The sequence below is a fragment of the Pocillopora damicornis genome, chromosome 10 (assembly GCF_964200805.1).
Source record: "Pocillopora damicornis chromosome 10, jaPocDami1.2, whole genome shotgun sequence".
In the NCBI taxonomy this organism is placed as follows: domain Eukaryota; kingdom Metazoa; phylum Cnidaria; class Anthozoa; order Scleractinia; family Pocilloporidae; genus Pocillopora; species Pocillopora damicornis.
The window spans coordinates 2,325,288-2,429,355 of NC_142679.1; the positions used below are offsets into that span (position 1 = coordinate 2,325,288).

General features: G+C 39.6%; 9 protein-coding genes, 2 long non-coding RNA genes and 2 pseudogenes across 31 annotated transcripts in view; 7 read left to right on the forward strand and 6 right to left on the reverse strand.

Moving 5' to 3' along the window:
* The window catches only part of LOC149038431 (uncharacterized), a 20,389-nt gene extending 19,738 nt beyond the window's left edge, over window positions 1-651 (forward strand). Inside the window, exon 9 of the mRNA XM_089184738.1 lies at window positions 1-651. This exon is cut by the window's left edge and continues 83 nt beyond it. The gene's annotated coding sequence lies outside the window, so the exon portion shown is untranslated.
* A 5,525-nt stretch (window positions 652-6,176) lies between these two features.
* Window positions 6,177-8,742, forward strand: LOC149038432 (uncharacterized). Its single transcript, XM_089184755.1, has 5 exons — window positions 6,177-6,273; window positions 6,365-6,491; window positions 6,697-6,899; window positions 6,993-7,156; window positions 7,443-8,742. The coding sequence occupies exons 2-5, from the start codon at window positions 6,476-6,478 to the stop codon at window positions 8,599-8,601; spliced, it is 1,542 nt and encodes a 513-aa protein (XP_089040881.1). The 5' UTR covers window positions 6,177-6,273; window positions 6,365-6,475; the 3' UTR covers window positions 8,602-8,742.
* Window positions 8,743-14,390: 5,648 nt separating this feature from the next.
* LOC149038433 (uncharacterized) lies at window positions 14,391-24,397 on the forward strand. Of its 2 annotated transcripts, XM_089184750.1 has the most exons (6): window positions 14,391-15,638; window positions 16,337-16,456; window positions 16,790-16,909; window positions 17,830-17,889; window positions 18,430-22,936; window positions 23,710-24,397. In XM_089184750.1, the coding sequence occupies exons 1-5, from the start codon at window positions 14,612-14,614 to the stop codon at window positions 22,506-22,508; spliced, it is 5,406 nt and encodes a 1,801-aa protein (XP_089040876.1). In that variant the 5' UTR covers window positions 14,391-14,611; the 3' UTR covers window positions 22,509-22,936; window positions 23,710-24,397. The 2 variants fall into 2 exon arrangements, with proteins under 2 accessions (XP_089040876.1, XP_089040877.1); XM_089184751.1 differs by lacking the exon at window positions 16,790-16,909 and having other exon boundaries at window positions 14,408-15,638.
* Window positions 24,398-25,782: 1,385 nt separating this feature from the next.
* On the forward strand, window positions 25,783-37,403 carry LOC113680895 (putative RNA-binding protein Luc7-like 2). Of its 15 annotated transcripts, none has more exons than XM_027197945.2 (14): window positions 25,798-25,977; window positions 26,113-26,426; window positions 27,065-27,125; window positions 27,926-28,020; window positions 28,664-28,678; window positions 28,969-29,067; window positions 30,793-30,897; window positions 33,164-33,227; window positions 33,635-33,714; window positions 34,181-34,284; window positions 35,228-35,300; window positions 35,552-35,688; window positions 36,355-36,414; window positions 36,790-37,403. In XM_027197945.2, the coding sequence occupies exons 4-14, from the start codon at window positions 27,985-27,987 to the stop codon at window positions 36,974-36,976; spliced, it is 960 nt and encodes a 319-aa protein (XP_027053746.2). In that variant the 5' UTR covers window positions 25,798-25,977; window positions 26,113-26,426; window positions 27,065-27,125; window positions 27,926-27,984; the 3' UTR covers window positions 36,977-37,403. The 15 variants fall into 15 exon arrangements, with proteins under 15 accessions (XP_027053741.2, XP_027053740.2, XP_027053746.2 ...); XM_027197946.2 differs by having other exon boundaries at window positions 26,113-26,153; XM_089184765.1 differs by having other exon boundaries at window positions 25,803-25,977; window positions 26,113-26,153; window positions 28,659-28,678.
* Window positions 37,404-40,692: 3,289 nt separating this feature from the next.
* On the forward strand, window positions 40,693-43,838 carry LOC113680896 (uncharacterized). The gene is made up of 2 exons (XM_027197949.2): window positions 40,693-41,040; window positions 41,898-43,838. The coding sequence occupies exons 1-2, from the start codon at window positions 40,748-40,750 to the stop codon at window positions 42,385-42,387; spliced, it is 783 nt and encodes a 260-aa protein (XP_027053750.2). The 5' UTR covers window positions 40,693-40,747; the 3' UTR covers window positions 42,388-43,838.
* Window positions 43,839-45,158: 1,320 nt separating this feature from the next.
* On the reverse strand, window positions 45,159-49,516 carry LOC113680894 (uncharacterized). Of its 2 annotated transcripts, none has more exons than XM_089183627.1 (4): window positions 49,304-49,516; window positions 48,957-49,202; window positions 48,273-48,396; window positions 45,159-47,849 (listed from the first exon to the last, which is right to left on the reverse strand). In XM_089183627.1, exons 2-4 carry the CDS (start codon window positions 48,993-48,995, stop codon window positions 45,274-45,276), a joined length of 2,739 nt encoding a protein of 912 aa, XP_089039753.1. In that variant the 5' UTR covers window positions 48,996-49,202; window positions 49,304-49,516; the 3' UTR covers window positions 45,159-45,273. The 2 variants fall into 2 exon arrangements, with proteins under 2 accessions (XP_089039753.1, XP_027053739.2); XM_027197938.2 differs by having other exon boundaries at window positions 45,159-47,852.
* A 10,059-nt stretch (window positions 49,517-59,575) lies between these two features.
* On the reverse strand, window positions 59,576-61,481 carry LOC113680899 (sodium/potassium/calcium exchanger 3 pseudogene; annotated as a pseudogene). Its single transcript, XR_016180073.1, has one exon. The product of XR_016180073.1 is annotated as a sodium/potassium/calcium exchanger 3 pseudogene (transcript).
* A 3,329-nt stretch (window positions 61,482-64,810) lies between these two features.
* On the reverse strand, window positions 64,811-67,670 carry LOC113680892 (sodium/potassium/calcium exchanger 3 pseudogene; annotated as a pseudogene). Of its 3 annotated transcripts, none has more exons than XR_016180400.1 (2): window positions 67,563-67,670; window positions 64,811-66,983 (listed from the first exon to the last, which is right to left on the reverse strand). The product of XR_016180400.1 is annotated as a sodium/potassium/calcium exchanger 3 pseudogene, transcript variant X3 (transcript). The 3 variants fall into 3 exon arrangements; XR_016180398.1 differs by having other exon boundaries at window positions 64,811-66,992; XR_016180399.1 differs by having other exon boundaries at window positions 64,811-67,016; window positions 67,563-67,668.
* A 60-nt stretch (window positions 67,671-67,730) lies between these two features.
* LOC149038434 (uncharacterized) lies at window positions 67,731-75,823 on the forward strand. Its single transcript, XR_016180401.1, has 3 exons — window positions 67,731-67,798; window positions 69,167-69,209; window positions 69,550-75,823. It is a non-coding gene; the product is annotated as an uncharacterized LOC149038434 (long non-coding RNA).
* Window positions 73,320-76,410, reverse strand: LOC113680897 (sodium/potassium/calcium exchanger 3-like). The gene has a single exon (XM_089184770.1). The coding sequence runs from the start codon at window positions 75,800-75,802 to the stop codon at window positions 74,258-74,260; it is 1,545 nt and encodes a 514-aa protein (XP_089040896.1). The 5' UTR covers window positions 75,803-76,410; the 3' UTR covers window positions 73,320-74,257.
* Window positions 76,411-80,159: 3,749 nt separating this feature from the next.
* Window positions 80,160-80,928, forward strand: LOC149038435 (uncharacterized). Its single transcript, XR_016180085.1, has 2 exons — window positions 80,160-80,586; window positions 80,722-80,928. It is a non-coding gene; the product is annotated as an uncharacterized LOC149038435 (long non-coding RNA).
* Window positions 80,929-89,691: 8,763 nt separating this feature from the next.
* Window positions 89,692-92,079, reverse strand: LOC149038436 (uncharacterized). The gene has a single exon (XM_089186208.1). The coding sequence runs from the start codon at window positions 91,667-91,669 to the stop codon at window positions 90,047-90,049; it is 1,623 nt and encodes a 540-aa protein (XP_089042334.1). The 5' UTR covers window positions 91,670-92,079; the 3' UTR covers window positions 89,692-90,046.
* An 8,295-nt stretch (window positions 92,080-100,374) lies between these two features.
* On the reverse strand, window positions 100,375-102,587 carry LOC149038437 (uncharacterized). The gene has a single exon (XM_089186060.1). It carries the CDS (start codon window positions 102,530-102,532, stop codon window positions 101,003-101,005), a length of 1,530 nt encoding a protein of 509 aa, XP_089042186.1. The 5' UTR covers window positions 102,533-102,587; the 3' UTR covers window positions 100,375-101,002.
* Between the last annotated feature and the right edge of the window lie 1,481 nt (window positions 102,588-104,068).

Consider the following 104,068-nt stretch of genomic DNA (forward strand, 5'->3'; position numbering starts at 1 on the left):
AAGCCCAGTGAAGGATTCTTTTGTACCAACTGATTGGAAGGAACAGTGTTTTAGACTCATAAGTAAATCTTCCTCGTAATAGCATGGTGATTGTCGCATTTAAAGTTGAATCATGGATGAAGAAAATGCTCGACTACTTTGTAAAATTTTCTATTATTTAACCAGGTATTAAGTAGAGTGGAATTTCTCTGTGGAAATATCATGTCAGTCTTTCATAAGGTGACGCGCAGTCAGTCTACCTGATTGCGATTGACATTGGAAGTGATCTCATCGTGAGTCAAGCGATAGCACTTCACTACCACGATTAGTACAACAGCTTTTTTTGACGACATGTAATCAATTTTTAGCACAACAGCCTTTTTGACGATATTTAATAAATTTGCAAGGAGGATTTTAAAATTTCTCTTCAATTGATATAGTGAAAGGTGATTAAGTCGTAGAGCTAAACGGTGGAAGTTGAACATTATGTCAGAGCAAAGCGCTGGTGTCTTTCTTGCTTCACACTTTTGTCCTAAAACAGAAAGATGTTCTGAAAATTATTCAGCTTGCAACCAGGTCTGTGTAATGCTTAAATTAAGTGAGTTATGCCTCAAAATGTTGGCAGCGTCGTACAATAAAAATCGAAATGGACGGATTTAGAGTCAGAAGATACAGAACGTTTCCATTTTGTGTCCTTATTCACTTTGACTCAAACACTTCTGATCCAATGAAAACTGAATTGTCGGAGTCGCAAGCAGAAGCGGACGAACCAACCAATCACAGTGGCAGTTCTCAGGCCATCCGATGACTTATGACTTTGATGATCTAGTTTTCATGGGATCATAAGTAACCGCGTCCTTAGCGCCGTAAGCTACTTCACTTTCCTGCTGTATGATTTTCAGTAGATGGTATTTAACCCTTTAAAACCCCTAAGAGTGACTAGAATCTAATTTCTCCTTACAATATCACCCCTGAATTACAAATAAATGCCACGAGAATAAGAAAAATGATCATCAGCCAGAGAAGCTCTTGATTGTTAAACAAATTCTCCTTGTCAACACCTTAGGAAATGTATAGAGAACAGTATGGAGAATATGCAAACTGATGTTAGGGTGTAAAGGGTTAAGGCTCTGCTCTTCTCATTACGTATTCGACTGCATCGCCGGCATTAAGAAAACCTCTCGTTTGTTCTTCTTAAGTGCTTTTCGAGTAGTGCGCGTTGTATAACCAAAACCCAAGTTATTAAAATGTCCAGTCAAAGCAAAGTACAATATCACACAAGGAGTCATTAATTAAGTTGCTGAAGTAAAATCAAAACAGTCATCCCAAAGCACTAGACACGAGTGACTAAGTCGAAATTGATTCCAGTCTAGCATCTGATTGGTTGAGAGAGTGGTGCGAAGTTTCTGGAGAAATAGTGTGTTAACCCTTAAACCCTGAGAGTGATCAGCATCTAATTTCTCCTAACAATAATAGTGCTGAATCATTCGTTAAGATCCCGAGAAGAAAAAGAAAATGATCGCCAACTTAAGAGGTTTTGATTGTTAAACAAATTCTCCTTGTCAGTACCAAAGGAAATGCACGGAGAAGAGTATGGAGAATCTGGATACTGATGTTAAGGAGTAAAGAGTTAAGGTAAAACCGATGCAGTTCAGAGTAGTTTCGTATTCCGGTTGAAATTTACTTCACAGACTTCACCCTACTAGCCTATCTCTGCCAGTGACTTATTTATTAATTTTTTCTAAGTTGTGAAAACTTTAAGCTCGGGTGATAAAGTTTGTTTCATAATGGAGAAGTACATTGACCCTTTAACCCCCAAGATCTTTTAATTAATTCTCCTTACTGTCTACTATACAATTCTTCTCATGTTACTTCCGAGAGTTTGGTATTGGATCAACTAATAATCCTCTATTTGATTCTTTTCTTGGTTCTCATCACTTGTGTTCTTGATTTTGTATCGATATTGTGAGGAGAAATTCTGTCTTGATCACTCACGGGAATTAAAGGGTTAAACGATGATTGAAAGGTAACTATCCATTATCCATTCTTTTCCTTTTCTTTCATAGACCTTCCATTGAAAATGGTATGTTTTTCACTGATTTACCTTCTTGGGGACTTCATCTGCCCATGACACCATGAAAAAGAAGACTTTGGGTTCATTCCCTATCTTCGAATTGCTCCCACAACAGACTTTGTTTCAACTCGCCAAATTCTGATTCTTTGATATGCCAAGGGCTTTCGGGCATAAAAAATCCGATTCTTCCCCTCCCCCTCACGCACAGACACACACCGCTTGCACACTCAGTTAAATCAAAAGTTGTGCTTTTACATGTTAAAATTTTGGAGAGGAGAACTCGATTATGCAATCCTACCTACTTTTTAAGTCTACTAAATTGGTGGGACCCTTGCGGGTGAAAGGGAAAATTAATCGAGAACTTGTTTGGTACTTAGCGGTAGATAGAGTATTTATCTTTAAGTTTTTTTCGTAAACTTTAATCGTTTCGCTTTATTTCTATTTGAAAACAGACGGAAGATTTCGAAATAAAAAAGAATTTATAGTTGTAGGGGCTGTAGGAGTTCCACGATCCTTCTGCCCCAGTGTCCAGTCGCTAGATCTATCCTTTATGTTTCACTCCATTTTTGGAAACCGAAAGTCCCCTGGGAACTCTGGGAATGCCCATCGATGTGGGTGGGAGTAAAGCAAACTTACGCCATTCTAAAGACGCGTAATTTGTCCGGAGTTAATTTTACTTTTACATATATCTTTGATTATGGGGTGATTTAGAATCTTTACGTGAAGTGTCCGTCATTGTCTGGCAAGGCCGTCAGCATGGCAGTGAGCGAAGATTCTTGAGCTGATGCAACTTTTGTTTTTTGAGCGGCTTGTGATGTCCGTGATCTATCTGCTGATCGAAGGTAATTCTGAAAGCTTATGTTTGTTGGTTTCGTGGAAAGGTTCCATATGAGGGGAGATATCTTGCTCAGTAATCGTACATTTATTGGAGTCATTTCGAATGTCCCTCGCGGGAAAACGTGTTTGAAATCACTGCTGGTTGGATCGCATGATGTTTGTCAGTGCTGCTCTGATAACTAGCTGACTTCGCCGTGGGCTCTGGTCGTTTTACCAAGCTGTTATGTCGGAAATGTCAAAGCGAAAAGTGGGGAGGCTTTTTCTTAATCTAAGCCTCTTGTGGTATTTTGGAAGAACAAGAAGGTTTACGTAGCACAAGAGTTGCTAGGGATGTGGAATTTATAGCTTTGGCTGTTAGGTTTGTTCCACTGGCAATTTGCCAGTACACCAGTAGCTATACTCTTGTCTGCTTATTCAAAATTCATGAATCATTTTGACTCTCAAGCAAATGAGTAAGAAAACAACAGATCAATCCAGAATATTTAAAATGACTCAAATTTTCCTTTACTTTTCAATAGTCCTTTGTAATCTTATCACAATGTGGCCTGTGATTGTTTTTAAGGTTTAGAGTCAGTCATCTCACTCGGATATGTCTGGATTAACGATCCTAAACAAGCCATATAACGAAATGTGGTAAGTTTTCATGTTTTATTTATGTATTGTTAGTTCCCCGATATGAAAATATGTTGAAGTTTCAGTAAGTTCCTATGGAGTAACCACTTGTTTGCAATAATCAGAAAAGGATATGAGTGGATGTCAAACAGAATTCCAAGGGCAACCTTCTTGGTAACCCAGATCACAAATTGTTTGCCAGAGATAAAACTTTACTTGTTAGGAATGAAAGACCCTTTGTAGTGAAGTGCATGACATATTATCTACTGTTTTAGTTAGAAATTGTCATTTTGGCTTGCAATATTGTGATTAGAGGATTCATTGACATCTTTTGGGCTTGTTCGCCAAATAACCAAAAAGGAAGAGGAAAATTTATTGTCTAGAAAACAATGGAACATTGACTTAAGTATTTTATGCACATGCTATACGTCGCCTTCAAACAGTGACCTTGAACAGCATATGATGCACCTCAAATCAACTGGAACTTGAACCATAAACACCAAGCATTTAGTTAATTCCCACCTTCAGAGGCAGAAAAAATTGATTTTTCTTTTATTTGAAAAAAACTGAATTTAAACATTAAACCTAACGTTTCCATAAAAAAATATCTGAAATCTGTAAAAGCACCTGAGTTATTTAGAAAAACATATTTTCAAATAAAAGTTAATAAATCAGGAAGGTGTCATAATCTCCGACCTGGACAAGTCCCCTGGGGGAATTTTTGCTGTGACTGCTTGTGTTGGGGCTTGATTTTCATGTTATTTTCATATTTTGTTTACATTGTGCACTTTACAAAATTCACACATGGGAGCTCTTTGTTTATGGAAAAATCTTTGCTCATGGAAAAATCAAAAGCAGAAGAAAGTCCTTGGGGAAAAAAAATAAAAAAAATAAAAAACAGGCCCAAACTGAGAAAGAAAGGTTACCATTCTATCAGTTAAAGAAAAAATTCCTTTGTGAAAATGACTTGTACTAGTGGAGCTTCACGCTGGTGTCTAGATTTCACCAAAGAAGTCACTGTTAAACCAAAATGTGCTATACATGATGTTAAAAACGAGGTTTCCTTTTCTTTATGCAAGTACCAGCCTTGATACAAAAACATTAGCAATTGCCTCAAATAGTAATTTTGAAAGCTGTTTATCAATTCGTTGTCTTGCTTCTTAGCACATTTTCCAGTTTTTCCATCTTTGTCATGGGTTTTTCCTTTGTCTTTGGGAAGTTTTCTTATTATTGTGTTGTCCTCCTCAACATTCCACTGAGTGATAGAGATAAAAGAAACGTGCCTGCTATGGGTTACCGTATTTACCCGTGTATAAGTCGACCTTTTACTGCCTAAAAATCAGTCCAAAAAATCGCCCTCAACTTATACATGGGTCAAAATCTGAGATAAAAAAACTTTCAGGACAAATTAGCATAATAATTGTCTGATATGTAAACAAACAATCCTCTTTTAAACGGTACAAGTTCCGATGTCTTTTCCCTGCACAACTTGAGCAGTCTAAGGTTAAACGCTTTAAGATTCAATAAAAAACTGATAGTTGCAGCCAATAAAGTGGTAAGTCCGCTCGACGAAAGCCACATTTCTCGCTTCGAAGTTTTGCTGCTTAGTTACCTGGCTTTGTATCATGCGAGCATGAGGACTTTGTTTAGCTCGTGTTCCAATAAAATGCTGGTTGGCTGGGTTTTTGTTTTGGTTGTTACGCGCCTTTACACAACGATAAAGGTTCGTTAGAAAGTAGTATATTTGATTTTGTAAGCTAATTTCAAAAATTGTGAAGAAAATGCTGCTTATACGTGTCGCTAAAACACGCTAAAACACTTGCGTACATGCAATAAGAAACTTCACGTCCAAACTTGCTGTGGTTTTTTTCATATAACCATAGTACCTGAAAGAAAATTCTAAGAAATATAAGATTAGTTTTTCAAGGAAATTCTTGCCCAGAAATAAGAAAAACTTATTTTTGGGCTCCAAAATGGGGGGTCGACTTATACACGGGTAAATACGGTACTTCTCCTAGGAAATCTGGATCCATTGTTATTGACACCAGGAGGTCCTGTCATCCCATTTGTTTGCAGTTTCAGGAGGCCAGATAATCTCGTGGCATGGCACAAGTTATTTGCAAACCTTTATGAGCTAAAATCTTGCATTTGATTTTGGGAGGAATACATTTGCTCTGAGGGAATTTGTAGGGTATTTAGATTTGACCAATTTTCGTAAAATTTCCCCCAAACATTCCAAGAATAATAACAAAGGAAAGTGTGTTGGGAAATTTTGTCATTTGAAATATTTTTCTTAGGGCATCCACTTATGCAACATGCCTCACATAATTTTAGCTACTCCAACTTTAGATGCTGATATCTAGACAACCAATCAGAATATGGGAAAAGCCTGAAACACTTTTGTTGAGTGATGCCTTTTGAATAAGACTGTGCAGCCATTTTGGTTGTGCTGTGGTATCCAATTCTCGATAAATTCCATGGAAGAACCCTCAGTCATTTCACATCCCTACCAGCTCCTGACACTCTTTAAAAGGAAAGCTCACTCAAATTATATTTTTATCCTAAACTGTAGTTTAGGATAAAAATATAATTCTGATATATAATTTGCTAAGATTTTAGTGAAACTAGAGTGTATACAAATTTTCTCTTAATGAACACCCACAAAAGTGGGAAGTAACCTTAATAGGCCCTTTGCAGCTAGAGGTCACGTGCCTAGATACGCGTTAGCAACGCTGAATTGGAGAGCAAGCTCTTCAGCAAACACAAATTGAGTAAGTCTCTTGAGCGTCACGCGTGTGTATAGTTGAAAGGCGATTATTCTGAATTCAAGCGTTAAATATCTTTCCATCTCTCCAAATCCAGTAACTTTAGCATAGAAATATAGCTTTGAGCGCATCTTTGAGTCGGAAAGGTTGGTTTTCAGCTGGGATCGCGGAAAAAATATCAGCGTCAAGTCGACCACGAGTTACAAACATGGCTTCTCCGTCAGGTATGTACAACAGAGTTTGTCTTCTTGTTGCACTTTTAGAACGACGTTTGGACAATTAATACAAGTAAAAAGAAATAAAATACGGTAATTCACTACGCTTTGAGGTTTAGAAGCCGTTTACTATCGAAAAACATAGAATTTTGGCTGCTCATTCCCCTCAAAACTATGGTGTTTGAACCAACAAGCGTTGTTTTCATTGTTGTAGATATCGATACGGACGAATCAGTTGAACAATCCACCACGGGCAAAAAAAAGTCTGCATACCATTGCTGTGTTCCCCAATGTAATGGGGATTCAAGATACCACGAAGATCTGCATTTCCATCGCATTCCCGGTCGTGCCATGGACGAAAAGCTGAGGAAGGAATGGCTCGTGAAAATCCGAAGAGACGAAGGTCCTGAATTCAAGGTATTTTATAGAGACATTCGATTTTCAAAGCATTTCACAAGGAACTGTTCGGTAAACTTATGTGTCTAATGGCTTATACTTTTTTCTATTTAGATAACTACTAGTACGAGAGTATGCTCAAGGCACTTTACCAAGGAAGATTACCTTCCACCGACCAAGTCTGGTAGCCAGCGACTGAAAAGAGGTGCTGTTCCATCGAATTTTAACTGGACTTCCTCCTCCAAAGCACGCAGAAAGATTATTCGACATGTCGACAGGTAATTTATCCTTCAGTTATATTTTAATGTGTCGGTGAGTTTATGGGGTTATAATGATAAGTCTAGACTATAATGGCATCTTTCTAATTTTTAAATACTGTATCAGCTTGGGATAAGTATTAACTGCTAATTTTAAAAGCATTTGTAACACCCTATAGAAGGGATGTATGAGTATGAAGTATATATACAGATCTCAGGTTCTTCAATGTCTAAAATGATTTAATTGTTTTAAAATTTAGAATTATGTATGAAAGTGTGATATCTAATTTTTTGGCTTTGTTCACAGAGATACTCAAACAGATGATAGTGACACCGATGGAGTGGAAAGTGAGGCAATACAAAGCAGGGAAAGTGTGGAAACAGAGGTGCAGTCTCTGAAGGCTCAGCTGCTGGCCATGCAGGGAGAGCTTGAGGTGAGCAGAAAGGAAGCAGCTGTAGCTAAAGAAGAGCTAAGAAATGTCAAGGCTGAAGCTGCTCCACAATTAGAGGAGATAAAAAAGCAGGCAGCTTATAAAGCAATATTAAGTACATTTGGCCTGGAGAGATTTGGTGTAGACAACGAGAGTATAAAATTTTACACTGGTTTCCCCTCAAATGAACACATTAAGTTTTTTTTTAGCTTTATTAAGCCCAGTGCTGAACTAATGACCTACTGTTATGCCTCTGGAGAGAGAGAAAACAGACCAGCCTCCAGAAATATGCTTCTAATAGATGAAATGTTTATGTTTCTTGTTCGGCTTAAACTAGGATTATTTGAGCAAGATCTTGCTGATAGGTTTGAAATTCATATATCCTCAGTCTCTAGAAAATTAGTAACCTGGTCCAATTTTTTGTATTTTTTTCTTGGAAGTCAGATTATCTGGCCCTCTAGGGCAGATGTAGATAGATGCATGCCTGAGGGTTTCAGAAAACTCTATCCTAGCACTAGAGTTATTTTAGACTGCACAGAGATTTTTGTGCAAACACCCACATCACTATTGTTACAGTCACAGCTATACTCATCCTGTAAGAGCAACACAACTTTGAAAGGTCTTATTGGAATCACCCCTTGTGGAGCAATATGTTTTGTTTCCACTTTATACACTGGAGGGATTAGTGACAAGGAAATCACAAGATGTAGTGGTATTTTAGACCTCTTAGAAGCAGGAGACTCAGTCATGGCAGACAAGGGGTTTGATATAGGTAACATGCTAGAGGAGTATAATGTTGAGTTAAACATCCCTCCTTTTCTGGAAAATCAAGGGCAGTTTTCAACTCAAGATGTACAAAAAACTAAAACTATTGCAAGCCTTAGAATACATGTAGAACGTGCCATCAGGAGGGTTAAGGAGTATCACTTCTTTGATTCCGATGTTCCTCTGTCAACTTTAGGTTCAGTTAACCAGCTATTTTCTATAGCCTGTCTTCTAACAAATTTTCAAGGACCTTTAATCTTATCTAAGTGACAACAGTGAAATGTAGTGCGTTCATTTGGATTAGAAGATCATTCAGAATGATTAAGTTAACCTTTTAGAAAAAGCTTAAGTAGTCATAAAGAGTGTTTGTAAATTTGAATTGTTAATAAAAAGTTACAACTGGACATACTATTTCTGAATCAATTGTTCTTTAAATATAGTGTTAGACATTTTTGGTGTTTTTCTGTTAAGGTTGGTTAATCAGGGGATTACCATATATAATTAGTTCTTGAATTTGACTGTGATGAAGCAAGTAAATAATTAAACCTTGGCTAAAAAGAGCTAAAAAACACCAACAAGAAAGTTATAAGTCACATTTATGTTTCTGCGAAAAAAATGCTCTATGCATATCTTGGGTCAACTTCACCTCATCCTTCACCCTGACAATATCTGGTAAGCCCCTTTTTAAGAAAAGTTTTAAAATCTAAAATAACTATACACAAATTAGAGCAAATGTAGAATGTTTTTAAAGAACATTTATTGAAGTTAAACCTTTTCATAACTAATACAGTGTTACGAGTAAGCAAAGACTAGAGGCAAATCAGCTTAGATAGTAATTGAAAAAAAAATTGTCCACCTTATCTTTAGCTCCCTGAAAAAAAATTGGATCAAAAAGGATTCTTGTGCAACAAGAAGACAAGCTCTGTTCTACATACCTGACGGAGAAGCCATGTTTGTAACTCGTGGTCGACTTGACGCTGATATTTTTGCTGCGATCCCAGCTGAAAACCAACCTTTCCGACTCAAAGATGTGCTCAAAGCTATATTTCTATGCTAAACTTAGAGAGATGGAAAGATATTTAAAGCTTGAATTCAGAATAATCGCCTTTCAACTAGACACGCGTGACGCTCAAGAGACTTATACAATTTGTGTTTGCTGGAGAGCTTGCTCTCCAATTCAGCGTTGCTAACGCGTATCTAGGCACGTGACCTCTAGCTGCAAAGGGCCTATTGTTATTGGGGCGTAGAGAATAAAAGAACTATGAGGCTTTCAAGCTAGTCCCTCTTAATTATTACTTGTACTATTTCTAGGATTTTCATTATTGTTCACATGATTATTTGTTATTATTAAGTTACTGGTTTAATGTCAACTAGTCACTGTATTCTTGAATCATCTTTCTCTTGTTAACCACTTCACTCTTCACTTTTCACTTTTCACTTTTGTTTTTATTTTCTTGCATGTTTACAAGATATTCCTTTGACCCGCAGATAGCAAATGCTAAGTGAGGCATACCCATGAATATATGGGATGTGGCAGGCTTCCTTGCTTTGCATGCTTGCATGTAATACAAATCTTCTGCAAAACTACCTTCTACCTAATCTACCTTCTCCATTTTTGTCCAATTCTATATCAGTAGCCACCTGCAGTCTCCTACTGCCTGTTTTGTGAATATGTAACCTAAAAACGAAGTTAATTAAGACATTGTAATTTTTTGTTTTCAGCAGTTGCATTCAATATTAAAGGTTTCCTGTGATGTCTGGGCCATCAAAGGTAAAACTAATGACTCATAAATTTAATTATGAAGCTATGAGGATGAGATTAGTACAAGTGGAACCCTTTTTCCTGTAAGTTTAGGTACAACATTTACACCTTTGTGTGTCATTGCTTAGCAATCTTGCAGATTCTTGACCAAGGACAAACTCTTCATAACTGTCAGGATCTTACAATATTTAATTGTACAGTTATTCATTGACAAACTCACTTAAAGTAGTAGTTGTAAGTAGGACCTGAAAAAAATTTCAGGCCCGTACGGGATTTGAACCCATGACCTCTGCGATACCGGTGCAGCGCTCTACCAATTGAGCTAACAAGCCAACTGGGAGCTGGTCAATGAATTGGGTACAAATAAACATCCAAGTGAATGAAGATTTAGATATATGAAAATTCACATATTTGCACTGGGGTGGAAAGATGAAATTAGAAGATCCTCGCAGCTAAGAACACTACTGAAACTAGTAGTTGTAAGTAGGACCTGAAAAAAATTTCAGGCCCGTAGGGGATTTGAACCCATGACCTCTGCGATACCGGTGCAGCGCTCTACCAATTGAGCTAACAAGCCAACTGGGAGCTGGTCAATGAATTGGGTACAAATAAACATCCGAGTGAATGAAGATTTAGATATATGAAAATTCACATATTTGCACTGCACTGCGGTTCAAATCCCGTACGGGCCTGAAATTTTTTTCAGGTCCTACTTACAACTACTAGTTTCAGTAGTGTTCTTAGCTGCGAGGATCTTCTAATTTCATCTTTCCACCGCAGTGCAAATATGTGAATTTTCATATATCTAAATCTTCATTCACTCGGATGTTTATTTGTACCCAATTCATTGACCAGCTCCCAGTTGGCTTGTTAGCTCAATTGGTAGAGCTCTGCACCGGTATCGCAGAGGTCATGGGTTCAAATCCCGTACGGGCCTGAAATTTTTTTCAGGTCCTACTTACAACTACTAGTTTCAGTAGTGTTCTTAGCTGCGAGGATCTTCTAATTTCATCTTTCCACCGCAGTGCAAATATGTGAATTTTCATATATCTAAATCTTCATTCACTTAAAGTATCTAAAGCATTTTTCTGTCAACACTTGCTGTAGACATTTATGTCTCAAGCAGGTGTGAGTGGTTTAATTACTTCTTTACTCCTGTAACCTTCTACTTTGTCAGTAATCTCCCCATGGATGTCCTTAACAAAACTTAATCACAAAGTCACAAAGTTATCAATCACTTTGTTCTTCAATTTCAATGAATTTTTAAAATTTAAATGATCAGTTCATCATTGCAAGACAAAGTTCTTGTACCTGAATCTCTCAGAAGCCTCCTCTATCTCTGAGGTCTTTCACAGCTTGGTGTTGCTTGTGTGCCAGGCACTGTTGCTCCATCAATTGCAAGATCTGAACAGATGGGAACTGCCTTGTTTCCATTCGATACGCTTGTGTTAATGGGGTATTCCTTGAAGGAGGTTCATGCAGCAGAGTGGCAGGTGCCACAGGTATTAATTCTCTTGCAGCTTAACCTGGTTTTGTTGTGGGTGCTCTAATTTCGTCTGGCTGACAGATAGTGTTTCAAATGTAGATGCAGGATCATCTATCCCAAATTTCTCCACATGGGAAGTATTTCTCGAGTATTGGGTCCCACTTGGAGTTTTCTATAATGACACTGTTGCCCGTCTTGTTAACCACTTGGGATTACATGGTGTGGAGAATTTGTCTTTTTGTCTTTCTCTAGCACTCAATCACCAACTTGAATATCTGATTAGCCTCGTCTGCATATGCTTTGGTCTTTTCTTTTAGCCTAACAAGTCTGTATGTGGCAATCAGCATGTAGCTCTTGCAATTTTACTCTCTATGATATCTATACATTTTCTGGCAAGCGGTTAATGAGAATACTCAAACTTATCAGGAAGAAGTTTTTATCTTGATCTTACACCAAATTCTCTCAACTAATTTACAAGGAATTGTGTAGCAGCAAGAGGAGAGAATTGACAATCAGATCTTGGGAGTTTAAGGGTTAAACAATACTTCTCAGGACTTTCAGCCGATTGATACCTCACTACATACTCACCTATCTTCTTTATCCTTCATCCAGTCAACTGCTATAGTTTGGTCAATTGTCTTCATTAGGATGGCATTTTGTCTTTCAAGTTCCCTATTGGCCTAGGGTGGTTTTGATGTGGTCTTAAGATGCACAATGCCATTCTGCTTGCAGTATTCTTAGAATTGTCTTGATCAGAAGAATTACAGTCCACTATCTGACTTGGTAGTGATGGGAAGACCATGGTTGCTGAGGATCTCCTCTAGGTTATCAATTACTTCCACATACTCATGATAATGGCCATAGTAGTTGATGACAAGTAGTATTGATGGTCCAGATGGGAGTGGTTGTAGAAGGTCTATGGCTTGGTCTCAGTAAGGACCCTTTGGCAATGTCATTAATGTCAGCAGCTCAAGGGGATATGGATATGCAACCAGTTGACATTCATAACAAGATTTGCAGATTTTCTCTGCTGCCTTATCCATACAAGGCCATCATACTCTGCTTCTCAAATTTTGTTTTGTTCCAACAATTGCTACATGTAAGTGTCCTTTATGATCCAAGGCATTTGTTTTGGGCTGTAGCTTGCTGGTTAGCACAATATGGGTACCTCATAGGAGTGTTCACTGATCATGCACTGTTCACGAGCAGCTGGCGCATAAGCCTGGCATTTATCAAATCAATCAGTTTTATTTGCTTCTCTCAGAGCTTTTAACTGTTCATCCATTGCAGATTCTTCTTCAATTTCTCTTGTGGTGTGATGCTGATGGCTGCAAATTGAACATACTCTTTAGCTGTGTGTTGATGATTTGTCGCTTTGTTCTGACTCAGCAAATGTGAAATAGGGTTGGCTGGAGTTGTTGGTGGATTACCCAACAATCAGTGGAGGAACAGGATTTGGAACAGGCCCATAGATCACTATCAGTTTGTGATTAGTAACCAGATCAAATCTTTATTTCATAAATGTACATGTAGGCATGGTACCTCTTGCATGCCCAAGAAAGGGTAAGGGCTTCTCTCTCAGTCTGGAAGTATTTACATTCACACTCTGAGACTGTGGCATACACAGCAAATGGGGGCCACACACCATTCTGGTCTACATTAACACCTATCTCTGAGGTCATCAGGAATCATCTATGACAACCTTGTTTGATGCATTCTTGTCAAGGTATGGAAATATTCCTGCTACAGCCATGTTCTGCTTTAGCTGCTCTTGTCAAGTTAACCTATTGGCCCCTTCCCCCCCAAAACAATGTTGTATCCTGATTCCACAAACTTTTAGCTACATACAGGCTACATTGAATGGGAGGGAGGGGGGGTTGTGTCAATGCTTAAGAGTGTGGTAACCATAGGAGTGTCATCCTACACATAAATAGAACTCTGCAAAAACAATATGTCGACTATGTCTGCCAGGTTTTTTATGAACCCTGTTTGGATCTTCTGTACCATGCTCATTCAGACTGAGATGAGATGCTCTGTCCTCTCATACTGTTCTGGGAGTTATAACATCCAAGCGAGGGTTAGCTCTTGCCTTTCTTCAAATAATTTGTGGTTTACATAGTCTGACCAAAATTTGCACAGGACATTAGGTCTCTTATCTGGTTGTCAAAGTCTGCACCAAAATTGCAATCCTTTCCTTCTAATTTCTTAATCCAGTTACAAACTGCAAAATTGTCTCACCTCCCTTTTGTTGGAGTCGGTGAAATTTCTGATGAGCAAAAGCTGTGTTGACTTTGGGAGGAAAATATCCATTCAATGCTGTAACAGCTGCAGACATAATTGTTTGCTTTGCAAGTGTTCATGAGTTTAGAGAAGATTTCTTGGACATCTGGGCATGTTAAATGAAGTAGCATAGCTCTTCTTCATTATCCTGTGGTTTGTTTTTACCTTCATTAATGTTTAGCACTTTACGATATGCAAATAATTCCATCGTGGTCCCAACATATAGGGGGCTGTAAGTGACAATCAAACTTAGGAAATGACTCCTAAGCTCCATTTTTGTTCAAAGACATTGGTGCTGTGCTTTTGTTGTGCTAATTCCATGATTAATATCATTGCCAATGTTGTGCTCCCTTGCTACATAAATAACTGATGAACAACCATGAATTGCACACAAATAAGCTGATGATGTGCTTTTCTATGTTTTCTCTCTCCATGCTGTCTTGAATGTTGTTCATTGATACATAAAACATGACAAAAGATATATTTTATTACAACTTTTACATGTATTTATTAATATGAAATATATTTTAGTATTGCAATAAAGAGAGCTATCCTAAATTTGTGCTGTTTTGCTCTTGAAGGATTTGTCCACTCCAAATGAAACCTCTTCACTACAGCAAGGCCAGCTAAACAGGAGACTGAAAGTCACTTTGCTGAGTAGTGAGTGGAGATCATCAACTGATAGAGAAGTCTCAACTATCAGTAGAACGCTTGCAATACACTTAGCTAAGGATCCTAATGTGGACGTTAGTATGTTTCTTCCTAAGTGCAGCGAAGAGGACAAGAGAAATGCTGCAAGTCACAAAATTCAGCTTGTTGAAGCAGATGAACTTCCTGGCTTTGAACCAATTCTTTGGTTGTTGTCTTTACCCAGAAACCACGATGTAGACTGTGTCATAGGACATGGAGTGCATCTTGGAAGACAAATTTCACTCATAAAGAGGATTAAAGACTGCAGATGGATCCAAGTTGTTCACAGTGTTCATGAAGAAGTGGGAATGTACAAGAACATTTCAGAAGGAGAAGAACTACAGCAAACAGAAATAAAACTCTGTAAGATGGCTGATGAGGTTGTAGCAATAGGACCTAAAGTGGCAGAGGCCTACAAACGCTTTCTTTGTTCTGATAGAGAAGAGGAAACCATTTTAGATCTCACCCCAGGTGTTTTCTCTGAATTTCTGAATGTAGTACAAGCCACTGATGAAAGGAGAACATTCTCAGTTCTAGTGATTGGAAGTGGTGACAGCTGTGAAGATTTCAATGTCAAGGGATTCAATATGGCAGCTGAAGCAATTGCTGACTTAAAAGATGATCCCTACCAACTGAAGTTTCTTTTTTCACCAAGAGAAGATGGCAAGGAAATAGCTGACAAATTGCTTCAGCACGGCATCAGTCGTAATCAGCTAATTGTTCGCAGCTTTAATAGCAACAGAGAAGTACTAGGTAACTTGTTCTGTGAGGTGGATCTTGCCATAATGCCATCAAGGACTGAAGGTTTTGGATTGTGTGGCCTTGAAGCACTATCTGCTGGTCTGCCTGTACTTATCAGTGGTAATTCTGGACTTGGAGGAGCTCTGAAGAAAGTGCTTTTTGGCTCACACTATGTGGTAGACTCAGAAGATCCTAAAGACTGGGCCAAAAAGATCAGAGATGTTCGTCAAAAACCTAGGAAAGATCGCCTTTCAGAAGCAAAGCTTCTTCGTGAACATTATGCAAAAGCTTATGACTGGGAGAAGCCTTGTACTGTCCTGGTGGAAAAGATGCAGACACTTGCATTTGGTAAAAGTTCTCTTTCATTATATCTGCTTTCCACTGTTGCAATTAAATGATGAGTTAATATCAGGACTGCTACTTTAATATACTTTTGCCACATGAAACAGCATGTTCTTGTCATTTACTAGACAGTTGGTGTTTTCAAGTAATTATAGCACAGACTCTCTATTGGTCACCTACATGTAGGTGTGTGCAACATTGTTAGTAAGTATTATATCTGGGAGACTGGTATTCAGATTGACACTTCTGTTTTTTTCTTTGGGAACAAACATACAACTCTCAAGGTGTCTGTCTCCTCCAAGATTTTACATTTCTATAAAACTAGTAAACTGTTTGGTTAACCAGTAAAGGTTAAATGGGGAGGGGTAACTTACAATGAGGTAGCATTATTTCCAGTTGGAACAGTTAACAATACCTTTGATTGCTTGTGCTGTAGAGATTGGGATATGCTCCATATCATCATTAATTTTTGACCAATTGAAAATCTTATCAAACTCTTTAAAAAATTATTTGTAAAGTATCCTCCAAGACATACCAGATGTATATCTTCTGAAATGTCCCTAACATTTTGTTGAAGTGGTTTATTTTTATACACTGTAGCTAGCTATAATTTGAATGATTATCTTTGCATGCCAAGATTTATGAAACGATAAATAGCTGAAATAGAGTTAAAATCAATTATGAATTCTGTTAATCACATGAAGGTTCATCAGGAAGCAGGTTAGTCAAGCCAGTCGGGGATAAGAGGCTAACATCCATTGCTGATACAAGTCAGGCTTGTAAGAGACCCAGAGGAGAATTGACAGATGGCACGTACCACAAAGGTAATCAGTAATTTTCCAAACTGGGGTCACCATTTTTATGTTAGGAAGGCTTCCTTATTTGTTGGTCTATGTCAATGGAATGCAATCTCTTCCTTAATGTACCTCTACTAAGCCAAGACATCAGAAATGTTACCCTCAGCATAAATTGAAACAGTTGTTTGATATTTGAATTTGGTATAAACAGCAAGCAATAAGAAGTGTGCTAAAAGTTATATTTTACAATATTTTACTGCATTTAGTAATTAGCTATTATTAATTTATTTGGCACCTGCCGAAGGTGTGGTAGCAAGTAGATTAACAGCTTTAGCAGTCAAGGATGTTTATCCCATGTAGGTTCATTAGGAAGCAGGTTAGCCAAGCCATTCAGGGATAAGAGGCTAACATCTGTTGCTGATACAAGTCAAGCTTGTAAGAGACCCAGAGAAGAATTGACAGATAACATGTACCATGAAGGTAATCTGTAATTTCACAAAACTAGGGTCACCTCAACATTGCACTAGATTGACTATTTATAATTAGAAACAACATGTTGGTTTATGTCGATGGAATGCAATCTCTTCTTTAATCTACCTCTACTAAGCCAAGACATCAGAAATGTTACATTCAGCATAAATTGAAACAGTTATTTGATATTTGAATTTGGTATAAATAGCAAGCAATAATAAGTGTGCTAAAATTTATATTTTACAATATTTTACATTATTTAGTATTTAGCTATTATTAAGTTATTTGGCACCTGCTGTAAGTTTTCTGGCGAGCAGATTAACAGCTTTACCAGTCAAGGACTAATGGTTATCATCCATAGTTTATGGAAGTCAGCTTTCTAAGAGAGTTAGACAAGAGTTTTTCTATCATGATCACAATGAAGATACTTACCACATACAATTAGATTAATAATGCAATTGATACAATTTCACAGACTTGAAAGCTCTGTGTAGCTCAGCAGAAGCCAAAAACTTTTAATTCCTGAACTCGACCTGCTTGGTTTACCCTTTATGAGAGGATCCAAAGAATCTAAGTTTGCTGCTTTTGACCAGTTTATTTTATTTACTTGGTTGGAATGTTGTTACATGTAGTAGTAAAAACCCCTCACACCCTAACATCAGTATGCATATTTTCCTTACTGTTTTCTCCAAATTTCCTTTGGTACTGATTAGGAGAATTAGTTTAAAAGTCAAGAGCATTTTTAGTTGGTGATCATTTCCGTTATTTTTGCGACCTTCATGATTGATTCAGGGAGAAATTGTAAGGAGAAATTAGATGCCAGTCACTTTTAGAGGTTAAAGGGTCAATATTGTTTGTGAGGCTTTTCTAGCAATGAGCAGCAGCAAGTCATAAGAACTTAGCTTCTAAATTTACCTTGTTCCTTACAGGTATGGAAATCCCACCATTTCAAGAAAGTGGTCAGACTCAAGATGATTGCACAGCTAATGGTAATTGCTACATTTAGTAATCACCTTGTTACTTTTAGTTTAAATTGATATTGTTGTCAATTAACTCATTAATTTGGTGCAGGTATGCACTACTTGTAGACTAAATGACTGATACACCAGTCAGTGTGGTTTTCATAGTGGTAATTCCGTCAAGAGTTTATTATATTAGTGGAATCACAGTGAAATCTCGTGTTATTTGCACATACAGCATAGCGTTAAAGGTCTTCCCCATTGCTGGTCATCTTGAAAGTTAACAAGTGGAGATGTTTCCTATTTATGTTTCGGCCATTTCCACTGGGTCATGGCCTTTGTGTTTGTTAACTTGAATTTAGTTATGCTTTTTCAGTCTCAGTCATTCGAGGTTAACTCTGTAAATGTTTTGTTTTAAATGTATGAATCATATTCATAATTTGTCCTAGCAATCACATGGCATCTGCATATAGCCTGAAAACTCTTCTCCATTCTGAGTTTAATCCTTAAAAAAAGTTGCATGAAACATGTACAGAAATGAACCTTTATGTTTTCATAATATTTCCCTAGATCGTGACCTTTCTGTGATTACAAAACATCTCAGAGCTGAGTATAACAGAAGATCTCTTCTAAAACCGCTTCTTTGGGAGAACACCTTTAAGCTACCTCTTGGTGATATTTACACAACATTGTCAATAGTGTCGAGAAGAAAAACAGACTTTAGATTGGACGACAGAACAGTGAACATGTTTGACATCTTTAAAACTCTTAACAAAGGTGACGATTCTATGGTGCTCGTAGAGGGAAGCCCTGGAATTGGAAAGACAACTTTTTGTCTTAAAATTTCTCATGACTGGGCTAACCAAAAAATCCCAAGTGAATCTGCTTTTCCAGTTTTCAAACTTTTGTTGCTGCTGAAATGTCGAGACATTTGTGGAGATGTAATAGATGCTATTGTTGATCAGCTACTCCCTATGGAGGGAAAGGTCAAGGAAAAGCTGTTAGATTACATCAAAGATGTTCACAACCAGGAGAACATTTTGGTGATTTTAGATGGCCTTGATGAGCTTCCGGAAGCAGGTGAAAGTCACGTGGATAAGTTACTTAATAGAAGAATGCTACCACTTTGCTATGTTTTGGCGACATCTCGTCAAGAAAAAGGAATTGAAGTGCGACAGAAGGTTGACTTTGACGTTCTTCTGCAAATTGAAGGGTTCACGGAAGTAGACTCCTTTGAGTACATCAGAAAACACTTTAGTCACTTAGGTCGTGATCATGTAGCAAAGGGAGAAAGGCTTATTCAGTCCATCCGGGAAAATACCTTCCTACATGCACTCCCCAGCAATCCATTGAATCTGCTTCTTCTCTGTGTTGTTTTTGAGGATTATGAAGGGAATCTACCATCTTCTCGAACCGAACTTTATCACATTATTGTTCGTTGCCTTTTGCGAAGGTATTGTGCCAAAAACAATGTGAAAGCCGCTTCTGATGACAAAGCTCCAGAGGAACAATTTAAAGATAGTTTACTAGCATTGGGGCAGTTAGCTTGGAAGGGTCTGCAAAACGACCGGTTTTCGTTTCGAGAAGAAGAGTTGGCTGAATTTGAAAGAAGAAAGAAACCTTTGGCAGTTCGTAAACTTGGTTTGGTATTTAAAGAGGCCAGTGCGAAGAAGATTAACCCTCAGCACGAATATCACTTTTTCCACAAGACTTTTCAAGAGTACTTTGCGGCATTATATCTGGCACACAATCTACTTGAAGAGAAGGTTAATGTCTTTCGTGATTTGAAGTTGAGCTTTGATGACATCACAACAAGATACAACCAAGTGTTTATCTTTGTGTCTGGCATACCGGGTGAGGCTACTTGTAATCTGTTTAGACAGATTGGCGAGAATCTTAAGGTCAAATTCTGGAACTGGCTAAATTGTACCAAGCAAGAGGCGACTTTCTTCACGGAGTGTTTCAGTGAAAGCAGAGAAGCAGAACAAATGGCAGTGACTCTTTGTTCCTTTCTCCCGTTTCCACAGTCAGTAATCAGTCACGTCGGAAATGATTTATTTAAAGGTGTTCTAAGTGTTGCAAATGCTTGGAAGTGCTTCTCGCAATTACAATTGCCTGTTCATCTTACTGTGTATTTTGATGGCATACTGGATCTTCTCTCTGTTCACAAGTTCCTAACCTCTTACTCTGGGCTAGAAACTATTTTCTTTTCCGTTTTCAGTGTTTCAGAAGAAATAACTGGCCTAATTGTGGGTAACGCACTTCAAGTGAACTCATCTTTACATTCCTTTACTCTTCAAACAAATTGTCGCTTTTCTTCTGAGAAGGCTGTTGCTATTGGTGACAATTTAGCCGCAAACAAAACACTACAAATCGTGACTTTAAAACTACCGGGTGAGTTAGTTGAGGATTGGGCCACTGTTCTTGAAAAAGGATTGTCTGGAGATACAGCGCTGACATCTGTTGTACTGGAGATTAGAGGCTCAGTAGGGAAACGTGGTCTGGTGGCTTTGAAAAATTTGTTACTGAACAGATCACTACAATCTTTTGGCCTCACTATTTATGGAAACATGCACGATTCACTGGCGGCTTCAGTCGCTGAAGGACTTGCAGCTGATCTGTACTTAAAATTCCTCACATTGACTGTATATGGAAGAGTCAGCTGCTCTGCTTTCATTTCGTTGCAAAAGGGTGTTCTAGAAAATATTGGTTTGAGGTCACTGGTATTAAAAGTGTTCGGAGAACTCCCCGAGAACTGGATAAACATTTGTGAAGCTCTCTATACTGCTAAAAAGTCATCTTTGTCTCTTACAATTGAGCCGGATGTTGTCAGCAAAATAACAAGTTCGCAGGTGGCCTGTCTTGGTCCTCTTCTACTAGAGGAAAAACTTGGCGTGTTGAAACTTCACTCACTTACTGTAAAGATGTGGGGAGAGTTGAGTTACATTGGAGCAAGTGATTTATGCAAACTCGTGATGGCGTCAAGAGTTTCTTGTGTTAATTTGAATATCCATGGAAGAGTAACAGATGGTGTTGCTACCTGTTTGGTTAAGAACTTTGAGAAAGTTAAGTCACTGTCCAACTTGAGTATCAATATTAGGGGAGAGGTGACAAGAGACGGAGAGAGCACTCTTCAAGCCTTAACATGCAATCAAAAATTTTCCTCTACTTTAGATGTCCGTGACGCGAAGACAGTTGACGAAATATGCGAAGAAGTCGAGTTATCTGTAGTCGATTCTTCGTCATTAACATCAGCATTTACAAACGTCGAGACTATCTGCTCACGTGTAAGTAAAGTGAGTCTGAACTTTGATAGCCCCATTTCCTCAAGTGAGGAGGACTGGGGACGAAGTGTTGGTGACTTTTTGTCGAAATTCGTGTCACTTACCACGTTACACTTCTTAATCAACAACCGCGGTGGCATAAGTAAGGGCCTGGTGGGTGGTCTGTGGAGTGGTTTGGCACAGAACACGACGATAACCAAGCTAAGTATTACATTCAACAACTGCAGTGACATGAGTGGAGACTGGATGGGCGGACTGGGAAGTGGTATCACACAAAACACGTCAATAACCACTCTGAGTATTACAGTCAACAACGACCGTGGCGTGAGTGGAGACTGGATGGGCAAACTGGGGAGTGGTTTGGCACAAAATACGTCGATAACCACGCTGAGTATTACATTCAACGACATCAGTCACACGAGTGAATACTGGATGGGCGAACTGGCAAATGGTTTGGCACAGAACACGTCGATAACCACGCTAAGTATGACAGTCAACAACTACAGTTACATGACTGAAGACTGGATGTGCGAACTGGGCAGTGGTTTGGCACAAAATAGGTCGATAACCACGCTAAGTATTACAGTCAACAACTACAGTGACATTCATAAAGACGCGAAAGGCGATCTGGGAGAAGGTATGGGACAAAACACGTCGATAACCACGCTGTTTATTACATTCAACAACTACAGTTACATGACTGAAGACTGGGTGGACGAACTGGGAAGTGGTTTGACACAAAACACGTCGATAACCACGCTGAGTATTACATTCAACAACTACAGTTACATGAGTGAAGACTGGATGGGCGAACTAGATAGAGGTTTGGCACGAAACACGTCGATAACCACGTTGAGTATAACATTCAACAACTACTGTGACATGAGTGGAAACTGGATAGGCGAACTAGGAAGTGGTTTGAAACAAAACACGTCGATAACCACGCTGAGTATTACAATCAACAACTTTAGTTACATTAGTGAATACTGGATGGGTGGTCTGTGGAGGGGTTTGGCACAAAACACGTCAATAACCACGCTGAGTATTACATTCGACAACTACAGTAACATGAGTGGAGACTGGATGGGCGAACTAGGAAGTGGTTTGGCACTAAGCACGTCGATAACCATGCTGAGTATTACAGTCAACAACCACAGTGACAAGCGTGTAGACTGGATACGTGATCTGGGGAGTGTTGTAGCACAGAACACGTCACTTGCCATATTAAACCTTACACTAAACAGCTACAATAATTCATACGAAGAGTGGATAAACAAATTGTGTCAAGCTTTGTCAAGGAACACATTGTCAATCAAAACTTTTCTTGAAGTTAACGTGTTCAGTGAGAGCAATGGAAAACTTTAAATGAGTTTGGCTTAGTGAAAAGGACATCTTTTGAACATTCTCAACACTGACTGAGTACCCTAACAAGAGCTTGTGGTTGCACTTGTTGTAAATTCAGTAGTTTTAAGTACAGAAGACTGGAAACCTGACCTGGAACAACGCATCAGTGTCTACATTTAATAGCTATGTTGACGGGGGTGGAGACTGGATCTGGTTCTAAATTTCTTGTGGAGGAAAAAGCGCTGCTACCACTGTTTGAATGCAGTTTTAGAACTTTGCAAAGAAGTCAGCGGGATGGACTTGTTTCAGTTGAACTGGAGCAAAGGAGGACTTCTAAATGATGCGTGTTACATCCTGGCAAGTAAAGACTTGGACTCTACTGGGGTTAATGACCACAATGACGTAAGCGCAGTCTTTGGCAGGAATTGATGTAAGACGCTTGACAGAGGGTAAGTCATTTAGATCCTGAAGAGTAAATTTACCCTTTAACCACAGCATCAGTATGCGTATTCTCCATACTGTTCTCTATGCATTTCGTGAAGCGCTGACAAGGAGAATTTGTTTAAAAATCAAGAGCTTTATAAGTTGGCGATTATTTCCTTGATTCTCGTGACTTTTATGTTTGATTCAGGGATGATATTGTAAGGAGAAATTAGAAGCTGGTCGCTTTTAGGGGTTAAAGGGTTAAGCATGGTGGGAGAGGCTATGCTGTGCTAAAACTAGAATATCGAGAGACTGGTTCAATTTCTTATTTAAGTTTGGCTTAAAGTGAGAAGTTTTTTCTTTAATCATCAAACTGAATTAGCTTTCATTTACGACAAGTACCACTCTTTGCTCATGGAGCCAGGTTTTTAACTTGAGGTTAAGCTTAAAGGAATCAGAAGGGTTAGTATCACTGCGGTAATTTGATGTACTGTTTTCAGTGCGTAATGAAATGATTTTCGAACGGTAATTTTAAGCTTGTTTGGTATCATCTTTCTTATTCCCAATTAACAATGGGTGCTTTGATGATGCTAATCCTAGCAGTATGCAAGGTTGTTGTCACATTTGAACCCTCCATAACCTCAGCTTACCACTTAGTTATCTGCAGCCTAGTGGTAGAGCATCGGAGTTCGAAATCTGCAGGTCAGGGGTTGGACTCTTCCAATTCGTTTTGGGCTCACGACAAAACGAAAACAAAATTCGTTATTTTTCATCAAGTTTCTTTCTGTTTCTTTTACAGCTTCACATCCCAACTGCCTAGCTGTCAGCGTGATGAAGGATGAAATGGGGTTGAAGGATTGGAGAGCGTCTTAAACAGGAACAAGCTTATTGAAGGAGTATTTCGTACCAACTGATGGGAAGGAACAGTTTTTAAGACACAGTAGCAATTCTTCCTCGTGATAGCATGGTGATTGTCGCATTTAAAGTTCAATCATGGATGAAGAAAACACTAGACTACTGTGTAACGTTTTCTATTATTTAACCAGGTATTAAGAAGAATCGAAATTTTCCGTGGAAATATCATGTCAGTCTTTCACAAGGTGACGCGCAGTCAGTCCACCTGATTGCGATTCACATTGGAAGTGACCTCATCGTGAGTCTAGCGATAGCACTTCACTACCACAATTAGTACAACAGCCTTTTTGACGACATGTAGTAAATTATTAGTACAATAGCCTTTTTATGTTTTTTTTATGAAAAACATTTGTAAGGAGGATTTTAAATTTTCTCTTCAGTCGATGTAGTGAAAGGTGATTAAGTCTTGGAGCAAAGCGCTGGTGTCATTCTGACTTCACACTTCTGTCTCAAAGCAAATGGAGGTTCTGAGAATTATTCAGCTTGAAATAATGTCTGCGCAATGCTTAAATTAAGTGAGCAAGGCTTCAAAATATTGGCAGCGTCATAAAATAAAAATCGAAATCAACAGATGTAGAGTCTAAAGATTTAGAACGTTTCCATGTTCTTTCCTTTGTCACTTTGACTGAAACACTTCTGATCCAATGAAAACTGAATTATCAAAGTCGCAAGCAGAAGCGGACGAACCAGCCAATCACAGTGCCAGTTTTCAGGCCATCCGATGACTTATGACCTCGATAATCCAGTTTTAATTAGATCATAAGTAACCGAGCCCAAAGCGCCGTACGCTACTTCACTTTCCTGCTGTTTGATTTTCAGTAGATCGTGTTGAACTCTTTACTCTTCCCATTACGTGTCCGACTGCATCGCCGGCATAATGGAAAACCACTCGTTAGTTAAAACAGCCAAGCCGGCCAGACGGTTTGCTATAAAGAGAACTCCATTGCTAGCTAGACCTGCTTAGCCGGAGCAGTAAATCTTTCGATCGTCTACTGTAAAAGCATTTCTTTAGATTTTTTTAGAAGTTCAAGAAACTCCCATAAAAGCTTATCCAATTTTATGTTGTCTGGCTTGTCGGAGAGTTTTGATTAATTTTACCCGGCTTCGAAGCACTCCTCGCGTGTTGAGCTCTCTTGAAACGAAAATATAGGAAGCAGACGCCATCAAATGATGTCGCGCGGGGAAAAAGTAAACCAGCTGATTGCTAGGTGCTTGGTTGAAGCTGAAGCTGATACTTGTGTTCGAGAGTATGTAAGCATAATCAAATACCTCGTATGTAACAAGAAAACTTAAGTTATTAGCCGAGCCCTATATGTGGATTTCTCGCAAAATTGTTTTCTGATCTTATAGATACCAAAAAGGGAGGCAAGAATGCCCTTAGGAAAAAAAAAACCCTTTCAGAGAAGTTTAAGTTATTGCACTGACTTGCCATGGTGGTTCACGTTAGCATGTGGACAAATCCTCTCTGACTCCACGTGATGATCAAGGCTCTCTCGTATAAGAAGTTTCGCTCACGCATCGCTTGTTAGGTGTTAATTTGTACCAATAGATGTATATTTATAGTCAAAGGTTACAAACTGCAACCCCCGTCCGTTTCCCTCCTCCTGATTTTCTCAGTCGTTATCGTTTATTCCCGATAGTCCATTCCAGTTTTCCTATCCCTTATTTTGCCTTTCCTAGTATTATTCCCGATGTCTAGTCCTGGCTGTCGATTCCAGATTTTCTTTTTTGATTCTCTATTCCCTTTACTCCCGACCCGCCGTTCGCATTTTATGTGTTCCTTTCTTAGCTGGACTTTTTTCTTTGATCTTTCCTTTAATCGGTCAATTTTTAAATGTATCTGAAAGGGGGAAGGCAGATCTTCGAACGGGACGTGAAAAGAACCTTTCCCGCCAAAAAGACTCAGAAATTTCCACGTTCCAGAGGATCCTTCAATCCCAGAATGCATTTACTCCCAGAATTCCTTACAGTCGGCTTAAGTTACTTGTGATCGTAAATGCGCCATTGATCGATCGGCCAAGAATACGGTGCAGTAAACGAACAGGTCGGAACTGCTGCGTATTCCGCCTTTGACGGGCACATCTAGACAAAATGACTGCACAAGAACAGATGAAAAAGATGCTGGACGAACTTATGGGAACCCAGAGGGATGGTGAGTAGAAAATTAGTCGTTTGAAAGTGAAACTGTGTAACTTAATAAGTCTTCCTTTCGTTCAATTTGGAAATTCAGCACGCTTGTGTTTTTACTAGCTCTTCTTCTGATTTGGTTATTTTACTGACTAAATAGAGAACTCTGTTGTGATGTCGACGCTAGCTCAGTCAAGAGGAGTGAGTTTTTGCCTTTCATATATTTTTATCTATGCGAATTTGCTTAGTTCCACGTTCTCATATGAAAGATTTCAACCTGTCTCTGAGACAAGAAGTTTTTCAGAGTTTGACATTCTCTTTTTTTGCAATGCATCGCCGGTGCCTTTTCTTTAAATTATTTCACGAGTGGCTTAATCTGTAATATCATGCTTTAAGAAACGTGTGTTTCCAAGAAGGGTTTTCTCGTAGGTTTTTTTCAAGATCCAGAGAGTAATAAGCAGCAGCCGCCTGATTGTATGTTGTCATTTTACTATTGGTTTAAACACGACGTTATGGAAATGTCACAGTTGTTAAACACTGTGGTGTAGGAAATTTATGTACATGTACATGTTTATGTTCTTGAACAGCTGTTCAAAAGGAAAGTTCTGGAAACAGAATTACTAATATTTTGTTTTGCTACATCAGATATTAAAATTATTTGGAACTCTTTTTAAGTAAATCCAACTTTGTGTTCTAGCTTTTGAGGAAAAATTTCCAGTCTATTGTACCACTTTGAACACTTTTATAGAATGGTGCTATTTAGATGTTAGAAATGTTTGCAACATCTGTGGGCTTCCACTACAAATGTTCAGCACCTTGAGCAACTACCACTGGTAACAACCCAGCATTTGATCTCATACAAGGTCCCTTATGAATTGATCGCTAAACAACTTTGAGTTATGATGCATCAATGGGAAGGAACTTGGTGTTACAGTGTGTTTAACCACTCTGTGTTGTTATCTGAAACAGTAACAGTGAATAATGAAATTTTAGTGTGTTGTGCAGTGGCACATCTTGTTCACAGTTTAAGTGTGTTTGTGTGTCATAACTACCCATGTTGTGTGAAAGCAGTTCCCCATTAATACTAGATATTGAATGCTTTCTCAAACAAGGCTTACTGATAGCCATGTACATGTAGTGTGAGCAAGTCATTGGATGCGTAAGTAGGGCGACGTAAGTAGGGACAGAAAATTTCCATTTTATTAATTTATGGTGCTGGGAGTTATACAGTTAACATAACTATAGGATGTTACACATGAATTTTTCAAGAATCAATCTATGGAACTGGATGTGCATGGAATAAAAATTTTCAGAAATATTTGTACCCTTGATAAACCCATAATCCATTCAGTGCTGACTACAACAGTGATAAAAAAGACTCACTTTGAAATTTTTTTTTGGATTTGGGGTAAAAGAGAAGTGAAAAACTCTTCAATGTGTAGGACTTAGTGCACACCTTGTATTTTGACTTCTGAAGAAACAGCCCTTTTTCAGTATACGGGCATCTAGCCTGCATGTATGTGTACATCTTGCACTGAGTATTTGTTCCTTGTTTTAGATCAGTTTACCTTTGACCACCCAAAGTTTGTTTTGTGTCCTGGTATTCTTAATCCTCTAACTCCCAAGAGTACCCAAGAAAGCATTTCTCCCTTCAATAACAGTAGAATATCAAGCAGTCATGTGACAAGAATAAAGAAAATATTATTAAAGGGGTTATCAGGTGTTCTTGTATCAAATTCTCCAAACTAACATAATAAGAATTGTATGGCAGACAGTATGGAGATCTTGGAAGTGAGAGGGTTAAAGCAATGATTGGAATCATCTATTTGACCTTAGTCCTCTTCTTATGAGACATGTCTTTTATTTTACTTTATTTCGGGCATCACTTTGTCCATTTTAAACCAAGAATTACAATATTTATTCTACTTGCCTGGTATTTATGTTTTATTTTTTTTTGCCTTTGCATTCCTAAGGTGCCAGACCAGAAGATGAAGTCAAGTTCTCAGATGACCGTGTGTGTAAGAGCTACCTTATGGGACTCTGCCCTCATGAACTCTTTAACAACACAGTGAGTAGCTTGTTATGATGTTTGCACTCCACCTAAAGTAAACATCTTGCAAATTTTATTTTGTTATTTAACAACTGGCTGGAATGGTTAAATTCTCATAGATTCCACGTAGTGGTGTCTCTTTTTAACATTTCCTTTGTTTTGTTTGGTTTATTATGAGGTATATTGTGTTACTAGGCAAAAAAACAAAAAACAAAAAAAAAATAATAATAATAATTAATAGAATCATGGCAAACTGGGAATTTTTTGTATGAAAGGTTAAAGGTTGTCAACTTATTACAGTATGTTTTCCACAAAATTTAAATCACTGCTCAGTATGTATAGTTTTCCTGGTTAAGGAGATAATGTCACCTTGTTAAGAAAATAATTACTGCTAAGATCACCTCACATTAAAAAATCATATGACGAAGATATTGTAAAAGGCTGTCAAAAGCTTTTCACTAGTGTAAGTTACACTCTACATGTATACATGTACATGTACATGTTGTTACAGGACAGAATTTCTCCTTACAATATCAAGCTCAAGAAGATATGTTAAAACCCTATTACTCAATACTGCAGTGTACAAGTAGGATTGTTTCTTGTAGTGGCTTCCCTGATTAAGTCTTGTTGTATCCTTTTCATGCTATTCAATGAAGAGCAGTGGATCTTCAAAACTGTAAGTTAAACTGTGCAAAAAGCCATTTCTAAGTGAACCTTTTTTAAATTTTGTTTTCCATTAGACAACCTGGTACCATAATTTTTTTGGTTATCCAGTGTACTTAAATCTCCTGGTAATTGGCATTAACTATCAGAATACTGTATCTCTAAACTTACTTTTCATTCCAGAAAATGGATCTTGGTCCCTGTAACAGGATTACTAGATTGGTTATCTAGTGTACTTAAATCTCTTGGTAATTGTCATTAAGTTTCAGAATAATGTATGTTAAAACTTACTTTTCATTCCAGAAAATGGATCTTGGTCCCTGCAACAAGATTCATGAAGCTGCTCTGAAAGCAGATTTTGAGATTGCATCAAAGAAGAGGGACTATGGTTATGATGTAGATGTAAGTACTTAAATTTAACCCTTTAACTCCCAAATTGGTTACAAAAATTTGGTGTTCGATCAAGGAAATATCTTTTACCTGATGAGTTTGAGTTTTCTCATTACCTGTTTGCTGGATATTGTATGGATATTATCAGGAGTAGCTACTTGTTAATCACTTCTGGAAGGTAAAGGATTTAGGTGCCATTAGCTTCCCCAAGTAAATTTCTTTGTTTTACTGATAACAAAGTGGAAAAAAATAGATGTTGCATCTATTTTAGTTAGCCTTTTATGAATGTTCAAAGATCCCCAAAATTGGTTCCTTCCATGTTCAAAACCAAGAAACAGTGGGGATAAGGTGGGTTGACTGATGACTTCATCCCAGGAACAGATTCAACATTATTCATATTATGTAGTGAAAAAGCAGTCACTATGCAGCCTTGGAAAGAACCATAGAATAATTAAATATTTCTGTTGCACAAAGTTGGTTTTGAATAAGGTGCCATTTCTCCATCACTTTGTTCTTGAGGTTAAGTTAAGCCAAATTATATTGTGTTGCAAAAGGCAATATTTTTTTCTGTGTGACGTTTTCTTTGTTTTTGAGTGACCTTTCTCTCCCAGCAAAATTAACTTCAGAGATATATTTCTCCAAAATTTCATCTGGGTATCCTCTGTTCTTACAGCATATTTTGAAAATCTGTTCATTTGGAGCATGAGAAATGTTCTTAGGAAAGGTAGGGCCTCTCCACTCACTAATCCTTTCTTGGAGGATGACTTGAATAAAAATTGGTGTGGTGGAAGGTCTCATTCTCATTCATTTTGTGTTTGAGAAAGTAATTTCTGAGGCAGATTTATCAGCTGTGAATTTGTTCATTGGATGGGTTACTGATGTGCTGCTTGTGTGACTCAATCTTTTTTCCTTCTACCTTTGATTCTGTTTTCTTTTGCAATTTTTAATCTTTTTTTTAAATTTGAGTTATGTTTCACCCTTGTTGTTTGTTTCTGAAGAGACAGAGAATGCACATGGACAAGATTCAACCTCTCCATTGCCTTTTTGTGCTCTCAAATTTACAAGAAGCTGGTTGACCTCACTCACTTTAGCTTTCAATTCAATGATAATTTGTTTATATCACTTGCTTTTGAATGGATTATGGTGAAATTTCACCAGGGCTCCCACAAGGTCACACTCTGCTTTCTTTTTGATTGAGCTTATATATCTTATGTAAAATCCTCATTTGGAATTTTTGCCCTACATTGTATCTGAGGCTATTTGGGCATATGCCTTTTTCAATATGAGGTTGTAAGAGTCCAATAGAGTTCTTTCTCAGTTGTGTCACGGCTCTCTTGTCTCCATTTCATTGAGGCTTCGCTTTTGGCACACAATCCATTTCCTCCAACACATATTTTTGTGGCAACCAATTGTAGACAAATAATTTTGATTTAATTTCTGTTAGAGGAATGGTGGTAAACGTAGTCTCCTTTGCAACCATTAATTGGTCTCCTCATGCAATGCACTCTCTCTCTAATGGGAATAGAGGACATTAAGTGATGAGACCAAACAAAGGCTGTGAGTACAGTAAGCGTGGCACTGATGCATTTTATTTTTGCTCAGAAGTATTTAGACAATAGAGACAATAGACCACAAAATACCTCTGAGTTTAGATAAATTAGGTGTTTTTTCTTTCTCTTAAGGTGAAGTAATACAATGTTTTGTGATTATTTCATTATTTCTTTTTTTTTCCACTAGCAAATGGAACACCTTCAGTCATTCATCAAGGACTGTGATAGAAAGATCCAAATAGCAAAGAAAAGGCTTGAGGAGACACAAGATGATCATGACAATGTCCCTGAGGTAGGTGTTGAAGCCACTGTCCAGGTCTAATTCCAGGTGTTTGCTAATTGCTCAGGCACTCTATAGAATGCCTGACTTCAGATTTGTGTTCAGTTTAGTTGTAAATTGGGTTCAAGTAAATTCACTTTAGTCAGTGTGGGCATGCATAAGTACAAGTTTCAACACATAGACTCCAAGAAGTAGTTGTAAAGCCTATGAAAATATTGTTTGGAGGGCTTTTTCCCATGCCTTTCACATAGTTTTTAAATAAGTATTGAAAAATCTCACAAAGACTGTGCCTACATTGTGCCATTAGGTGCACTTGTGTACATGCACATGCACATGCACATGCACATTTGCATGTATGTTGTTGTAAAGAAGAAGACCACATTTATGAAATGTACATTATCACTACTTGTTGAATCAGAGTTGGCTTCTTGTAATTCTGCTTTTAAATAAAACCTGGCTCCAGAAACTGTAAAAATCCATTTAAAAATGACCTTTTTGATTTGTCATTAACACACACAAATAAAAATGATACTTTTTCATCAATTTCTTTTGCCTCGTGAAACTTGAAACTTGAAAGAGGTACCAATCTCATGGTCTTAAAATAACTGAGTTTGTGCTGCCTTTGCTATGACTTATCCAAATAGCTAGACATTCTAGTCTTCTTGATAATGACGATAAATGGTAGGCCGTCTCCCATGTCTTCTCTGTATTGGTGAGCAGGAGACAAAAAAAAAACCCCTTGCACTTCTTGCAAAGAATAGGGAAGGTAGCTCCCAGTGTTGTGGTCTGGCCCTGTTGTTGTTTATGCTGAAGAATTTAGGCTATGATAAGTTTGAAAACTACACATGTACATACAGTCTTGGTAGTTTGCCTCAAGAAATTCCAGTCTTAGATGACAGGTTTTTTTGTCCTTTGTGAATTTCCTGCTGTGCACTATTTTGGAATTTGGTAGCTGCTAGGATTATCAAATTATTCATTGGTATACTTATTTTTTCTCAAGATTTCTTAGAAAAGTAGAAGAAACATGAAGTGGGGTCTAGTGGCAAAAAAGAAATTCACTTGATCCAAATTTGAGGCCCTCAAAAAGTTTTGAATTAGGCTGAAATCTGTTTCTTATCTTTCAAATATTTGATGCTCAGTTCTCATATTAAAATAAAAACTTTTCTTATTTAAAATGGATTGAATTGTTCTACCACTGCTAAGGAGGTTGTACAAAGATTTTTGAGTGTATTGGTGTACCTAGCTTTGTGCTAGTCTTAAACAATCTCAGAAGGTAATTTAGTGTTAACAACTGGGTTGAAAACGTAAATTAGCCACCGTAAAGAGTAAAAAAGCTGACGTTTCGAGCGTTAGCCCTTCGTCAGAGCAATGACTAAGGGCTAACGCTCGAAACGTCAGCTTTTTTACTCTTTACGGTGGCTAATTTACGTTTTCAACCCAGTTGTTAACACTAAATTACCTTCTATACTCTCCCACCGACGCAGCACCACAGTTTCTTTAGAAACTTACCCCTTTAAACAATCTCAAACTGGTTTTGATTTGCAAGGAGAAAAAACTGAATGAAGTGAGTGAAGTCCACTTTGTGGTGGTATTAACATGAATTTTAGTGCAATTTGGTGTCAATAAGCACAAGGAAAATTTTTCAAAGACAACAAAACTGTATGAGTTAATAAGATGTGTGCAATTTGTAGTCTTTGAGAAATTCAAGAGAGATGACAAGAAAGTTAAGACAGAGGAAATGTTGACAGCACATGCTCTATTATGTATTGGTATAATAGGTTTGGAATCATGAGTGGTAAACAAAACCAGACAGCCATGAAGTGGAAGTCCCATTTGTTAGTCCCAAGTATGATTTCAGACAAGATTGGATGACACAATGTCCTGTGACCAGCTAATCAAAATTATGACAAAATTAGAGAAGCAAACCAGATATTGGTTATTCATCTTCACAACACAATATGGTCATATTTGTGAAATGTGCCATACTATCCAGTTGCTCTGTCCAATTACAAGCATGACATGTACACAGCCATACTAGTGCTCAAATTGGGGTGGTGATGACGAATAATGTTCAAGAATTTTGTTGTGGTTTTGATTAAGGCTGAAACTGTTCTTTGCAGGTGAAATTGTCTCTAAAGTTTTATGAGTCCTTTTAGCCTTTTTTGTCTGTGAGTGAACAACCAAACAGTTAGTTATTTGAACTGCTATGTAATTGTCATAAGAGAATTGTTTAAATTGCGTTGTCATGAGTATAGATATTAATGATTTGTTTTTATAGGCCCAAGCAGTTCATGACCTGGCTGAACAGATTGGAAAAAAACTTGCAGAAGCAGAGACTGTGGGTATGTTCATCTGTTATCTAATTGTATATATTGAACAAGAAATAGCAGTGCCAGTTCACTAAAGAGAATTAGCACTAAGTTTTCATCTTCCCTCTTCCTTTTGATCATAGTATTCAACATTTAACCCTGTACATTCTACTATCATCATGCATTTTCTCCAAAATGTTCTCCTTACATTTCTTACGGTTCTCACAAGGAGAGTTTGTCTAACAATCAAGAGCTTCTTGAGTTCATCACCATTTCCTTCATTCTTGCAACCTTGATGTTTGATTCAGAGGTTGTACTGTTGGGAGAAATTAGATGCTTATCACTCTTAGGGACTTAAGGGTTAAGGGAAGCTTGCTGACTTTCCTTGCATGTCATAGGGCATGATATTATTTTGAAGCTTTGGGTGTTCATTTTGGTAGGAGCTGAAGGTAAGGTTGAAGAGTCAATGGAACTCATGAAGGAGGTGGAAGACTTGAAAGTAAAGAAAAAGATGGCAGAGGTATGCTTATAAAAAGTGCTTGTCTTCGATTTCCAGGAGCTATCTACATGTAAGTTATCAGTTGGTACACATGTACAAGTTTCAGGCATAGAAACGATCCTCACAGGTGAACTGCACTTTAAGTATGTTACAAACTTTGTAACTGCAGGAAAGAAGCGTGAAATATTAAGCTTTGACAGGATTCAAAGTCTTCAAACCCATCATACCTAAATTCTTTTAGGCTTCTTTTCTGCAATCTCTTCAACTGCAGTGCACCTGAGAGAATCACTTCTTTGCTTGATTTTCATCCGCAGATCTAATGGAATTTATTTCATTGCAGAAAAAATGTATGGTGATGCACAAGGTTATATTTATGTGCCTGAGGAATAAGCAATGATAACTCTGAGGAAACTGCTTTAATACTGTTACTCATTTTTGAAATAAATGGATTCAGTTAAGTGATGGTCTCTGTTTTATTTCATTATAGGATATATATCGAGAGTCACTTCCTTCATCTTCTCTTCAGCAACAAAAGCTGAGGGTTTGTGAGGTGTGTGCCGCATACCTCAGCTTGTATGACAATGACCGGAGGTGAGTTTAGAACTTTGGATGATGTGTTACTGAAAATTTTGCGCTTGGAATTTTATCAAAAATTTCAAGAGTTTGTGTCTTGTATCTCTAATTTTGGAAACCTTGGTAAGATGTTGAAAATGTTGAAGATGTGTCTGTACAGCTGTCCACCATAACAGTAGTCTACAGACTCGACTTAGGATCGTTTGGTGTGATCATTCATTCAGATCAGTAGTCCTAGATAGGAAGAAGTTACTGATGCTTTTGACAACATGAGGAAAAGTTGCCATTTAAGTCAAAGGTTCTCTGTTCCCATGCAAGCCAAGTTGACCATCTAACCTGCTGGAAATTGTGTTTCATTTGACTCTGATGAGAAGGAGCTGTATAGGAGGCCAAGTGGCCGAGTGGTTAGGGTGTTGGACTTGTGATCTGGTGGTCCCGTGTTCAAGTCCTCTTCCCTGCCATTTACTGGATTTGTTCTTGGTCTCCCCGAGTTCAACTCGGCTGCGCTGTGTAAATAGCCAAATGGTCTGCCTCATGCCAATTGGGATTTTCTAGTGCTTTTTGTTTATTTCAGTCATTGTAAAGCGCGATTGGATAGCGATAGAAATGGCGCTATATAAGTATTATTATAGTATTATTATTATTATGATTATTATGATGATGACGGCTTAATTGCGGCTGTGGAAATGTCAACAGCAGTCCTTTTCAGGGCAAATTCCACTCTGGTGATCAGGCCACACTCTCAACTGTTGCCCCTGGAATCGAACCAGTCACACTTAGGCTGTACATACATGTATAGTGTTAAAATTGGACAATGGTGCGTGGATTGTTTTGTTTTGTGTGGTCCTTAGTCCTGAGATCTTTGATTTACTAAACTATTCTTTTGGGCTGTAGATTTTAACCGATGTCAGAGGAATTTATTTGCTGATAGATATTTGTTGGAAATTTTGTATTCAACCAGGTTAGCTGATCACTTTGGAGGGAAACTTCACATGGGTTTTATCAAAATCCGCGACAGGCTGAAGGAACTACAGGTATTAAAAAAGTCTCAATCTCATGATTCACTAACTGTAAAAGCTCTTAAAACTAAGCTGATTTACCTAAAACCTCTCCCTATGTCACCTGAACAAGCACTTACCTAAGTGTAAGCAAAGGGTGCCACATGAACCTTGATGTAACTTCAAATTCTTTCAACGAATTTACATGGAAACGGCTATGGTAAGGTGAAGGGATAATTTCAAAGCGGATCTAGTCTAATTTAGCATTGTATCGGTTTGTTTGGTAGGATGGAGTGGCAAAAAAGCGATCTGAAAGAGAAATGGAGAGGATACGTCGACGCGAAGAAAGAGAGCGCGAGCGGGAACAAGAGAAACGCGATCGTGAAAAAAGAATGAGAGGAGAAAGGGAACGGGATAGAGAGAGGTATGTTTTATTGCTTTTAGAGCTGTCTAATTGCCAAGTACCGTGTTCACTGTACTTGTTTTCTGAGATAACTCTGTTGTGTATCTGGGCGAGATTGGTGTACCTGCGCACTTTGGCAACAGTATTTATAAAAAATTGGCGTTTGTAGTGAATTTTTTTTCTTCCCAACAAAAAAGGGTGACTTTGGTAGTTGATTTAGGAGGTGAAAGGATCAGTGAACATTTTTATCGTGAATGTCGTACGTACGTCGCTTTCTGAATGTCTCTTTTTTTTTTGAGTCAAATTATGTGTGAAAAAAAAATGTATTGAGACTACTTCACCGTAAACTACACTTGAACAAAACCCCGTGTCAATTAGTCGAGCTGTAGAGTGGCATATTTCGATTTGATGTCGCACAAAAAAACTAAACACAACAACCAACTACAGTGTAGCAGTGTTACAGGAGCCGTTAAGAAAAAAAGAGCGGGAAAACGGGAGTGACCAGTTTAGTGTAACAACTGATTGGCCGAGAGTTTTGTGAGCTTTTTTTTCCCAACCAATCACAAGGCAAAGCCGTGGCCATCTCGAGTACGTTCGACACTCAATTGAAAACCATTTACCAGGTCCAAAATACCAGCATTGTTCTCTCTTTTTACTAATGCTTTGTTTTCCTTCTGTTTCCACCAGGAGCCACCGCCGCCGAAGTCGAAGTCGTAGCCGGAGTAGAGAGAGAAGGAGAAGAAGAAGGTAATTAGACAAATTTTCATGCTACCGTACTCGATGATTTTAGCACAACGTAATTATAAACTTTTCTTGACATAATACGTGTTTCGGCTCTTTTGAGTATTCGTTTCTTGGTTTAATCAGCTGAAACAAAGACAACGTTCATAATAAAAAAAATAACTAGATGTAGGTACATGTGACTTTTGTTTTAAGTTTTGCCACTGACACTGTTAGGTATCTTTGAAAAGTGTTGATCTCCCTCTAAGGAGCGTAGAAAATGGAAAAGAAAGATGTTAAGGGTACAATTATCTTTCTCTTTGAGGATGTCCCTGTGCTAAGATAGTCGTCGATGTGGGTAAATAAATTCTTTTAAAAATAATCAAACGTTCTGTTTTTTAGGAGCCGTTCACGATCACGATCTCGTTCTAGGTCACGCTCACCTTCATCGAAGTCACGCAATAAGAGAAGGCAGTCATATCGCCGCTCGAAGTCACGCTCGCGATCTGGGTCTCCAAAGAGGAAATCTCCACCCACTAGATCACCCAGACAAACACCGACAAGGTCTCGCTCAAGATCACAAAGCTAGGATATTAGCTACCGTTTAAACCCTCTGCATTACAAAGCAATCCCCCTGGCTGAAAAAAATGTGGAACTTAATTTATCCAGCCGTGTTTATGCTACTGGTTGTTCTACACGTAGTTGTGTTCTAGGGAATTTTTTTAAAGTCTCTTAAGTGTGACAAACTGCTACGAAAGTTAACTTTAATCGAATTCTTCTCTCCCCTCTCCCCCGCAAAACTATTGTGTTGTCATTTTTCTTGAAATGCCCAAACTCATTGTTAATATAGTATTCGTTACAGTTGTGTCGTCGTGGCTAGATTTTTACATCAACATGCCCAGGTATTGCATGAGTGTAACTGCCTTCAACTATGTTCAACCAAGGCATTTATTAGCGCAAAATGTAGCTGATAAGATATAATTTTAGCATTACAAGAATAAATTTATTGTCTAAAAGTTTGGGCAACTTTTAACGTTCTTCTAGAAAATATGACTAATGGTAGTGCATAAGCATGATGGACATCCCATTCGATATTCTTGCTACACAAACAGTCTTGTGTTTTCAAAAGAAGCTCCTATTGTCGTGGTATTGTCTCTGGGCTGTATTTGTAATAACTTGGTCAGTTTCGTTCCACCTCTTTAATTGTTTCATGTGCACTTTAGATAAACTCTGTCCTCATTTATTTCTGTCGTTAGTCGATCGGGGTTAATTGCCGGTACACTCATGGTGAAAAATGATGACGCAAATTGTTTTGTATTCTGGTTTATCATGTATCATAAACAGGGTAAACAAAGCGACCATGGGCGAATTTTCAGTTTGCAAAGCGAGATTAATTTAGAAGGTGCTACAGAACCCAATCCTCTAGTTGATGTTTTTTCTCATTACGTTTGTTTTAAAAGGAAATGTATCGATATTGTGAGGAGAAATTCCTCTTTGGTCACCCCTCGGCGTAAAAGGGCTAATTGATAATGATCAAAGATCTGAGAAACGAATTATCGTTGTTTGGAGATTTGATAGAAAGGTATTGTTTTGGATCGTTTTCTAGTATCTGTCGGAAAATATATGAATCTTGCAGCATCCTTTAGAAAAGTTTAACAGTACAATGTGAAATACAACTGAGTCAACAGTGTTTCTTTCCACTCACTCCTCACAAACCATCGATGTAACCATAGTGTGTACATCCAATAAATTATAATACCGCTGTAATGACCACCCAAGTGTCGTAGATTCAGCATGATCATTCACCTGCAGTCAGCTGGGAGACATCGATTAAAAAAAATTTTGGAGTGTTGAAGTTGATGATTTGCAGAGGACAGCTAAGAAATGTAGAAAGGTTTCAAACGCACGTGCTGATTTACTGTTCTGCTCATCAGATCTGCGTTGCCACGTCCTCGGTGGCGCCGCCATCGTGAGCGAAATTCCCACCCCCCCCCCCCTCCCCCGGGGAATCTGTAAATCCTCAAGATTCTGCTGTAAATGATCCAACTTTTGGCACCATCTACAAATGTACTCAGAGACTGCACGGACGTTAAAACCTAGCTCCGTAAGCGCAATGCTCACAACGAACGTCGTTTTCTTCTTATTCTTCACCAAAAATCGCTCGTAATCCTGTGTGAAATATTTAAAGCAAAGTACATACACTTGACGGCTGCATTGAATTGCAAATTTACCCGATTTAAGAGGGAAATTAATTCACTTCAATGTCATAATTTACCTCGATTTTTTTCACGTTAGCACGTGCCACTTCGCGGAAAATATTATCAAGTGACATTATTTTGCACAAACAAAGAAAAAAATCAGACTGACCCGGTTTCTATCAGGTTTTCGTAGACATTCCCTCCCTTCCGTTCACCTTCGGGGGAGGGTACGGCAACACGTAGGCTACACATTAAGAAGCTTTTATGACCAGAAGCAATGTATAACAATGTACATCATTTATGGCCCCAAACGCATTTCTGTTTAGAGACAGTATGAGATCCTCAGCGTGTATCACTCTTGATCAATATTTAGTCTTCACTAGACAGCACACAAGCAGCAAAACATGTTGACAAATAAGTTTATTTGGGGAGGGCCTAGCAAGAACCAACCCAAAACACCATAGAGAAACAAAGGCACCTCCCAAACGAGTGAAACCTGTGATTAGAAGGGTCGACGCCGATGTTCCTCAAGTCCATTCTCAGTGCATCCCGCATACAGCTATAGCTCATCGGTTTGTCTGCAAGGACCTGCAGAAGCCTTTTCACTTGAAAATGATCTTGAAAATGAGGTTTCATGAGATCGGGGCAATGTGAAATGTTCCTTAGTACTTCTTGAGCAATTTAACAGGATACGCAAGGCTAGATAGCTCGGAAATCATCATTTCGTTGGTGATCGATCGATTGATCGAAATCATCATTTCGTTGGTGGCGTCGTGCTGGTCGCTCTTACTTTTATGCACTCGAAAAACCATGAGACCTTCTCTAAAAGAAATATTGCTATTCTTACTCTAAAAAGGCCATCAAACCTAAAAGAGGCAGTAAAACACAAAACATACCTAGAAACATTCCGTAAATCAACCGGGTTATCCAAATAAGAGTGGCTAACGATTTTTTTGGATTAAGTCGCAAGAAATAGGTTCCTTACGGTTGACAGTGGCAGTGCCAGGGATTCTCATGGATGCTAACCTGACAGCCTCGACTGCAGGGTTGTCAGTCGGGGAGGGGACACCGGCCATATCATGGGCCCATTTGATGGCGCAAAAGGCGGAGTCAATCATGCTATTAGACTGGGACTGTTCCATGACATGCTGTAAACATGAAGAACTACGTGAAAAGGGTCGGCGGAAAAACTATTTTCTAACAAACTTACGGATCGCAAACTCTTTTCTTTCTTAGTGAAAATGAAAGGGGATGAAGACAGACTGAAGAGAAGCACGCAAAACTGAAAATGGCTGAGAGATCCAGTTCCAAAATCCCAGGCAAATGAGAGAAACTTGCGATGCGCGGAAAAATCTCTATATGATGGTATCCTGACTTGGGATTGAATTTGAATCGGTGAAAGCCCTTGTCAAAAATCTGAATGGAGACGCTCAAAGTCCCCACATTTAAACTTCTGCTCAAAGACGAAATTGTTAACGTGTCTTAAGTCCAAAATTTACTATTGTTTGCTGGAACTACTCGCTACAGAAAGCGGGTTGATAATTTCAGGTACGCGAAACAACTCTTTAATCAGGTTGGCACGAAGCAGTTCGTAACAGCTAGGGACACAAATCACTGTTCGATGGCGCTTAAGTCTTGTAAGGCCTAACAAAAGGTGTAGGAATTTCAAAAAAAGGAATCTTGTAACCTTCGCTGTTGACACTCAGAATAGACTGTGAAACAATAAAAGAAAAAACCCATTTTCAATACAGTTTTTAAGCCTTCCTCGTGCTGTGGGCTGACTAGGAAAATCGGAAGAACAACATGAATCTGGGCTTTCTAGAATTAACCTCTCACCTTCTTCCAATTCGTTCTTTACTTTGCGTTGTCAGTCGTTTCAGTCAATTTAGGGTTGAACTTATACTAGTCTTCGTTGACTTTCCTTTGGAACTTGAGCTTCTTTATCTCTTTCAATTGCTGTTCCACCGAATCGTTAGCACGTTTTGACTCCCCAACGGCATTCTGTAAAATTGATGTAGACCACCGGTTTCCTGCCCATGATGCACCGGTATGGTACTCAGGCCGTGCAATGTCTCGGGCAAGCTCATTCGTTAGAAATAGCATTTATTGGTGGTTCAAATTGACAGATACTTTTAAATTTGAAAGCGGATAGTTCGCGCAAAATGACGGACAATTCTTGTAAATGTTGCGACGCTCTGCTTGACTTCTCTACCAATGTGTATCAAAAAGTGAGAGACCTGGAGGCTAAAGAAAAAGAGGAGTACGATAAGCTTCTTGGTGATATAAAGAAAATGGAAAAATGGGAAGATTTGGAGAAAGAAACCCGTGAGAAAGTCAATGAAACAGAGGAGTTTTTTGAACAGTTCCAAAACAATGAACCAGATGGGAGCCTATTAGAGTTGATCAAAGAAAGCGCCTCGAAGCTGAACAAGGCCTTTTCAGATTTATTAGAGAGGTTTGTAAAAAATCATAGCGGATTAATCTGCCATTGCTCTCACGCGAAGATGACATTCCCTTAAAGTTCGCATGCCTCGGCGGGTTGATAATTATTAAGTTCATTGTTTCACTGAATAGCAGACATGGAACAATCTTTATCCTTTTAGAGAAGGGTCTTTCCGTGCAAAGGCCTGCAGGAAACGTCACCGAGGTATTTTCGGTGAACGAATTGAATAAAAAGACAACAGCTTGCTAAGAATTTTGCACTTAAGACGTTCTTTGAAAGAGCTTATAACCAGTCATAGCTTTTATTCATATTAGAGATGACAATAGCACTCGTACATATGAAACCAATGAGCAAATGAAAGTCCGTTTTCCTGGATGACAACGAAAATGTATTCCTTCAACCGCTCAACTTTAGTCATTTAACTCAGCTCCACAGGTTCACAATATATGTTTGTATATATATTCAAAGAAAATGTTCTAAATTTAATGCAAAGAATAACACATTAACTCTCTAATTCAAGTGCTGACACAATTTAACCTGACAGGTATAGCAGGTACTGGACTCTATATAGCCATCAGGTACTGATTAATTATAAAGATGCCTGAAAATATTATTTGGTGAAGATGCTACTTTAGCTACGCCGCTAAGTTGAATTACAAAACATGGCAATGCAAACTGAAAATACTGAAAAAGCAAGGAAGTCAAATAATCTGGTAAACGAAAAATTCTCTGAGGCTGTATTTCAGCCATCTGGTGTTATCTACTTTTCAGCACATAAATCTTCACATTTGAAATTGCTAGCTCTGAGTTATCTTTTCCCTCTGTTATCCTTCTTCTGGTTTCATTCATCATACATCGACGTTTTCCAGATATGAAAAGCTGAAAGGTACAATGAAATGGATTCGTGCCAGAGTGGAAGACCGTCACAATTCCAGCAGGACAAGGAGAGAAAAAATTGTCACACACGCAGGTAAAGCTCTCCTGGCCGCCATTCTCCTTGGATTAATACTCGGCGGAGTTATAGGATGGGGCAGCCCGGATAGACTACCCACTGTTGTCTGGGTTTTAGTTGGAGGAGGGTCCGTACTCGTCATTGGAGGGCTCTGTTATACAATTTTGGTGGGTGTGGCTTGCCGGAATGTTAAACGATGGGAAAACCTACGAGGGAAGGTCCAAGAACTGCCAGTTACGGATGACCTTATTGAAGAAATTGGTACAAAGTATTCGACATTGTATCCTATCCCTAAAATATTTTTAAGTGACATCGAGGGAGACGAGACAAATCCTTCTGATGTAAAGAGGGTATCTAGAGATTTAATCAACCAACTTAAATCATATAACGAAATTAAGTGCAAATGATATGTCTTTGAAGCACGCTTCAAATATGCCTCGCTCCAGGGGCCATGTAGTCATTATTTATCACTTGTGGGGGATCAGGGAAAACGGGGGGGGAGGGTGGGGAGGGAGAGGAAGTCGTCATTAAGATAGTTTACAGAAGGACCTGTAAATTTTATTGTGATTCAAACAAGATCCTCGATAAATAATGACGAGTCCCCTAGAGAGGGGTTCGTTAAATTGTTACACCAAGTGTCAAGAACACACTAAGTTTCTATTAGAGATTTTCTGGGTTCGGTGTGATTGAGGGTCCACGTTGGAGAAAAGTATCAGAGGCCTCTGAAGTCTATGTCAGTAGTTTGTTTTCAGTCATTACGATGTCAGTAGTTTGTTTTGTTAAATGATAAAATTACAATTATAGTTAATCTACAATATCGTGAGGGTTTCCTTGTATTGGTGTCGGAAAAAAAAGAATGGAAATATTATATTATTCTAAGTCATTTAATTCAAATTATAAAAAGGGCAGGTTGATTACTTTGTACTCCTTCTTGGTGGTCTTATCTTAAAGGTTGAGTTTAGTCACGTTCTTCTGGTGAGTTTGGCCACGTTCTCCTAGTGAGTTTAATCACGTTTTCCTCGTTGTGATCGCGAGGTTGACATGGAACTCGTAATAAGCCATGTTCTTAAGTAAGTTAATTTGTTAGTCCAGGAAGAGTAAATCTCCCTGGTAATAAGTCGCGTTCGACACCTTCTTGTTCCCAGAGGTAATTTAGGGTGTAAACAGGTGATACCCCTCATGTTCCGCAACCAAAAGCAATTTGGGGCGGTACTTGTGAGCGCCTTTCTTCTTTAACTTTTTAAAGGTGATTTTCTCTTAAGATACCCTTTCAGGTATAAATAATATTCTGAGCCAAGGTTATTTGTAATTTTTATATTATCGATCTCGTTTCTGTTCTGGCCGATCTCAACCGTAAAGATATGAAAATTAAGGTAGAATTGGATTTTGTAACTGCGTAAACAACCCTAAGGTGCATACTATAATACGTAGTTAAGCGTCATTCGCTAGTTGAGATGGTACGATGACGACACAAGAAGATTGACGGCTTAGAAATGTCATCCGCAATGTCACCTTTATAAGCGTGTTAGAAGAATTTCTCTCTAACACTCGGTTGAACTTTCTTTATTACCCATTTCTTTGGACATAAGTCCACACTGTTCTGCCTTGCTATATTCTCTGATTGAAAGATGCTGTGCACCAGCTTATAAAGGTGACACCAAAGATGACACTTCTAAGCTGTCAATCTTCTTATATCGCGATCGCTCCGTTTCAGCCAGCGAATCACGTTAGAGTACGTACGACAGTTCCTGTATACTAAGTATGCACCTTCGAATTGTTTACGCAATCACAAGATCGTCTTCTACCTTAAATTTCTTAATTTTACGGTTAAGATCGGCCAGAACAAAGACAAGATTGATAATATAAAAATTATAGTTAACCTATGGGCAGAATTGAAATTACGCTTGAAAAGATAGTTTACGAGAAAATAGCCTTAGAAGATTGTTATATAACAACAGAGTAAACACAAAATTCGGAGAGGAAGGGGCGTACTTAAGGTACCGCCCCTGAGAAAACTACGTGTTATTCACATAAGTTATATAATTACAAATTCAGTGCGGAGATGAAAAAGCATTAGCTATTTACAATCATAGTCACCTTTTTTTAAAAAGAGGTGTTGAAGGTGTTAACTTAAAATTCAAGAAATATTCTGGAATCGTGAATTTGACTTTAGAATTTGACCCAAAAAAACCAGTCTGATAGTAATCAATAGTATAAGAAGCAGGAGTTTCCAGGAATTCCTGTGCGAGGTTAATTTTTACCAGAGAGATTTACAACTAGAAAATTGACATAATTAAAAAACATAGCTTATCGCAAAATAGAACAACTAATCATCGATCACCGTAGAAACGGAGCAACTGTTTTCGTACCAAATTCACAACCGCAATAAGAAAAAGGTGAAAGAAATTGTACTTAGATGAGATCGACAAAAGCAATAAGAAATAATCAACCTGTCTTGTTATAATTTTTGTATCGAATGGCTCAAAGTAATATAATATTTCCATTCTTTTTCCCAACACCCATATATGGAAACCCTTACAATATTTCAGATTAAATATAGTTCTATTTTTATCGTTTAACAAGCGGAGACTCTAGTTTTCCTTGTCAGGTGAAGCTAGTCCCTGTTGTATCAATTTGTGAAGAAAGTGAAAAAAAAAGAATTAACCTACCAAACGACGAGTGTTAGAAAATTTACCTCTAACAGTTTTCAGTCATTACGATTCTTAAAAAATAGGCCGTGATTGAAGAGTTATTAAAAATTTATCGACGTTGTCGTCACAAAATATCTCTTTAATTGTGCATCGCTAACAGACTCTAGTCTCGTACCCAGACCTTTCACGGCCAAGCCTTTGTCCTCTGGCCTCTAGATTTCAGTTACAGTTGCACGGTGCGATCTGAGCACGAGTTGATCGGACTTTTTTCAGGGTTTCTTTTCTCTTCAGTAAAGGGAACCTAGGAATTAACTGATAGTGTTACTACGTTCGTATTGGAGGGTCTCAATGGGGTGATAGCTTATACGGCTAACGGTTAAAATTTTGGCCTATTATTTACGGCAAATATTTGGTATTTTTCCAATGTGATCACCAGAAAACCTTTGGGTTCGCGAGAGCAGCTCCGGTTCACGGTCTGTTAGCACCGTTTGGGCCTATCAGCTTGAGATGATGACTGTTTCTCTCAATTTATTCTGTTCACATTTATTACACCAATCTATAAATACAATGGAATTGTAAATAAAAATGTTCCTAAAGCCCGTTTCGACAATGTTTCAATAATGCATTAACGTTAAAAAGTATTCAGGAGGTTCTTGTGCTGTGACCTTTTTCCCTTTTACTGCCATGCCGAGAGTGCAAAAAAACCGGTTTAAATAAACCGTACTTCCATTCATTGAGAACTGAGAGCGAAAACTGAATCGTCCTCGGCATCAAGACTATAGAGATGGGAAGTGCACGTGAAAATCGTGTTACTCTGTGGATACCTCCCAGTTTCACTCTCATCGTTTCATTTTCACACACATTCGCAACTTCGATGCTCATGACACGAGTTTGCTTTTTGGAAACGACAAGCCGCTTTAAATGCCTTATCGTGACCAATAAACACTTGGATGCGAGAGAGCGTGTACTACTTGTCATTCCGAAGTCTACAAAATGGCGGGCGCGAATCAGATCCTCGATGTCCGATCGCCTATGTTTATTTGAGTGATGCATTGCGCATGCGCAAAGATTGAGGTCCACGTTTTTGTCGACGCAGCCTTTATACCTGCTATAGAAACTAAGCCGCGTGTATTTGATGAAGGTGATGTTGTGTTCTCGAACGCTGGAGTGTTTTAGCTGAACTTCGAATCGTTCCTTCGATTCCACACCATAAGCTGGTTCAACAACTAAAACCAAGGTGGTGATGTAGTCTTTGCCAAGAAGTTCCTGTCTCGGTCGCTCAATGGATTTACCAACAAACATGGCGCATCGGCCAAATCCGTTTTTGCGCTTTGATTTATTTTCAGCAAATCCTTGCGAGTATTGCATTTGTATCATGTTATTAATTTGTCCAAGAGCAAACTCTGCCAGCCAAATGACCTCCATGGAATTTGGACTCAAAAACTTTCTCCAGCCTTCACACCGACACATGCCTTCGGGGGATATATCCTTTATATCTGCGCATGTGCGAGTCAGTGGAATTGGCTGTAGTAAGCCGCTGACCTTGTCCTGCGTACGTCCATCGTCTATCAAGGCTGCAATAGAGTTAAGTGTATGATGCAAATCTGCAAACGTTACTAAACGTTTCTGATTTAACTTGAGCGCATTCATACGATCCTTTCCAAGGCGCTGGGCAACTTTGTGAGGAATTATCATAAACATCATAGGGCTGTACACTTCTAAACTACCAGGTAAAGTCTCAATGGCGTAGTCTGACGTCTTCCCACCATGATCTGATATAAGAAGGGTCAAAGTATTATCACTCCGTGCCATTTCTTCGAGAAACTTGGACAAAATATTGTCGTCTGCTCGTATGCGTTTGCCAGAGGGTTCGTGTCCGGTGTTAAGATGCGTATAAACTAACGCCGGTGCTACTTCTGGTTTTCGATCAACCAGTGATATGAATCGTCTCACGTAGAAAAGGAGATACTCGCTTAGAGAACGTCCATCCCAACAATAGTTCCTTGTGGATTTTCCTCCAAAAGGATTTGAAGTCCCAAATTCCTTTAATATTTCACAGGATAGCAAAGTCATGGCTTTATTATCCACATATCGATCAGTGCTTTGTTTGAATTCCTCGAAAATGCTTTTAAACCCCTCCGTGAAAGGTTTTACCTTTTTCTTGTACTCAGGTGACAAAAAGCTTCCCCATTGATCATACCAGCAAAGGTCTTCGTGCATTAACGTTTGATAACCAAAGCGTTTGAATTTTTCGGTGAGAATGCTTATACCATTCACACGCTTCGGTACTTTTCTCCTACCTTTCAGTGATTTCCCAGCCATCATGAATTGAACGTTTGGAAGAGTGAACGCTGCATAACTCTGAACGAGCTCAAAATCAAGAACCGTTGCTTGAAAACTAGCATCTCTGTAAATATCTCGCAAGGACTGGACCGAACGCGGCATGGAGCGGTAAAAATGAGATCTTGAAACCGAGTCCTCGAGAATGATGTTCACATTTATTTTCTTTTTTGAGAGCGGAGCATTCTGAATTGCGTGTTTTAAAATCGGCGGAAAGATAAGTGCTTGTTTGACCATGTGCCCGTCAATTTTGCACTGTAACAGGCAAAAATTGAAACCTTGGACGGAATTTTGTACGACAATTGCAGGTAAATCTTGTTCCAGTTCGCCTATGCTGTGGAATTTAACCCAGTCCTCCTCTTTATCGACTACTCCAAATTCTGGATCAGAACAACCCAGAAGAATCGGCGAAGATTGGGAGCAAACATCCCTCCAACATGTGACTGACACTTTATCTTTTGGGCTGAAACGAAACTCGGTGAGGAAAGTACAGATCGGCCGACTTGCTTGCTTATCACACTGAACTGGTTCAGATGTTAAGTTGTATGCCCCGAAGTATTTAAAGGCTACATTGCAATCTTCATCTGTCCTCTTGTAAGGTACACAGCTTTTATTTCGAGGCGTGAATGTCAATTGTTTTGCTGGCACTAAGCCTTCATAGGAGCACGTATGAGAGTCCGATGAAGCCGACGAGGTCTGGGGCTGGTTTAAGGTCAGATCTGAGCGAGCTGTTAAGCTTTCTTCGTCAGACAAAGTGCGGAGTCTTTCCTCTAATTCAATAGCTCTGTGTTTACTGAGTGTTACTGCTGCCTCTGTCATATCGTGGGCTCCATTTATTAAAAGATGTGCAGGATATGTTTCCAGTTGCCCCATTTTATCTGCTATGAGAGACACGAAGCTAGTGTTAACAACCTTGGTCATCTCTTAGGCAATCTAAACTGATTGCTCGATGGCTCGAAGCGACCAAAAGTAGTTACTCTACTACACAGTTAGACATCCGCATTTCCCAGACCCCTCTAACAGTTAACAGTGTAAAGGCAGAATCCATAGCACTAAACGGGGACTCCATTCTTTTCATTTAGAGTCCATCAACAAAAATTTTTTTGAAAATAATAGTAATACACTAAAAATTAGCTCGAAATGAAGGCTTTTAGTTTCAAAGACGCTTGTACGCCTCGTGTGCCTTTTTGAAAAGAGGGTAATCAGATGAGGAACTGCTTTCCCTCACAGGCATCCTTTGTTAGGCGCTATGCCACCCGTAAAGAAGCCGACAGAAACCCAAAGACTACAAAGTTACCTACCACTGGCGGACAAATCATATCTCTGACGTAGATTTATAATCGACTCCAGTCCCCACCTAGGATTTTGGAAAAGAAATACCAATGATGCCGCTGCTAGACATAACAGAATGAAAAATCGCTGTTTCTGTGGGAAAGAAAAAAAAGTAGAATAATGAGCAAACCGCTACAAAAGACAAAAACAATCAAGACAACGTTTTATATTGAATACCTTCCAAACCGTTATATATCTTCTTCCCTTTTAGCCTTTACCTGAAGCCGCCTTGCTTAAGGAATGCTTCCTTATTCAGTGTAACTTATGGGCTGAGTAGACTTATCAAATTAACATGTGAGCGCTGTGGTGCTTTTACCGGCGAACGATGTTAGCAAACATGTATTCCTTTTGGCAAAAAACTGCGAATGCTAACACGTCAAAACAAAACAAGGTCTTCACCTAACCATTGCACACCGAGTGTATCACCTTGAACAAAGACATAAACTTGGAATAAAATCATGATGACTCAAGAGAAGAGATTTGTTTCTTCCGAATTTTTTATTTTGAAATTTTGGTGGTATATTTCATTCTAGGAAACTTTCATTCATATTCTCTCCTCTTGATAGCGTATTGCTATTCAGGCATCAATTGTCTGTAATAAACTAAAGACTAGTGTTTATAATTGATCCATTTACGTCTTAAATAGTTCTTACTATTGGTAGAAGGCTCCGCGTAAACAAACAATCCTTCATTTTCCCTCATTCAAGAAACGCCAAACAGAACTTGTACGCGATCAGCCATGTGATCGTGTAAATGGAAGGTTTCCACGAAGTCGTTGAAATCCAAAGCACGTGTTACCACGGCATTTAAAGGTTTTATCGTCTTTTCTTGTCACTTCAGAAGGCACGGTGACTCCACATACATATGTGAAAATATGTTTCAGTGTTCACTTGTCCAAGCTGCAAAGAAGACATAACTGGAGTTATTTATCGTTATTACACAGTGTAAGCAAATTATGACACTTAACAAAGATTAGGACTCCAATGAAAAAATCAGGTACCTTTAAACGCTATTTTCTCGCCGGCCGGCCGGCGAAAAGCGCGTGAGATTGATAACTTTAGCGTGTTGTAATTCGTGCAACGATCCTTTAATGATCTGTATCCCAGTGTTCTAGCAGTGAGGAATGAATCAAAGCTCCTGAGCAGAGCGACAAACTAACAGTGACATGGGTTGTAAAGCTCTATGAATAATCGCTTGATTCACAATGAACGGATGAATGAGTGCCACCTGTATCTGCTGTTTGGTGCTTTGGTGTGCCTTTGTCTTCGAATCTAATTGCCTGTTTTCCTTAATGTTTTCGAACTTGAATCGATTGCTGAGGAACTTGGATTTGTTTCAGTCCGAACGGGCATTGATTACCGATGGATTTTTACGATCGAATTGAACAAGATGAAATTCTCTTATGGCAAGGAAACGAATTTTCTCTAATGAACGTTTTCATCGCGCACTTTTTTTCATTCGAGCAGTTGTCGACTTTGAATGAATTCGTTAATTTTATTGAATTCGTTCCACTCAAAGACATGGACTTAATTAGCCGTTCCTCAAGGTTACTCATTCCAACAAATCAGAGATTGTGGTAAAAAATTCACCAAGTTTGTTTGAATCGATCGTAAGTCTTATTCTAGGCGACAAACAGTTCAGCCGGTCATCGCAAATCACGAACGAATTCACAGTGAAATTGATGAAATTTAAGCGTTGCACGTATTTAAGCGAAGCAAGAGATTAAAATATCCTGAACGAAAATACAAAACGTTAAGAGAAAAACCGCCTCGGGAGAGCTTTCGGAAAGATTTCGGAAGTCTCTCCGAAACCTTACCGGAGATGCAAATTGAAATGACCATCAATGTCTCTACAGACTAAACATGTAACACGTGGTTTTGCTCCAAGAAATCTGAAGTTTCATGACTCGCTCCGTCAATACACTTTCAGGCTTTCGAAAAACCGGAGCTCGTAAAAGTTCCGCTCCTTTCATAAATTACAGACATTTATAAGGAATAATAAGAGACTTCTGGGGCAACACGTAAAAAATAGCGTCTGAATTCGCATCAGGATGAATATTATAGCCACTTGGCTTCATTTCGCTTAAGGCCGAATTCCAAATGCATGATAAAAAAAACCATTCGATACCTTAAAGCTGAGTCATATTTGTGGAAAGTATAATTACAGTATTTAGCTCGCCTTTGCAGCCCAAACAATTATACTTTTCAATAATTCATTTTGATTCAATCATTATAGTTTCTTCTCTTTGCCTAACACTCTTTTGTTATTTTTCCAATTTGTGAAGTTGCACCTCTTTTGACGTATTTTCATATTTTTACGATAAAACATTGCGAAAAAAAGGCTTAAAACGTCATTATCATGTCAAGATCTGAAAATACTAAGCGTACATGAAAATATAGAAAGAATTCCTTAACGGTATGAATGCGGTGGCAAAGTGAAATAATGTTAAAATACTCGTGTCAAGAAGACGAACTTATTTAACTTCAGACATGATAGAATGATGAAGTATTCGCACTTGGCGCTACATGAAAAGTTTAGCACTATTCTGAATTGTTTATTTTAGAAGCTCTCTTAGTTAATTTGAATGAGACTCTTTAAACTCTCGAGATATTTCTTTTGGTTAGCGAATGGCTGACAATCGAAACCTCAGCTTTAGAAATACTTTACGGTGGCTAATTTACATCATCAAATCACTTTGGGTTTGGTTGCTTAGCAGTTTGTCGCAAAGAGATTTCTGCGCTTTATGAGCCGGTCTCAATGGGCGACGACTTTTATGGCTAACTTACGGCCAATGGTCAATATCTTTCCATTGCTGTCACCAAAAATGTTTTTTACGGTTAAATTTTTTCTACGACAAACGGTTAAAATTTACCAATTTTCATGCCTAACATTTACAATTATTGCCCGTTTTATGGCTTACAGTTGACCCCATTGAGTCCCTCCCTTGTGAATAAAAGTTTGACCCCATCCCTCTTAAAAAAATTCCTGGATCCACCGCAGCTCTCACAACAAAAGACCATAGGAAAAAAAACACAAACAAAACAAAACAAAACTATAATCAACAAAACTTCCTCAAAGGCTAGTTGTTTTTGTTATTGTTAAAACATAGCAGCTGCAAAAGAACTAGAACACATATATTAACTTGTCATGCGCACGTTTAAGACCTTTAAGGATGAGCCTTGGGTACGCCCTTTCTTCTTCGAATTTTCAGTTTATTCTGTTGTTATGTAACAGTCCTCGAAGGCTATTTTCTCTTAGGATATCTTTTACGTACGATTCTAATTCTGTTAATAAGTTCATCTTATCTTAAAATCTTGTCTTTGTTCTGCCCGACCTTGACCGTAAGAGCTTAAGGTAGAGAATGATTTTGTAAAGCGTAAATATCTCGAAGGTACATACTCAGCATGCAGGAACTGTTTCTCGTAACTTAACGTGATTCGCTAGCTAAGCGAGAAATGATGACGATGCATCAAGATTGACAACTTAGTAAGGATCACCTTCATAAACTGGTGACCAATGAGTCACTCTGATCTGAGCTAGTTCCCAAGGCAGTAAGTTATGTTAAAGAAAAAGGAATAAAAAAGAATCAACTTTACAGAAGAGTGTTGGAAAAATCTTCTAACAACTTCTCTCCTTCCAAGATAATATCCATTTAAGCAGAATCTCATGTTTTAACCGAACTTATCAGAAGAATTACTGCTCTTCCCTGAAGACCCAATATTTGTTTGAGAAGAACTGACGTCAGTTTCTGAGTCTTCTCATGAGAATTTTTTTCCTTCACCCAAGAATGAATATTCGTTTTTAAATTGATCGTTCTTCTCCAGAGATTAACTTTGCTTCTGTGAAGAATCACATTCAAAAGCATTCTTGCTCTTCTGAGGTCTCAGAATGTTCGGAATATTCTATTGAGAATGAAGAATCCTATGCCTTTAATAGATTTCGTTGAGTTGTTAATAAATTACACTGAAAATAATCTCGTTTCATTTGGTTTTATTTTTTAAAATACAATCAACATAACATAAAATTAACTTCCATATTCACAACAACATGATGTGTGCATAAAATAATCAATGCAGGACTAAACCAACATTTACAGTACCGAAAACATTCACATTCAACACATCTCATTCTTTGTATCTCGGTGAAATAGTATCATATCACTTTTAAATAATACCGCATTTTTTTGTTCTATAGGAAAGCCGTAAGAAATCCTGAGTCTTAAAATGCAAGCCGTTCTTGGTCGCCAAAAGGGGGGCAATGGTCCCAGGCGTTCCTTGCGTAAAGCGCGGAAACTGGGGATGAGAGTGAGACAACTTGTGTTATCAAGTGCTCGCTCTTCGTATACAACATAATGCTGTGTTCTGTGAAGACCGCTTTGCAAAGTTTCCCGTCTTATACGCTCATCTCACATGCCAACGCACACGCCGTTCGTGGTAGGCCCACACTAAATGACGTCAAGCGTTTTCGGAATGAGCCGAGGAGAGAGAGACGTCCCGATTTCTTTGAGGGAAGGGAACGGCTGTACACAAGCTAATAAATATTGTTTTTCACACGAGTAATTAAACTGACGGTTGGCACAAATAACTGTCAAAAAGTAGCACTGGAGTGATCGATAGCGAAAATTCCCCACCACAGGTCCCGGCTGTAGTTTCGTATAAATTTTACGAGTGGTGAATGCTCAGGTAAAACGCTCGACACGAAGCCGGAGTGAACGGTCCTCGAGCGTCTAGTTAACATACAATTCACATAAAATATAATTAACTTACATATTCACAACAACATGATGTATACATCACTGAGATTATCAATGAACAGCTATATCAACATTGACAATTTTTAATTTTTGTCTACATGTGTGATTCTTTGTGTATTAGTGACATATATAATTCCCAGATCATGCCCCATACCATTCAGTGATTGTTACAATCTGCAACAAAGCAGTTGTTGTTCTTACATCAACGAATTAATAGCATGCCAATTACAACCGCTAGTCCTTTCCTATGATCCTATGATCCCCTCTCTCACTGAGCAATCCGGTACTTTTCTGTTCAAAAACATAATTGAAAGGGGAAGTGGTATGCTTAATTAAGAATCATACAAATCGAGCTTTTGTTGCAAATTGAAGCCTTCAAGTACTGTACATTCTTCGGCCCCAATTAGTTGTAATTTATCTTAACGAAATCGCATCGAAAACAGGAATTAAACATAAGTTACTTTATTTGACGACAGAAACCAAAACTATTTACTGTATTTTGTCGCGTACAAAGGTTAGATGGCAGACAATAGACAAAGATGACCGCTGAACTGTGCACGTGAGGTTCTTAAGATTATCACGGGCTATCTGAATAAAAACGAGCTATCCCAACAACGCGGGTTTTTGGCCTGCGTCGTAGTATCTACTCCGACTTTGCAGGTTCGGATCGTGGAGCTTGATCTATACATTGGAGGGGTGACTTCACTTTTGTGGTTTTCGTTTTGTGGGCCGGAATTAGTAAGTATTATTGTGTTTTTCCGCTGAGTGAGTACCTGCCGGGAGGGAAAACTTTGTGGTTTTCTGCTTTCTCTTTTCTGGTTCCGTTCCCTTTCGTGGGATTTTCGCCCTTTTGGGCGTCGCCCGCGTTCGGGTTTTTTCCTTTTTCCTTTCTCTTGGCGTCATGGCCGCGGCAATGAGTCGGACCATTGACGTCAGGTGTCATTTACTCCCGTCGACTCTGAAAGGTTGGGATGTTGCGAAGCGACTAGTTGAGTTTTTCAGGGGGGAGGGTTATGGTGTTGTCTCTGCACAGCCATTCCCGTCTAAGATGTTTAGGGTTACCTTTAATAGGGAGAGCGTTAGCGCTAAGTCTGTTTTTGAGGATCTGGGTGCGATTACTCTGGATGGGGTGGTGTGTGAGGTTGTGTGCCCCCCTCCCCCCCCTCCCCAGCGGGTGGATGTCCTGGTTAGTTGGTTCCCATTTGAGAGGCCTGATGCAGAGATTTCAAACGCTCTGAAGAGATACGGTGATGTGAGGCCTGGTCGCTACCAGAGGTGGCCTGATTTGGAAGGTGTTTTTACCGGCACTCGGATATTTCCGATGGTCATTACTAAAGACATTCCGAGATTTTTGCATGTTGGAAAATTTCGGGTAAAAGTGTGGTATCGAGGCCAGCCTGTTAAATGCGACATTTGTCGCGAACCTGGCCATAAGGCAGCGGATTGTCCCTCTAGGGGCAAGTGTTTTACTTGTAAGGAAGAGGGGCACCGTTCAAGTGAGTGCCCCCGCCGTGTCGACGTTTCTGGCACGGAAGTTGCTTCCCAGTTCCCTCCCTGTGCGCAGGCTTCTGAGGGGGATGGTTCTGGTTGTCCTGTTGAGGACCTGCGGGATAATGAACTTGAGCTTGACCCTGACCTTGAGGGTCCGTTGTACTATAATGATAGTTATATGGATAATAGCCTTGCTGCTTTAAGCTGTGATAATGTAAATGACCAAGTAGAGCCGGCTCTTAATACAATTACTGATAGTGTAAGTGCTTGCAATAATTTAGATAATGGAAACGTTACTATAAATGCAGCAGTTCAAAACCCTAAGGGGGACTGTGCTGTTAATACTGTAAATGCTGCTGGTAAATTATCTAGTGCTTGTAATTCAGTAATGCCCGCTAGCAAAGCTTCTTACAGTTCTGTGGTGGCTACTGGGGAGGCTGCTCGTGTTGAGTCATCTGGCGAGGCCTCGTCTTCTGACGAGTCCTCGGTGGACTCGGATATGACTTGTGCTTCTAGCTCCCGGAAACGGGCTGCTTCTGAGGTTTCGTCAGATGAGGCCGGCATCTCCGATTCAGATTCTTCGGTGATTCCGCCTTCTCAGGCTTCTAAGACTGGCAAGAGGGCCGCTTTGAATGTTCCGGGCCCTTCTGGTTCCCATTTGCCTAGTGGGACCGCTGGTGCAGCATTGGTGGCTATTTCGCGTGGTCCTTCATCTGTCGTGAAGAAATGACTATGACCTGTCTCTTCCTTCTCATGGCGTTGTCTGTTCTCTCTCTGAACTGCAACGGAATTAGGGATCAGCCCAAGCGTGCTGGTCTCGTGCAGTGGTTGCGCTCCCTCCCTGTAAGTGTAGATATTGTCTGCCTTCAGGAAACGCATTGTTTGTCCTTGTCGGAGTGTTCTTTGTGGTTTCAGTCTTCCGGTTTTAGTTGTGCCCTTTCTTGTGGCTCTGTACATTCTTGTGGCTGTGTTGTTCTCTTTCGGCCTTCTCTGTCTTTGGTCAATTCTTGGAGTGACGACGTTGGCCGTTATCTCCAATGTGAGTTCGTGTTTTGTGGTAAATCTTTTCGTGTGTGTTGTATTTATGCGCCTAATCGCAACCCTGCACGTGACCAGTTTTTCGATGGTCTTCATGTGAAGGTGGATCCGTTGGTTCCCACCATCCTTTGCGGCGATTTCAACGCGGTTTTTGATCGGTCGGTTGACCGTTTCGGTTCGGACCCATCTGACTCGTCCCGTGAGAGTTTTTCTTCTCTCCGGGACCTTTTCGAGGCCTGTTGCACTGTTGACATTTGGAGGTATCTCCATCCTTCTTCTTCTAGCTTTTCTTGGACCAGGTGGGACGGCTCCCGTGCCTCCCGCATTGATCTCTGTGGTATTCCGTATGTGTGGGTTTCTTCTGTTCTCTCGTGTGATCTCCTTCCCTGTCCCTTCTCTGATCATTGTGGTCTCCTCACTGTTGTCTCAGTCCCGGATGTCGTCCCACCTGGCCCCGGTCTTTGGAAGCTTAATATTTCTATCCTGCAAGAGCAAGCGTACGTTCGTTTGATTTGCGACTTTTGGGCGTCATGGCGCTCCTCGGTCCTCCGTTTCCCTTCGCTGGCGGAATGGTGGGACGAGGGGAAGAGTCGCATTAAAGGGCTCTCGATTCGCTATTGTTGTTCAAGGTCAGCTGCTCGGTCCCGTAATCGGGATCTTCTTGTGCGGCTTGTGAACCATCTTAAGTCCAAGGTGGATGATGGTTCCATGTCTTGTCTCGGGCCTTATCATTCTGCACTCTCTGAACTGGCGGTCCTGGACTCTGAGGCTGCGAGGGGCGCTCAGGTTCGGGCAAGGGTTAGATGGGTCGAGGAGGGTGAGATTTCATCTTCTTATTTTTTCCGCCTTGAGAAGAAACGGTCTGCGGACCGTTGGATTTCTGCGCTGAGGGAGAGCGACGGCTCTATTGTTTCCTCTCCTGTTGATTTATGTCGTTCTTTGTCCTCGTTCTACCTTGATCTTTTTACTGCCTCCGACACAGACTCCTGTGCTCAGTCCGCCCTCCTGGGGAACCTGTCATCGTTTCTCCCCAGTGATCAGGCGGCTTTGTGTGAGGGTCATCTGTCGGCTGCGGAGGTTTCTTCTGCTCTCCTCGGTATGGCCAGGCACAGGGCCCCTGGGCTGGATGGTCTGCCGGTGGAATTTTACGTTAAGTTTTGGGATGTGCTCGGGCCGGATCTTATCTCCGTCTTAAACTCTTGTCTTGATTCGGGTTCCCTGGCTCTCTCTCAGCGCAGAGGCATAATCTCGTTGTCTTTCAAGAAGGGTGATCGCCTGGACCCTCGTAACTGGCGTCCGATTACCCTTCTCAATGTCGATTATAAGTTAGCTTCCCGCGCTATTGCTGGGCGGCTGCTCAAAGTAATTCATCTTATTGTCGCTAAGGACCAGACGTGTGGGGTTCCCGGGAGGTTTATTGGCGAGAATGTCGCGCTCCTTCGGGACGTTGCTGACTATGCCTCCTCCTCTGGCGCCTCGGTGGCCATTCTTTCCCTAGATCAGGAGAAGGCTTTTGACCGTGTTGACTGGTCTTTTATGCGGTCCACTCTGTGTACCATGGGCTTTGGCCCCTCTTTCATTTCTTGGGTTGATCTGTTTTACCGTCGGGTTCAGAGTGCGGTCAATGTTAACGGGTATTTGTCATCTTTCTTTAGCCTTTCTCGTGGTGTGCGGCAGGGTTGTCCCCTGTCGCCTTTGCTCTATGTCTTGGTCTCCGAGGTGCTGGCGGTCAACATTCGCTGTAACCCCCACATCTCTGGTCTCTGTCTCCCTGGGGCGTTTCCGCTGTCTCCTATCTCTCAGTATGCGGACGATACGTCTCTTATCTTAACATCTGATGATGCCATCGTTGCGGCTTTTGAGACGTATGCTCTTTTTGAGCAAGCTTCGGGTTCGAAGTTGAATCAGTCCAAATCTAAGGGGCTCTGGCTGGGTGGTTGGTGTGGTCGGGTGGATCCCCCGGTCGCTTTGGACTGGTCATCTTCTAAGCTCAAGGTCCTTGGGGTTTTCATCGGTGTGGGTGATTTGGAGGCTGATAATTGGCGCCCCAGGATTGATGCTGTGGAACGCGTACTCAACTCCTGGCGTTCTCGCTCTCTTTCATTTCGTGGCAAGGCCCTGGTTGTTAATGCTCTAGCCCTTTCCCGGGTTTGGTATGTGGCGTCTCTCGTTCACATGCCCCCTTGGGTCTTAAAGGAACTTTCCTCTCTTGCCTTCTCCTTTTTCTGGTCTGGTAAGCGTGATCTAGTCTCACGCTCTGTTGTTGTCCAACCCTCGTTGTTCGGTGGTTTTTCGGTGGTTGATGTCAAACTTAAGGTCTGGGCTCTTCTTGGTCAGTGGGTGAAGAGGTTCGCCTCCTCCTCTTCTGGCTGGGTTTCTTTCATGTCTTTTTGGTTTAACTTTCATTTTGGTGCTTCCCCTCTTGACGTTTTTTCTCGGCCGTATTCCTATGACCCCAGGGTCTTGCCACCTTTTTATAGGTCTCTTCTTCTCGCTTGGCGTGGTCTGGATGGGTCTTTTTCGGTGTCGCGTGATGCCCTTGTCTATGGCGCGTCTTCTGCTCATGTCTGTTCTCCCGTGTCGATCTCGAGTACCAAGGCCTGTTACCTGTTTCTTGTGTCCGAAAGTATGGTCTCTCCACATTGTGTAGAGAAGTTTGCTGGGGCCTATGGTGCTCTTGATTGGCCGGCCACTTGGCGTTCCCTTTTCTTTTTTGATCTGGATCGTCAGGTGATCGATCTGAGTTGGAAGATTGCCCATGGGGTTCTTTATACAGCGCAGCGTCTCGGGTCTTTCGGGTTGCCAGTTCCTCTCTCTTGCTTTTGTGGGGCTCCTGTGGAATCCCTGGAGCATCTTTTCTTTTTGTGTCCTTTGGCTCAGAGTGTTTTGTCTTGGCTTCAATCTTTGCTGTTTGCTTTTTCCCCTATGTGTCCGGTTATTTTGTGTAGGCATGTCCTTTTTGGTTTTAATTCTGATGAGCTGCGTGTTACGCCTCGTATTTTTGTGTATTTGCTGAACTTGGTGAAGTTTCTAATCTGGCATTCCCGGAACGACTTTAGGTTTCGTAGTATCCATCCTGGCGCTGCTGAGGTCATCATGAAGGTTAGAGTGCGTGCGAGGTTCAATATTCCACTCTTTTTTAAGCGCTTTAGGTCCTCTCGCCGCCGTCGGTATTTTCATAGACAGTGGGGTGCTCGTGGTGTCGTTGCGTCTGTTGTGGATGGCCGTTGTTTGGTTAATATCTAGTCTGTTTTTGTATAGTGTTGCATGGCCCTAATCTGGGCATTTCTGTTAGTATTGGTGTTCTCTTGTGCTGGGTCTCCTTCATTGGTGTACTGCACAGAGTTCTTTCGTTGCATGGCCCTAATCTGGGTTTTTTTTCTGTGTTTATGTTTGTTGGTGTTGTGCCCTTGTGGGGGTTTTGCGTGTTGTGTCCGTTTCGTTTCGTGTCTAAGTTGTTTGAGGGCGTGTGTCCTTCAGGAGTGTGTGTGTTCAATTTTTGCGAGGTGGGGTTCGATTCCCTAACGAAGTTGGTGTCTGGTGGCCCTCGGTTTTTGGTGGACCCAACCCTATGGCATTGCACTCCAGCCTAGGGTTGGACTAGGTCTGTTGATCGGCAGGCATTGCACTACCCTCACGGGAGCCTGGCCGTTCGCCTTAAACACAAAAAAAACAAAAGGACCTCAAGATAGTGTCAAAACATGCATTCTAATTCGCGTTGAAAGTGCAAGTGCTGTATGTCACGACATTATGTTGTTTGCAGCGACGTGCAAAACAGATTCGAATGAAAGAAATTTAAAGTCTCTTTTGGAACTGCTCAAGCCTCCAGATTAGTCTTTCGCTCGCAAAGTAAAATACTTTGGTGTTGTGAATTTTCACACGAAAATTAAATGCAAATTGTTGCGGCTTCGACATCATTTTTGCTTTCCCAGGGAATCGCTCATGTAGCTACTCCACCGCGCCGCTGTTGTGTCGCATAACTCAACAGACTTTATCACATAATCAGGTCTTTAATTATCAAAGTTACAGGCAAAAAAAGTTAACTTAATAAAACTTTGGTTATGAGAGATTCTGTTTCTTATCTTATGAATTATGAAATTTCGATTCTTTTTGTAAGATTTGCGATTGAACACTCTTTCCAGAAGAACTCTCTACCTATTGCCTGCCAAAAAAATTCTCGTTCTTTAGAAAAGAATTCCCGATTCTTGTGGTAAGAATTCCTGAAATGGGAATTCTTCTCAAGGTATTCAGATGTAATGCATTCTTACCAGAAGAATTCTCTTCTATTCATACTTGTTGCAAGAACTTCGATTGTCCTTGAAAGAATCGCAATAAAACGATTCTTTTGATGACAATTTTGGTTTGTAATAGGAGAAAATGTTATTAGGGGAATTAACAGTGATATGAATATCAGCTTGTTATTGCCTATACGCTCTGGTTACAAAAATACTGGTCATTGTTTTTGTTCATGCTATGTCTTACATGGCTAACACATCGGCTTGTTGTCACCAAATAAATAAGCAAAAGTAATTGAAACACCAGTGAAACCCAAATAAAAAACAGAAAACGAAATACCAAGACACTTATTTAAATGCCAACCGTTTACCTTGAGAAAAACTACGACAATTAACGCAGAACCTATGAGCAAAAAGGATGTGTAAATCAAAGCGACATCCTCTAAAACAACGTAATCTACATTAGCTACGATCGTTGTCTTCAGTAACCAAGGCACTCCAAGGCACAACAATATGTCGAATACGTTACTGCCGACTACATGGGACACTGCCATATCCCCTTCCCCTTGCCTTGCTACAATTAAGCTCGAAATAGCTTCGGGGATGCTGGTCATCGCTGCCAGTAACGTGAAACTCATCACGACATCTGGAATTTCAAGAGTGAAGCCAATGATTACCACCATCCAAACCAATTCGTAGGTGAAAATAGCAACCCACAGCACTGACATAATGAACGAAAACAAATACCAATTTTCCCATCGCTCCTTGCGGCAGTCAGGAATTGTCACGTAAAGTAAGCATGTGATTGGTAATGAAACCAACCACATAGTTTTATAAAAGAATCCTTGTGGCAATGAGAATGGTGAATCGTCAAACTGGTCAGTGATTTCAACTTGTTCCTCTTCTTTCTCTCCTTTTTCGGATCTCGAGAGGTTGGCCATTTGTGTGCTGTTTACGTAGTCGTTTTCTAAAAGGAGGCTTTTCTCATCACTACCATTTTCAATGTCGGTCTCAACCCATTCTTCGCTTCCTGTGAACTCGTTAAAGCAACGTCGAAAGGTTGAGTTGAAGTAAATAATAAGCACATACAGCAAGTACATAATCACCAGCGCCAATGCTTCATACCAGTAAACCTTTTTGTCCCAAATAACAACCATCAATGCCATTACACTCAAAAGGAAAGCAAAGCTGTCTCGCAACAGAGGCCACGATCTCAAAGGCAATACAGAGCCAGCAAACAAACCACAAATTCCTACTATAAATAAAACATTGAACTGCAGACTTCCTAGTATGGCTCCGGGGCCAATTTCGCCATCTGTAATTAAAACTGCGATCAGTGCGGTGAACAGTTCGGGGGAAGAGGTCCCTATAGACATGAGAGTTGCACCGGCTACGTCAGAACTCATATGAAGCTTGTTTGTGATTTTTTGTAGAGAAGGAACAAAGTATACGTTACAGACCAGCGATAATGCGATCGTCATGTAAATGACCATGAGAAAATGGATAGCAACTCCCCCCTGACTTTGTCGCTGGTGTTGAGTCATGAAATCGCTTGGGAAGTCATCTATAGACGGCCTTACGCATGGCGATGATCGAGTTAAATTCATCATGTTCAGCAACGCTAGTTGGACCGACATTGCGATGTGACCAGCTCCGTCTTAAAATAACTTTATTGTTTATCACACCGAGAATAAAACTCCACGGACCTATAGCCATGGGATACTCAGCTGATTAACGTGATGTTCAAAACAAATGAGTCCTGACGTGAAGGTCGAGCATGCTCCATCACAAGCAGCCCAGGCCCCAGCTGTAAGATGATCATGACAGTTGAACTCCGATAACTGGAACCCTCAGTAACTCGAATTCCCTACGAATTCTAAGCAAAACTGGTTTCCCTTGGATTTGCCTTAAATATTTACTGTAATTTTAACCCCTATCGCTCGAAACCCCGATAACTCGAAGCGACCTTTACTTCCCTTCAGGCATTTTTCTTTGTAAATTTACCCTCGATAACTCAAAGTCGATTTTCACTTTTGCGGTCTAATGAGCCATGACATTTTGCACCGGAAGATTAAAATTAATCACATACATATATCATGACAAATTGAACTTTGTCGGTATCATTTATCGTTTTTATGCTCTTATATTGCCTGAAATCTTACAATAAAACGTGAATAAGCATAAAACCTCTTTAATCAAGTGTTTCTGGTCTTTTTGTCCAAAATTCCTGTTGCTCGAAACCCCGATAACTCGAAGTAATTTCCCTCGGCAGTTGGCTGGGACGAATTTCGCCTTGGGTTCATCCCGGTTGGAAAAACCGAGATCTCGGTAACCGAGCCAGACCGCTCTCTCATATGAACACATCGAAAATTTTACAAAGGATTTAGAGGTAAGGCGAGATATCGGAAACCGGGCCAGCCCGGTCAACCGGGCTCATATTAAGAGGCCCTCATTCAAAACATTGCCATACGACACGAGTACACAGACACACTCGCCCTCACACACAAGGAATTCACGTGCTCATGATTCCTCCGGGCCGTTGTAACAACTTAGCATTATTACTAATATCATTAAAAAAATTTTTACAATATTAAAAACACAATGCTAAAACTCTAAGAAATTACTTCTAATTCCGAAATACTACTTTTACACTGTGGTCAATAATGCCATACTTACATAAATTGCCATAGTAATTTTTAACCTCACAGGTTCAGTACATTGGATTACAAAATATAATTCACTCCGTCTTCTGAACATGCATAAACATTTTCGTGTAGCCTAAATTTTATCAGGCCGACTTACGAGTGGGAATACGTTTGCTTTACATTTTCTTAGTTTATAGATAATTGTCAGGAACAAGTAATTTCCCATTGTTTTCTCTTGATGAGTGTTAGTTCAGTTAAAACGGCCAGCTGTCACGGGTGTCCCTCGTGGTTCGCATCCGATTTCTCGATTTGTTGATGGTTTGCTTAGTGCTAGCTTTTATCGTTGTAAAGGTCGCTTCATTCAGCAAAGCTAACCAAGCCTTTGAATGAACCTCATCCCTAGTGACAATTATTATCACCATCAAATAATTTTTCTCCTTCATTCTTACCAAGGGGCGTCGTCGTTATATTTTGAGTAGTATAGGCGTGAGAGAATTTTGCCCTCAAACAAGAGAAACCCTGACGAAAAACCTTTGAAAACATTTGTCTCGAGTTCTCAAAACCCCGAAAAATCACTCGAGACAACACAGAAAAACGAAGCTAAGTGAACTTTATTTATCGGACTGTCACTAAGCGGATTTTGGGGATGAAATGTTACGATTTGCGAAATTTATGAAACATTTCTCGGGATCACTTGCGTCTTGCCGAGATCGACCGTTGCAAGTTACAAACGATGTAAGAGTTCAAATGACGTATCAAATAACTGACGTCACGCGGCCTCAAACCCACAGGGCTGTCTGCGTGACGCTTTTATGAATTAATCATTTGCTTTTTCTCGAGCTTGGGACGTCTGTGTAGTAATTTGGATGATTTGTTCTGGGCACCACGGTGGTGGTGAATTGTTTATCAAAGGTCAGATTACTTATTACTTAAGACCAAGATTCGTTTATCGTGATAATTTAAGTGCTTATCGTTTGAGAAATACCGATAACAAACTAGTTCCTCCACGACCTCGAATTGATTATCCCAAGAGAAGTTTTTCGTATGGCGGAGCTCGGTTTTGCAATGACTTACCTATAGACCTAAGGCAAACATCTTCATTAACCGATACTAAATTAAGTCGCCAAAATTTTAAGTAATATTTTAAGTGAAAGTAAATTTTTAGTAGTAGGTAGGTAGATAGATAGATAGTCTGATATCTGATGGAAATACCGCGAATAAATTAAGTTATCGTATCGGTCCACCCCCCCCCCCCCAACCCTAGCCTGAGAGCAGGCGTAATTTTGGCGAGCAAGTATTTTCTTAACGAAAATTGTGGCCGCCATCTTTGGCTTTGATGGCAGCGGATGGTTAGGGAGAGAAAGAAATTTCTACTAAGGGGGCGGTCGAAGGTCAAAAATAAAGAGAGGGATGGGGGTGGGGGAGTGAAGATTCTCGTCCTTTTCCCGCCCCTTTCCCCCACCGTCCGCTCTAACTCCAATTCAAACATGGCCGGTCGATAAACAATCGCAAGCTCATGACTTTACCTCGCACTAATAAGACACCTACACGCAGATTTCGGTTCCTCCCGAATAATAATAATAATGTGTTCCCCCAATTCTTTTACCTCCCTCCTCCCACCCCCCTTGTTCGTAAGGCCACGTATGACATAGCGCTTACTATCACGGGGATTTCCCTTTTAGATATGATGCATGGAAGACGTTTAAGGTTCCATTTCTTCAATAGTATTTCCTTCACACTACCTACGTACTGAAAAATTAGCGCCATGCGATTCGAAAGGCAGCATTTTCATACATGCAGTTTATTTTGGTGTGCTTTTAGTGATGCTTTTATTTAGGGCAAAGCACTTAACCCTTTAACTCCCAGATCAAATTTGTAATTCTCCTTACTGTCAACCATACAATTCTTATGATATTAGTTCAGAGAAGTTAGTATTGGATCAACTTATCCCCAAATTGATATTTTTCTTTATTCTCATCACTTATCTGGTTGATATTGTACTAATATTGTAAGGAGAAATTCTGTTTTGGTCACTCATGGGAGTTAAAGGGTTAATAAATTTAGCGCCTTTCACCACAATACCAGCTGGGTTCTCTGATTTATGCGAAAGTAGACGATTGACCTAGCTGCTAAACTATGGAATTCCTTGCCTAATGGTCTGAGAGTTTGTGAGGATTTATTTATGAATTTAAGAGGAAAATTCTCAGTTTTGTTAATTTTGACATTTAATATCACAATCATTTATCTTTATATCTATTGTAAATTACATCATCGTTTATTTTATCCTATATTTTATTAATGTATTATTTGATAGGCATTTAAATTTTATAATCTTATTAGAATTTGTATTTTCATTGTATTTTATTACATTTAACACGAACATTAGCTTTTGTAACTACACTCAACTTTCGTGTTTAAATTAAGTCTATGTACGTATGTATATGGACACGTCAGGTTCTTAGCAGCATTCCTTTATAATAAGATGAATGGTGCTTTCTTTTCTGAGCTAGAATACTACATTATATCACTGACGCACGAAGAACCAACGGTCAACAATGGTATCGGAAACTTCAATCTTAATGTGATTTCTCAGTAAACAGTAAATCGGTCACAAAGAGGAAATCAAAACGCACGAAAGCTAACATAACATATCAAACATACGCTAAACATCCACCTCTACAGACTTTCGTGACATATCACGCAATCCGGAGTCAGTCAAAAACACGCTAATTTTCGAACATTTTCCTCTTTTTCGTGTATTCCATTTGAATCACTGTTTTTCTTACCTTCAGCTTATAAAACTAAAATATGTAAGATTTCTATACCATTGTATTTGAAGGCAATCATTATGATATCTCGTTCGGGATTTTTAGACTTTTGGTAGGCGATTCAGACATGTCGAAGAGAAGTTCATGCCACGTGCATGACTAGGCCTTGATTTATACATGTACTATGGGTTCATAGGCTATCATAGGCTCTCATCACCACACTTGTTGGCAAGGATAATTGAAACCGCAATGAAAATTGGGTAAAAGAAAAGAAAAGTTACTCCAAGGCACTTGTTTAGATTCCATTTGTTTACTTTAGTCAAAAGTGGTACCACCAGCACGGCTGCAATGAGAATGAACAATACGTAGATCATACCGCTGTTTTGGACCTCAACATAGCCTGTGGAACCTTCAAGTAAGCTCTTCGCTAACCAAGGCAGTCCAAGACACAGCAAAATGTCAAATATATTGCTGCCTATGCAGTTGGAAACAGCCATATCGCCATTTCCTTGTCGGGCGACAATTAGGCTCGATGTAACATCTGGACCACTGCTACCTGCTGCCAGGACTGTCATGCTCATGATGACATTTGGAATACCAAGGGTGAAGCCAATGATTGACACCATCCAAACTAAAACATAGGTGAGCAATCCAATCCATGTCATGGATATAAAGAAAGAGAACAAATACCATTCCCCCCATCGTATCTTTCGGCAGTCGGGAATCGTCATGTAGAACAAACACGTGATTGGTAACTTAATAACCCACCAAGTCTTGGATATGATTCCCCGAGGCACAGAAAATGGCGAATGATGAATATGATCGACACTTTGATTACTTTCTTCGGTTTCGTTTCCTTCTCTTCTGCTCGATAGTCTAGTACTATTTTGACTATTGGTCATCAAAAGCGATGTTTTTTCATCAATTCTTTCCCCAAAATCATTGTTAATTTGCGTTTTGTATCCTGTCAAATTTTCATAGTATTTTTCTAGAGTTGTGTTGAAGTACATGACAACTACATACATCAGGTACATAGTCACCAGCACTAATGCTTCATACCAGTAAACTTTTTTGTCGTGAGAGACAACAATCAAGACTGATATGCTCAAGACGTAACAAACGCAGTCACGCAACAGAGGCCATGGCTTCAAACGCAGAACGGTGCCGGCGAACAAACCACAAATTGCCACCACGAATAGGCTATTAAATATTCCAGATCCGGCTATTGCTCCTAAGGCAATTTCGTTCTTCGTGATGAAAACACCGATTACTGAAGTGAACAATGATGGGACAGAGCCTCCAGTAGCCAAGAGAGTTGCACCGGCGACATCAGAGCTTAGGTGAAGCTTCCTGCTGAACTGTTCTAGAGAAGGAATAAAATAGCCATCGCACACCATGGCCAACGCAGTAAAGATATAAGCGGCTAAAAAAACATGAACAAAAAGTCCACCATTCTGTCGCTGGTACTGCGTCATGAAATCGTGTGGGAAGTCATCTACGGAGGGTTTGTTGTTATTTGAAGTTAAGTTCATTTTAGTTTGTTTTCCTTGGTTCTTCGAGGTTTTAGTCTTACCCAATTCAGTTTCTTAGGAGGAGCGATAAAATTTTGATTCTCTTGCCACTGAGAGGGAGGATGGAACATGGAGAGATGACGCGGAGTTCACGGAAGTTGCAAACCAGATCATGAACGGACAAAAGCAGATTAAAACCTTTCCCCTCTGATTCATTTATCAGCGAAATGCATGGGCAACTTCCACATCTAGGAAAAAAACAAACAAAAATCCTGTTGAAAAGTGTGACGAGTAAGATATTTTGGTAATAGAAGCGATGCACGTGAAGAGCATAAGGGCTTCAAGAAGGTCTAAATGGGGGGATATTCATGTCGGTTGTCGGTTAGAATTCATTACTTTGTCGGTGACTCAAGAAGTGGGGAGAAACACTCGACTACTTCTCTTGATTCTCCCTACACTTCTTTCGTGCTCTAGCCACTTCTTGCGTGCTTTATAACAGAACAGAGCATAGACAAGGCTTCTCTATTTGATAAAGATAACAAGAATTATATGTGGCCGTGATAGCTGAAAAACGAAGGTAATCATCAAGATTCTGCCTTGTGCAAGGTAACACCATGCTAACATATGGCCACAAAAAGACGGCAAAAATGTTTTAGGACATAACAAATTGGGAAGCAGCGCAAACTGTTTGTAATTAGTCGAACGCGGGTTTTCTTCAAGTTAGAAGGTTAATTAAGTTCCAAGCGTCCCATTCAAGGTCTCAACGATACCCAACGTTATTTCCTGTAATAAAAAATCAATTACACTTGGCGAAATACCTTGCTTACGCCGCTGTGTTTTCGGTTCTGCCCTTGATTTCATCGATATGCTCATACTTTCGTGATGTTAAAGTTTTTCATGTGACTTTCGTTCGGACTCACGAGACAAGAACGATGCACACGTGTTTATTCACATCTTGCGTGTCCGTTGTGGTTTCCGGCGTCCTCTGCCGTAGTAAGTTTCTTTTGCCATCACTGTTATTCCTGTTATAAGACAACGGACACACAAGATGTGGGTAAGTGTTTTTTGATTGATTTTTGATTTTACAAATTAGCTGATTGACATTTGATTTTAGCCTTGACTGACAGTCGATGGCGCAATCGTTTTAGAAAGTTTAGCATGAGACCAAATAACACGTTTTTCAGTTGTGAAAGAGAAAGTACTGTTCCTAGCTGACGGAGGGGGAAGGGGGTGTGAGCCTGGGAGAAGAGGAGGCGGGAGGGGGCGGGAGAGGGCGGGAAGAGGGCGGGAAGAGGGAGAAGAGGGGGCGAGAAGCGTGATCTATATGAGGGCGGGAAGTGGGAGCAGAAAGAAAGAAGGCGATAATTTGTTGTTGATTACTGGGTATCATCCAGTCAAAAACACTCATCTAGCAAAGTTTTGAAATTTCTATTTAACATCCTCCAATGCTTTAAAGAAAATGCTGGAAGCAAGAAAACGTAAATTTTGTACTCGGGTTGGAAAAACAGCATTAGTTCCAGTGAGTCTGGAAATCCCTTCAATTCGACTCGACGGAAGAAGAGGCTGTGACCTCCAGTCGGAGGACTTCAGTGTGGTTTTCCCGGCGCATGCAAGACTTCTTCTGACCTTAAAACTTTCCGCAGATGTTTACAGAAGATTACAACCTATCGAACAAATCTGATAATCAGCCGAACAAGAATGTTCAATCATGCTTCACTAGCACTTAAACTGAACGCTCAAAATGTAAATGATTCAACAATTGATGTGCAGTGATTTAAATCATCCTTTGGAGTCAGGTTTTTTATTCGCTCACGACAAGCTACGACTAGCTGCTTACGTCAAAAAGGGAAAGCAAGCACAGATACAGAAGAACCTATATTAAATTACAATACCATTACATTACACAGTGGAATGAGACTTTCGTCTCTATAACGAGATGTCAGAAGCGATGATCAAACTGTGATAACCAGATTAGTGAAACCTAGTTTAATTAACAAAACTGACCGGTAATAACTTTCATCGGGACCCAATGATCCCCCCGCCAAAACAAAGGCCAGAAATGAACAAGAATGTTAAATTTTGGCACAGTTGAAAGTTAAACCCGGGTTTCTGAGTCGGGAGGCAAAGGGGCACAAACGTATGGGAGGCGGGAGAACGTGGTACAAGAAGCGGGAGACTCTGACCCCCTGTCCCCCCACTCGCTAGCTAAACAGTAGTTTTTCTGCTGACTCGTTTCCTTCCCGTTTCGCTGACCTGTTCTGTAGTAATTTCTGACAGGATAACGGTACAGAAGTATCAAGAAGTAAGTAATTTGTTTTCTAACCAGTTTGATGTTCAGTATCGTAATTTCGTATTTTCCGCATGTAATTTCGTGAATCACTCGCTGATAGCTTTCCTAAGAATTATGTATTGTCTCTTACAGATCGAATGAAATCAAAGAAACTATACGATTCCTATACGGACCAGTAAGTTTTAAGGATTTTACGTGTAAAATGTTCGTACTTCTAAATATTCATCGTTGTAAATCGACCATATTTCGTTCCCCTTACTATTCCTTGTAACGTGTTCAATTCTCAACGGTTCCTTTCGCAACTTAAAACCGAGTTATACAACGCGTGACGCTTTCATGAATTAATCGTTTGCTTTTTCTCGAGACGAGAGCTTGGGACGCCTGTGCTTAGATGAGTTAACATCAACAGGATTGCGTCTTCGCAAAATCCCAGCTTTCCCATCCATCGTCAGTGCTATTAAGATCGCCTTTAATTCCCGGTAGTTTATCTAATGTCATAGACACATCCCTTCAAGGTTCTCCGTGAGAGGCATAAGCCCGGACACAGCGAAGTTCCTCCCGTCCCTGAAACGGTTTATTGCAAGACGGGGCCGACCGAAGACGCTGTACTCGGACAATAGACGAACGTTCGTCAAAGCAGCCAAGTGGCTAAAAGGGGTTCAACGAGACAAGAGAATGAAGAGATTCCTCTAGCTTCTTGAGATCCGGTGGCACTTTAACCTTCCCAGAGCATCACAGTGAGGAGGCCAATTTGAACGTCTTGTCGGTGTTTTCAAGCGGGCCTTCAACAAGACCGTCAGAGCAGCAACGTCAAAAGTTTTAAAACATAGCTGATTGACACTGAAATATTTTTGAAAACGTAATTCGCCTAACTAAACCTCCCAAACTAAACATTATCCAACCCACCGGATCCTGGGGCGCTTGTGATGATTGCGTGGGTAATTTGTCACAAAATTCCCAGTAAACCTTAATTTGTTTAGAAAATTCCCTCTAAACCAAGGTTTATGATTCCAGCTCGTTAATTCTAGAATATGGCTCATTTCCTCAGTAAAAGGAGATAAGATCTGAAATTCTTTCAGGAATAGCAATCTTTCTTGCATATCCCTTGTCTCACTCTCTGTCGATCCGAGCGGTTAATTTTTAGGTACAAACAGGAGCCCATTACTTAAGAGATGGGCTCCTGGTACAAAATAATCGACCGGCATGTGAAAAACCGACCATGATTTTAAAATATTTCAAAACTTCCCAATCTGTTTTCTTGATTTTAGAGTTTTGATATCCTGATGGTTGCCACGGTTTGCGAAGTCGTTTCTGACTGAGAGCTCAAAGTACACAGGTAATTCGCAAGTAAAAACAATACAAAAGTTATACGTGTACATCAGTCGTGGGTCAAGGATTTCGCAACTCTCCCTCATAGAGCAATCGACCCCCGCTGATAGTAATTACCCGGCAGACGGACAGTCGACTTAAATAGAGCATGAACACTGCAACATCAAAGTTAAACACTTTCACTTCCAGGAGCGAGTGGACCGAAAAGGATTTTCACCTTGTAATAAATCGATAAATTTTCGAATGGAGAGAAGAGAGGAACAAGTTGAGAATATTGCTTGATTCAACACCAAATTCTTGGAGCTGAGGTCATAAGAAATGTAACGCAAACAGTGTGGAGAATTTCTATTTAGAACTCGGGATTGAAAGGATTTAAGCCGCAAGGCAAACTTGTTGACAACTAAAAAATGTTTCCTGAAATGATCCTAATCACGTGAGCAATAGTAACAAACAACATGTTTGATATCGCGTGACTTAATTCCGCTGTTCCAAAGGAAGTGATAACAGCTCTTGTCAACAGTCAATTAATTTCATTAACGTGAAAGGTCTCATAGTAAAAAAGAGACATTTCCCGTGAGATTGTTTGGCAAAACATGACTTCAGAAAATATCTTTGCGATTGTTTAAAAATCGTTGATTTGGTGAAGTTGTCCTTTTCTCATATCCCTCATGATAGCGATGAAAGGAACTGCTTTTGAAAAGAGAGCAAGAAGACCAAATGAGCGATGATGAGAAAGATCAGATCAATTAGTTGTATCCCATAGAAAATAACATATAGTTCAGTTTTTATGGGAATTTCCAATACTTCGGTGTGTGCTAATTTCCTCTGACTGTGATGAATTTCGCTGGGAAGGAAAAGCTGATTTTAGAGCATCTAACTTTGTTCGACCTCTCCCTGGCTGTTATCATGTGGCTTTCATAGCGTAAGTGTCACAATATAGGGTTATGGATTAGCGATATTTAGCCAAGCCGCTGTTCTCTATTTAATTTTAGTTTAAGTGGGCACTACCCCATTTGCGTATATTTCTTTCTCGCCCCTAAGCCTCCTATGTCTCGACGCTCCATGATGGAGGACATGACGAGAGATTTTCTCGTCAAAAGTTACATATTTTCTGCTGGGTTTTTTTTATGACGCGACAAAGCATGTAATGCGTCCTAAGGTCACCCGTAAGTCGCAAACAAATAGCTAGCTCACGTTATGCACACGAGAAAAGCAGAAACGTGGCATCTTGCTACATTCATGATACTAAGAGCGTGATAATGATCATAAGTACGTCAGACTGTTTAAGCGCAGAGTTTAGGAATCCCCGGGGGTTTCTTTCACTCAAAGCGAACGAACTTAGTCGTCTGGGGGGGGGGGGAGGGGGGGAAGGGGTAAGAAGCACTTAAAGGAGAATTGGATGAGGGTGTTGCACCATCCCTGTCCCTCTTAAGGAAAAAATAAGTTAATCTCGCTACCCAGTGTGGCGCCACGTCAGGCATTTTCAGACAAAATTTTAATTGCCTATCGACAATAATTACAGTTGACCAACCTAGCTTGCCTATTGAAAATAAAAATCTAAGGCTCAATTTTCCAACCCTAAGTAGGAAAGTGGAATTTACTAATCTGGCCAGTAAGCTCTAGTTCATGATATAATTTTCTCTATCAATAGACTTAATGAGAGCACCACATAGATATTTTAAAAAAGCTTGTCAGTCAACACCATGTCTAGTCTCCCTCGCAGCCGTTTTTGGATGTCACGCAACGTTTCCCCAAAAAAACCGTTGTTTTGAGGGAACGTTGCGTGACATTCAGAAAACGGTTGCGAGGGAGACTTATTTTTTATTTATTTTATTAAAAAATATTTAAAGTGGGAGCCCAGCTCGCCATAGCGGTTTTCAGTGAGGCCCTCAAAATTAACAATATATAAAATAAATAATCGCGTAATTAATAAGTAAAAGCATAACAGTGGGAACTATGAAATATCTAAAACATGATATAAACAGAAAATAACAAAATCGATGAACAAGAGATAATACACTAAACGATACACTTCACCTTGATAGTCTTTTGCAAGAAATTGTTTACTTATTTTTATGATAAGTTCAGTACTAATTTAATATTGTAATTATCTTATTTCTGTCATGAGTTTTTAATCAGTCTGACACTGATATTTTAACTAGGTAAATAATTAAGGCGGCTTATATTAAGGAATCTTGTCTTCTGTTTGAAGCTGTCCTCGAATTGACTGAAGTGACTTGTTCAATGTAATTAAATTGGAATTTGTATTAAAGTTCAAATCATCTTCTTTAGCAGGGCAACTCTGGGGCCAACGTAGGGTGGAAGGGCAATGGTTACACAGATAAGGCAATACCGAAAAAAAAAACCACCATAGTTGCCTAATGTTGTCTCAAACAATCTGTATCAAATGCAAAAAAAAAAAAAGAAAAACACAATCTCACACAAACCAAAATTGTTCATCTGTGATGGAATATGTTATTAAAATGTTATAATAAGTATGTATTTAAAATATCAAGTGACCGAATATCCCCCAGCTAAACTGAGTGATATCTGAGAATATCAGCCAAGTGATACTCCCCAATTTTCAAACCTTATGTCCACTATGGGTTCACAGTTTTCAAACCTTACCTCAACTACAAGCTCATGGTTTTTCCTCAAGCTTCCCTCTTGGAAAACTGTTCGCATCTTGGAACAATTAATGTTTGCGGACAAATATGCATACATATTTTTACACCAAATAGAGGCTATTGTTAACATAGATATATTTATATATATATATATATGTGCTGTCGATATCCTCATCACTATAAGTACATTTTTCACAAAATTTCTTAATATCAAATTTTTGTTGGACAATATTCTCACAATGATGAATACATTACTGAATGAAACATTACATGTTTAAAATTCACTAAATTGCAAATTTAGAAAAAAAAATTAGTCAGAAATCAATCTCTTTTCTTAAAAAAATTTAATAAAATCAACAATTTTATAATCTCCCCTGATGTCCTCAAGGCTTTTTACGGGGCAATCAATCATACATGTACATATTGTGAAAACTGCCATACAGAAATCCAAATCAAACAGATTTGTAACATGTTATAAAGTTAAACCTTATGTAACAATCCTCATACAATGACTCTCACAGGCACTTTATGGTAGAAGCACTGTTTTTTCCCTAACCCTCAAACTCCCAGAAGTAATTAACATGTAACTTCTCCCAATAACATTTATACATTACCCAACAAACAAGGAATGAGAAAATTCAAACTTATTAGGCAAAAGTTGTTATCTTAGTCGAACACCAAATTCTTATAACTTATATAAAAAGAATGTGTTACACTTAGGACGGAAAATTAATAATCACATCGGGGGAGTTCAAGGGTTAACAACTTAGTTAACAGACCACCCTTAAATGATGATCATGCTACCAGAACCTGTGTATGGACTTCCTAGAAATATATATAAACTGGATCCTGTATTATTCCATTCCATGGAAATTATTCTAAAATCTGGATGGTTTGGTTTTGAAAGTAAAAACAATGAGACCACACTATACTGTCACATACAAGGAAAGGTTAATTTCTTGATTGCCTCAATGTGAAGGGTATGAATTATTTTAAAAAGGATCATGTAGAATCCAGTTATTAACATAAAAATGTTTTGAAGGACTTTCCAATTTGAAAATCATTTCAAATATTTGGAATCTCTTTTTCTTTTTGAAGTCTCTCCACTCATCTTTTTATAATTTAACAACAAAATGTTATAATAATGAGATTTTCATGTTTAACCTTTTTAAAAGAGTTTTAAAATCTATTCAGATGGTATAATCATTTTGGAAAAAGAAGTGTATAATTTTATGATATAAACACTAGACAATTGTAATTTCTATGTCTAACACGTTGGCAGGTTGTAGTTCCCAAAGAGATTAAGCTCAAAAAGGGTTGCAACTGTGATGAATAATATATATAGCAACAGAAAAGCTATTCCCACGCACTTATTCAAATACCATTTGTTTGTCACTACTAAAACTATTGTGACAAACACAGTTCCAAAGAGGGAAATTGATGTGTAAATAATGCTGCCACTTAACACAACAACATAACCTCCAGGGTCCACTGCTGTAGTCTTCAGCAACCAAGGCAGCCCAAGGCACAGTAAAATGTCAAATACATTGCTGCCTATTGTGTTTGAGACAGCCATGTCTCCATCTCCTTGACGAGCAACAATCAGGCTGGATATACCATCTGGCACACTGCTACCTGCTGCCAGGAATGTCAGGCCCATGATGACATCTGGGATACCCAGGGTGAAGCCAATGATGGACACCATCCAAACTAAAATATAGGAGAGTAGTGCAATCCATATCACTGATAAAAAGAATGAGACTAGACACCACTGTTCCCACCGCTCTTTGCGACAGTCAGGTATCGTCACGTAAAACAAACATATGGCTGGTAACGCAAGGATCCAAAGAACGCGGGCAAACAAGCCGGGAGGCACTGAAAATGGCGAATCATCATTCTCGTCAATGATCTTCACCTCTTCTTGTTCTCCAAGGGACGAGGAATCTTCCCCATATTCGTCATCTTCTTTCAGTAATGATTTTTGTTCATCTGCTTGTTTCTTGTTTCTCTCAGCATCAGTGTCCACTCTGCCCATTCCCGTCAATTTCGTGAAAGAGTTTTCAAGAGTTTTGTCAAAGTACATAATAACAACGTACAACAGGTACATAATCACTAGCACCATTGCTTCATACCAGTAGACATATTGATCGTAAGAGATCGCAATCAGTGCAACGATGCTCAAAAGATAACAAAATGAGTCACGCAACAGAGGCCAGGGTGTCAAACGCAGGACGGTGCCGGCAAACAAGCCACACATGGCCACAATAAATAAGATATTAAAAACTGCAGACCCAACTATCGTCCCAAGACCGATGTCACTCTTAGTGATAAAAACACCGATTATCGAGGTAAACAACTCAGGGGCAGAGCTTCCAGCCGCCATAAAAGTCGCACCAGCAACATCAGAGCCCATGTGAAGCTTGTTGGTGATCTGTTCCAGCGATGGAACGAAGTAATCGTCGCATACTAAGGCCAGTGCTCCAAACATATAAATGGCCAGTAGAAAATGAATTACAACGCCTCCTTGCTTCTGTCGCTGATACTGGGTCATAAAATCGTTTGGAAAGTCGTCTATGGAGGGTTTGACGCAATTTTGTGATGATGCCGAGGTTGTTTCTGATTGCATTCTTCGAGTTGTTTCGGTTGCATCGAATTCGACGGATCGAATCTCTCGAGCGGAACCAAGGTGACCTGAATCGATTTCTTCCGTTGTAAACGATGTTATTGACTTATAAAGTAGACTTGGGTACATGAAGCAAGCGAAAAGAACTAGAATTGCAAATCGATTTAAGACGTTTTTTCCACGCTTCATTTCGACACGTAATTCGAGTGTAGAGGGAACTAGAAAATTTTACACGTCCAAACTCGTCGCCCGTGATGTAGTAACTCTCCCGAAATTCGTCAAAAGGAGGTCATCTCGGGTAGATTTCCGATTACGAAATCCGAGCTCCCCCGATGTTGTGCTCGTGATAAAGGCCCTATTTAGCATTTTTGACCCGCATGATAGAGTAGAAACGAACATGTACTTCGGTTTTGCTCATGACTTCGTATTAGCGTTAAGATATTTGCATTTTTTTTCGTTGCTAACCTATATTACAGACTCCACAAAATTTTTGCGATGCCTCCTTTTCATGGATGGCCGATCACAACTACAACATAGTGACACCTCCACGAAATCTGTCAAAAGGAGGATATTAAAACACCAGAGATCATCTCGGGTAGATTTCTGATGACGAAATCCGAGCTCGCCCGATGTTGTCTTCATGATGAAGGCCCTATTTAGCATTTTAGAGCCGCAAAATAGAGTAGAAAGGAATACTTACTTCGTTTTCGCTCATGACTTTGTATTAGAGTTGAGATATTTGCATTTTTTATCCGTTGCTAACCTGTATGACAGATTCCACAAAATACAATTAACGCCTCCTTTTCACGAATGGCTGATCACAACTACAACGTAATGACATCTCCACGAAATCTGTCAAAAGGAGGATTTTAAAATACCGGAAATGATGTTTTAAATACGAACTATCTTCGCACGAAATAAGGCATTGCGAACAGAAATACCTTTTCTTAAATAAAGCTTTTCAGATAAAACATCTAGGTATATAGTAAACTCAGTAAAAGCAACCACGCCCAAAACCACTAAAAATCTTCTGGATTTCTGATGAAATAAATTTAACGCAATTACGTTTAGAGTTTAAGCGATATATTGTTTTTTTTAATATGTTAATTGATTAAAAAATTGAACATTACCTCTATTGGACGGAGGCTAAGTATGAATATAATGTAGCAGGCGATATTACTTTTGTAGACAAGGATAATCCGTGGCTTGTCTCACCTATTACATGTTCTCTATCTGCGTTGTGCCATGATATCATTGAAAATATTTTACGATAATATTTTTACAATATTTAGATGAGGATTTTCAATTCGTACTTAGGGAAAGACCTTAGGGAAAGAACTACAAGAAACAGTTTCTTTTGAATACGTTTTAAAATTCTTTTAGCTGACTAGTACTTAGATAAAAATTACTACTAGATATATTTCACTTCGACGATTATCTTAATAAACAATTAATGGGAAGTTCTGAGAATCATTTTGTAATGCTACACGCTAAACTAATGGTTATTTTTCTCTTCCTGCTTAAGGGCTCTTTCGCAGATTTGGTGACGGTAGCAGTTTCATACTCTCGAAGAATGAACTCTGCTGACCTGACATCCTTCACCAGACCTTGTCTTTCAGACAACTTTCTCTCAAACAATGAACTCACTTCTTGTGTCACTATGTTGTAGTTGTGATCGGCCATCCGTTAAAAGGAGACATCGCAAAAATTTTGTGGAGTCTGTAATATAGGTAAGCAACGAAAAAAAAAGCAAATATCTTACGGCTAATACGAAGTCATGAGCGAAAACGAAGCACGTGTTCGTTTCTACTCTGTTTTGCGGGTCTAATATGCTAAATAGGGCCTTCATCACGAAGACAACATCGGGTGAGCTCGGATTTCGTAATCGGAGATCTACCCGAGATGACCTCCTTCTGACGGATTTCGGAGTACGCTTTCCGGGAAGGTCATATCAGAACGGCGCGCGCAGCAAAAATGTCGATAAGAAACTGGGTCGAGAATGCCGTCGCGTTGTGTTGAAAAGTGATTTAGCACAACCTTCTTAGAGTTGAAATGCATTTTGAAAGGAATTATCAGGAGTTATGGCGAAATTATGTAGAGACCAAGCGACCCAATGACTGAGTTTTTTACGATGAGTTCCTATTTATCCGAGAAAGAATGAAATTAACTCAAACTAGTCACCAACGAAACGGTTAGACTTAGGAATAAGACTTCGTTCCTGTTTTTTTTTTCCGTTTTTTTTAACGAATGAAGTCGTTCAAGACTGAATCAAATTAATCGATTTAAAAAGCCGTGCCGAAATCAAGTTGATTGTCATTTTATTTCGAAGCGAGAACATGACTTTCTTGTCTTAGTTTTCATCGGCGCTGATCAAAAATTTCAAACATAAAAAAGTGCATACCTGAGCTATTCTCAATTTTATTTCATATCTGGCTTCAATTCGCAGAAAAGTTTTCAATCACTGTAAAAACGACAATAACAAAAAAATCACGCAGAATAATACAGTAGGTAAGCGTCGTGATATTTCATTTTGATAAACTTCAACATGAAGCAACTTTAATTTATTGATGAATTGATTCTCGATAAAATTAAAAGCGTCCCAACTTAGAGTTTTCATAACAGGATTAAAGAGATGTATCAAAGAACACCCCTTTCGCTGTTTTAAGCCTTGCTCAATAACAAGTGTGCCGAGTCCTAAAATCTTGGATCCGGCGCTTGCCAACGATCGTGTTTCCTTTCGGGAATTTAGCATAGATGAAGCGATAAATTTTCCCAAAATACACCGAATAAACCAAGGGAAGGGACCAGGTTATCCTGGAAATGAGTTCTGAAATAATTCCAAACATTATTATCTCGTTTATGAGCCAAAATTTACGCAAATCCCAGGCGCGACGATCGCGACGGGAAAACCAGCGTAATGACGTCCTGAACTTGTTGAGGAGAACGGCAACGCTAACACCGGAAGTCGAAAGAGAGTCGTGTCCAGACTCTCCGCGTGCTTTCCTGTTCTGTAATGACGTTCCCGTCCTCTTGCTAAACCACTCTAATGCCCAGTAGAGCCGTTCGGAGTTCTCGTTGTTTAGTGATCTGGTACCGAAATTACGGCACAAGGACGAGGCTAAGTGCGAGGTCGTTCTCTTTGGTATGAAGAGTAAAGTGCCGTGGTGGTGAAAATGAAGGAAAACTTCTCCAAAATAGTGTGGGAGAGTGAAAAATTATCTGTGCGAGAGAGGCATTCAGCTAAGTGATGGCGGCAAAGGAAAGAAAAAAGCAGGACTGTTCGATTTATACAAGAAAGCTGCAGCGATGAAGCAGATCCAACCAGCTGCCTCTGGTAAAGACCGCTGGAGCTGTTGGAAGAGAAATTACAAACAAGTCAGGGCAAATTTCTAGTTCCTAAAATTTTGGATGCTTGGATGGACAGACGAGAATCCATGAGGTAAACTCCACCGGCCAGAAGGATAAATCGGTCAGTTCGTCACTAGCGTAGATTGCAAACACAACTTAGCATATAACATAATATTAACTATAAATAACATTTGAAACCTAAACTAAACATTTTTCTGATTTCATTCCATCTTTGAATATTTTTGTTGTAAATAAGGGCAATGGCATGGGGTAGCTTCTATGTTTTCCTGCTGAGGAGGAATGCGTGACATTTCTAGTTCGAGTAAAATGTCGTGTCACGCATTCGAATTATTCATCGTAAACGTTCAAGTGAATATTTTGCAAAGTACACCGCGAAGATTTTCCTTTCGTTCTTTCCCAAGTTGTTATTATTTGTAAGGTTATGTATGTGGTCACGCTGGTAGTGAACTGACCGATTCATCCTAATTGTTGGTGGCCTTAAGTTTTCTGCAATTCTATTGATGCAAATTACAGATCTACACATTTTCCATTTCGCAAATTACAGATTACCATTTCGAAAATTACAGAGTTTGAGTTCATTTAACAATCAACAGGTTTTGATTTCGTTTCGCAAACTACAGTAAGCTCTCGCTACGATTCAGCAAGAAGTAAAACTTCGGTTAAATAATGACATCAAAACAAGTGTGGCACGAGAGCTCTGGATTGTTTGATAAGTGGTACGTCCAAGCATTAAAATATTTTTGGTATTGGAAAGTTGCCCTCACTTGTTTGTAATTTTGGCAGAAGAGGCAATTTTGATCTGCTTCATGGCTTCATTATTCATTACTTTGAAATTTGAGAAATTTTCGCTCGTTTTCTCAACACTCAGCACTTTGCTCTTTTTACTGGGATACCTGTGGTAGCCCAGTCATAAAATGCCTTTGTTTTTTTGTCGTCTTCTTTTTTTTTTTTTTTTTTTTTTCCTCCGCCACAAAATGGAAAAATTGCGCAATAGTACCCAGAGGTCATTGGGCCCTCAACACCATGACAACTAACTGTGATCCAATGAGGTGTTCACATGCTGATCACGCGTGTTATCTTGATGATGATTGACGTTGTCATGCACAGACAGGGCCGGGTCACATGACGAATCACGAGATTTGCCTATAAAACTCTTTGGTCAGTTGTTTTGTATTTCAACGTATTTGGATTGCGATCTTCTGGAGCATTATGGCGCAAACGCGCGAAATACTTACAGACGCATATACAAGTCGTATTAATCGCGGCTAATCCACACTGAAAGATGTTATTGAGCCGTAATTTTGGAACGGATTGAGTCGCGAACGCTTGAAAGCCATGAAAGCCTTGAATGCCTTGTATGCTAAGTATGCCAATGTCTTAGTTGAAAAACGTTCACTTGTTGTAAAAAGCAAAATCTGAAATCTGAAACCAAACTGCATATACTCTGTGCAATCTATTGAACAACACTACTACCGTGAGACAGAAGAACAAAACTCTAATGATGGAAACTGCTTGTGAAGAAAGACGACATGTTGGATTCACTTGATGGTAAGGAACTTCGCTACGATAACAGTACGAATGGTATTAATCTCGCGATCAGAAAGGTGAATCTTATGTTTGTTTTCATTGTAGTTGTATGGATATTCTTTTTTAATAAATACGTGATCCAAAACCCCGGTTTTTTTTGTGTGTATAATGTTATTATGTTAAATATTGTTTACGCAATTGTCTTGTCACAGGTGGCCCAAGCTCACGTCTCGAGAAAAAGCCAACGATTAATTCATGAACGCGTCACGCGTTGTGTGACTCGGTGTTAAGTTACGAGAGGAACTGCACGTTATAAGGAATAGCATAGAGAACGAAGTATGGTCGATTTACAACGATACATATTTCGAAATATGAACATTTTTCTAGTAAAAATTAATAAAACTTACTCACACCCTGTGTATCCGTTGTATTTTCTGGCGATTTCTGCCGTTTTAAGCTTGCTTTACCATCACTGTTATTCACGTCATCTACTTTTATTACGTTGGTAAACTCTGTACAGACATCACACCAACCAACTCGCGCGCAAAGTAAGAAGACTATATTGAATGCTTGAAATAATATTGCTATCGATTTTCATCAAGAAATGGGCCAGGAAGGCGGATCGCAGAAAAGCGATTGCGTGACGCTCGGTAAGCTGTAAGATGACATGTTATTATATACCAGACGTAAAAACTCTTCAGATTCTTAGTCTGCATTTTGTACCCACTCTGCAGTCTACAGTCTATATTTTGTATCCGGTCTGCAGTCTGCTGTCTGCATTTTGTACTAACAGGTATCATGGCCAGGAATCCGTGGCACCAATACAGTTTATTTTTGGTTACATTTATTCGCAAAACACACATAATCTACCACAGAATACCTGTGAGTGAGGTAATTTGACATTTTCGTTCTTTCCCACATTAATATTCTTCTCTCCTTTTTTAAGAATGTAGACATCACTCACAATGTTTCAAGTAATCCACCCACCCTATAAAAAAGTAACTCTTGCATGTATAGCATGCCTATGTTTTGAAATAGGTGTATGCCCTTGGTCAGACTTGAGCGCACTATTTCAGTATACTAGTCCGACACCCGTAGTATCACTACACTTGATTCCAAGGATCCAGTACCATCCAGGTATCCCAGTTACCCTGCTCACAGGGTCCAGTTTCCGATGAAAGCGCCTTCGCGCTTAACCTCGTCCTCACGCCGTTATTTCGGTACCAGATCACTGAACCGTGGCCTATTGTGAGCGATGTGAAATTATTTAATAGGGTGGGAGTGCCCCATAATTCTTTTCTCGCAGCTGCCTTCGAGAAAGTTTTGTTTTGTCGGTAGTCATGTCAGTTGCCGAATCTTTTATGTAAAAAGTACTGTAGTGTCTAAGAATGAAGAAGTATGCCACAAAAGGCAGCCACGAAGGCGAACAACAACAGTACACACAGTACACGTTTCTTTAATAATCTTCCCGCGCTCACACTTTCCCGGATGTATACTTTTACATAGACAACCGCTGTCCTAGTATACTACATTCCCTCTCTTTCTTCGCTCAGATGGTTGACCTCGAAAGACAGAAACATAACAAACTTCCACTTTGTTTAGATACCGTAAAAGTTCAATTCGATTCCAAATGTTCAAGACAAAAATCACGCTAAACATAAACATAGCCTTGGCCGTTCAGCTTATAAAACAACGTTTCAATGTCACTCATGTAATAACAACGAACAGTAATATGAAAATGCCAATGTCACTAGTTTTAGTACAGAACGTAGTCACTCAGAGCCTTTGGACGGCTCGTAACTCTGCCGGATCTTCTCACATGCGGCTCAGCTGTAGGTACAGTAGAAGGTACATCTTCTGGTGGTGATTCAGCCATTGGTACTTGATCCTCTGCCACAGGTGGCGTCTCAAATGACTTAGGTTCAGTCCGTGGTTTAGCGTCCTGTTGTGGCGTTTCCTGTTCTTCTGGATCTGGCGTATTAAAGGACTTAATATGCTGAAGGCTGCGTTTGTACTGGACACCTTGAGGCGATCGCAACACCACCTGGTCCCCATAACGAGATATCACCTGATATGGTTCCTTCTCATAGCAAGGTGACAGCTTATTTTCTTTCTTCTTCTCAAGCAGAACACTGTCTCCTTCTTTCACATTTCGATCTCTGGCATGGAACTTCTTGTCCACATAGTCCTTGTTAAACTGCTTTCTCTGATTGTCCCGATCACGAACGGCTTGGTCGCTCACTTCTAGCTCCTCCTCTTCAACGTTGACTAGCTCAGGCATTTTAGTTGTTAGCTTTCTCCTAAACAATAACTCGGCGGGACTCTTTCCTGTGGTTGAATGTGGCGTGGACCTGTACGCCAAAAGAAACCTGTTTAGCTCCTCTCTCCAATTCTGTCCTTCTGCATGGGCTGCTCTCATGGACTTAAGAAGCGACCTGTTTTGCCTCTCTACCTCGCCATTAGCTCTTGGCCATAGAGGTGTTGTGTAACGGTGTTCAATCCCCATTTCATTCAGGTAATCTTCTACTTCTTTGGATACAAGATTTGAGCCATTGTCGGTACGCAGACCTTTAGGCAACCCATGTCTTGCAAATTGGGCATCCAAGCAATGAATGATGGTTTTGCTGGAAGTTGTTCGGATAACATCAACTTCTATCCACCGGCTGTAATAATCAACGAGAACTAACAAGTGTTCTCCAGAAGGTAACGGACCCATTAGATCCACAGCTACTTCTTCCCATGGTTTGTTGGGTAACGGTGTTGACTTCAATGGTGGGGGTGGAACGTTCTTTGTAACCATCTGGCACCCGTAACACTCTGCACATCTTTTCTCGGCATCACGATCCATAGCAGGCCACCAGACTTTTGTTCTAAGTCTCTCCTTTGTCTTTGTGACTCCTTGGTGCCCCTCGTGTGCCAAACTAACGACTCTCTTGCGAAGTGCTTGGGGTATAACAATTCTTGTCCCCCGGAGAATTACATGGCCAATAAAAGTCAACTCATTGCGCACTGGCAAATACTGCTTGGGGGCATTGTCCCATTTCCCTTCGATGAGACAATTTCTGAGTGCTTGCAACTCAGAGTCTTGTGCTGAGACTTGTTCAATCTCTTTGATTCTCAATGCAGCGGGGACAGCATGTAGAGCTATCGCGCGTACATATCCATCATCTTCCGCGGAATTGTCTGACGCCGGTATCTTCGTCAGTCGGGAAAGGGCATCTGCGATGTTTTTTCTTGAAGGCACATAGCAAACTTGATAGTTGTACGGTTGTAAACGCAGTACCCAGCGCTCTATTCTGGCTGAAGGTTTAGACTTCCTGGAATAGATGACTTTAAGTGCTTCATGGTCTGTCACCAGATCAAACTGTGGAAGCCCGTACAAGTAGAGGTGGAAGCGTTCACAAGCCCAGACTAAGGCTAGTGCTTCCTTTTCTGTCTGACTATAACGACGCTCCACTTGACTTAAACTACGACTAGCATAACAGATGGCACGGCTTTCCCCATTCTTTTCTTGCACCAGCACGGCGCCAAGTCCAACAGGACTTGCATCAGCAATAACACGGGTGGGTGTGTCCTTATCGAAGTAAGCTAGGACTGGTGCACTTGTAACTTGACTCTTCAATCTCTGAAACGACTGCTCCTGCTCCTTGCCCCAAACGAACGGTTCCCCTTTTCTTGCAAGTTTTCTGAGGGGATCAGCAGTGGTAGCAAAATCGGGTATAAACCTGGCACTGAATCCAACAAGCCCCAAGAAGCTACGGACTTCTGAGGGTGTCTGAGGCTGACTTGCCTCTGCAACAGCTCTGACTTTTTCCTCCGTTGGGCCGATGCCATGCTTACTCAGCAAAAGACCCATGAATACCACTTTAGTCATTCGGAAAGTGCATTTTTCAGCATTCAAAGTCAGCTGCTTCTCACTAAGACGTTGCAACACACTGTGTAAGTTCTTATCATGTTCTTCAGTGTCTCGACCATGAACGATAAGATCATCTGCTATGTTTGACACCCCTTGTAGACCTGCCATTGACTGGGTGATGATATGCTGGTACTTCTCTGGTGCGGCATTTACACCGAAACTCAAACGTTTGTAGCGGAATATACCATCATGGGTGGCAAAAGCAGTGATATCCCTTGAATCAGGATCCAGCTCAATTTGGTGAAAACCCCACCTTAAATCTAACTTCGAGAAAACACCACTCCCATTAAGACTTTCAAGGACTTCATCTATGGTTGGTATGGGCAATCTTTCCCGAATAATGGCCTCGTTGGCTCTCCGCATGTCGACACACAACCTTATGTCCCCGGACGGTTTAGGAGCAACAACGACTGGGCTTACCCACACCGTAGGCCCCTCGACTTTCTCAATTATGTCCTTTTCAAGGAGTTCGTTAACCTTGGCAGTTACTTTGTCCTTTACAGAAAAAGGTACTCGTCGCATTTTTTGAACGACTGGAGTTACACTGGGGTCAATGTGTAGCTTCAACTGATAATCTTTAAGCTTTCCAATTCCCTGGAATACACTGGGGTATTTTGCTTTGAGTCCTCCCACGAAGGTACCATCAACAGTGTTACAGTCTCCTGTCCCAAGAGTTCCCGAGAGATCCACACGAAGGATTCCAAGATCTGTGGCGGACGAATATCCCAGCAAACAACGCCCGGATTCAACAACAATGAAATCTGCCACAACCTTTGTTTTGGGTACGGAAACTTCTGTCTGAAACTGGCCCTCAATTTTAAGCTCTCGACCCCCATAAGCATACAATCTCTTCAGACAAGGTTTTAATTCAATCTTGAGCCCCTGATACTTAAGTTCCTGCAGTGTATCTTTACTAATGAGGTTACTTGCAGAACCTGAATCAATCAACACATCTCTGCTGATTCCACCAATCTTCACTGAGATGACGGGTTCAGAGGAATTTGACATAGCACATGTCTGTTCTTCTATAGTAAAAGCAAAACTGTCATCCTCACCTGACTCGTTACAATGACCCTCAACATGATTTGCCTGTCTCCCCTTACCATGACGCTGCTGTCTGCCTCCCCGTTGTTGGTTGTTACCTTGTTTTCCAGGCTTCGAGTTCCTTCCCCCTTTGCAACAGCTGGCATAATGACCATATTTACCACACTTGCTGCACTTGCGACCTCGGGCGGGACAATTTGTACTTTGGGCAAAATGACCTTCTTTACCACAGTTGAAACAAACGCCTTTCCTTTTGTCTCCACGCCCAGGACGTTCTTCAACTGCATGAGTACCTGCTCCAGGTTCTTGGCTTGGCATGACCATTTGACCTGCCTGCTCGTGTGAGGCTTCCCACTTTCGAACTTTATCCATTGCTGCTTGCAGAGTAATATTAACGACTTCCAATAGCTTCTTCTTTAGCTCAACATTAGGCAACTTTTCAATCAATTGATCCCGTAAATTTTCTTCCAAAGTTGGACCAAAATTACAATGACGAGCTTGTTTACGTAAACGAACCATGAACTTATCGGCGGTCTCTCCCTTTGTCGGCGTAAGTTGACGAAAGACATGACGCTCGTACGGTACATTGTCCTCGGCTCGAAAATGAGCATCCAACTTTCGCAGACACACCACATACTCATTATCCTCGTTAGCATTCAGTGGTCCAGGATCTGGAATATCTTCGTAAATATCTTGTACTTCCATACCTGCTAAATGAAGTAACTGAGCTGTTTTCCGAGAAGGATTCGTAATTCCCTTGCCATCGATGTAATACTGATACGATCGTTTCCACTGTCGCCATCGTTCCGCGACCTGAGAGGAAGACCCTGTTAAATCTAGAGGTGGAAGCGCCCTTTCTTCTGAATTCGCCATCTTCGTCGCCAATTTGTAGTGTCTAAGAATGAAGAAGTATGCCACAAAAGGCAGCCACGAAGGCGAACAACAACAGTACACACAGTACACGTTTCTTTAATAATCTTCCCGCGCTCACACTTTCCCGGATGTATACTTTTACATAGACAACCGCTGTCCTAGTATACTACAAGTACATTTAAGAATAAACCTCGGTGCTTATCGTAAAGGATACAATGATTTAATGCATGACACAATTGCTGGTTTTCACGTGACGTCACTAAATTTCAGACTTCAGAACTATTGATCCTCCTGAGATTTTACTTTCATGATGTATTAGAGCAGCTAAAAACTAATATTCAGACAAATTTTCACTCCAAATAGGTTCTTGGTTTAGTGATAGACTACTCTTGAATTTCTAAGCTTTTGCGTGACGTGGCCTTTACATGACGAGCGAGAGAGCTGTTATGTTGGTTTAAAAGGTGACTTATTTAGGGAAATTCAGCTATCTGAACAGTTCTTGTATTAGAATAAAGTATTATTGTTACGTTTATGAGTTCTTAGAGAGATAAATTCACGCTTTTGTAGCAAAACTCAGTGACAGATGTTTCTGCTGGTTTCCGGCCGCCATGTTGGTGCCCATCTAGGTGGGCACCAGCATGGCGGCTCCATACAAATCTCTATAAATTTGGCAAAAACGTTTCTCCTCATATCTTCCGTAAAAAAAATTGCTGTGACCTGAATCTTGGCGAGAGTCTTTACATATCTAGCTTCTTTCTATTTCCAGATTCTAGACTAAATCGATTGAACGGTTTTTATTTTTTATTTTGATCTATTTTGAATGGCGTGACACTGAAAACCAGCAATATAACGAATGCGACACATAAAATAAAGAAAGTAGATAAAATTGAAGTAAAAGGCGTTGAAAAGGTCAATGTGTTAACAACTTTTGACGCCGATGGTAGGTTAATAGCACTCAATTTTCCGTTTATTTACATAAATTATTAGTTTTTTATTTCCCATAATCAACAAATTTTGTTTTCATTTGACCCTTTTTTCGGTAAGAAAAGGTTTATCTCCCAAGTCATCAAGGAAAGCAAGATCTATTTTGTAATGACCTTATAATGTCAAAATAGCTCCATGCTCGCAATCTTTACGCGTAAGTATCAGAAAACATTTTTCGTTTCAGAAACGGCGATCTTTGTTGAAATCGAAATCGAAATCGAAAATACTTGTTCTCGGACCGGTGAGCAAAAAGTATATCAGAGGAAAAATTATTCTTCTCTCAGTGACGTCAAATAAGAAACCATATCGCCATCTGTTGTATCAAGAGGAGATTCCCCTGTTGGATGTCATAAGAACAACGGTGTCTTGTTTTAAATGTTACGTTATTCTTGGCTCTGTCTCGAGTTTCCTGTGCAACTGTCTGAATGCCCTTTGCGTGCTCGCTCTAGATGTTCTATTTTGGTAAAGTGATCGTCAAGATCAGAATTATACGTGAACAATTCATTAAATAATGTCGTAGGAGTCCGTCACCATTTTCTTTCCCTAAAACGTTAATTTATTTCGCCTGGTCAAGGAAAACGTACCAAGCATGAGGAATATCATTCATTTTGCCCGATCAAGCAAACCGAGTCAAGCACGAACAATTGTGTACTTAGCTTGGTCTAGGAAACGAATCGCGCCAGAACAATAACAAGTACCTAAATACTTACGATCACTCAACTTGAACTGAAACTGAAGGCATAAATATTTCCAAGAAGGGTAGCATTAAAGTAACTTTTCCACTAAACAATAGCATAAATATCAATAGCATAAAAATAGCATTGATCAGGGTTGTTAGCTTTTCGATTGGTAACGCACTTTATATTAATCCGTGTGCCATTTACTAAACGATCGGTTAAAAGTCCACTTACTGTGTTAATGTGTAGAAGTCAATAACACCGACAGCAAATAAAAAACGTCGGGTTGTCTCATTTAAGTCAGTAAGAAAACGAAAGCCAATGATATTTAGCGAAAATACACCACATTTCGTTGTTCTGTGTACGTGCTTTGATATTTTTAGAGACTTGCTTCTGTCGCTGGTACTGGGTCATAAAATCGTTTAGAAAGTGGTCTATGGAGGGTTGACATATAGTCAACTGTTTTACAGTAAATAAATTCGCCGTTTGTTATTTTACAGTTTCCTTAAAGTATTTTGAGTTTTGTCCAGTAGAATCCGAAGAAGATTTTTTTAAAGTGTCACGTTTGGGTTTCTTCGTACTCTGAGGATTCTAAATAAAGATAAAATATTTTCCAATAGAAATTGGTATTTTTCAAAGAGAAATATGGAAAAATGTCAGACTGCCGGACGTTTAGTTATTCGAAGACCGTGTCCGGTAGTGTCCGGTGAAAATTTTCAAAGTGTCACGCCTGGATCTCTCTTCGTACTGTGTACGGGTCGAAACGGACAACATTCGAATTTTTTCACTTTCTAGAAGCGCTTGAGGATTGTAAATGAAGGTAGAATATTTTCCGAGGGAAAATTGGTATATTTCAAAGAGAAATATAGAGTTATTTGAGGACCGTGTACAGCAGTGTCATTGAAAAGTTCCTAAGTGACAAGCACTTGGATGGCTTCGTACTCTTAATACACGTTTAGGGTTGTCTGGAAGCGCTTGAGAATTGTAAACAAAGGTAGAACATTTTCTTTTAAAATTTCTTTTTGGATTTTGAAGAGAAATATGGAAAAATATCGGACTGCCAGACGTTTAATTATTTAAGACTGTGTCCGGCTGCCGGACGTTTAGTCACTTCACTGCAAGAACGTCAGCGACACTGACAGTTTGCGTTACAATTCTTATTTGCTGCTGTGCACGAACAACAACCTCGACCACTCTTTCGAGAGCAAGCTCCTCTCCACGGGTAGGAAACTTCACCTGACCCTTGGTCCTATTTTACATGGATGGCAAACTTCATTAAAAAAAAACTGGTGTATGGATGAAAACGTGGTGGATCAACATTTTCATCTTCCTCGGAATACTCGCAAGGATTTTCGTGTTCCTCTTTAACAACAACCGATCCATAAGCGTTTACTGCCTCGGAATCTACAAAATCAATGGATTCATCTGATTCCATACCGGATTAAAACGTATATAACTATTTTAAACAGAATTGTTTTGACAAGCTCACCAAAATCGTCTGAGAAAACGTAGAAGCTGTTTTGAGACACCGTAACAAGGTAAAAATAACTGACCAATCAGAGGCGCTATTTAAACAAAAGGGGTAGTTCAAAACAAAAACAAACGACCGCGTTGCACCAAGGTTGGAAATGGGCCTCGATTTTCTGGTAAGGAAAGGTTTATCTCCTAAGTCATCAAGGCAAACGAGATCTATTGTTAATAATATTATAATGTCAAAATAGCTCCATTTCATTTTGTAGTCTGTATTACATTGAGTACTTTGTAATTGTCATTACCTATACGGGTTTTTCTAACATGCATGTCTTAATAAAAGCATTATTATAACAAAAAACACAACCCTGTCAACGGTAGAGTTCTATCTTAACCTTACAATCAGAGACCCATGGGCAAGATTTATCTTTAAAGTTAATTCGATACAAGTCGATTCGATACATCGACAAAGTCGATTCGATACCTGGTTAGTGACTGCTCTCACAGAAGTTATATCGAAACGACTGTAAACCTACAGAAGACTTGATGTTTTTTATGCTTCATTCTTCAGTTTTAAGTAAACGGCATCTTACAAGGTTGATTCGAAGACTCTTTAAATCTTCCATGCACAATAATTAACAGAAGTGAGCTAGTCCATAATGCTATGAGCACAGAAATTATAAGTGCCATTGAAGTATGTCTCCTCCATCTTCTTCGCCAAACAGCCATGACAGCCATGTTCTGATAGTGAGTCTCGATCGCGAGGGATACGCTGGTGAAAAACCACTCGATCACCAACTGAAGACAAGTTGTTAGAGCAAAAGTCTCCAACACTTCTATTAGAGAGGTGTTTTGAAGGAAATTAAACTCATACAAATACAAACAGCCGTTGACGGAAACTATAGCAGTTGATTCAAACAGCATGCTCATAATAGTAATATCAGCCATTAGCCTCTCACGGCGAGGAGTGCGAAAACTTCTCCAGGGAGCGGCTGTTCTTTTCCAAATCGAGTGGCAAATATGATCAATAAAGACCATTGCGCTTCTTTCGATTACTTCCACAAACCCGTGAGTTATCCCTAGAATCGCGATGGATTGTAAACTGCCGAGATCCGCTTGTAAAACACGAAACATGATCGCCGAAGAGGCGAACAACGGCGCCAGTAAGACATATGAATATCCCGGATGAATGAAATCTCGGTGAAGCCGCTGAACACAAATTCGCGAGGCAACCTTTAAAACGACTCCAATTAGAGGCGCAAAGAGAGCGATTAATAGTTTACCCTTCTTGGTTTGTTTATTAAAAGTTGGGTAGATGATCTCGGCCACAGGAATTGCCAGGATGACAATGGATACAAGAACAATTTCCACTTGAAAGAAAAACGTAATCCTCTGCCTTGTTAATTGTCGTGATAGAAAATGATTCGTTACGAGATGTATTTGCCAAGATATAATTACAAAAATAATAAAGTGCAGTGGTAGCTTTTGTATCGTAGAAAGCTTAGAATGGGATATTCCGAGGGCTTGAAGAAACACGCGGTAAAGTGCATCCAATAGAAATCCATAGCAGCTCGCTGAAATAAGTTTTTTTCTTATTCCCTTGATCTGATAAGGTCGAAAGAGAAATGAGAGAACCAGAAAAAAACTATTATACACGATGCTACAACACGTTATACATGATATTAATCTTAGCCATTGAACTTTCACAGGAATGGATTTCTTTGGGTAAAATTCGCAGTTGTTTACAGTTTTGTACATAAGAAATGAAATCAATATGTATAGTGAACCTATGACGGTAGCAGTTAGAAGTGAGATCGAGGCTCCAAAGTACATTGATTTCCAAGCAGTGTGGAGAGCGGATGGTCTTAATCGCTTCCACGCCATTGCTCTATCTTCATCATCTTGTGAGTTGTTTTCGTGTGTTTCTTCATCGTCGTCTGATGAGCATGCGTTTATGACTCTTACCTTAGGACTGCAGGCCATTAAATAATCCAAGCTAGTTGCTTCTCTCTCGCTGTATTCCTGAAAAATAACCTCCTCAACAGGTTGATAGTTCCATTCCAAACCAGTCCTCTGTAGAGGATCGTAACCAAAAGTCATCGATTCAGGTTCTTCTGGGTTGTAATGCTCTGTCACGCCTCTTGTAAAACTGAATACCATCTGGCCAAACACCTCTATCAGCATATTGCTGCTCATGATGCCTTAAGTAAACGTCAAATGTCTTAGCTTGGTTTCTAATCGTCTTCTGTCGAAACTGAAGCGAAGAATTCTATTGCTCTCCGCTTTTGTATTTGATGTTAACTTGCTCAGATGAGATTTGATTGTTGTTGTTTCCTGTCAGTTAAGTGGCTCAAGGAAAGGCCAGTGACTCAGTGTTAGACATACATTCGTGTTTTTTACCTTTTAAATGACACTTTCCTCGCCTCATCTCTTCTCACATTCTTGATTCAAGACCAAACCGTGTGAACTGTGCGGCTGCTAGGGTAGTTGCACGTAAGCTAAAGTAAGTCCCTCCCAGGTTATCTTGACAAACAGCTGTTAAAGTAGTTTTTCAAACGTGTCAAACAACTAGCTATAGGCATTCTCGTTGTCCATGTTGACCGTATTGGCACCTTCTCTTTTATAATTTTGATAATTTCAGGGTAACGAAAGTAATTGATACTATTTTTGAAAATTAACTCGTTTGGTACATTTTTTTCTGTTTTGAGTTACTCTCGAAACTTTACCCTTAACGTTTCCGGTCTTGGTCATATCAGCCGTCGACTTAAGACCAGTTTACTTTGTTTTGAAGCGAAGCCCATGGACAACTGCCTCCAGGCCTCGCCCAACATGTGGCTTCGTAGGTTCGTATAAAAAGGTTGACAGAATGACAGAAACAAACTTGATTTTTTACGGCAACTCGTAAAGTTTAATCTTGATTTCAAGTCAACCTCGAAATCAACCTTGATTTCAAAAAACAGTTCTTACGCATTTTGGAGACAACCTTGATTTCAAGGCAACTAAAATTTTTCGCGGGTGAGTAATTAGCTCGGGAGAGTTATCAAATTTGATAACCCAGAACAAAACAAAACAGTAACAAATCACTGCTCAGATTCACGTTGACGTGACGTGTCACGAGGTAACAATAATACATTCAACATGGCGTCCGAAGGCTAAAGCAGACTAACGTTTCCAAGGCAATTGTTTTCGACTGGAATTTGTGATTATAGCTTAAATTGTATGGAAAGGTAAAATTTCTGATCGATTTAGATTTGAAAATTGCAAAGGCTTCTTCTTTTTTCGCAATCTCAATAATTTCCATTAGTATTATTTTGCTTTCTTGGCGGATGGCGAAGCCCCCAGGTTTTTTAGCGCTCGTCTCGCCTCGATCCAACTATATGTCTGTGCCAGAGAAAAAAGTTTATTTACACTGATACTTTTACTTCGCTAGTGAATCATCCAAGTAACAAACTGCTCTAGCTCATTGGCGAAATGAAGATGAAATCGTAGCGTATTTCAAGGGCGAAACCGTGTAAATGGAAGAGTAAAAGCTTCTCGAAACAAGCAAGAAGTTGGAAAATTCATTCTGCTACGCAGTTAACGTGCCTCCACGGCTGCATCCACTCCTTCCTCTTCCATTTCTGATTTGACCAGTGAAAGCCTTCTCTCCGCTTCTCCGGGATATTCCTCATTGTAATCGAACGCCAAGCCTCAAGGTAGATTATGAAAACGCAAATTAAAACCTATTCTGGGCCGGGAATACGTAAGTCAAGAGGAAATATACGAACAGGATGTTGAATCAGCATTGAACCTATTACCGCGGACACAGCAGAGCGAAGAAACAATATATCTCCTTCATTTCCAAACGTGCTTGGTCATACTCCAACTTACCGTCATCAAGGAACACCAACAAGGAATGAAAACATTCTTTAGCTATAAAATGTCCCAGCTAGCCCGAGTGCCAGATGTTTTGCGGAGGAAACCATGAGCAACTTCCTTTCGACAGAAGAACCTCAATTAAGGGCAACATGAAATAACCTAAGTTTATTTCGGTCCAAACATGTTAAAAAAAGGACACAGTGAAAATGGTAAGATTACTTCTTGCTTTTGCAGTAAGAAACTAAAGCTCAGACCCATTACTCAAGCGAAATGAAGTACAATGTTAACGCCCAATGCCACGGTTGGAGCAGTTACAGTTTCATGCAACAATATAATAACAATGATGGAAATGATGACCCAAATATGCAGAAGGAAACGTACAGTGACTGAACATAAACTTCATGATCATAATCTCCAACATAAAATTCTCAGTGCTTCTCAGTACCCATATCCTGTTTGAGTTCATTTCCACACTTAATCGAAGACACAGAGAAAAATTTATTTTTATTAGAGAGGAAATTTCTTAAAAATCATTCATCTTGATTTGAAGCACAGCCTTGAAATTTTCATCAGAGACAGATAGAGTTTTACTTCTCTACACTCTGGAGATTCTCCAATTTAGTAGCATTCTTGATGTTCTCCCCCTGAACTTCATTTTGTCCAATTGTATACAAAGCTGTGATTTGAACTTCAGGTCTTGACTTTTATACTTCCACGAAGTGTTCAAGTGACAAATCTTGTTTGTTTTTCTTCAGTACAGAGGCATTTGTCCTGAACTATGCCACAAAGGGAAAGGTGCTATGTGGGGCTTCCTGTGAAATATGTGCAAAGAGGCATTTAGGAAATATTAAAACAAAAGAATAACATATTTACGATACTATATTATTACAAATTATATTAAATAAAACATTTTCAGTTAACTTTGAGACAGAAGTACATGTATATAAAACATGATACAGTACAACATGACTACTATAGCCATAAGTTTATGAAATTTCCCGACCAATTTTACAATTTCCCAAATTGGCTCAAGCGATGACCTCCAACCACCCCCACAAACATTCTCTCCACCCAATTATTTATTAATAGTGGAGCTCGCAGAGCGTAGCGCCATAATAGTAGTAACCCATCAAGCCGAAAAAATTTGGATGCACGACCGTACGACCGTACAAGGTGCTACTTTTAACATGTGTGGTAAACTGTACCGCGGGCACGCTAACGCCACGGCTTTGTTCAGTAGTCCAGTGGTCAATGCACTGGGCGCCGAGTCGGACGGCCCGGGTTCTAGTCCTGGCCGGGGCAAGGCGTCGTGCCCTTGAGACGTGCGGGAAAAAAAAAAATGCGAGCTCCGCTTTTAGGCTTGGCTAAATCTATATATTATGCTTTCAGTGAGTCTCATGCAAGGCAAATTAATTTATAATTCCTTTACACAACATGGAAAAAGGATTGATTTTGTCGGAAACCTAACACCTGCGTCTCTTAATTTTCATGAAACAATATTTAAACAATCCAGCACATTTGTTGTCTGCTTTTTCTGAATTACAATTCAATCTGGAATTTGATAAATGAAAGAAGAGCCATTAAAAGGATATGCAATGGTTTTTAGCACTAAAACCAAATTATATATTTTGTTTTATGGAGACCAATTTATTTACATTTCATGTCTAAAAAAACCTACTTAATTACTTGAATTTGTAAAAAATATCTTTTCTCTTACTTCTCTGGAAAACATAAACCTTCTCTGACTTAGAATGAAATTCCCTGACTTTTCCCTGACCTTGAAGGACCTTTTTTCCTGACCATTTCCTGATTTGTGGGAAGATATAGTAAAAACCTGTACTTGAGCCAAGTTGCCCATCAAGCCAGAGTTTGTCCTTAGCATGAAGTAAACTAGAAACCAACCAAAGTCAACCCTCAAACGGAGAATAAAATTCGATGACAGCGGGCTTGTTCGACAAAGAGCTAGTTTGGTTTTGTTTAATACTTAGGCTCCCTTCGGGTAATAACAGCAAAATGAAAGGAACCATCATCATTGTTTTAAAAAAGGGTCTCCTTACAAACTAAGTATTGTGCAGTGATAAGAAATCGTAAATTAGACAACAGTGTTCGAATGATAAACAGAAAGATTAAAAGCATCGTCGAAAACACACAGTGGTGGTTGGCGACTGATTAAGCGGTAAACCAAGACCACACCATGCACGTTCTTCCTGCAGTTTGCATCACAACAATTAGCAGATGTATCGATGGAAAGAAAATATAATGAAGAACCGCTCCATGCCTTTTTGGAGTCCAGAAAAATTCATTCACTGACCCAAACTTTAAGGCCAAGTTGAAAAACATACCTGTTTTTTACGAGAAGCTTCTTTGATACATGTTAAGTTATTTCAAATTCATTCTCTTGGTTATAAGAATTTCAGTTTCGATCAAACAATTGTCTTTTACAAGATCACTTTTTCTTTAAATGAAAAATAACACTCTCTGCAGCTTAGCGTGAATTAAATTCACTCAGCTTCTTTGTCTCACGCGCGAGACTTATTTGAAACACTCACCTACCTTCTTAGTCTCACGTGTGGGTTTTTTTTTTACTTTGAAACACTGATCTATTTAAGAAATCCTCAGCGTCTGCCATTATGAAATCTTCGGCTGCGGGGTAATGATAAACAGATCTTTCGATAAATACCACTCTAAACGGTTCTAAATTGCGGAAACCTCTTGTTATTTATTTTGCAAGATAAATAATCTGTGTCGTTACAAAAATGAAAGATAAATATTCTGTGTCGTTACGAAGCTGAAAGATAAATATTCTCTGTCGTTATATATGAGTTTTTTTCGGTAACCTTGTTTGGTTTGTTTCTTTACAGCCTCAACGTCAACCTTAGATGAGCCTCTAGCTTTATTTCTCAACTGTTTTTGTCAGAGAATTATACTACTCAATCTCGCGCAAAATTGAGTTGAACTAAATGTCAGAGATATTGTCATTTTCAATCGCTTTTGAAAACAACCGCCTGAATGACAGGTGCTTTACCTCAGCGATTGAAATAGTTTTTTCATGTTTTTTAATTTTTTCATTGAGAGTTTTGCTCCCAACACTAAATGCTGTTCATATAAGTCCCAAAAAGCCGGCAAAGTTAGCCGTGAAGCGCCAGCTATCACCCCAATTCCACTCAAAGAAAACCGCCATACCGCTTGTTGACAATACAGCGGACGTTACTCCTGTCACAGTGTTAAGTGACAAACGGATCTAATTTATTTAATTTGCCAAGGACACGTCGATAATGAGTAATTTCATTCTTAAGCTTCTCCCGGCAATCACAAGTCATCTTCAACTTGAGCCGGGGGTCGCGAAGCGTCCCAGGCTGTCCATGGCTCGAAGAGCTTGGGCCGCTTTGCTGCCCCTGACCCGAAGGGCTTACCGCTCCGCGGCCTGCCCCTTTCGGGGCTTCGCAAAATATATTTATCGCTAACTCAAACCTAAGTGACGTCAAATTAGAAACCCCAACGCCATTTGTTGTATCAAGAGGGGATTCCCCTGTTGGATTTCATTAGAATAATGGTCTCTTGTTTTAAATGTCACGCTATTCTCGACTCTGTCTCGAGTTTCCTTTGCAGCTATCTGAATGTCCTTATATGCTTGCTTTAGATGTTCTATTTTGGAAAAGCGACCGAGATCGTCAAGATCAGAACTGTACGGAGTCCCTCACCTTTTTCTTTCCCTAAAACGTTAATTCATTTCGCCTGGTCAAGGAAAACGTACCAAGCGTGAGGAATATCATTCACTTCGCGTGATCAAACAAACCAAATCAAGCACGAACAATTTTTGTTTACTTAGCCTGGTCTAGGAAACAAATCACGCGCGAACAATCACAAGAACTTAACTGCAATGTTTACGATCACTCAACTTGAACTGAAACTGAAGGTATAAAAATCTCCGAGAAAGGTAGCATCAAAGTAACTTCTCTGATAAACAATAAAATATCAATAGCCTAAAAATAGCATTGATCAGGTTGGTTGGCTTTTCGATTGGTAACACGTTTGACACTACGTAGTGTGCCATTTACTAAACGGTCAGTTAAAAATTTTAAAACCTACAATAGACGTTTAACATATTACAAATAATTTGTATTATACGTATACAGTTCTCAGTTCTAAATGTCTTAGGTTCCCACAGCAAATGCCAGCTACAGCATACATTCTTTCTTGATAGTTCTTTGTATCTCCTGAATGAAAGACAAAAATCGTATTACTTGGGTTTTTTACTTTCTTTATTCAGAGACCACGAGAATGCAAAAAATGACCTCTGCATAATTAAATATACTTAGCAGCAAATGTACTTCTTGCGATACAGACTAAAAAGTGGGCGCTAATTGCAGACTGTCTGCAATGAGGCCACCGCAAATACAATTTCACTGATTTTGAACATAAACAATAACAGAACAAGCTCTTGAAGCCAAATGGCCGGAAATGGTCTGACCCCTTGATCTCTGTAAAGTCTTGGATATTTTTACGATTTGCCGTCAACAGCGAAAAATAATGCCTGATCAGGTGTGAGGCCGTATATTATATGAAAATTTAAGTGAGCCTGGAGCAGAAACAAAACACTGCAAAGTTGTTCAAACTAAAAGAAAACTACTGACAGGCTATAAAGCGCGAAATGTTCTCGTTTCCATCTATAGGTCTGACGTTTGAAATAAGATAATACACCAAAATCCCACCTCATTAAAGCCCTTCTTCATGTTCTTCAGCCCTCTTCACAGGCCTATCATCATTTTCTTCAGGCAGCTTAGCCGCGGGATTATTACGATCGTCCCGTTCGTCTTTCACTTCTTTCATCTCCTTATGTCCTCCTTTTGGCTGAGATCTTTCACTCTCCAAAAATTTGAGGACAAGCCATGCCACGATAACTCCGCTTATGGCACCGCATACTAAACTAATAAGAAGTTTTTTGGGGGACATTTTATCAAGTTCGTCGGATACCAATGCAAGTCGATTTAAACTCAAGACTTTCACTACAATTTATCCAGTACCGGACTGAAAAGAAACTGTGTTGCTGTGGTGAAGTCAATAAGACCGACAGCCGATAAAAACCGTCGATTTGTTGTAATGACGTCAGTAAGAAAACGAAAGCCAATGATATTTGGCGAAAATACACCACATTCCATTGTTTTATGTACTTGTTTTGATATTTTATAGACAAAGAAGAACAATGGAAATTAATAAAGGAGTTAATTAATATATTAACCAAGGAGTCAGTCGAGAAGAACGCGCACAACTTGGAACACTCCAGTTCCAAGTTACGTGCACAACTTGGAGCACTCCAGTTCCAAGTTGTGCGCTCAACTTGGAACACTCCAGTTCCAAGTTGTGCCCATAACTTGGAACAAGAGCGTTACAAGTTGCTCTAAATTGGTCACGGTAAAGAGTTTCTAAAGCTAACTCGGCTTATATTCTTAATGTATTATCAACTTTGAAGCCATTGTATTTTTCTGCTGTAAATTGATAATGTTAGAGCTATGCTGCAATTTTAGAGCATACAGGTCTTAACTCAGATATTGATTTGATTCTCGTTCCATGATCATGAGTTATTTTGTTGTTGTCTTCATTCTTTTCCTTTGAGAATAATATTCTCTCTCCTTATGTGATCGGTTACACCTGTCCGTTAATATGCGTCGTAAGTATGCTCTTCCAAAGTAACGGTTTAGTTTTGCTCTTGGCGATAAAACCTTTTTTCTATTTTTGACATGAAGATATTGGCAAAAGCCTCAGCCGTTGTTTCTCGCTTCATTCCTCAAAATTAGTGCGGATCGGTCTTTTGACTACCAGTAGAGTTGCTTAGACCAAGATTAATACAAGTCAAACAAGTCTGTTAATTATAATGACAAGAACTGTAGCTTTTAGTTCACAATTCGTTTAAACAAAAGGAAGTCAATTGTAAATCAAACAATAAAAAAAATACAATAAGGTTCTGGGAAGTATTACACTCACTGCTGCAGAATTTGCAAAGTTGTGCTTACTTAGCGAAATGTCAAGACGAAAATGGCGTCATTACGGTTATTCGAGATCCTAAATTTCTCCTTGGGTGTCAACCTTTAAACTCTCTGCAGTGATTAAAATGTTACTTCCAGGAAACCACATCGCCATCTGTTGTATTAGGAGGGGATTCCCCCGTTGGGTGTCGTTTGAATAATTGTCTCTTGTTTTAAATGTCACGCTATTCTTGGCTTTGTCTTGAGTTTCCTTTACAACTATGTGAATGTCTTTTACATACCCGCTTTAGATGTTCTATTTTGGTAAAGTGACCGAGATCGTCAGGATCAGAATTATATTTGAAGAATTCATTAAAAAATCATAGGAGTCCGTCACCATTTTCCTTTCCCTAAAACGCTAATTTATTTCGCCTGGTCAAGGAAAATGTACCGAGCGTGAGGAATATCATTCACTTTGCCTGATCAAGCAAACCAAATAAAAAAATTGCAAAAATAAGCTGACGTGAATGACAAGTGTCATATGAAAATAAAATTACGCGAAATTCTTGGTTAGGCTGTGTTTTATTTGATTTACGTGTTGTAAAAGCTCGCAAAAAACAATTTTTCTTTTCATCATCAAGGCTGTAACTTTCAGTAATTTTTTAAGCTTTATTCCTTTTTTGAGGAATAAAACATTTCTTTACTTTTCATTTTACTCTTTGGTTTTCATATCACATGCAATGTTTGTTGTGTGATCAGCAATACGGGGTTGTTAGTATTGTTTGATATCAGCAAGACAACACCATCAGAAGTATGCTTATGTATAATTTTAACGAGTTTCGATTCGTTTAAAACCAAATGACAGAGGTTCTAAACACGAAACCTTTTCCAGGGGGAGAAGGTAATTTCAAGAAGATTTCGCATGGGGAAAGTACGGCATCCTTCTCGAAACCGCCTTACCTTCCCTCCACAGACATGACCCTAAAATCCAGAGCGTAGTCATGCCGTACACTCGACTCGACTTCTTGGTCCAGAACTCAGCTGTAACATCGACAGCAACGAATCTTAAGCCACAGGATAACAAGTATAATGGCTGCTTTTAATTAGTGAGATGCGAACGTGTACAAATTTCAGAGGCAATAATTTCACAGCGGGTTGCATAATCAGTCACAATTTCTGTTCCTACATAATTTCTGCTCCTTTCTCTCCACACACCATTCAAGACACCGAGTTCAGGTGAAATTTTAGATCCAAACTGGTAAAATCGATACCCTGTTTGACAAAATAATTCTGTTAACAACCACACCTTAAAGAACTGTGCATGCCACCACTTAGCTAGAAGAACCTCAAGTCTTGGAGTGACGTTACTTACAAAAATAATTTTAAACCGCTGCAGGATGCCTTTTGGCTGACTAAAAGGCGTGCCAGTCATCATCACGGTTTCACAGACCGAACTCAAGATTTTATTTGCCCGCTTTCGTTATTTATTTTCACAAATGAAGCTTGTTTCACTATCTGTCCTAGAAGCATGCAGTCGAGAATAGAAAACTGACTAAAAACAAAACAAAATGCATCTATGAAGTATCCTATTTTGAGGAAGCAAAGGTGGTATTCATATGCCAACTTAACTAAACGGCATTTTACAAGGCTGATTTGACGAGTCTTCAGCAAAGCGCTGATGGACAATCACTAAAAGGTTTGTACTGGTTCAATTTGCTACAGATACTGATGTAATAATTGCCAGAACTATATGTCTTTTCCATCTTCTTCGCCATATGGCCATGATAGGCATATTCTGATAGCGAGTAGCGATCATAATCGATAGGGTGATAAAGAAACACTCAATCACCAGTGGAACAGAAGTGAAAATGGCAAAATACTTGAGTAAATTTACAAAGGTCTCGTTTTGTAAGTATATCATTTGATACAAGTATAAAACGCCGTTTACAGACACTATGGCTATTGATTCATACAACATGCTCATGATGGCGATATCAGCCATTAGTCTCTCACGGCGAGGAGTGCGAAAACTTCCCCAAGGAGTTGATTCTCTTTTCAGAATCGCATGGCAGAGATGATCAATTGCAACCATGGTGCTTGGTTCTATGACCTCTGCAGCGCCGTGAATAATCCCAATAATAGCGATGGACTTTAAGCTATCTAGTTCCGCTTGTAAAATGCGGAACATAACCACCGAAGCGCAATACAACGGCGCCAGTAAGACATACGAATATCCCGGATGGGTAATATTGCATAACCGCTGAACAAAAATTCGTGAGATGACTTTGAGAACGACTCCAATGAGAGGAGCAAATAGAGCAATTAGTAATTTCCCTTCATTGTCTTGTTTATTGTAAGCTGGATAAATCAACGATGCCACTGGAATGGCTAGAAACAAACAAAAATAAGCAGGTACTATCAGTTGAAGGAACAAAATCAGCTGTCCTTTCTTCGTTGCAGGGCGGAAATGTTTAGTCAATAAATATGCCTGGACGCAATCGTTCGTGACGAACAAAATATTTATAGGAATCTTCTGCACTGAAGATAGATTAGAATGAGATATATTTAGGACTTGAAGACCCAAGCGATAAAGTGAATCCAAGCAGTACGTCACACAACAGACTAAAAATAGTTTTCTTTTCACTCCTTTTAACTGATACGGACGGAAAAGAAATAGCAAATACACCAAGAACCAAATGTAAAGGAAGGCACAGGCAATGATATCCGAGATCGATCTCATCCACTGTATTCTTATCGGAATAGACTCCTTTGGGTAGAATTGGCAGTTGTTTACAGTCTCGTAACATATGTACGATGTCAGTATGAACGCTGAACCTACAAAGGTAGACGTTAAAAACGAAATCAGAGAGCCAATGTACATTGATTGACAACCTGAGAGGAGAACAGATGGTCTGAGTCGCTTCCAAGCCATTGCTTCATCTCCCTCTATTTGACTGTCTGGTACCTCTGGGTGCTCTACGGAAGAGGCGTCGATAAGCCTCGCACGGACATCGCTGGAAGGTAGATAGTCCTGAGCCGTGGCCTTTCTGTAGCTGTATTGTTGATAAATGACCTCGTCGACAGGATGGTGAAACCACTCGCGTCCATTGTTCAGTAAAGGATCAAAAACCCGCGCCGTTATCTCAGGTTCCTCTGGGTTGTAATACTCTGTTACACCTCGTGTAAAACTGTACACGATATGGCCAAAAGCCTCAGCTATGAGTGTAACGCTAGACATTTGAGATATGCTCAAAAAGGAGGTTTAAAATCCTTGTACTGCGATGGGTGACTGTTATATTGATATTAATATAAATTTGGAAACTGAAATATTCTTCCAAGTTATCTATCAGTTCCAGTTTCGTTAATCATGCATAGCGCTGTTATTTTAGTATTTATCATCGGGTTCCAGACGATCTGCTGTGGTATCAGGTTTGATACTGCTTTACATCAGAAGGAAATTACTGCGTATTAGGAGGATATTTATCCACAATTTTACGATACGTGAAGACCAGTTCAGAGTAAAGATCTCAAACATGTATGTTGTGCTTGGATGTTTGAGGGTTTTTAGGTTCGAAACCTTGCAGGAGGGTCATATTTTTTCTTTGTTCCACGCTCTTAATAAATGAATAACAGTCATTTACATGTTTCCACATTATTCAAATCAAACACCGGATGCCTTTCAGCTGACTATAAGGGCGTGGTAGTCATTCTAAATCCTTTTGCATGTTCCCACATTATCGCCATGTTTAGTCAGGTCGTTTCGGTCCGTTGTATTTCAAGGTTAATTTCCCTTTATCTACTGATAGTTGATAATCAAATTAGTGTTTCACTTGACCACCAATGGAGCATAACAACTTGTTCTTCGTTATTATCTTGTTTGGTTTGACTCAGAACCTTGCTCTGACTCGAATGGATTCGAAACCGTAATATCCACAAAGAACGCAAAAGGCTACGAAAGGAAAGGGACACCTAATTAAAGAGTAATAAAATTCCACCTTTCTGATTATTGTTTGTCGAACACTTTGAACAGCGCCATGAGTAGCAGGACACTGAATGAGGTCTTTGATCATAATATGTTCAGTTTTACGCGAGGCGCGACAGAGAATAACAACCCAAAATGAACTACATTTACGGCGTAGTCTTTTGGCTTCGATCCTCTACAAAGTACGGGTCGCGAATGGATCTAACAACCTTTTGATGAAAGTTATTTATCAAGAATGTAGCGTTACAAAAGTCAAAGTAGTGAGATAACCCAAAACGAACAAACGATAGCCCTAGACGAACAGTTATCCGAATTTGCTATGAAGACAACGGTACCATGAAACTTAGATTACGCCCGTTAGATATTATCGAGGACCATGGCCGGAAAAACTGTGCCTCCTCCACAAGGAAGACCATGAACCAGAAGATACAAACGAAGGAATTCACTGAAGAAAAAAAGGTAATGAAAAAAAAAAAACAACAAAAGGAAAAAAAAATGATAATTTCAATGTCGTATTTCAATGTATGTCATTTCATTTTATTTGGTTAACAATTATTATTCAACTAGACCCTGTGAGCAGGGTAACTGGGATACCTGGATGGAACTGGATCCTTGAGATCAAGGCTAGTGATACTACGGGTGTTGGACTAGTATACTGAAATAGTGAACTCAAGTCTGGCCAAGGGCATACACCTATTTCAAAAAAGGTTGTCACCAGGCGATAGGTGAGAAGTCATTCCAAGACGGAAAGGAATCATGGGTATACAACTCAGTAAATAGTTCTCGCTGAGT

Bases quoted from the DNA above. Each gene is read 5' to 3' on its own strand.
- LOC113680896 (XM_027197949.2), top strand. From the start codon at position 40,748: ATGACGGACAATTCTTGTAAATGTTGCGACGCTCTGCTTGACTTCTCT. The intron at 41,041-41,897 runs GTTTGTAAAAAA...GACGTTTTCCAG, and splicing joins TTTTCAGATTTATTAGAGAG to ATATGAAAAGCTGAAAGGTA.
- LOC113680897 (XM_089184770.1), bottom strand. From the start codon at position 75,802: ATGAAGCGTGGAAAAAACGTCTTAAATCGATTTGCAATTCTAGTTCTT.
- LOC113680894 (XM_027197938.2), bottom strand. From the start codon at position 48,995: ATGAAGGATTGTTTGTTTACGCGGAGCCTTCTACCAATA. The intron at 48,397-48,956 runs GTAAGAACTATT...TCTTTCCCACAG, and splicing joins CGCGGAGCCTTCTACCAATA to AAACAGCGATTTTTCATTCT. The intron at 47,853-48,272 runs GTAGGTAACTTT...TGTCTCTCATAG, and splicing joins ATATGATTTGTCCGCCAGTG to CAGATAAAATGGGGCAACTG.
- LOC149038432 (XM_089184755.1), top strand. The intron at 6,900-6,992 runs GTATTTTATAGA...TTTTCTATTTAG, and splicing joins ACGAAGGTCCTGAATTCAAG to ATAACTACTAGTACGAGAGT. The intron at 7,157-7,442 runs GTAATTTATCCT...CTTTGTTCACAG, and splicing joins ATTATTCGACATGTCGACAG to AGATACTCAAACAGATGATA.
- LOC149038433 (XM_089184750.1), top strand. From the start codon at position 14,612: ATGTTTCTTCCTAAGTGCAGCGAAGAGGACAAGAGAAATGCTGCAAGT. The intron at 16,457-16,789 runs GTAATCAGTAAT...TATCCCATGTAG, and splicing joins AGATGGCACGTACCACAAAG to GTTCATTAGGAAGCAGGTTA. The intron at 16,910-17,829 runs GTAATCTGTAAT...TGTTCCTTACAG, and splicing joins AGATAACATGTACCATGAAG to GTATGGAAATCCCACCATTT.
- LOC149038437 (XM_089186060.1), bottom strand. From the start codon at position 102,532: ATGTCTAGCGTTACACTCATAGCTGAGGCTTTTGGCCATATCGTGTAC.
- LOC113680895 (XM_027197939.2), top strand. From the start codon at position 25,917: ATGACTGCACAAGAACAGATGAAAAAGATGCTGGACGAACTTATGGGA. The intron at 34,285-35,227 runs GTGAGTTTAGAA...GTATTCAACCAG, and splicing joins TTGTATGACAATGACCGGAG to GTTAGCTGATCACTTTGGAG. The intron at 35,301-35,551 runs GTATTAAAAAAG...TTTGTTTGGTAG, and splicing joins ACAGGCTGAAGGAACTACAG to GATGGAGTGGCAAAAAAGCG.
- LOC149038436 (XM_089186208.1), bottom strand. From the start codon at position 91,669: ATGAGCAGCAATATGCTGATAGAGGTGTTTGGCCAGATGGTATTCAGT.